Consider the following 144,179-nt stretch of genomic DNA (forward strand, 5'->3'; position numbering starts at 1 on the left):
ATGGACTTCCAAAATTTAAATTTCTTGGTTTGGAATTCTAGATCCCAACAATTAGACCACAAAATATCTTGAGAAGTGAATTTTCTTCTGGTTAGTTTGAGACAAACCAACTGACTCTTTGAAAAACTGTCACAATTACCAACCTGGTCCCAGGTTGTCCTCTTCTCTTGGAATTCCTGGCCTGCTACTTGTCCTGAGGCAAGTGTCTCCATCTTTAAAACCTAGTTCAATGATGCATCTTCCCAAAGCCTTTGCAAATAGATGTAGTCTCATTTGTATCAGGTTAAATCCAACATCACAATTACTCTGATTTAATTAAATTACCATTACCTTACATATTGCAATTGGGTGAATTAGAAAAAAGTACTTCAAGATACTTTACTTTCATCTATTGGAAAATTGTTGTAATATGATACAACAAAATAATTACAGACATTTGTGAAAAAAGTTACAACCATACACATCTACTGTATCTAAGACATATAAGAAGTCCGCTAAAGTCTGTTGGCCTTTAGATGGTCACCCAGGTTTTACTTACTAGGTTGTGATTCGCCATTGTTCATGGTCAGTGGTGTGCTAGTGAGTTCTGAATACCTGGCTCCCTGGGAAAATCAACCAGTGAACCAACCAGCCAATCCTGATTTATAGTGTTACCGCAGCTGCTAAGTCGCTTCAGTCGTGTCTTACTCTGTGCGACCCCATAGACCGCAGCCCGCCAGGCTCCCCCGTCCCTGGGATTCTCCAGGCAAGAGCACTGGAGTGGGGTGCCATTGCCTTCTCCAGATTTACAGTGCTAGCTGATATCAAGTTACCAAGATGACATCAACTGGCTTGCAAAATCCATGAAACTTTAAAAATTGGCTCTCGTGAGATAGTGCCGACTCCAGTACATAATGGGCTTGGCTTTGCTAATTCACTTTTGATATCTACAGAACTCAATAAATATTGACCTAGCACTCCCACTCCTGGGCCTATATCCCAAGAAAATGATTTTTTCAAAAAGACGCACGCACGCCAATGTTCAGTGCAGCACTATTTACAATAGAGAGCACACAGAAGCAACCTAAATGTCCATCAACAGATGATGGAAAAAGAAGAGCTGGTCTGTACATACAATGGAATATCAGTCATAAAAAAGAATGAAATTGGGTCATTTGTAGAGACGTGGATGGACCCGGAGTCTGTCATACAGAGTGAAGCAATTCTAACAGAGAAAACAAATCAAACATCATATATTAACCATACATATGGGATCTAGAAAAATGGCACTGATGAACCTATTTGCAGGTAGGAAGAGAGACATAATTTGGACACATGAACATATACATTCCCATGTGTAAAATAGATCACCAGTGGGAAGCTGCTAATAGCACAGGGATGACCTGTAAGAGTGGGGCGAGGGTGTGTATGAGAGGGCGGTCCAAGGGGGAGGAGACATCTACATATATCCCGCCGATTCATTTTGTACAGCAGAAACCATCACAGCACTGTAAGGCAGCTATACCCCAACAAAAAACACAAAAAATAAAACTCTCAGGAAAACACATTTGGGAAATGCTTCATGACGTTAGATTTGACAATGATTTCTTTAACACCAAAAGCACAGGCAGTGAAAGAAAATAGACAAAAATAAGCCTTATAAAAATTAAAAACTTTTGTTCATCAAAAATTACAGTGTCAACAAAGTGAAAAGGCAACTCATGGAATGGGAGAAAATATTTGCAAACCATGTATCAGATACAGGGTCTATTACTCAACAAGAACTCAGCCTGATTAAAAAATGGGCAAGAGATTTGAATAGACATTTCATCAAAGAAGATATACAAATAACCATTAAGTAAGTGAAAGGATGCTCAACATCAGTAATAGTTTTTCTAAAGTGCAAGTGCAAACCACAATGAGATACTATTTCACACCCGTAAGGATGGCTACTGTGAAAACCAAAATAAAACAGAAGAAAGTAACAAGTGTTGGCAAGGATGTGGAGAAATTGGAACCCTTGTGCAGCTGGTAGAAATGTAAAATGGTGTAACCACTAAGGAAAACAGTATGGCAGTTCATCAGAAAATTAAACAGAATTACAGATCCTACAATTTCGCTACTGGGTATACACCCAAAAGAATTGAAAGCAAGGTCTCAAAGGGATATTTGCACACTCGTGTTCATTGGCAGCATTATACAATAGCCAAAGCAGAATCAACTTAGGTTTTCATTGAAATGTGAAGGGATTAATAAAATGTGGCATATATATATATGTATATATATATATATATATATATATATATATATATATAGAGAGAGAGAGAGAGAGAGAGAGAGAATGAATTACTCAATCTTAGAAAGGAAATTCTAATGCATGCTGCAATATGGATGAACCTGAAGGACATTACACTATGTGAAATCAGCCAGAAAACTAGAACAAATATATTTCATTTATACGAGGTACCGAGAGAAGTCACATCTGTACAGACACAAAGTAGAATGGAGGTTGCCAGGAGCTGAGGGGAGGGACGAATAGAGAGTTATTGTTCAATGGTTTTGTAGTCTCAGTTTGGTAAAATAATAAGGTTATGGAGTTGGGTGGTGGTGACAACGTGAATGTCCCTAACACCACAAAATTGTGACACTTAAAAATAGTTAAGATGGTAAATTTTATGTTATAGATATTTTACCACAGTTGAAAAAACAAAACAAAACCTTTGACTAGTAGAAGTTAAGCTCTTAAATTGCATTTCAGAGTCACTGAATGAGTACCTAAGCGCAACTGGCTGAGGACACCCGCCAAAAAAGCAGACAGTGCCTACCTTCCTAGAGCTGTCTGTCATCAGACAGCACTTAAGTAGCCTCAGGGAAAAAAATTTAAAAAAAATTAAAATGAAGAAGCCCTAAGCAATGCAAATACGAAACTTACAGCTACTGCACCTGAAAAAAATCAAGAATATGCTTGGCATTGCTACCAAGGACAACAGCATTTGCCAGTGTAACTATCTCTTTAATGTTTGAGCACTGGGGTAATATATCTTTTTTACGACACACTTCTGAGGCTGAAGTACAGAGGTTTCTGAGAACATAGCAATTCATTAGCTTGCCTAAGGTAAAAATAATACCTATAAATAACCCTTCAGGAAAACGCAATGTGCCAAGTGCAGTAAAATTTCAAGGCTGTCTTATTATTAGTATTTCTTCAGTCCTGGGTTTCTATTTTCTCAAAGCTTTGCCTAAACAATTTACATTTTAGCTACTTTAGTAGATAAAGCTATAAATATTTTCCTGACATATTAGTGCTTATACAAGGAAGGTCCTCTTCATGGTTAATTAGTTTGCATGCTGAGATGAGAGGTGGGTGATAGGCAAGGCTCGTTAAGTGTCAAACACCTAACCTCTATAAGATAGATTATGTTTATTTTATAAAGGCCAATGTTAGACTCTTTGCATGAGTGAATCAATTATGACTACGCACATTAGTTGAGAATAATGGCAACTCATATCTAGTTATCTCAAACTGGTGTTGTATCCATATACTTCACTATCTAATAACAGATAAGTGAAGAATAATAAATATCTGTTGTCCAACCTTTTACAGTTGTATATATCTTGTTATTAGAAGATAATAGCGAATATTTATATCATGCATTTTCTGTAGCTGCTGCAAAAAATTAACACAAAGTTACGACTTAAAACAACATAAATTCGTTACATTACAGTTCTGTAGATCAGAAATCGGAAAGTGGTCTCCCTGGGCCAAAATGGTCCCTGCTTGTCCGGTCCCTCCTGAAAGTGCTAGGAAAGAATCCACTCCCTCACCTTTTCCAGCTTCTAGAAGCTGCCTTCACCCCTTACCTCATGACCCTCTTTGTTTATCTTCAATCATCTACAGCTGGTCATTTTCTCATATTGCCTGGCTCTGAGTTCTACCTTTAGCTTCTCTTTTAAGAAGCCAAGTGATTACACTGGACCTACCCGTACAACCCAGGATACTCTCACCTTAAGATCAGCTGATCAGCAACCTTAATTCCATCTGCAAACTTAAATTCACCTTTACCCCATGCCCTCACATCTTTACAGGTTCTGGAAATTAGGATGTGGATCTCTTTGAGTGGGGAGAGGGGCATTGTTCTGCCTACCACAGAATCACAGGACAAAAATACATTTACATTTTTACACTCTACTTCTGAGCAAATTAAGCTTCAAAGGAGTTAAATAGCTTTCCCAAGATTTCTGTGCCAATGCCATTTCCCGAGCAAAGTAAAGGTGCTTGCATAACTGTTTTCCCCCAGATTATCATTTCACTCAAAACTTCAATTTTGTTTTGAGTGTGCTGCTTTTGCTTTTTTTTTTTATCGTTGAAGAAATCTTTTGCTATTTAAAGGATTGCACGTTTTTTGCCTTTTCTGTTCCAAGAGAGTCTAGAGAGAAAAATGATTCGACAGGGATTAAGCAAGCGATTCACCTAGAGCAACAGAACAAACAATATGGTAAAAATAAAAATAAAATTCTAGTCTTTAAGTCAAAAGCCCTCATGTTTTTAAAGACCTACAGGTTTAATCAAGATATTAAATTTCAGTGTAGTTGAAAATACAATTTTCTGGCAACTGGTACGGTAACCTTTCCATAGAGGTATGTGTAATTATGACCATTTTGAAGAATAAATTGAAACTTACTGTGTCAGCATTTGGCTAGTCCTTGCCCTGTGTGTCCCTGGGTCTATATGGAGCACTCTGGATTCAAATTTTCCACAACACTGTGACCTAGTTCTTCTGCACTGTAATATCTTTAGCCATCTCCAAAAGGTTCGATTTGCAAAACATTCAATCTGCCTGACTTCTGGTTTAGAAAAGGCCTTGATCTTTACTGATTTTAATTCTGAGATGAGGAAATGCAGAGAAATTATTGGCTTAATGCAGTGATTTAGCAACAGAACTGGAATGAGGAGTATTCTAAATTCCCAGTGATAGAAACAAATGTTATCTCTATCACACAAATTCTGGCAAATGCAAGAAATGCACAGAACTTCTTTCAAAGTAAAATGATGGTGAATAGACTTTGAGAATAGTTGAAGATAGTTGGGGGGGGAGCCCTTTTCTTGGTATAGGACATGTCAGGAGCTGTGAATAATGAACAATTGTGTCAGAGTGCATACTCCCCCTGGCTGTGTGCTTCCAGAATTAGCATTGCTACCTAGAGTAATCGGGTTCTTACGTACTTTAGTTGCCTTATTTTGTATGAGGCGTGTGTGCGCGGAGTTGCTCAGTCATGTCAAACTCTGTGACCCCATGGACTGTAACCCACTAGGCTCTCTGTCCATGGAATTTTCCAGGCAAGAATACTTAAGTGGGTTGACATTTCCTACTCCAGGGTCACATAGCAATATTCTTTATCTCATTTTCCAATTGTCAAGACCCCATTCATCCTGTCAAGTACAACGTATTGCTTCTAACAGAATGTCTTTGCCATACTAGGAAAATCCCCTGAATTATCAAGTTGTGTTTTCTCTGTATTTCTTGGCACATCACACATTCAGCTGCATAAGTCTTTGTGTGCATTTTAATGTCTGTACTAAAAGTCCAGCTATTTTCATTTATTTTTATCTTCTAATGATCCTACTAGAAGGTAATCTTCTAAGGACTTTTTAATATGCAATATACTGCATCACACATAAAAGGTGGTCAACATTTGGTCAATGAATAAGTGAATGTGTGTGATGGACAATTGCAGTGCCCACCAAAGAGTATCACTTTGTCTTGCTTCTTTTTTCCTATTTTTGTTTCTAATAGAGTACCTCAAATATAGCATATGCTCAATAGGTGTTTACTGCTATAATTGTTTAAAGCACTAAATATTCTTTTCAAAATAACAAAGTTATATTACAAAGTTTATATAAAGTAATAAATTGGAAACTATATTGTTTCCTATAAAAGATCATTGTTTTGCCAAGACATGGCAAAAGATAGAATCCTGATGAAAACTAATGAATAAAATTACTTAAACTTCAAAAAAAGAGATGTTTTGGGAATTTTAGCTATAAGTGAGTTGATATTGATAGACTAAAATCCATTTTATAGTGATATAGAAAACTGATAGTAAATTTATATAGATTTTGGACTTCAACATATCTTGATTTGGTCCCTGGCCTTGTCATTTACTATCTTTGTGAATTTGGGCAAATTAGTTAAACTCTCAAACTCAAATTCACCATCTATAAAATAGGAGTATTAACATTAACTCACAGGGAAGTTACAGTAAATGGAAACGTCATACAAACAACCTAAATCATGGGCCTTACTCATAATAAAATATATTCTCTTCCTTCCCAGCCTCTTATTGAAAATGTGTTTCTTAAATATTGAATCTAAGTAAAATGCATGTCTTCATTTGACACAGTCAGAATTTAATATGCACAGTATAATCCAAACTGAGGCATTTTGCAAAGTTTTAAAGAAATGTCTGGTACAGCTGGCATTTGGGACATCTGTGTCTTCCTTTCTCTTCTAGGGACAGTGCTTTTCTTCTTTTGGGAAACTGCCGTTCTCCTACTCCGTAGAGAATCAATGATCATAACTTCTACAACCTCCTCACTTCCCCATGACCTATTCACAAGGGTAGGCATGTTTCCAAAATGGACCAACTGATTTCTCCAGGATTTGTCAAGTGTATTGTAGCTAGAGGCTGTACTTCCCCTGGGAAGGAAGCAGAGACTCTTTGAGACTGTCACGGTTGACCAGCAAGGTTTCCTTTTGGCAAAGCGGACCGGCAATCACAAAGTAAGCCACATGGAAAGAAGCCCCAGTTACTCTTGTTATTTAGTTGCTTAGTCAAGTCCAACTCTTTTCGATCCCATTCACTGTAGCCAACTGGGCTTCTCCGTCAATGGGATTTCCCAGGTAAGAATACCGGAGTGGGTTGCCATTTCCTCCTCCAGGGGATCTTCCTGACCCAGGGATCAAGCCCACATCTCCTATATTGACAGGCAGATTCTTTAACTCTGAGTCACCTGGTACTCCTACTATCCCAAATTTGATTATGGGATCAACACAATCTCCAGTTTTGGCTAAACTAGAGTTTGAACTTCACATTTATAACTAAAGTCAAATATAAGCAGTGGCTGACCTGGAATTAGCTGTATGCTGGTGTCTCCTCCTGCTCAATCTCTGCACATTAGCATCTGAGGCCCTTGTAAAGCATTGAAGTCTGATCATTGTAGAGTTTACTGCCTTCTGTTTCAGTCCTAGACTGCATCGTTAACTTTGGTCAGTGTCTGGCAAATGATAGCATCGTATGGAGGGAAATCAACGGGAGAGTGTGGCCAGATCAGTCCTTTAGCATTTTCAGGGGGAAAAAAAACCCAAGCAGACCTTCCTAGAGCACGTCTCTGTTCTCACAGAACCACTTCAAGTATTCAGTGGGAAGTCCATCAAAATCTCCTGCCCTATGTTAGGAAGTGTGTGTAGAAGCTACTTCATAAATCTGAGATCTAGCCTGTTTTATGTGTGCTTGTGAGGCAAGGCAGGTGAAGATGAGGGAAGGAAGCTCCTGGCTCAGATTTTCTGCACTGAATTCCTTGGATCTAAGTAGAGTGAGATACCAAACTGACTAGCTTCTTAAATAAATCAACATAGCTTAAATCCAGGGGAATTATATTTCTCTTTTTTGGTCATCGCCCCACCCCCATCATTCTTTTCCTTCCATTTTTTGCTTCCATACTTCCTCCTTTCTTCCAAATGGCAAAATGTACCATTTTCACATTATAGAAATATTTAAAATGCAAGAAAAAAAGGAAATAAGAACCACCTGCAGTATCATCAACTGGTGATATTCCCTACTAATTTCTGGCATATATTATTCCAACTCTTTTCCTATGCAACTGCTTTTAAACATGATTGAAATCATAATGCATACTCAGCACTGTGTCCTTTTCATATTTTCTTTGAACAAATCTAAACATTTTCTGCTGTTCATTTTTTTCTTTGGTATCATGGATAAAGATGTGGTGACCATTTTAGCATTCATTGCATCTTTGACAACATATTGTAGGGAACAGAGAGCTTGGTGAGCATATGTATTGAAGGATTAACACCAAGGTAATCAATATTCTTGCCTGAAAGATCCCACGGACAGAGGAGCCTGGCAGCTCATGGGGTCGCAAAGAGTCGGACAAGACTGAGAGACCTCACTTTCAACCAATAATCCAGGTACTTGACAAAATCGATAATCCATTTTTGCCTTCTTGGATGTAGAGTAGATTTTCAGGATGCATTAGAATTTGAGATGATCAGGTCAGAAATGACAGCAAGTGCATTTACCAAAGTCAAATCAGATGTGACCTGAAAAAATGATTGTTAGTTTTGGCCAGAAGTATAAAAATTAGTCATAACAGCTAGATGTCATCTTTCTTCACTCCCCAAGCTGAGAGTCCATCCTTGTTTCCAGCAAGAGCCAACACCCATTCTTCTGCTAGACTTCACTTGTACAACCTAGAGGACGTGCTTTGTCAAACAAAATAGAAGCAGTTTGGCCATGAGGTTGAAAATGCTAGTAGTATTTCTGTTTTAGAGGAAATACAAAAACAAACAATCCCCCTCCCCCAAACAAATAAACAAAGGAGTTGAAATTAAGACAGCATTGTTAAAGACTAGAATGCAATAAACACGTGCCCCTTGGACACCAGTCACATGCGGCTTCTCTCTTCACCTGATCTACCAAAAGTCAAGTCTCAGTTCTGGTACATTGCACAAAAACACTTTGGTTTCTGCCTAAGTCATCTGATTATACCTGTAATTCTCTATAGCATTTGGCAACCTTTTTTCTTAACTTCTGAAAACAAATCAGATCAGAAAACTATGGTATCTTTTCGAGATAGGTGTGGTGAAAACAAGAAAATACAAGTCAAATAGCATCTGTCATTCATTTTTAAAAGATTCAATTTGAAGCTAGCAGGAAGTATAAGATTACAGTGACAAATGCTCCGTTTAGCCTTAATGTTTTTCCAGGCATAAATGCTGTGAGGGTTTACATGAGAGGAGGTGGGGAGGCTGGAACTGAGGCTAGAGATAAGAGCAATAGTATGAAATATATGTGTTTTCACTATATATTTTTGGGACTGGAACCTGAACACAAAGGACTCCTCTCCCAGGAGAGCATCCTTTCCACTTTGCTCCTAGAATTTATGCAGACAGTGCAGCACGGAGCAGGCACGTCACCAAAGTTGTTGCCAAGAACTTTTTCCTATCTTCATTCCTGAGTAACATCAGCCCCCAACTCAGTGTCTCAGCTTATGAACTCTTTTCCTGACCAGGATTCAAGCATGGTTAGACTTACATGTGAGACCATTACAGACAGCTTTGATCTGATGGGATAATACCAAGTGATTGGGCATAGTTAAGGGAGACCATATCATCCCATACAACTCAACACAGTGCCACGTACAATGAATGATGTCCGCATGTGTGAGGGGTGGGGAGGTACTGGTGTTCTGACTTTGGTCTATCCGACAGTCTTCTATTTCTAGAGATAAAAAGATCCAGGCACTAGAGATTTCATAAGGATGGGAGCCTGATGATTTTTAGAGCTGGCAGTGGGGAGAGTCCAGTGCTTTATTATAATCTATACTAGCTGCTCTTCAGTTCTGGTTCTTCAGCTGTTCTGACAGCATGAAAATTAAATAATTCAGAGATAGCCTTTCTCTTCAGAGCAGGATACTCCAACTATTCATATTACTTGGGAAAGTTTCACATCTTTTAAAAGGAAATATACACATAAGTATTTTATTCACAATAAAAGTGGAAGTGATAAAGGAGGAAAAGATGAGGCAATTGTCCTTGGAAGAGTGAAGTTGACAGTTTGCAGAAGGGGCTTCTCAGGCACTAGTAACGTTGAGTTTCTCAGGGTTACTTAGGCTATAGGACGTGTTCAGCTGAAGAAAGTTCACTGAGTTGTAAGCTTATGCTTTATGAAATTTTGGTATATATATTTCAATACCATTAAAAAATGTAAACAGGCATTTTTCAAGAGGTAGGAAAACCAACACTGGTATTTTGGATATTCCATTTTCATGTTTCACTAGGAAAAATAAGGATTTTGGACCTCTTCTGTAAAATACTACTCAAGTAATGAACTGAACTAGCCAACAGGACAGGAAAAGAGAACAGAAAAGCCTCAAGAACTCAACTGCTCTCAGGGACGAGATCCCTGCTCCCGGAACTCTAGGTGAGTTAGAATTTTAGAAACAAGCCCACGGGATATGCAGAAGCCTCTTATTTCTATTCAGAAATGCACTTCCAAAGCTGAACGGCTGGCACAATAAGCTTAGTGAATAATGGGTTCACAATTTCAATTTATTATCAAAATATTTCCATCATGACAAATCTGAAAAGACAGGAGATGCAGAGCTACATAAACGCAGTTGTGCCCTTTTATCATAGCCACCCTCAGAGAAGATTTCATTTTGAAAATCCTGCTTATACACTACAACTCTCATGTTATCTTTAAACCACAACTCTTATGTACCTCTAGCCAACTGTCCAGGGGCAGTTTTCAACCCAAAGTTTGTGCTTAAAGCTTTTCATCAATATGATTTATAAGTTTAAAAAGTCTCAAATCTTTATCTGTACATCACTTTACAGACCTTGTTGGTTCATTAACTATTTATCTTGGTCTGAAGCTTCAATATTCAATGGCTACTTATAATAATAATTATTTAGTCATAAATGTAGTTATAATTAAATATAAAAATTATTATTTATACATTACTACAAATCTCTTAAAAAGACCAAGTTTTGAGAGAGAACAAGAAACTGCTTAGAAAATTGCAGGGAGTCTCAAGAATCTCATTATCAGTGAAAGCAGGTACAGCAAAAAACAGTTTTAGACATTCATTTTAGCCCTAAGAGTGCTTAGAATACTCTCAGAATGAATAACTGATGACTGGTAAAATTAGATTAAAACTATGTTGAGTCCCAAGGCCCCAATATGTATAAGAATTCTTTGGAAGAGTTCTGAAGGAGTGTAAATGTTGCAAAAAAAGGTAAAAATAGGTACACAGGCTTCATGTTCTTAACTCTTACGCTACTGCTGTACTTTTGGGGCCAAGTGAATTATTCTACCTCTTTTTCCCTTTGATTAGAAATTCCGGTCCACCTCAAGAGACAACATCAAATTGGCAGATCATATGGGAAACTGAAATGAACGGTAATATTCTGTCTAGAGATTAAGCATAATTCACACAGTGAGAATGAGTGATTTGACAGACATTAGACCCCTCCTCCCTCCACGCCTTTTCCAGAATAACCTAACTTCATTTTTATTGCCATGCTCTCACCCCTGTGAACTACCTCCAGGTAATCAGTGACCTCTCTGACCCCTTCTCTCTCGGATAGAGTTCCCCATTTCTGTGATTTGGGCAAGTTTAGCCAAGGGCTGCACCACTTCTTCTGAAGATTACCAAACACGGCATTTCTTTTCTGGATTCATGTATGAATTCTTGCGACAATGGAAGGCTTCTGAAAACTGAGGAGAGTTCTGCAAAGTCCCAATAATCCTGGAAACAAACAAAAATCACCATCAGCATTTGATACTCATGTCCACACCATGTAAGAGCTCTACAGAATTTATGTAGATCAAGTGAGTGAGTTTGGAACTTTCAGTTTAAAAGGAAATTAAAACAAAACCAAACAAAAAAACTGGTATAATGAGCCCACTCCTTTTCATTAACAGAATGTTTAAACAGAGAGTTGGTAAACTACAGGGGTTAAGTGCACAGATTTTGAAGACAGACCACATGCTCTAAATCCCAGTAATGAGATGTTTTTATTTAGCCTGTCTGTGCCTCAGTTTCCTTTTCTATAAAATGCGTGTAATATTACCTGCATCTTAAGCTTGGTTTGAGGAGTTAATTTATAAATACTCTATATATGTGGTGGTAGGATAAATGAATAATTCAAACTTGGAAGTGCAGTTATTTTAAGAAGAATCTGGTCAAAGAATAAAATTATGATATCTTAAAAAGCAGAGACATTACTTTGTCAACAAAGGTCTGTCAAGGCTATGGTTTTCCCAGTAGCCATGTTTGAATGTGAGAGTTGGACCATAAAGAAAGCTATTTGCCGAAGAATTGATGCTTTTGAACTGTGATATTGGAGAAGACTCTTGAGAGTCCCTTGGACTGCAAGGAGATCCAACCAGTCCAACCTAAAGGAGATCAGTCCTGGGTGTTCATTGGAAGGACTGATGCTGAACCTGAAACTCCAGTACTTTGGACATCTGATGCGAAGAACTGACTCATTGGAAAAGACCCTGATGCTGGGAAGGATTGAATGAAGGAGGGGAAGGGGACGACAGAGGATGAGATGGCTGGATGGCATCACTGACTCAATGGATATGGGTTTGAGTAAACTCTGCGAGTTGGCGATGGACAGGGAGGCCTGGCGTGCTGCAGTCCATGGGGTCACAGAGTTGGACACAACTGAGCGATGGAACTGAACTGAACATATCTTGAAAGGTATCACAGTGTAACTTTATGATAGACTTTAAATAGGTATCTGTTGATTTAATAGGGAAGATAACAATTATTTTCCCTTCCCCTCAAAGAACACCATAGATATCAGAAACTGGATTTAGCCTAAGTAACTGGGAAGGGTTGGCAAAATGCCAATTTCCTCTTATCTCTGAACCCCAATGGGTAAAAACAACACTGTCCAACCCACTATTGGCACCAGCAGCATTTGAAGCGCACGGGTCAGTACAGTGATGGAGAGGTGATGTTTTCCCATCAACCATGAACCAGCTCCTTCCCTTCTTTTTCCACTGGGACCATCCCATCTCAGCCACCTTGGGTTGGGGGCGTGGGGTTAGGAGGCAAGCAGACTGGAGTGGTCAGAAGACTATGAACATGTTCTAACTTGCTGAGATCTCCCTACATGGCAGATATATGAATCGCATTACTGTTGCTGTTTAGTTCCTAAGTTGTATCTGACTCTTTGAGACCCGTGGACTGTGGCTCATCAGGATTCTCTGTCCATGAGATTTCCCAGGCAAGAATACTGGAGTGGGCTGCCATTTCCTTTTTGACCTGTATACATCCCAGCATTTCTCTCCCGCGCTAACCCATTCTCCACACAGCAGTCAGAGTGATGTTGTAAGTCAGAAAGAGAAAAACAAATATGGTAGATTAATGCATATATGGGGAATCTAGAAAAACGGTACAGATGAATCTATTTGCAAAGCAGAAATAGGGACACAGATGTAGAGAACAAACCTATGGACACCAAGCAGGAAAAGGAGGGTCAAATGAATGGGGAGACTAGGATTGACATGTATACATGACTATGTATAAAACAGACGACTAATGAGAACCTAGTGTATAACACAGGGAACTCTACTTAAAGCTCTGTGGTGACCTAAATGGGGAAGAAATCCAAAAAAGAGGGGATATATGTATGACAGATTCACTTTGCCGTACAGCAGAAAATAGCACAACACTGTAAAACAACTATGCCCCAATAAAACTTTAAAAGTATTTAAATCAGTAATCCTTTTACTTATAACCTTCTAGGGACTTGAAGAAAATCCAAACTCCTCTCCATCATCTCCAATGTCCTGATGGCTCCAGCCTACCTTCCAGCCTCCTCATGGTCTGTTCCCCCTATTCCTCATTAGGCTCAAACTACATGGATCCACCTTCCATTATGCAAACTGGCTAAGCTCTTGCCCTTGTCTGGCCCTACTGTGCCTGCCGACCCCACTCCCTGCAAACTTACTCCCCAGTGACTATGCGGCTAACTCCCCATTGACCACGCGGCTAACATGCCCTCAGCCCCTGCTTCAACACATCATCTTAGAGGCCTTCTTGGAATACTGTCCACATGAGCCCCTCTCACTGTACCAGCCCCATCGCAGCACTTGTCATGAAATGTGATGTTCTTTTCCTCCTTCTTTCCTTCCTGACATACTCTCGACACTGTAATCTCAATGAGGACAACATATGGAGTATACTTTGCTCCCTGCTGCTCCCTCACAGCTTAGCACAGTCCTCTTTTATTGCAGATCTCCAGAAATAATAAATGAGCCCAGAAATAATGAATGAGCCCATCACCTGGTTACGGTGATTACATGTAGAGAGTAATAGGACATTATGAAGAAAAGCAAAGCTCAGTGTTTTTGGTTTATTTGTTACAATGAACCAACAGGAGGGAAAGAAAGCATTTCCTCCCCCTATTTCATTCAAGTCCTACTTCCTAATGTGTAACCCATCACCACATCAGTTACTTCTCAAATTTCCCATTCAGGGAGGATGTAAACTTTTTTGGTTGTATGTTTTTGAGGACTCCTAGAGCAATCTTGGGACTACCCCGGAGGCTCAGACAGTAAAGAACCCACCTGCAATTCCAGAGATGCAGGAGACACAGGTTCGATCTCTGGGTTGGGAAGATCCCCTGTAGGAAGGCATGGCAACCCACTCCAGTATTCTTGCCTGGAGAATCCAATGGACAGAGAAACCTGGTGGTCTACAGCCCATGGGGCTGCAACGAGTCGGACACGACTGAACGATCTCTCATGCATGCACTCAGAGCAGTATTAAAGATCAAAAGGAATCTTCCCGGCATGAAGCTGGGTAGGGGAGAGGGGTAGAGCAGAAGAATTTACATCTATCTGTTCACTGGCTGAAGAGGGAGGTCTTCTCAAGCCTGAAGAGAGGCCCATTAAAGGCAGGTTGTGTGAATGACAAGGACGTGTCTGCCTCTCTGAGCAGGGTCCAGAGAGGACCCTGAATAGGATGGTCCGTGGCTGTCAGTGAGACTTAACATCAAGAGCAGTGGTTGCTGCCTAGCTTGACCATGACCAATGGGAGGAAATGGAGCCACCTGACTTCAGATAGGACGAGAGGACTGCAAGGATGCCAGCACCCATGGCAGGCCAGAGAAGGAGGTAATTCCTTGATTTCTAGGCTCATGAGATCCCTTTGGATTCCTGTAGGACCCTAAGAAGGAGGACACTGAAAATGACTGAAACTGAATTTCTCACCTCCTGGCGTAGGGTAGAGTTTGAATTAATTTGATTAATAATAAGAATAATGCCCACGTGTCATTTCTTACACTTGAAAGTTCATGAACAAACTTACTTGATACCTGGTCAAAGTGATCACACTAGAACAATAGGAAGGTTTCAGAAATCAGGGATTTATGGCAGCACTTAGTCTTTTAGGTTCTAGGCTCACAGACTCGGAGTTAGAGCAGGGCTTTGGTTCATTTAATCTGATCCTCTCCTTCATTAGAAGCCCGAAGTGCTCGCTGAGGGACAGTATGCCGGTGGCCTGACTATTCCTCCAACTGAGGAGCAAGCTCCTGATGGATGGGGCCATGAGCATTTGAGCATCACTGGCTGGAAGAGCTGCTCTCTTTGCTCTTATTTTATTAAAAGTTTTTCAAGGGATCATTATCTTAGATATTACCACATGGGGACAAGTACTTCAGTAAAAATGTCCAAACCCAAGACTTAATTCTACTTCTCTCTTAAAAATATTACAGAAATTTAAAGGAATATACCTCAAAACAAGAAAGCCCACTATACACAACTGGGAGTTGGCCATGCAATGACACCCAAAATAAGGAACACTCAGCCCTCCGTTTCCATTCCAGGTCCTTTCTTTCCAGCCGAAAACTTCAGTTTAGATAATCTGATTCTGAAACATTAGGTCAACAATGTACCAGGGCTTCACTTACTTTCCTAGGACTCTAATTAGTGCTTCGTTGTTTATAACATCAACTCTTGGGATGGATGACATAAATAATCTATTTCAAAAAGTGGATACATTATCAGTTAACGTAAATTTCTCTCTAAGAATAGGATCATATTTCATCAATTTTTTAAATGCTATATGAAAACTATGCACTGTTTGTGTTTATAATAACAGGAGACAATAACATCTTTTATTATTTCCTAAAGTAATTTTCTTGAAAATTTTAGTTTATTATATAAAATATATACTACTGCTATTTTATCAAATTCCTACTGTTTACTACCTTGGCAAATAAACACTGAAATACTGAAAACATCTAAGAGATGTGGAGTTGAACATCATGTAATCAAGAATGAACTTTATCTACATATCTGACTATTCCCACTTGAAATTAACTGTTTTTTTAATTACTGGATGAGCTTTTAACAATTTATGAGTTCTCTGAAAATCTTTTCCACTTTTTTAAAACAGACAACAGGGCTACAAGGTTAACTAGCTTCATTCATGAATAAACTGTTCAAAATTTATCATTAACTAACGTTCATGATTCTTTTAAGGTAAGGTCACATTAGTCCACATGTGTTTCACTATAAATTCATCAAGAAATAAGTGTGTGAATAGATTTCCAGGCATGAGCTAAAGATTAGTAAGTGCTAAAAGAAATTCTACAAGGGCCACTAAAATCTACACCATGTATAAAATACCAGAAATAAATGCTAATATTTAAGGTAAATGGAGGAAACATCAGTATTCTTAGGCATGCTGAGTCACTGAATGTGCTGTTCTGTGCTTAGTCACTCAGTCGTGTCCGACTCCTTGTGACCCCGTGGACTGTGGTCCACCAGGCTCCTCTGTCCATGGAGATTCTCCAGGCAAGAATACTGGAGTGGGTTCCCATGCCCTCCGCCAGGGGATCTTCCTAACCCAGGGATCGAACCCAGGTCTCCCGCATTACAGGCGGATTCTTTACCAGCTGCGCCTCCAGGGAAGCCCGAGAATCCTGGAGTGGGTAGCCTGGCCCTTCTGTAGGGGATCTTCCCGACCCAGGAAACAAATCTGGGGTCTCCTGCATTGCAGGTGGATTCTTTACCAGCTGAGCCTCCAGGGAAGCCCCAATCATAGAATAATAAGGAACAAAAGAGCCACATTACTTTAAAATGCCTAAATACATCATTAGAAAGAATATTCTTTTAAAAATAAAATATTAGATATTAAGCTGTGGAAAACATTACTAGCATTAATAGTGGTGTAGGATCTATCCAAGAAAAAGAAATGTAAAAAAGAAAAATGGTTGTCTGAGGAGGCCTTACAAATAGCTGTGAAAAGAAGAGAAGTGAAAAGCAAAGGAGAAAAGGAAAGATATACCTATTTGAATGCAGAGTTCCAAAGAATAGCAAGGAGAGATAAGAAAGCCTTCCTCAGTGATCAGTGCAAAGATACAGAAGAAAATAATAGTGTGGGAAAGACTAGAGATTTCTTCAGGAAAATTAGAGACACCAAGGGAACATTTCATGCAAAGATGGGCTCAATAAAGGACAGAAATGGTATGGACCTAACAGAAGCAGAAGATATTAAGCAGAGGTAGAAACAATACACAGAAGAACTGTACAAAAAAGATCTTCACGACCCAGATAATCACAACGTGTGAATACTCACCTAGATCCAGACATCCTGGAATGTGAAGTCAAGTGGGCCTTAGGAAGCATCACTAAGAACAAAGCTAGTGGAGGTGGTGGAATTCCAGTTGAGCTGTTTCAAATCTTAAAAGATGATGCTGGGAAAGTGCTGCACTCAATATGCCGGCAAATTTGGAAAACTCAGCAGTGGCCACAGGACTGGAAAAGGTCAGTTTTCATTCCAATCCCAAAGAAAGGCAATGCCAAAGAATGCTCAAACTACCACACAATTGCACTCATCTCACATACTAGCAAAGTAATGCTCAAAATTCTCCAAGCCAGGCTTCAAAAATACGTGAATTGTGAACTTCCAGATGTTCAAGTGGGTTTTAGAGAAGGCAGAGGAACCAGAGATCAAATTGCCAACATATGCTGGATCATCAAAAAATCAAGAGAGTTCCAGAAAAACATCTATTTCTATTTTACTGACTATGTCAAAGCCTTTGACTGTGTGGATCACAATAAACTGTGGAAAATTCTGAAAGAGATGGGAATACCAGACCACCTGACCTGCCTCTTGAGAAACCTGTATGCGGGTCAGGAAGCAACAGTTAGAACTGGACATGGACCAACAGACTGGTTCCAAATAGGAAAAGGAGTACGTCAAGGCTGTATATTGTCACCCTGCTTATTTAACTTATATGCAGAGTACATCATGAGAAACGCTGGGCTAGGTGAAGCACAAGCTGGAATCAAGATTGCTGGGAGAAATATCAATAACCTCAGATATGCAGATGACATCACCCTTATAGCAGTAAGTGAAGAACTAAAGAGCCTCTTGATGAAAGTGAAAGAGGAGAGTGAAAAAGTTGGCTTAAAGCTCAACATTCAGAAAACTAAGACCATGGCATCTGGTCCCATCACTTCATGGCAAATCGATGGAGAAACAATGGAAACAGTGGCTGACTTTATTTTTCTGGGTTCCAAAATCACTGCAGATGGTGATTGCAGCCATGAAATTAAAAGACGCTTACTCCTTGGAAGGAAAGTTATGACCAACCTAGACAGCATTATTAAAAAGCAGAGACATTACTTTGCCAACAAAGGTCCATCTAATCAAGGCTATGGTTTTTCCAGTGGTCATGTGTAGATATGAGAGTTGGACTGAAGAAAGAAAGCTGAGTGCCGAAGAATTGATGCTTTTGAACTGTGGTGCTGGAGAAGACTCTTAAGAGTCCCTTGGATTGCAAGGAGATCCAACCAGTCCATCCTAAAGGAGATCAGTCCTGAATATTCATTAGAAGGACTGATGTTGAAGCTGAAACTCCAATACTTTGGCCACCTGATGCGAAGAGCTGACTCATTTGAAAAGACCCCGTTGCTGGGAAAGATTGAGAGCAGGAGGAGAAGGGGACGACAGAAGATGAGAAGTTTGGATGGCATCACTGACTCAATGAACACGAGTTTGGGTAAACTCTGGGAGTTGGTGATGGACAGGGAAGCGTGGCATGCTGCAGTCCATGGGGTCGCAAAGAGTTGGACAGGGCTGAGCAACTAAACTACTACTACTGGGATCTATAAAATACACTTTATTCTGACTGGAGGATGATCTCAAGCAATCTAAGTATCTAGATTAGCACCCTTACTATTTAGGAAGCAGACATGGGTATCATTTTTGTCTATTTGGATTTACTTTAAAAAATGACCAAACCCTTATATCTTATACAGAAATATTATATCTGAGTAACCTTAGAAATTCATTTATAGATTGTATAATAAGTAGTATCACAGCAACCATTCTTTGAAGTGAATGCAGACAACTAACAAAAACTAGATTTCCAAATGAAGTCATTTAAAATTCTAGAATATCAGGTTTTTACTTTAAATGCTAAAGTTTAAAGTACATAAGACTTTAATTAGGAGGAATAAAATAATTATAGCTTAGACCTAATGTTGTTTGGGAGCTTCCCAGGTGGCTCAGTGGTAAAAAAAAATCCACCTTTAATGCAAGAGATGCAGGTTCAATCCCTGGGTAGAGAAGATCCCCTAGAGTAGGAAATGGCAACTGGCTCCAGTATTCCTGACTGGAAAATCCCACAGACATAGGATTCTAGTGGGCTACAGCCCATGGGGTTGCAAAGAGTCAGACAGGACAAAGCAACTGAGCACACACACACACAGACACACACACACACAATATGGTTCTACAGATCCAACTTTATAGCAACTATACCTGGCCTCATACTTTTGAAAGTGTGGTTATTTAAGCATAAAGTTACAAAATCTCCCTCCACTTCAGGAATATTTCTACAGAAACCACTATGCACAATTTTTCAATAGCAACTCAGTGTCTATTAGTTTTTAAGGTTCTTTAAAAAAAATGTATTTGACTTTGTACAGCCAGGAAGCAGCCTGTTTCCAAAACTAAACGTGACCTCAACCTTTTGCCAAGGAAATCCCTTTATCTCCAGAGAAAATAATAATTTTCCTGGAAAAAAGGTTGGCATTCCACTTACCCTTTTATAAAAAATCAACACATACTTCTCTTATTATGAATGAAAAATAGTCAAAGAGGTATCTTTGGGGCCAGAACAAATAAAATAAAAGTTGCAAATAATTTCACATATTTATAACAAAATACTGTTTTCAGTTTAAAATTGAGTGTAGAAAAAAATTCCTTGTTTACCTATATGATCACTTTCTGGTGATCAGTTACTGACATTTTGAACTATGCAGACATAAGAAATGAGAAAAAAAAAACAACAACACACACAAAAAAACGCCAAAACCCTTGACTGTCAGCTAATAGGGAATGACTGCAAAATCCATATGCTTTATTCATAGGAACTCTTATTCTGGTCATATTTCTCCTACATAATAGTTCAGGTACTAATTTTCAAGCACATACATATAATAGAGATTTCATATACATTAACATTAACCCTCCAAGCAACTATCATTATAATTTACTTTTCATTTTATATATCAAGAAATTGAGACCCAGAGGTTAAGGAAAAGCTCATAAATGGCAGCCCTGAATGGAACTCAGCGTTTTTCTTAATTCAAGGTTTGCAGTCATTTTCTACCATAAACTGTAGAATACACTTTTTGAGCCAACAAGAATGAAGAAATGGGATGGCTGAAGGCAGGCAATTTCATGATAAGAAAAAAAAAAAAAAAAAAACTAGGGAAGAGACAACAAGTAGAAAAACCCTAATAAAAAAATCTTAACTGAAAAGTCAAAAAAATCACCATAATGGCTCTGTAGTGTAGGAATAACTCTACATGTTACAGCCTCGAGGTCTTTGCTAACCTAATAAACAGTGAAACCATAAGTATTACTCATAACAAAAATCTGCATCATCAAAAAAGAAAACTTAGGTTTTCTTCAGGATACTGTGTTAATAAGGCAGGAAGTTGGAAAATTTATTTTAAACACAGAAATTTTAATCTAAAATTTTACTGGTTAAAATAAGAATGGTAATACTCAAGAGACATACATTAGCTGTCAAAAAATTAATATGCTACCCCTTGTTCTTTGAGGATGCTGTACATACAAAGTACTGTATTAAAATTACTTAAATTAACCTGGGCTTTTTATGGATATATGCTTTGGTTCATGAGGATATATAGGATATATATATAGGATATATAAAGCTTTGACAGATTAGATTGTTAAGGTGATTTGTGTGAGCTTATAAATACTCTGTTATCCCCAGATTGTTAGACCTTAACTTCTAAAGACTTCAGTAAGGAAAAAGACAACTTTAAAAAAGTAAAGCTATTGAATCACTGTTGCACAGCAGGAATTAACATGGTATTGTAAGTCAATTATACTCAAAAATAAAGAAATGCACTCAGAGGAAAATCTATCAGATTTGTGGTTATCAGGGGGAGGGCAACTGGATGAAGATAGTTGAAAGGTACAAACTTTTGGTTATAAAATAAATAACTACTAGGGATGCGATGCACAGCATGACATAAAACTAACACTACTGTATGTGACACATGACAGTTAAGAGAGTAAGACGGAAGAGTTCTCATTATAAGGAAAATGTATTTTTCCATTTAATTTTGTATCTATTTGAGACGATAGAAGTTCAATAAAGTTATTAATGTTATGGTAATCCCTTCATGATGTATGCAATTTGAACCATTATGCTATACATCTGAAACTTATACTGTGCTGCATGTTAATTATATCTCAATAAAACTGGAAGTAAAATTTAAAAATAAAAAAAAAAAAAAAAAAGAAAGACCTAAAAATTACAAAACCATAATGAGAATTGGTTCAGGGATTATGCTGCTCATGGCTCACACAGTAAAGGATCTGCCTGCAATGCAAGAGACCGGGGTTCAATTCCTGGGTTGGGAAGATCCCCTGGAGATGAGAATGGCTACTCACTCCAGTATTCTTGCCCAGAGAATTCTATGAACAGAGGAGCCTGGCAGGCGGCAGCCTGTGGGGTTGCAAGGAGATGGACATGACTAAGCAACTAACACTTCACTTTTTTATCTAAAAAAGGACATAATTTGTACATCCTAGCAAGGATAAATTTAGTTTGCACCATACATATAATAGGCATACAATAATCAATTGTTGAATGAATGAATGTGAAAGAACTGTTAAGGCAAATACTCAATGGTGATGATGATACAAGAATAAGATGAGTAAATTCTTTAATTTTAAATATGCTTTTTTATTATTTCACAATTGAATGTGTATTTTTTTCAGGAGTGAATGATCTGGGTAGTATGTTTCTGTTTGTTTTAGGAGAAGCTTTTAAAATTAGCCCATTAGCTTTCTTTTGTTCTCAAACTGTTTCCCAATAAGCCTACAGAATTTTTAATTTGTTTCTCACACATTTATGCCTGAGAGATGCTGCTGCTGATCAGCAAATCGGTGATTAAGAGTGTAGTACCTGAGGAAGGGGTAGGAATTAGGAACTCGGCCCCAAAACAGACACACAAGGATTTACATTGTGTGTAAATTTAATATTTAACATTCAATTTAACATTCAAATGATAGTTGGTTGATCTTCTTTCAATCTGGTGTTCTCTTAGGTTTTCTGAATGGGGAAGGACTTTAGATGCCTTATAATTCAACCTTCTCCTCTGCACAGAATTTTTCTCCAGCATCCCTGCCAGGTTGTTCTCTGAACTCTGCTTCATCATACTCTTTCCTGGAGTTTTGGGAACAACTTTACTTCACGTTGGGACCTTTTAATTACTAGAAAATTTTCCTCTGTATTGAATGGAAATCTTTTTGGAACAGCTACTCACTGGTTCTAGGGCTTTGCCTTTTGTAGCCTCTTAGAAATGTCTCTGCTAGCTTTAAATAGAGCCGCTCTTCTGAGGTGACATCTTTGTTGGAATTCATCAACAACTGGGCCTAGGTCATATACAACCTGAGGATAAGAGCAGTCAAGGCTATGCTTGCGTAAACATGACATTTATCTTGATGTGTTCGGTTAATTCTTTCTGAGACCCTCAGAAAAAAAAGAAAGGAAAAAGAAAAGCACTGGATTTCCAAACTGTACAGAAGCACAGTCAATAACAAGCCTCCAAATCTGAAATCACGGAGCCAATACCGGGGCACTTTGACACCACTGACACCCACACACCTGAAATTGCCTGGGCTGTGCACATCTGTTTTAATGGAGTTGAGCGCATACTCCGTCCTGTAGCTTCCACACCACACCTGGGGACAGGAACAGACAAAGGAAAGCAGTGAACTCAGGCTGCATCAAGGATTATTTGTTTGGGCAGTATGGAAGAAAAGCAAACTTCCTATTGCAAAAATTAAATAGAAATTCTGCATTCCACAACCAATTACTCTTCAAATAACATTTAATAATGGGCAACCAGAAACATAATTATCATTAATATGGTCTGATAGACTGTTACACACAATGAAAGTCAGTCAATCAAATGCTCTGCCACAACTGATTAAAACAAGAAAACTCAGTATGCAATATCTAACTTAGTATGAAATTATAACTTAAAATGATTTTCATATCTATCTATCAAGAAAGATAACAATACCTGGGCAAAATTCAGGAAGAACAGTTGTCTGTGATTTAGGTCAAGTCCAGGAAGTAATTTTTCTTCACCATTCTTTTTAACATAGTTTTGATAGGCCTAGGCAGTTAATGAAACAGAAACATGATGTTTATAATTTCTAAATTTATACATAAACCTATTTGAAGATCATGTGACCGAGTAATTAACCTTTTATATCAGAATCATCACAATAATACATTTAGTTATGGCAACCTTCAAGTATTTAATGGATTAGAAAGAAAACTAGAATTTACTTACAAATACTCTGAAAAGAATAAGATTAATGATTAACAGATGATAAAAGCCTAGCTAATGTCAGAAAATCAACAAATGTTAACTGAATGAAAGGATGGATTTACATAAGTGATGAAAAACTTACCTAAATGTTGTTCTATAGTCTAGCCAGTTGGAAGAAAGAGTAGCCAGGAGAATCTGTAATTGCTATACTGGGCTGGGTTATCACTCTCAGTAAAAAGAAACTCACAACAGATTTCATTTGAGAGATTCTTGCAGAAAGTTAACAGAGTCTCCTGAGATTCCTAAGAGGTTTACCACCATATGATTCTAAGAATAAGGATGAGCAATTATGGCCCCTGAAGACAGGGCCATAAAGTGAACCTCAGTCACCCCACGAAGAAGGAATTTAGATTACTGGAATGTCAGGAAATGTCCTTAATTATTAAGGATTTGTAGACACTATTGGAAAATATAGTTTTCCACTACAAAATATACTTAAGAATGGGATTGACAACAAATTTCTGAGATGTGTTAGCTTTAATTGAATACAAAGAAAGGTGATAATTAGATACACAGAAGATATATTTCATTTCTTCTTGCTTGCCATCAACACAGATCTTCTGCATCTCTAATGTGCAAAGATGCTGGGGATATAGGAAAGACGAACCTACTCCTCTGAGGGAGTTCACAATCTACCAGGGAGTATTACATGGCAAGACTTCATATATAATAATATATTTGCACAATTGTAATTTGCTTCATTATTATAAACCTGTACTTGTTCTACATGAGGAGCTCCATGGAAGTATCCTTAACTCAGACTTTGGCCAAATTTTTACAGCGGTGATTCTCAATCGGGGTGTGTATTAGAATCACCATGGAGTATTAAAAGGGTCAATGCCTTCCACTTCCAGGTAAGATGGAGTGGCTGAGACTGAATTTATCCTTCCACTGAAACAACCAAATGATAGACAAAATTTACTAAGCAATGGTTTGCATGACACTAGACATCAGGCAAACACTGATCTCTAGGAGATGGTCAACAAGAGGAGCCCTGTGACTGCTCCAGCTTATAACTTGAGCACTCCGGACCACAAAATAGAGCAGGAAACCCCAGGAGCCTGGTGGACTTCTTGAATGGATGAGGAAAAGGCACTGAGAATTCAAGGACACCAAGGACAGGGTGAAGAGGAGAAAATGCAGAGAAAGAGACTCAAATATCCCCTCAATATTCAGCCGAGTACCTGAGCATACATGTGGGCAAACTATCCAAGGCTAGGGAGGGAACTGCAGGGAAGGATTAGAGATGAAATGTCTGGTACTCACATGACACAAGCCTGGAAGACCGCTAGGTTCACACAGTAGGGTGTTGCTCAGCAGTGAAGAACTATCCCTAGACTGAGCACGACCCCAGATGTACCTAACACGATGTAAAAGCAAGATCTAAAAGGATCTAGCCACTTCTGAGGGATTTAACTGCACCGCAAAATAAAGCTCAAGAATATTAACAGGAGAACAAAAATTTTCTCCACCCAAAGATGTAAAATGTACAATGTCTGGCATCCAGTTTAAAAAAAAAAAATCAAATATTCAAAGAAGCAGTAATCTACCATCCCCCAGGACTTGGCTGGGATTCATTCTTTTGGAAAATTTTCAGTCAGATTTATCTCCCAAGCCTCACACTTTGATCATCCTGGGTCACTGCCAATTCACAGGCCTCACCAGTCACCTCGTCCGCATTGTTCTGATTATTCCTTCTTCCTGACCCACCCGCTAAGATTCTTCTCCCCTCCAACCCAAACATCTCTGTGGTGAACAAATAACACTACATCTTCCTCCACTACAGTGAATATTCCATCCATCATGTCAGTAGCCTGATTCTATCTTGTGGACACCTTATCCCCTGTGCCCTCTCAAGTAGCCTCTGCCTTTTTCTCCCACATGTGGGCTGTCTCAGGGTTGGGAAAACAACTCAAAATCATACTCACTCCATCTTTACTTCCAAGACCATTATTCCCCCACTCTTTTGTGAAAAACTCTACTTTTTCTTGTGCACATAGTATCTGCTAGGCCACCTTTAATCCTGGTTCAAGTCATCAAATAATGGCATCTTTTATAAAGGGTTTGAAGCTGGATTTCTAGCACCAAGAATAGTGCCAAACACAGAGTGAAGGCCTCAGAAAGTATTGTTGAATGCAAGCCTAAATGAGATTCTAAGGGATATTCCAGCAATATACTCCTCTGTGTTTATGGTATGGACCATTACAAGGCCACATGCAGGAACCATATCACTTCAGTCCTTCACTATCACTGTAATTGGACTGGGTTTATGTTGATTAATCTTCCCAAATACTGCTTCACCTGCCAAGAAACTGAGGGTCCTGCTCAGTACATCAATGAATGATTCTATAATAAACCTTTTTGTAGACCATCTTTTCTAAAAAACTATCTCAGAGATTATTTCTTAGAAAAATGTTGCTTCCTCTATGGAACTTGCATACCTCCTCAATTCTGCCATTATAATATTCTGTTTCCTTTTCTCCTTAGTCTCTTTGAAGTTTAGAGAATGGTATTCAGCTCAATCCTATCAACTGTATTGCCCCTTCTTATTAGCATATTTATAATCCCCTTTCTCCTTGTGTATTTTCAATTTTCTATTGTTACAAGTACCTTTTGCAAAAGGCTTTAAAATGAATGATCAAATGTGATCAATATGCACTCTAACCACTAAAATGGAAAGAAAATATTATTACTCACTCTGTATGCTTGGCCAATACCACCATTATCAGCAATGTTTTCTCCCAGGGTATTAATTCCATTGAGCTGTTAAAAAAAACAAAAGACACTTAAAGATCCTTAACTATGTTTGGATTGTTAAGAAAGCATCAGTAGTTCACTTAAGATTGAATACAACTTTTCAAGAGAAGGCTGACGACATACATGCTGTCCGTTTGCTAGGTCCCAGGAGAAGTTCCCATACTGGTACACCATGCACTGGGATAGGTCTTTAAAATTATTTGCAGACTGTTGAGTCCACCAGTCAACGAGGTCTCCATCCTTGTTAAAATTTCTGCCTGGAATATATATTTATCTAAGTAAAATGAGAACTCATTACATCAAGAGTTGCAATAAGATATCTTTAATTCAAAGTGCAAGGACTGAAATACCAAGTATGCAAGAGAATATTAAACTGGACAGATGAGTAGATAAACTGTTCTGCTTTCTCATCTAGGGTTGATAAAAACCAGGTCACTAGGGCTCTCTTTGCTGATACGCCCTAGTATTAATCCAGATTAATCCAACTTCACCCACTTGGCTGTTGATGTCTCAGTCAAGGCCACCAGATAAATACTCCTGAAATCATGACTTGTTTCTGGTGGATGATTTTTGCCTGAACTAAGTCTGTTTACTTTGATATTCTGAGATTTTTAAAGAGGTCAGTATTTCACTATGGCATTCATTTCTTATCTCAAACCCTTCATTAGAAATCGCAGACTCATAGTTTTGTCCTACTTCAAGCACGAACAAAAAGTCACCTTTACCCTTGGAGCTTTCTTGCTGATCCTAACTACATTGATCTTTCTCCTTCTTGATCTTCAGCAGCATCTATATACATTATATGTTTGACACTTGATTTTGTCATCTTTTAAACAGTTACCTATGATGTAGTGAATAAGGTAAGGGCTATAAAGACAGACTACCTGAACCCATATCCTGGTTCCACCAATTCCCAGTTTTGTAACTTTGACCAAGTCTTATGCGTCTCTATATTTTTCTGTTTGAAAAATGGAAATAGTATTAATACCTACCTGTGAAGATTGCTATAGAGTTTAATTGAGTTAACAGACCCTTAGTATATCCCTCAGAGAAGGAAATGGCAACCCACTCCAGTGTTCTTGCCTGGAGAATCCCAGGGATGGCGGAGCCTGGTGGGCTGCCGTCTATGGGGTCGCACAGAGTCGGACGCGACTGAAGCGACTTAGCAGCAGCAGTATATCCCTCCTGTCTCCTTTTCTTCCTCTGTTACAGCTTCAACTCCTACCTCTCTACACATCTCATGTCTTTACTTCTATTCCTCTCAAATTTCATTGAAACTCGAAATCTATTTTGCTATCTGGGGCAGCATGTAAACATTTAATTTCCTACTGTCTGCAAGGCTGTGAACTAGGTGGTAGGTGTGAGACGCAGTCAAAAAGTCTCTGACCACAGGAAGTTTAAAAATCCTGGGGGCACCTTACTTTCTGAGTTCACATCTAATTTTAAGACATGGACTCTGCCTTCTAAAATTCTGGAGAGATAGGACATAATCATGAAATAAGAACAAACATTATCATTAGTATTGATAAATATCAGTGTCTTTTCAATGTGGATATTGTTGTATTCTGTCAGAGTAAAAAGCACACATTGCTAAACCTCACTTTAAGAAAATTCTGATCTTCAAAAGCAACAATTTAAAAGGAACATTAAAAGTGCAGTGATTGTTAGGCTAATGATACGCTGATGAATAAATGTGTTTTATATTGATACATTATTCTAACTCTTAATTAGGTTTGCTAGGGTATATCTCAGGCAAATAAAAGCATCAGCAGTACTTTACCATTGTCATCGAAGCCATGGGTGATTTCGTGTCCTATGACCATGCCGATGCCCCCGTAGTTCAGTGACTTAGGCTGCTGGGCGCTGAAGAAGGGCGGCTGCAGAATGCCAGCTGGGAAGACTAGGAGCAAAGAAGACGGTTACAGACTGCGTGTAGGTTTTCCTGTAACGACAGGCACTGGATTGGCTATTTGCCCGCCAAGCTGCGTTCCAGGATGCCAGTTTCACTTAAATGTATACAAAAACCTTCTGTGACAGAAACAAATGCCAGTCACCTGTTGGTTTTTTAAAAAAGGATATTAAGATGCTGTTATTTCTTTATATTTTATTTATTTGGGGCGTACCGCCAAGGCAAGCAGGATCTTAGTTCCCCAACCAGGGATCGAACCCATGCTCCCTGTAGTGAAAGAGCAGATTCTTAACCACTGGGCCACCAGGGAAGTCCCCAGGCCATTTATTGTTGATGACAGTAAAGAGTTTATCCTGGAGTGCACCATATCTGTGATTTATAATCACAACTGACTGCATAACATCTGTCAAAATTGTTTTTATGCTATAAGGAATTTAGAGCAAGGGAAAATTACCATCTCATTCAGAAGGTCTTTTCTCCACTGCAAATATTTGCAAGAAATAGTTAATAACAGAAGTATTGTTTTTAACGTGTCTAACAATTTATCCATCTACAATAGCTTAGTAAATAAACGGAGACAATCAAAATTACCCCTAATCACATAACCTCTTTAAATTTTCATTAAGGCAAGTGACTATTTTTTTATGGTTGTTTAGTCCTTTATTTTTCATGTCTTCCACAAAGCACCTCAAGTATTAGCTCTTTGAGAGCATAGATTTGTTTGCACGTACATGTATTTATTTGTTTTTGAGTCCATTTGAATTTTTAATTATCTCTAGCACCTTAAATTGGATAGTGCCTGGAATATAACAGGTATTCAGGAAATGTGCTGAATAAATCAATAACTGAGTGAATGAGTGAATTTCCTACAGTGTCCTAAAGACTTGTAAATAAATGAATTGTAATTTTTATATCTACACTGACACCTGTCTTAACTAGCTAATTTTCTATACTTAAGACATTTCGCACTGTTTAAATTTCATGTGTCACACATCAAACTCCTCATTTCCCTTCTAAGCCATTTGACTTTATTATTTCTGCTAATAGCATGTGAAGAGTCTCAGTCACCCACAGTGAACATTTTTCTATTTATCTTTCTTGTCTCCTTTCTTTGTACAAAGTCCTTACATGATCTAGTAAGGAAAAAGTCAGGACTTCCAGTAGCATTTCTTCTGCTTGTCTCCTCCTGTCAGTCCTACTGCCGCCTTCTGAGTTTACATTCTCATTTCTTACCTGAAGAATTACTTAATTTCCTAATTGGTTTTCTTACTTCCAGTCTCTCCCAACTGCAATCTATCCTAAATCTACTGCATCCTACCTGCCAATTAAAGTGCCACTGTCGTCATTATCACTATCCTGCTAAAACACCTTGGATGGCTTATCATTGTTCCCTAATGAAAGACAGCATATTCTTCCTGGCCTTTGTCTCAATGGTGTTCTTCTCCACCTCCCCTATGCGCCCCTCTTCCCTCATAGCATTCATAGTTTTGAGATTTTATCTTTCACATTGTAAAATTTTAGTATCCACTGAAGCAATATGTTCTTCAAGCACAAATAAAAAAATCATTAGTATCAACGTCTACTACATGCAAAGGCCTAGGCTATTACTGCATGGAACATTAAGAGCACAAAAGAAAGGCCCTTATTTTTAGAAACATAAGACCTAGTTAACATAGAGTAGCAAATATTGTTTTTTGTCATTCAGCTGGGGTGAGTATGACCTTAACTTGCAAGTGTTTCAGGGATAAATATGAGCTATTTACAGAAGAGACTTTAAAATATACACTGAGCAATTTAAGTGCTCTTTAGATCTTTAAAAAATATCTGGAAAGTTGTCTTAACAATCAAGATGACTAAGTTAAAAAAAAAACACACAAAATTTTTGTCCTTGGAGAATTCTGATGAACATTATACGTCACATGTAGCTGCCTGAGCTATCAACGGTGCCAAGAAATTATTTTTAGCTTGAAGTATAAAAATTATGTGCAGTACTTTATTAACTTAAAGTGAGGACTATCTCCCACACTATGTACTTTGATTAAAATCCATCCATTATATAAAATGCTCTTATGAAACACACTGTTAAGACTAAACATTAACTATAAAGATCCTGCTGCTTTAATTATACCCTGATACACATTTTTCAGGCAAGTGATAAGATTTTTATGGCTCATATTCAATACTAGTCTTTAAGTTCAACTTTGCAAATCCTGATTTCTCCTTTTACTCTGTCAGCTAAATATTTATGAGGATTTTACTGACTAGTCTTATCATTGTTACTAGTAGACATCACAACTGTTGATAATAACCAACTGCTGAGTTGTGCATTTTTTATGTTCATGATTGTCAATAAGTTAGCTAATTAAATACACCATTGGTCCATGAAACAAGAGACAGTGTTTCTCCCCATGCCTATCCCCTCACTTCCCTGGTTTATTTTTTTAAGGCTGCAAGCAGCTCAATTTTAGAATCTTTGATGTAAAGCTCAAGAGTGCAATCAGATAAAATTAATTTTGGTGGAAAAATTAAACATTGTTTTTATATTAAATGAAATAGCAACATGTTTGGAAAAATTTACTCTTAATTCTCAAGTCTGAAAATAAGAGTCTTAAGAATGAGTAAGACAATTTTAGAAAGTTTAATTATGTCAAGGTAGTCATAGATCACCCAGGCTGAATATACCATAAATTACTTATAAATTACCTAAAATTGGAAAAGAATTTTGTTGTTACTGAGAAAGGAGAATGCAGCAGTAGTAAGACTTCTCAAATGACTTGTCATTTCCTTGGATAAGACTTGAAAGTTTAATAAGATGATTGGATAGTGCCTGAAACTTACAGAGAAACACTTGACAAAACATTCAAGTGGAGCTTTTCTAATGACACGAAAGGTCCCTAAAGTTCTCTGGTGCATTTACACAAGGAAGAGGAACAAGTGAATTTAACACTTTCAGCATGCCGTCCTGTCCTGAAAGTTGACTTTTTGCTTTTGAGAAGGGGCAAGGAGGCATAAAAATTGGAATGTAGCCTACATGTGTGAGTTATGACAAAAAGTGGTGGGAAATGAATAAAAAAGTAGAAATTATTAATATAATAATAATATATTATTAGAATAATTATAATTATTATAACAATAATATAATAATAATATTATTATTATTATTAAAGTAACACCCTATATAATAATAATAAAACAAGTTCTTTTTTTTACCATAACATAAAAAGATCAATCCTGCAAGAAATTACATGTGATCTACTTTAGGGGATTTGTGTGAAGGTGGGAGGGTCATTTATGAGACATGTTATTCTGTACCAACTCTAATTCTGTGATGCACATGATATCAAATCCATTAAAAGAGTGTTGCAAAAGCTACATATCTAGGTATGGATAGGCATGGATAGGCACACAAATACACTGTTATGAAGAAGAAAGTGAGAAATCAGGATTTTCAATTGTTTTTAGTTAAGACCATCCCCATTTTGGAGATTTAAATGAATTGTCAAGGAGAAAATGTACACGTCAAAGCGTTCTCATGCATGACACTTTCCCTTTCTCTGAACTGCTGTTATTAGCAGATAAGCATATGAAAAGAGGTTAGCAATTTTTCAGATTTCTTATTTCCATCAGAGGAATTTACATTAAGCATCTTTAAGAGGTTTTTCTTATACATTAAGAATGTTTATTACAGCCAATTCTTGATTATTCAGATGATAATTGTCCGCTTTGTGAGACGTCAGGCCACTTTTAACTTCTTTTTCCTTTTGCTGTAGCTTGTTTGGTTTGAGGGTGTTAAATTCAAAATGAGAACATACCCAGGTCTTCTCTGCTCAGGTAATCTCTGAGGCAGACCAATTTTGAGCCAACTTCAGGAACAAGGGTAATTTAGAGACAAATGAAGTCTGTCTTGACCTGCTCTAGAGGACTGAGGATGAACATGCCAGAGCGATCTCTTGGGGATGATTCAGCACTAGGTCTGATAGGATCCTGAGCTGGATTAACATAAAGCAGTATCCTTTAGTCTGACCTAATGGAGTTGAGGCTGCCTCACTTTGCCTTGGGAATCCTTTAAAAAGTCAATTATCCTATTTAGTCTAAGTCTTGAATGAACGAGGGGCTTCCCAGACGGCTCAGTAGTAAAGAATCCACCTGCCAAGCAGGAGATGTGGGTTCGATCCCTGGGTCAGAAAGATCCCCTGGAGAAGGAAACGGCAACCCACTCCAGCATCCTTGCCTGGAGAATTCCATGGACAAAGGGGCCTGGCAGGTTATAGTCCATGGGGTTGCAAAGAGTTGGACACGACTTAGTGATTAAACGGCAGCAGCAGCAGAATGAGCTAGACTTCACGCCCGACAGAACTACTGAATATCAAAGAGGTCCTCCAAGTGAAACTCTCCACAGAAAAAGCAGAGGTCTTCAATAATAAACAGTTTCCCTGGTGGCTCAGATGGTAAAGAATCTGCCTGTAAGGCAGAAGGACTGGGTTCAATCTCTGGGTCAGGAAAATCCCCTAGAGAAGGGAATAGCTACCTACTCCAGTATTCTTGCCTAGAGAATTCCATGGACAGAGGAGCCTGGAGGGCTACAGTCCACGTGGTCACAAAGAGTTGGACACGACCAAGCAACTTCCAGGAAAAGGTCTGAATGATTTCTAGGAATACTTTACGAAGGATAGACTGCACGGGTTCTGAGTTGATCGTTAAACAGGTTCTGACCTAGGTTCAGGTAATCATTTTACTAGCTGGGTGATGTATCAGACTAATTTTAAAAGCAATGGGAAGAAGTATCATCAAACTTTAGCTTCCCACTTGATTTTTAACTACACTTAGAAATGAAGGGCTGGACTGAACAAACCTGGAGAAACTGGCTATACTATTTAGAATACTTCCACTGAAGTACTAAATCAGTTGGTTGTCTTTCTTCATACTAAAACCCTTGGGGTGGGGGGGAAATATATCTATTTGTAAGATACTTAAAAGAGAGCTGCAAGATGTCAAGGTATTCCCAGGAAGAGAAAAAAATATATCTTTGTTTTATTAAGCCATTTCATTATTCATAGTATTATTCACTGAAGTATTAATTTCCATGCTTATTTATGTGATATTACTACTAGTGAACATAAATTTTTTTTTGGATCAAAAGTGGTTAAGGAAATTCCACATGGTTCAACCTAGTAAAACTGACTTTGCAACTTTCTGAGCCTCTCTCTTAGAACCTTCTAGGAAAAAAACAATGATACAGAGCAGGATCATCTCTACCAATGCCTGCATAGAGAACTGAGAAAAAAATCAGATTTCGGAAACTTTGGTTCTTGAAACTTAAACCACTTAAGATGCTGATGCTTAGAAAGTCCTAAAGTTAATATAACTTTATGGGGCTATAAGGGAATTTTTTTGAAAAAGCAGTTTGAAATAAAAGTACTTAGCAATAAGATAAACCATTTAGCTATAAATGAGAATGTTATAAAAAAAAAACCACTTAATGTGACTTATACTGATTTAAATTTTGCTATTATAGTGAAAAGAGGTACATGGATACATTTACTTCCAAGGAGGATATTCAATAAATCAGTAACTCAGCCTCAACAGCGCTTTTGTAGGGAATATAATAAATTGGTCATGCAAAGCACTAACGCGTGGGACCAACAGAGAAATATTATACGATTATTTAAGAATAGACCTTACCTATCTGATTTCTGCCTGAAGAGTAAAATGCATTGACTACAGCTGCTCCGCTTATCCACCTATAGAAAACATAAGAACTTGTTACAAAAGATACTGTTATCTGTGTCAATCTGTTCACCACCATAAAAGCATTATCACTATTCCAAGATGAATTTTAATTTTCTGTTTGAAATATGATCAACAAATTAAAATTAATTCACTAGATGAGAGAATTCATTTAAAAACATTTCCACTTCTTGAAAAATGAGACTATACACAGGTCTGCAATCTGTTATTTAATTTGCATAAATTTTTAATGATGGCATCTCACAGTGCAAAACCCATTCTAACGCATCTCTTTGGAAATGGCAATGGATTAAAATTATATTGAAATTTATTTAGTTCTGTGTTGCTGATACTAGGTGACTATGCCAACAATTCTGGAACAGTTGACAGAATATAGAAATACAGGTTGCTAAAATTTCAATTCAGCAAATTTCAGGTTGCTAAAGGTATATTTAAACTTTTTAAATTCATAGTTAACAAAGAGCCTTTTTGGGGACTAAGAGATCCCCTTGACAGGTATTTAGCTTTGGGTAGTGTGCCTACTCTGATTATTGCTTAAAATTTTTTTAAAAAATATGACAGGTAAGTGAATAAAGGTATATTTTTGTATAACGACTGCAAAATGAAATCCAGGTGATTCTTAAATAAATCTGTCTGTCTGTATATGCCATGAATTAGGTTCTCTATTGAACCTAGAGATTTTACAAAACACAATTCTTGACTTCAGAAGACCCTAGTCGAGGAGATGATAAAGAAGCATAAATAACTTATACAAGAGTGAGTGAGAAAAAAACCAACAATCCAGTTCTCCAAACAACAGCCTGAGAGCAGCGGTAAGCTAAAGGATGGAGCCAGTGTTCCCATGTCTTTCTGCTAAGATGTTATGAAGACTGCATATCAACAACCACTGTTAAGCACTTTTGTGCAACAGGAGTAATATCGTCTTGATAGGCTGTATGCTTATATACTCATTAATAGACACATATCCTTATATTGAAAGTGTCAATTGAAAAACTGATACTACTTGAATTCTGATACCTTCTTAAATGTCAGCACACATACACTCAAGACAACCATAAATTGTTAACTAATGGTTGCATAGTTACTCCACTTTTAGGGCAATAATTCTAGTGACAATTATTATCCTACTCATGAAAGGAGTTTACAGTAATTAGCACAATGAGGTTAAATCAGAACTGTTTCCAGACCCTGCTTTGCAAGGTAAGCAGTCCAAAGTCAGCTGCCCAAATCAGCAATTTAGTTAAAATTTCAGTAACTACTCTGGGATGTCAGATGTAAGGCCTATTTTGATCTATTAAAAGTAACTCAGACAGGGCCACATATAACAACTGTTGGATAAATTCTAATTAAGCATGAGTTTTACCTCCAATAATAAGACTAAGACATTCATATGAAGGATTTATGACTTAAAAAATCCAGATAGAGTTTGTGCAGATAAAAATAATTCAGATAGAATTTCTGGGAATTTTTCTTTAGGAAGGAAATAAGTTTGAAGATGGAGGGTTTGGGTGGGGGGATGCTCAATCAATGTGTTTCTTCTTTAGTTTGATTTTGTTGTTTCAAATAGAGAAAAACATTTTCAAACAGGATGGCATGACCAATATTTCAGTTCTCCCTAATTTCACCACAGCTGAGTCATCAATATTTTAATCTTGCAGGTTGATGATTATAAGCATACAATTTTATTTATTTTAATTAAACTTGACTTGCTTCCCACATGCTTTGTAGTGACTCACAATTAAAAACATGCATTTGCAAACCCAGGGATGTTAGATTAAAATCTTGAGATCAGAAGCTACAGAGGAAAGGTTGATTTTGTGTGACCAAACAGTACTATGAAAGAAAATAACACAAATAAAACTCATGATCAGGAAAAATGATGCGTTAGGACTGTGTTTACATAAATTCACACAGAACCACAGGACTCGCGTACGGTTTAAGGCTATCTGGCAGGGGCAGAAAACAGGAAACACTCTGACCCTACTCCCGAGGAGAAACACTGTTCCTCATGGTGCCTTTAGAGGTATTTCTGACGTGTCATCAACATTCCGAACGTGTAAGACAGCAAAAGTCGCCACCCCCAAAAGTCTCTTTGGCATGAAGGTAATTTTGAGATGAAAACAAATCTCCCAAAGACTTAGGAAGAAACTTTGACCTGCCCCACAACTGCCTAAAAAAGTTTAGGTAGAGGAGGCCTGTTCCTGAAAAAGAGCCATCACCAGAGGAATCTTCAGAGAATATGGGCCCGATGTGGTGGGGGAACCAGACAGAGCCTAGAGATCAGAGTCCACCCCGTATCCCATTGTGACAGCATGACCCACTGAACAAGTGTTTCCCAAACATCTGATTTTCCATCTTCACGTGAATTGCCTTCCTCCCCTTTGATGTCCCAAACCACTATTCTCAACATCCTCTTTTGTCTTTAGCTGAAGATGGTACTTAGGGTGAGGGGTTCAGCCTTCTTGGCAAGTTACTCAGTTTTCCTAGGGCTCTCTTGTGTATACACGGTATTAAATCTTGATTTTTCTCCCATTAATCTGTCTCATGTCAATTTAATTCATAGACCAGGCAAAAGATCCTGGAAGGGTAGAGGAAAATTTCTTCCTCCCTGATGATACCCAACATAACAGATTTTATGCATACATAGCTTATACTTATTAGAATTTCAATTGTTTAAAAATTACTTTAACATATTTCTAGGCCTCAGTTGTTCAGTTCTGAACTTCTGATTTAGTGATAATATATTCTGCATGGACATTAGTAGGTAATCACAGATAATATACAAATTGTTGATTTTGCACTCAGGCACAGTACTAATAATGAACACAAAAGGTGCCAATTCAAAATGTTTTCTTTTTTAAATTAGTATATTAGAGAGGAACAGAACTAGATACAGGAAACTGATGTTGCAGATAGCAACAGATCTCAAAAGTCAGACATAGATGAATGGAGTTTATATTATCCATCTCATGTTTATTGCTATTGTAAAAATAAATATCCCACCTGTTGTTTTAATGATTTTTTTTTCCAGCTCTTCTGTTTAAAATTGCACTTTGATCAATGTTTGTAACTTCTTAGCAGGGAAAGCTTTACAAATTAAAATGTCCATTGTGAATTACACCTTCAAGAAAATAGGTAGCTATTTATGACCACAGAGCACTCACATAAAATTAGAATTACGGTGGTTAGTTTCACAGAGCCCAAGTGTGTAGTGTTTGCCTTTTCTTCCTTGCGATCTTTCACAGTGCATCCTCAGACTACCCCCGGGCAATTATCCAGATCCAAAAGCACAGGGCACTTTGTCCCTGGGAATGACCAGAACTTGAGGTACTGCAATTGGATCATTTCATCTTAAAGTGATGATAGTAGCGACAGACTCAGTGTCTAATATTTGTGGTCAATCATGAAATATCTCACTATGTTACAACAGAAAGCTAAATTAAAGGACAAAGAATATAGTTTTTAAAGTAAATGGTGATATAACAAAAACTGTAAGATCTTCTGATTTGGATGCAGCCTCAGAGTTTCAGGAGAGGCTTTCATTTGTGGAAACTAGACAAATGCGACCCTGAACAGCAGCACAGAAAAGAGAAAATGCACAACTAACGAGAGAACCAAGTGTCCAGTAACAAAATGGATAGTGCAGGCTACCTGAAGATATCTTTAAAGTACAGAGGCCAGACACTAGCATCTCCTGCAGCAGGTACTGGACCTGAGAGAGAGTGCATGTCACTCTGTTCTGTGACTTCTCTTCCTGCCTCCACTGCGTGGCTGCAGAAGGATGGGTACGTGCGGTATAAAGTGAAGGGTGGGGATGCAAGAGGTGAGCAGACTTTACTTTCCATTTCTGAGAAACGGCTTTGTCAGGTAATCTCCTTCTGGTTTGAGGACGCTTACAGCAGAACAAAGGGCCACTATAAGCAGCAAGGTCCTCAAAGCTGGACTAACAGTGCAGTTGGTAAATACAACTGCAATCTCCTGGAGAGGCGGAGCAGGTGCGTTTCCCTCCCACCCCTTAATTACCCTGAGGGACCTAAGTGGTGATGAGATGAACGCAAAGGACACCGTTTTACCCAGGGAACTGAAAACGGAAGTCTACACCCTGATCCTATAGCCTCTTGGACATAATAAACCCACTGGAATGCAAGACATATGGAATAAAACTTCTTTCACTCGTTAATGTGTAACTTTAAAACAAACACCTTTAAACAACAAAATCATGAATGCTCCTTTCCCTGAAAACATTTAATTTCTCAGCATCTAGTGCCTTTGAAGCAATTCCTTTGAAATCAGCAGTACAATACAATGGTTTTCTCTGTCTTCCTCAAAGACTTCTAGAAAGGAGAATTCTCATTTGTAATGGTAATTACCACCGTAATTCTTTATATTTATTAATATCCCCTCAGCAAGACTTCAAAGTTTTCTATATATTTTCATCCATCTTTCAAACTACCCGTATAAGACAGATGATACCTCAATTTTCATGTATAGAAACTAAGGTACATTATAGATCAAACTCTTTTTCCTAATTTATTTATAGAGTTAGTGATACAACTGGGAAAAATAAACTATGGAGAAATATGACACCCTCATCTTCCAATCAATCCCCTACTTTTAACATGTCGATCGGTACCAAGCATAAAATTTCATTACAAAAATCAATGCCATTTCCTTGCTAACCTCTTTAAAAATGAAGGTGCTCACATTTTTAATCTTTTTTAAAGATTTATTTTATTTTTTGGCTATACTGTGGTTAGGATCTTAGTTCCGACCAGGGATCAAACCCATGGCCCCTGCATTGGAAGTGCGGAGTCTGAATCACTGGGAAGTCCCAGTGCTCATTTTTACATAACTTCATACTTAGGGCTGCCCCTCACCCTAACAGGCTTTAGGATGCTGGCTCATACACCACCCTGAAGTCTCATCATGACCCATTCGTAACGATGGCTACTGTTTAATGAACACCTAAGTTACGTGGCAAGCACACTACACAATACACAACAATGACCTCACAACGTAAAAGTAAATGCTATCATCCTCAGCTTACAAAGGGCCCACTGAGGCTCAGAGGTATCATGGTGGTTGCCTAAGTTCACCCAATTAATAAGCGGCAGAGCAGGCATCTTAACTCAGGGTTGCTCACTCTCTCTACCCTCCACCTCGGCCCCCTGGTTCCAGAGAACAAGCTCTTCCCGCTGCTGCATAAAGTACAATATTTTATCCAAAGGCAAAAGCACAGTAGGACCAAAGAGCCTCAATCAATTGGTCCTTTGAGTTGTTAACGAGCACCCTGAGTGATTCACCTGATCCTTGGAAGTGAGAGCCAAGGCTCCTACTCTTAACAGCACAATAAGAGAATCGACGTCTCTTTCAACCAAAAAACCCCCAAAAAACAAAACAAACCAACCCCCAAAATCATTGATTTTCTTCTTAGAAGTCATCAGTTGGTTGTGTATTGTTATAAGTTGGCAACAAGACCCAATCACCTTAGTCTTCAGTAACTCTATATGTGTTTACAAGCATGATGTGTGTACTCATGTAAGCGATATCTCAAATTCAGAGAAATCCCCAATTTGGAACATAATAGGGGTGGGTAGATTTTTTTCTGTTAGAATTTTATTTTGGTGTTTATTCTCCTGACTGAGAATAATCTTGGGATCTTTCAGGAAAGAACTGAAAGCTCTTACATCCTACATAACCCTTAGCAATGACATAACATGACATTACAAGTCTATTCAATAGTCTGTCTAGCTCATGAAATAGTGACTCCAAGAAGGCAGCAACGTTTCATGCTTTGTCCTTTTTCTAAATTATGGCAATAACACTTGCCATGAGATCTATCCATTTAATATATTTTAAGTAAATAGTACATTATGGTTGACACTAGGCGCAATGCTGTAACTTATTCATCTTGCTTAACTGGAAATATTTTGCCTGTTGATTAATAACTCCTCATTTCCTTCTCCTCCCAGCTTTTGGTAATAACGATTCCCTCCTTTGATTTCCTGAAATTTGACTATTTTAGAAACCTCATATAAGTGGAATCAGGCAGTACTTATCTTTCTGAGCTTATTTCAATGAGCACATTTTCTTAAGTTCATCAACACATACTGCATAATTTCCTCCTTTTTAGATACTGAGTAGTATTCCATTGTATACACAGATTTTTTTTCCAACCATTCATCCGTTGAGGGAAAGAGGTTGCCTCCACATCTTAGCTATTGTGAATGGTACTGCTATGAACACAGGAGTGCAAATGTCTCTCTGAGATCCTGAGTTCAATTAGTTTGGCTATAGGCCCAGAATTACTGAGTCTTAATGGCAGTTCTTTTTCTAACTTCTTAAGGAATGTCTATGTTGTTTTCCATAACTTTTGCACCCTTTTGCATTCCCACCAATTGTGTCCCAATTTCTCCACATTTTTGCCAATACTTGTTGTCTTTTCATTTATTTTTTAACAATATGTCATCCTGACAGGAGTGATGTGACATCTCACTAGGGTTTTGATTTGCATTTCCTTGATGATTAGTGGGGCTTCCCCGGTAGCACTAGTGGTAAAGAAACCACCTGCTAATGCAGGTAGACACAAGAGATACAGGTTTGACCCTTTGACCCTTGGGAAGATTCCCTTGGACGAGGGCATACCAACCCACTCCAGTATTCTTGCCTGGAGAATTTCACGGACAGAGGAGCCTGGTAGGCTATGGTCCATTGGGTCGCAGAGTCGGACGTGGCTGAAGTGACTTAGCACACGTGCATGATGATTAGTGATGTGGAGCATCTTTCCATCTATCTGGTGGCCATTTGTATGTCTATGGAGAAATGTCTATTCAAATCCTTGGGGACATGCTCAGCTGCTAAGTCATGTCTGACTCTTAGTGACCCAACAGACTGTAGCCTACCAGGTTCCTCTGTTCATGGGTCATTTAAAATTGGTTATTAGGGTTTTTTTTTTCCTCTGCTATTGAATTATAGGAGTGTCTTATATATACTGGAGATTAATCCCTTACCAGATATGTGATTAGCAAATATTTTCTCCCATTCCTTAGGTTGCCTTTAAATTTTTTTTTGCTGGGCAGAAGCTTTTAAGTTCCAAGGAGTCCCACTCCCACTTATTGATTTCATGCTTTGTTCTTAAAGCATCTCTAGGGCTTAGCACAATATTGAGAACACGACAGGCATGCACACTCATTTAGGTCTTGGGATACCGATGAGTCCTTCAAGCCCCAAAAGCACTGACTCTTCTCGTCCTGGAAGGGTGAAGGGTGGTAAGCCTAGGTGGGGCCCTGCTCCATGCAGACTGTGGAGACTCGTGCCAACCAGAAGCCATGCGCTATCTGGGCATTGTCCTCTCAAGAGGGCACACTGGTATCAAGTTCTAGACTTCTTTTGCAAAGCTCTTCAGTTTAAATCTTTACCTTATTAGCCTTCCTTCTCTATCTCTTCTTTCTCCTCTGAAACAAACCTTCCTTGGGTGCTAATTAAAATGCAAATTTTTTTTTTTACTGATAAGATATATTTTGCTTATAATCCAAAAATGTGTTGAAAAATCACAGTCTGCTATCTTAATGGGAATCTAAATAGGTGGAACTTAATGTTTTGATCTATGATCATAGGTGTAGAATGAGCACATCAGGGCAGATACTGCCACAGGAAACCAGAGCGGCTTGTCCAGGTTGAGCCTGTTAGTGTTTCTGACTAAGTAGCACTTGCTGAGTCAGACTATCTGCATTGCGTATCTTCCCACACATCTACACTATGGAGGGTCACTTGTGTCCCAAGTCTTCAGCACTCTAAATGCCCACCCTGGATGAGTCTTATCAATTTTCCACCTCTGGGCCATCTCATTTCTTCACAGAAATCCTCTATAGCTATTCTTTTGAAATTCAAGTTCAATGATACAAGACTTAATTAGAAAACTGAGTCTAGAAACATCACTGAAGGGTAATAGCAGAAGAGATACTTTAGGAAGAAGTGAGGTACATCCCTACCTCACAAGAATATGGTCTTTCTCTCTTGGGTCACTTGTGGAAAAGTCAAGGACTAAAACATCTTCAGTTCAGTTCAGTCGCTCAGTCATGTCCGACTCTTCACAACCCCATGAATCGCAGCACGCCAGGCCTCCCTGTCCATCACCAACTCCCGGAGTCCACCCAAAGCCATGTCTATCGAGTCAGTGATGCCATCCGACCATCTTACCCTCTGTTGTCCCCTTCTCCTCCTGCCCCCAATCCCTCCCAGCATCAGGGTCTTTTCCAATGAGTCAACTCTTCACATGAGGTGGCCAAAGGTTGGAGTTACAGCTTCAGCCATCAGTCCTTCCAATGAACACCCAGGACTGATCTCCTTCAGGATGGACCGGTTGGATCTCCTTGCAGTCCAAGGGACTCTCAAGTCTTCTCCAACACCACAGTTCAAAAGCATCAATTTTTTGGTGCTCAGCTTTCTTCACAGTACAACTGTCACATCCAGACATGACCACTGGAAAAACCATAGCCTTGACTAGACAGACGTTTTTTGGCAAAGTAATGTCTCTGCTTTTTAATATGCTATCTCTTATCAAAACATCACAGTAAGGGCCCTAAAATTTTAGTGCTGGAAAGAACCTTAAAGATGTTATACAGTCTAAATCAACCTGCTCATTTTACAAATAGTGAAACTTCAAGGCTTTTAAAAGGCTACAGATAGTAACTGGCAGAACTGAGACACTGAAAAGGGGATAGCAGCTCACTGCAGTGGCAAAACTACAGTGGTACCAGCCACTCTTCTTGGTACTGTTGGTCTTTCAGGAAGAACCACACAGAGCCACAGCTGTTGGCCGCCAACCTCCATAGCACCACTTATTTCAGGGACTAGCAAACATCCAGTTAGTCCAGATTAGAAAAAAACAGCAGACTTGAAGCAATAAAGGAGAAGAAATGAATCAATCATTTTGCTTGTTTTGCTCTAGTTCACCTCAACATTACTTTGAATGCTGACATGTTCCTTCCAGAGAAAGTTTTACTAATCGGTAAAGGTTTAATTGTGGGTTTAAAAAAGTGCTATCCTAACAGCCTGTTGTCTTGTAATCACAACAGCCAACTCCGCCTTTCATCTGCTTTCGTTGTTACATACCTTTCCTCTTCCACTAGATTACTAGCTCTGAGTCTTACTCATCTCTTTATCCTCTGCAACGTAGCACAGTACTTTGCACACTGGAGCTATTTGGCAAAATGTTTATTGAGTTGGCTGCTATTACTGTCAGCTTGTTTTTATTTTGATGTATAACGGCAAGAAAGATGCAGCAATGAAATAAGTCATTGTAGTTTATGAAATGCAATTCCACATGCTCAACAGTCATAATTTACCAAGACTGGCAGTATCTGTCCAAATTATATTACAGAAAATTCTGTCTTGAGAAACTAACAAAATAATGTCAAGTCTGAAATTAAGAAAAGGAATTCACTTTATTTTGTCCTAGTATATTGTTTCTTTTTAGAGGTTTATGTTTGTTCCATAGACTCTAAGTGAATAATCATGTTATTGAAAGTAAATTATTTCAGATACTTCGCCAAGTAATTTTGCCAATGGATATTACATTTTCAATCTAACATTATTACTATTTGATAACATGATGTGCTTGAAGTTATTTACAAACTGTCATTAAGTCCCCAGAGAACATGATGTTTGAGGTAATTTTGGAAACATCAGCTAAGTACTCAGAAACCACATGAACCAACAGCCTTTTAAATTTAAATCTTTGTCCTTTGCAGTTGCCAGCTGCCTGAATGGTCAGAAGGAGGTCCTTTGAGCCAAATGATTAACTTAGGCATATCACACTCAGACTTCCTGACGTTCTCAATTTTTGGAATTCTTAAGCAGAGAAAACAGAGATCATGTTGGACATATTCACCAACAATGATGGTGAAATGCTTGGATTTATCAGTACTTATTTTAGTGGCTGAGTTCACTTTATCAGCACTGTTACAAATTGACTATTTTATCAATCATTCACTCTATCATCATTGAAGGAAGGTCCACATTCTATTCATCAAAGTTCAATCTCTGGTGATACAAATACATGACTTTTGCTTTCTTTCAAGAAGGGCTATTCCAGCTAAATATAACATAATATACTGGCGCTGTGAGTAAAATATGTGTAAGGTATCATACAAGGACAAGGTGAAGAGAAAAATGTAAGGGATGCATGAGTAAGGAGGTAACACTCAAGAAGAATCATACTAAGTGTAGGTTTCTGTTAAATGAACAAGAGTAGAAAGAGTGGTCCAAGGTAAGGGATAAGGAGGAGGAAGAGACGGAGTGGTGATTTTAAAGTAATTCCTGTGTCTGGAGATTTGGGACAATGCTGTGGCGTAGGGTGACTCAAGGGATTCTGGAGTGTGGAGCAGGAGATTGCAGAGCTTTGTACAAGCTTCATGAGATAGGCAAAACACATTGAAAGGTTTTCATCAGAAAACAACATGACTCAATCTGTGTTTTTAAAAGCTCTCTAAGGTGGTAGCCTGGAGAATTAGCTCAAGATTGACTATGAGATGATTGATAAGATTAGGACAAATATTGTAATCACTCTGGTGAACAATGAGAAATGTCTGAATAAGTCATCACAATGGAGATGTAACATGGATCCACATGCATGTGGATTGCAAATCAAGTACAGTCCAATATAAATTTAAATTAAAAAAAAATCAAAATTCCTATATTAAAGGTATCATCTTGTAAAAATATTTCACAATATTGAATATGAGCAAGTAAGATTCAATATAAAAAGGAAGTTAACATTAATGCAAAGATTCTGACTTGAGAAGGGTGTGTGGTACTTAAAAAGAGTACCAGTACCTGAGTCCCCACCTAGAGGCATGTGTATCACAATCTAGGGTGGGAGAGTTGGGGAATCAGTCTATTTGAAATGCTCCCCAGGTGAATCTAAAGTGCAGTCCAAAGTGTTGAGCCTTTGTACTCAGCATACAGGTAGAAGATGAGGAAGGAAGAAAAACTAGCCTCTTATTGCAGTGAAGACCTTAAAAGGCATATTGCACTTGTGATTGACTGTCAGAGGCTCATGGAAAGGATCCAAAAAGTACTACTGAGCTGTGCACGCTATTGAGAAAACATTCATTAAATCTTAGATACAGTCTTTGCTATTGATTATCTGTGGTAAAGAGAAAAAAACTCAGAGATCAACACATATGATGAAAAGGAGTGAAAATTACACACTACACTACAAAATTATTATGGAACGGGGACTATATTAACTTCCAAAGAAAACATCAAGCAATAATTCAACAACGATTTTTAAAATTATGAAGAAATATTCTGATGTCAGGTGGATGCAGCTTATATTAGCTCTCTTCAGAAAGAATGCTGCTGCTGCTAAGTCACTTCAGTCGTGTCCGACCTTGTGCAACCCCATAGACGGCAGCCCACCAGGCTCCCCCGTCCCTGGGATTCTCAAGGCAAGAACACCGGACTGGGTTGCCATTTCCTTCTCCAATGTGTGAAAGTGAAGTCGCTCAGTCGTGTCTGACTTGTAGCGATCTCATGGACTGCAGCCCACCAGGCTCCTCCGTCCATGGGATTTTCCAGGCAAGAGTACTGGAGTGGGGTGCCATTGCCTTCTCCATCAGAAAGAATATTTGATGATAATTGTATACAGGTATTTTACAAAGTGCTAACAATTATTAAATGTAACTATATAGTATGTAACTATATTTTGCAAAGAAATAAAAACATTCAGACTTATAAGGAGCTTCTCAGATTATAAATTTTTCCACAAGGTATTCTTTTTGATGACTTTCTGTCAATTTCTAGAGCTAGGATTTGACAACTGAGTATGATAGAAGCCATATGTACCCAATCTCTTTCTTTCCCACCTGGGACACTAAGCATTCTCTGACATTTGCCACCCTGTTTCAAGTACCAGATAACATAACATTTGCTCCAGTGTAAACAGAGAGGTCAGTAAAAGAAAGTGGTCTCTTTTTCAGAATACCTGAAGGGTCCAAAATGTTGTACAGGGGTTGAATGCATTGGCATTTTCACACTGGGAATTTTGTCCAACCAGTACCTGGTTTACTGAGAACAGAACACTCTGTCGTCAAACAGTCCTTCTGCACTTTGTCCCTTCCTTGGCACATTTCCCTCCGGGAGGTAGTTTATTATAATACACCTTTCCTACACTCTACTAATGTAATGTAATGGAATTGAATCAGAGTTCACCCTTGATTTTTCCAGTTCCCACCTTGACTTGCTCCATATTCAAAAATATTCGCTTAATAAATGTTAGTGAAAGAATAAAGGAATGCAGGAGTGAACCATACACTTCACTAGCATGGTATTGTGTCAGTTACCACAAAGGTCAAGTTAGTATATTTACTTTGCACTTGCTCACTCATTAATTTAGTTTTGACTGAAATTCCTATGTATCCAGCACTGAACGATCCAGTGCTGAACGATCTCCTATTCTCTTGGAGCTGTGTGCGAAAAAGTCCACACAGATAGTTCTAGGGATTTAAGTGCATAAGCACTTATGTTGATGAATATTTTTAAACACATCCATTTAACCGAAAAATAAACATTAAGCTGATCATTACTATAGTGTACTAACACCACTAGTAAGCAGAGATTAAGATCATTTGAAAGCTACGAATGCGACTGAATCCTGATAGCTCAGATTTGGTTCTCACAAGGTTGAGAGAAGTGTTACCTGGACAAGTTAGGTAGGGGACGGAGTTAAAGGATGGCTGAACAATAGAAAGGTAGGTGGGACTAAGGGTAGATGATAATTCTGAGTATTGTAATAGACTCAAAGGTTTGAAGGAGCTAAGGACCGCTTAGACTAAAGTGTTCTAGGGAGCTCTGTCCACAAACAAAGTAGAAGGGACAGACAATAGTATGAGAAGAAATCAAATGTAGTCTGACACCTTAAGGAAAAAATTTATATTTCGATTACATCCTCCTATATTGTTAGATGCTCTTAGAAGTACTCAATAGAAAGAGAACATTCCACCTTTTAACATTATTCTAGGTCAGGTTCTTAATCTAGCAAAGGCCCTCTTCTGAATGAACATATTAGAAAATTGAAATATACATACTCATCCTTGTCCACCTTTTCTCGAAGCTTCTTTAGTTGTCTAGTTTGGCCAAACTTCAGGTTTTGAATTATGTTCTCAAAGTATTCTTCTTCCTGGTAGCTCAACTGTATTAATTTAAAAGAATTTTGAGAGCAATACTAAAAACGTGTCTCCAAAGTTTTGCTAAATAGCATTAAGAGATTATCACTTAATAAAGTTAGTAGAGAGCATTAAAACTTGCCAAAGAAAAATTAAGTTCTAATTAATTCCATACAAGTCACTGCTGCTCTGGCTGAACCATCCCTTCAGTGTATTCTTTTCTAATTAATCAAATGAAACTAAGAGTCAAACAAGCTTTTCTGTGTTGATATCAATCCTTACATGACAGATAACAGCATTCTTAGTTACTGTGTTATAAGAACACTTATTCTTATAATCCTCAAAATAATTTTATGGAGATGGGCTGTTATCACCATGTTAAAGCTGAGAAGAATGAGGCACAGACAGGTCAGTTGGCCAGGTTACTCCGTGATGAGACTGAGATTTGAACCCTAGGAGTCTGCCTTTGAGGTGATACTCTTAACCAGTTAGGTGTGGCATGGCTGAGATCTGAGCCCATGCAGTTCAGCTGGGAGGCTGTGTGCTCAGCCACTAGACTCCGGCCACAAGGGCCCCAAGGACTCGCAAGCTACAGTGAGCTCATTTTTTAAAAAGTCAAGCTTCTCTGCAATGGAAAAAGAAACGAGGACAATGTGCCTTGCAAACTCTCCAGTTAGGCTAGTAAACAACAGATTAGAAATCATCATCCCCGGATCTAGGCAAGGGCCACCTTGTCACCAAAACGGCAAGTTGTCGGGGAGACTGCAAGGTTAGCAATAAGCTCTTAGTGGACTCTGAAATCCATACTTCACTCAATTCTGCTTTCATCATTTACATTACACAAGAGGAATAAAACAGTTTCTCACTCTCAAATAATAGATGCTTTTTTTCCAGAGAAGACATGACCAGGTCAATCCAGTGGAGGAATAATTAGAAATTGGAAGGAAACCTGAAGATTTGACTTTTCAGGCATGTATAAAAAGCCTGAGTACTGCCTGCTCATCACTTAAATATCTATGCCTTGGTGCTCTTAAAAAAAAAAAACAACACCAAGTTTTTAATCACTACTCTTAAAATGGACTATATTGGAAAGCGAAATAAAAAAACCAAACACAGACCAGGCCAATGAAACAACAGGCTAACACTAAAACAAACATAGTTCTGGCTTCAGTGTTAATATAATAAGGGCTCTGGGTGTAGGCCCACATACGTTCTGGCCCCCATAGCAAGAAACGACACTGCCCCCAACCTCAGGCGTCATCAGTATAGAGTCTTTTCAAGACTTACCTCAAGGTACTCATTATTCAGTTTGTCGTCATTTGAAATAATGTCATCAGGATAGCCAATTCTTTCTTTAATTGCTAAGGCCTATGAAAATTATAATATTGAATGTGAGCATGATTATGAACTTTCAAATGCAAACGTTATGATTGTGCCCTTGACTGGAAATTGAATAACTTGATCCATACTGTTTACAAAATGAGTATTTGACCACACTTAAACAGAGATCTTTGCCATGGCTTCTTCCTGGAATTCCGAAATAAAAAAGAGTCCTGAAATTTAGCTTCTAATACCCTATTCTCAAAGTCTGAAGCTTGCCCAAGAAAATTAACATGACAGACTGACAAGTCTTTGTTCCACAGGTATTGGAACAAAGGTATTACAAACACAGATATTACTCTTATGAACTTTTTCTCTGCAAGGCTTTTTTCTTCAATCTTATAGGAGAAATAACATTTAGAACTTTTGTTCTAGTAGTTTATCTTTCCACTTCACCAATTTGGCTCAGAAAACAGATGTGGGCTTACAGGTTCAGTGCTAAATATTCTTCTTGAATATTGGTTCCTGGAGTTTTTATGTTCTGTTTCGGTCTCCAGAGCTAGTGTACCCAACTTTCTACAGTTAAATGAATGATATTAGTTAAATGAGTAGAAAACAGGCTTTCCCTTGTTACACATCTCATATTTACCACTTGCTTACTACTGTCTGTGTATGTGCATGCCAAGTTGCTTCAGTCGTGTCTGACTCTTTGAGACCCTATGGACTGTAGCCTTCCAGGCTCCTCTGTCCATGGGATTCTCTAGGCAAGAATATTGGAGTGGGTTGCCAAGCCCTCCTCCAGGGGATCTTTCCAACCCAGGGATCGAACCTGCGTTTCTTATGTCTCCTGCACCGGCAGGCAAGCTCTTTACCACTAGCTCCACCTGGGAAGCCCACTTGCTTACTACTTGCTATTTCTATTTTTTAACTTCTCTCATTTTTCTCAAAGATATTTGATTCAATCATACCACATTGCTCTTAAATAATTTAATTAATTTAAATTTTTCATGAGGTATTAAGCTTGCATCTCTGAGTTATTTGTTTTGCATCAAATGGATGTGGTGTTTTTACAGATCTGTTTCATGAGTCTAGGATTTCCCCAGTGGATCAGACAGATGTGTCAGCTAATCTAATAGGCCCAGCCTATTTTCTTTCTATACTGTCAGCCCATAATAAATCACTCCCCTCTTAGTGGTGTTTTATTTTCTAGAAGACGTTTCCCCAAAAGGTATTCTAAGGGATACAAAATCTACAGAAATGGGAGGTACCACGTAAGAAAGGATATACTGTAAAAATATTTGGGGTAAATACTGTGACCACTTCCCAGGTGGTTCAGTAGGTAAAGAATCCGCCTGCTGATGCAGAAGACTCAAGAGACATGGGTTCAGTCCTTGGGTTGGAAAGATCCTCTGGAGAAGGAAATGGCAACCCACTCCAGTATTCTTGCCTGGAAAATTCCATGGACAGAGGAGCCTGGCAGGCTATAGTCCATGGGGTCCAAAAGAGTTGGACAACTCTGAGAGGCTGAGCACGCATGTACTATGACAGAAACACGAAGCAGGCTCTTTCACTGAAGGACGTCTTAGAGTCTACAATTAAGTAATTGCAAGTATCCAAGAGAATGAATTATTTTGCCTATTTATTCATTCAATTTGTGTTCTAGGGTCTACAATAAACCAGGTACTTTGTAAGGGGCTGAGGATACAATGCAAAAATTTCTGCTCATGGAGAGTTTACTGTAAAGGTGAATGGTAGGCAATAAAATGAATATTAACTCTCAAGTGTGATGTATGATGCCATAAGATTATACCCTAGACGCATGTAACCTAATTGAGGGTAGGATCAGGGAAGCCTTCCTTCAGGAAGTGTTGCCTAAACTTTTTGAGTATGGGACTATTTCACAAAGCAACTTGCAGATCCAGAGTTTTATATCACTTTGGGAGATTATTAAATCTAGAACAATTTAATTGGTTACATCAAAAAGAACCATGTTATGACAGCTAGAACATGAAAGGAGCAAATTCAGCCTGAACTTCTGAGGAGCTAGACAGAGTGCTGCAAAGACAGCTATACTGGGGTGCCAAATTCTAGATCTGAGTCATCCAGGGTTCTGTGGTCACTGAAGATGACCCTTCCATGTGATCTAATCCTGAAAGAAAACTAGACTTCAGTTGGAATCTCTTATTATAAATAGATTTATGGACTCTTTCTGTGTTAAGTTCAGAAAATGGTATGTTCTTCCTGCTACTCTAACTACAGAGGAATAATCAGGTTGCATGTGAATACTGCTTATAAAGCACATACAGTTTTCACTGGATGTGTTCCTTCTAGTTGTATATAGTTATCAAGACAATGGCATAGTAAATTTAAACCTGGGATTTCCTTAGAATTTCTATTTTGCTTATGCTATGCAAGATGTTAAAAATCTCAATAAAAGGTGAATAGTGGGGGTAAATAAGAATAGTTTATAAAGAGTTCCATCAACATCTCTATACCTGTAGGACACTCTATAGCATTCAAATAATGCACTGACCTTACATTGGCTTAATAGAAATTTCGTATTATTTTCCTTAGGTTATATTAAAAAAAAAAAACTAAATAGCACATGTTTACAAATTTTTAGCTAAAAATTTGCACTAAAGATTATTGAATATTGGTAGAAATCTTTTAAATATGTTTCATAAAAGGAGGAAAAATATGAACCACTGATAATATCTTTTAATGCTTCCTTATTCACACAAGACATTTCTCTTATTTTCTTGGTTTGTGAAGACTTCTTTTTTAAGGAAAAGGAGTTTTTCCTTTCAAAGTTTTGAGCTGAACATGGAGAATAGAAGCTAGTTGCAAAGAAATAATGAAAGATGAAAATCATAGAAAAAAACTTCATCAATGAAAAATTGTCCCTGGAAATGTTACATCTTGAAAGAGTGTGTTTTTATTTTATAGAATTCTTGATTACCAGATTTTCCCCAAATATCTTAAAAGTTCATCTTTTCTTATAGATTTTTCTTTGGTAGTTAGTTCCACCTTGCTCTTTACCTTTTCCTCAGCTTTCTTTTTTGTTTCAGCATCCATCCAAGTTAGGTCATCTAAAGTCTGAACAAAAACCTCCCGGATCTGGGCAATTAAATCCTCAACCTTAAACCAAAAGAATAGAAAGCAAATATGAGTCATGAGATAATTTTTTGTAATAAAAATTAAGAAAAATAGAATTATAAGCTGTGTTGATGTGATTCAATAATATGTTAATAAATATAAAATTATAAATGATCTAAACAAATGGATATATATGGATAATTATATTTCTAAAGCAGCACTTCCATTAACACTAATGATTGAATAGATCTTAATGTATACATTAATAAAATTCTTCTTTAGAATGTATGGTTTCCATGATCAAAAAGAAGAACTAACATAAAATACTAGCTGTCATTACTATTAATAGTTTAGTTAAGCATGAAGTAGCATTTCAATAAATTCTTTCACCTTGCTTTTAAGTTCCTTTGTCTTCACTTCAGTAACAATAAAAAATATAGTATTGGCTTATATTTCAAATGAACTCTGATTTACTTTCTGGTTTTTAAGAAAAAATAATTCTTAGTCAATTTTGCTAATAGAGGAGACTACAAATGACTATATTATAAGAACATGTGACTAGGTATTGTGAATATACTGCTCCTGGAAAATGGACAATTGCTTTTGGGTTAAACAATATTAGGATTAGAAAAATATGCAGACCCTTGGGGGAGGGAGGATAAGATTTATTGGGAAATAATGGCAAATGGTAATTCAGAAGTTCTCAGCCAATCAGTAAAATTTTAGCAAAATGATGGACTATTGTGACTGCAAACTGATAGAGTACTGTGCTGAAAACATTACCACATGTTTACTGTCTCCAGGAAATGCCGCTTCCACATAGAGCCTTCCCACGGCATTTTCCATATTCCCATTGACGTAGTTTGCACAGCGTCTCCAAGTTGCTGTTTCTGACGTTGTGCCATAAAGAGCCTATGGGGGAGAGAAAGGAAATGGCACTGAGCAGGCGTAGACGGCCGGAGCATTGCGAGAGCACAAATTTCACAGGACTCTACTCTTGGGTCTCAGATTCTTTGAATAGTCATTGCTTCTCCTCACACGTCAGGATGTCCTTGCATAGGAAAAAATGTAATCCAATAGAATTATTACTTATATATGATCTGGAAATACGGTATATTTTCAGTAGCAAGTCCTAGAAGAACTGTTGGCTATTGCAAGTTAATATCCTTCTAGACCACTTTAGGAAAAAAGCTCTGCCCTGGACCACTTTAGGAAATAATCCCAAAATAATGCTGTTGCCACTGCATAAACATAAACATGAAACAATATTCAATATATGTAACAGGGGAGAGACCTGGTATACCAGAAAACACACTGCTGTTTTTCAATGCTTTTGCTGAACTTCCAGTACTTAGAAGAACTGCATGCGTACACATTTAAGTACCAATAAAGGGATACATTTATGGAAGGAAAATTTAACAAAACACAGCTCTTATCTTCTTTCATTTTTAAAATATGTCTACACTTTCTTTTAAAGGGTAAAAAATTAAAAATTTCAATCAGTCAGAATTATTCCCTTCCCATGACACCAACCAATCCATTTGTGAGAATTTCTCCTTTATCACATAAGGACTTTCTCTCTCCCCTCACATTAGGACCGAAATGAAGATTGTTTAAATGATACGGGTACAGCCTAACAAAAGGTCTTAAGGGTATCTCCAGGGAGGTGTATTCTCAGTGGGAAGTCCACACAATGTAGGCATCTGTTTGTAAGTCTATTGTGCTGTGAGTACTAGAAAAATCAAATTAATTGAGATAGATAGCCCTGAAATTACTTGGAACACAACACCAAACCGAGCCAGTCCTCTTTCATGAACTGTGCAAATAACCAAATGCCCTTCCTTCCAGGGCAATTCAATCATGGTGCCAAAGTAATCAGAGGAAAACAGAGCACCTGAAAACTGGCTTTCCTAGGCAACATGGCTTGAATACAGGCAAAGTAACCAACATCTGGCCTTCTGTCTTTTCGCAAAGTTTACCACATTCTAGCAATCGACATGGCAAGCCTTCATAATCATGGATCTCTTTATGCTTTAAGTCTTAAGAAAAGAGAGATTTATTCTTCACCTTGCGGAAAGCATTTCTGGACTCCTTGTAGTTTCGGCTGAGGCTGCTTACAAGATCCATTATGAACCGCCAGGACATTAAATTTTGAAGATCTCTGTATAAAAAAACCCACCACCCAGCAACAGAAAAGATGAGGCTGCAAAGCTTCTAAAGAATGATATTAAATGCAAACTTTGGGGACACGGGCACGCTGACATACCTACCTGGCAGAATATTTGGCAAGAATGAGCTTAAGATTGGTTAAATACTCTGGAGCATAAACAATCACTTCTTCCTCATGTGGAATATTAATATTCACGGTTGACATGATTTCATTTGTGAAATTTGACCAGCTGAATGGCTGGAAAAAATCAGGTACAAAACATTCAGTAATTATGGACTTTCCTTCTTGGTTCCAAGAATCAGTTATGGTTACAGGGTCAGACATGGTTGCAGTGTCAATTGTATCACTACATAATTATCACAACGGTCATTGTGATATTTGTTTGGGCTTCTTCTTTAATTGCTTCTGTCAGTTTTTGAATAAAAATTAGTTCTGCAGCATAATTATTTAAATGCAGAATTAAACCAGCCATTTAAGAACAAGAACAAAGCCTCTAAGAGTAGTAGTCATATGGTAGAAATCAGGCTCAATGTCACATTCTTGGTCTTGCCCATATGAGAGAAAAAGAAATTTAGTTATAATGTTTTCTAGGTTTAAGCCAAAATTTAAACACAAATAATATGCATATTTCTTAAAAGTATATATTAGTAGACAATTCGTTTGAACACAGGAATACACTTCAGTGGAGACTGTACTGTACGTGAAAGTGAAAGCAAACTTGTTCTAGCAGAGGTGTAAGTAACGGTAATGATACAACATACATGGTCTCGTGAAGATGAACAAAATGCATTTTATGCTATCAATGTCAGGTCTATATAGACATGCAGTTTTCACACTTCAGAAGCTGGATTTGGAGTTAATGAAAGAAAGAATCTTGTTTCTCTATTATTCTTTAGGTGGGAATTGTGGTTATTCAACCACCAGTGGATACGAGGAAAGATAGCAAAAGTGAAGACTACGCAAATATTGCTGAAATGCCACATTTCAATTAAGATTACTGATATTTTAGGCTACTTAGAAGTACATAAATACACTGATCACTTACTCAGTATGAGGTGCTATGACTTTTCTAGATTTCCTTTATTTTTTCAAACCACTTATTAAACACATATTAAAAAGCTTTATGTAAGAAATTCCTTGTTTATTGCAATCAGACAATAAACAAAACAACAACTGCAATTGTTTATTGCGATTCCAAATAGAATCCCATCACTGAATGTGGTAGTTTGTACATTTTATGAATGTTGCTTCATCATCCAATTGTGTGCATCAGCTCACACACAGAATATACGCATAGCTTAGAAGAGATTATTAGATACTAGCTAAGGAATTACAACTAAGCAAAAAGATGTCAGTTGATGTTTATAAATGGTACCTATAGATTTTTCTGTTTCTTGTGTTCTATTTCTCCATTATTGCCTTGAACACCTCCATAGATGGCCTTAATGAGAACATGGCAAGTTCTATGAATAAAATATTCTTTTTTTGGAGGTAAGAAGTCTGGTACATATTATATGACTGTCCAAGTCCCATAGTTACATAATGACCTTTCAGAAGGATTTTCACTTTCAATGTTTCCAAACCCTTTTTTATGATACTTTCTAATACTATTCCATAGCTGCTTTGAAAGGGCTTTTTATCTTTGAAATTCGCTCTAATTAAATATAAATACAATGATTTAGAATAGTTTTTTCAAGTCTTTTCATAAAGTCAAATGGTTGGTATCATCTAAATTCATTCTGATGTTCAATTTATCTCAATAAATTAAAAAATCATTGAATTTTAACATTAACTTTGAAAATGACATAAGTACTTAAATTTTGCTACTTACCTTCCCATTGAATTCCAGCGAAAATTTATTTTGGATCTCAGCTAATGTCATTTTGTTATAAAGAAGCATTGGATCATTTCGATCTTCAGATTTAGTTGTAGCCTATGGATTTAATGTTTTATTATTATTTAAGACCAAGAATTCTTTTGAAAAATATAACTATATACAAGGGGGAAAGAAATATGGCATTGGTACAACATAATTATATTTAAATTCTATTCTGTATTTGTTTCATAATTTATCTTGTCACATCAAGAAGAAAAGAGAAATATGAGATTTTAAGTGTATTTAGTAACAATCAGCAAGACTTGGTTAGTGTTAAGTATGAGGGCTTCTTTGGTGGGTCAGTCAGTAAAGAATCTGCGTGCAGAGCAGGAGATTGCCTGCAATGCAAGAGACCTGGGTTTGACCCCTCGGTCGGGAAGATTCCCCTGCAGGAGGCAACAGCTACCCACTCCAGTATTCTTGGCTAGGAAATCCCATGGACACAGGAGCCTGGCAGGTTACAGTCCATGGGGTCTTCAAAAATCTTTTTATATTTTTATAACAACAAACCACATTGGCAATATTTACAGCCCTCCTTCCTTCCATGGCTAATGGGCAGCTCAGTGGTGCCTGTGGCTATTTCATATAATGAATTTCTTGGATAAAGTCATTTCCAATTAATCCCTCAAATACTCTGTCTGTTGCTGCCACTACTGCCAAGTCGCTTCCATCGTGTCAGGCTGTGTGACCCCATAGAGGGCAGCCCGCCGGGCGCCCCGGCCCTGGGACTCTCCAGGCAAGGACGCTGGAGCGGGCTGCCATTGCCTTCTCCCACTCTGCCTGCGGCCCGCCACCATTCAGTGTCCTAGTTAAAATTCAGACCGGAAGACACACACACACACACACACACACACACACACAATGATTTCTGCCAAGAACTGAAGGCGAGTGAGACCAGGAAAATCCCTAGTACCCAGTGCAGGCAGGTGCCAATGACCTGAGCAGAGCGCTGGCACTTACTTCTGTGGCTGTCCGCTCATGGGGCCTAACGAGTTTAGTGCTATCATCAGCATCCAGTATTACTGTTTTCACTGACTGAAAAGAGAAAATTTCAGTAACAACTCCCCGACTAGTGGTTGACAGGAGTAGAAGCAATTTTAAGTGAAGAGAGACAAAAGGTAAGAATGGGAATTATTTCTCTAGTTAACAATGACTCGTGACTTCAGTTCACTGATGTGTTTATTTAGTTCAAGAAGAATGCAAAAAGGCAAAAATGGTGGTCTGAGGAGATCTTACAAAGAGCTGAGAAAAGAAGAGAAGTGAAAGGCAGAGGAGAAAAGGAAAGATATTCCCATTTGAATGCAGAGTTCCAAAGAATAACAAGGAGAGATAAGAAAGTCTTCCTAAGGGAACAAAGCAAAGAAATAGAGGAAAACAATAGAATGGGAAAGACTAGAGATCTCTTCAAGAAAATCAGAGATACCAGGGGAACATTTCCTGCAAAGATGGGCACAATAAGGACAGAAACTGTATGGACCTAACAGAAGCAGAAGACATTAAGCAGAGATGGCAAGAACACACAGAAGAGCTGTACCAAAAAGTCTTAATGACACAGGTAACCACAGTGCCATGGTCACTCACTCAGAGCCAGACATCATGGAGTGTGAAGTCAAGTGGGCCTTAGGAAGCATTGCTATGAACAAAGATAGTGGAGGTGATGGAATTCCAGCTGACCTATTTCAGATCCTAAAAATGATGCTACCAAAGTGCTGTGCTCAAGATGCCAGCAAATTTGGAAAACTCAGCAGCAGCCACAGGACTGCAAAAGGTCAGTTTTCATTCTAATTCCAAAGAAGGGCAATGCCAAAGAATGTTCAAACCCTCACTATTGCTCTCATTTTACTTGCTAGCAAGGTAATACTCAAAATCCTTCAAGCTAGTCTTCAACAAAAGGTGAACTGAGAACTTCGAGATATACAAGCTGGATTTAGAAAAGGTAGAGGAATCAGAGATCAAATTGCCAACATCTGTTGGACCATAGAAAATGAAAGAGAATTCCAGAAAAAAGTCACTTCTGCTTCATTGATTACGCTAAAGCCTTTTACTGTATGAATCACGACAAATTGTGGAAAATTCTTAAAGAGGTGGGAATACCAGACCACCATGCCTGCCTCCTGAGAAGCTTGTATGTAGGTCAAGAAGCAACAGTTAGAACTGGATAGGGAACAACAACCGGTTCGAAATTGGGAAAGGATTATGTCAAGGCTGTATATTGTTATCCTGGTTACTTAACTTCTATGCTGAGTATGTCATACAAAATGCCAGGCTGGATGAAGCTCAAGCTGGAATCAAGATTGCCGGGAGAAATATCAACAACCTAAGATAGCAGATGACACCACCCTAATGGCAGAAAGTAAAGAGGAACTTAAGAGCCCCTTGACGAAGGTGAAAGAGAGCAAAATAGCTGGCCTAAAACTCAACATTCAAAAAAAATGGCATCCAGTCCCATCACTTCATGGCAAATAGATGAGGAAACAATGGGAACAGTGACAGACTTTATTTTCTGGGGTTCCAAAATCACTGTGGATTGTGACTGCAGCCATGAAATTAAAAGACGCTTGCTCCTTGGAAGAAAAGCTATGACAAGCCTAGAAAGTGTATGTATTAAAAAGCAGAGACATCACTTTGCTGACAAAGGTCCATATAGTCAAAGCTATGGTTTTTCCAGTAATCATGTACAGATGTGAGAGCTGGACCATAAAGAAGGCTGAGTGCCAAAGAATTGATACTTTCAAACTATGGTGCTGGAGAAGACTCTTGAGAGTTCCTTCGACAGCAAGGAGATCAAATCAGTCAATCTTAATGGAATCAACCCTGAACATTCACTGGAAGAGCTGATGCTAAAGCTGAAACTCCAATACTTTGGCTACCTGATGTGAAAGGCTGACTCATTGGGAAAGACCTTGATGTTGGGAAAGACTGAGGGCAGGAGGAGAAGCGGGCGACAGAGGATGAGATGGTTGGATGGCATCACCGACTCAATGGACATGAGTTTGAGCAAACTCCTGGAGATGGTGAATGATAGAGAAGAAGCCTGGTATGCTGCAGTCCTCTGGGTCACAAAGAGTTGGATAAGACTGAGTAACTGAGCAACAACGATTTAAAGATTATGTTTGTAACATCTGCCTGCAATGGTAGGCTGGACATTGTGAGAGACACAGGTGATTCAGAGAGCATGAAGACCCCACTAAATCTTAGTGTCTGAGAGGAGAGAAAATATAGACACGGAGAATTTTGTAAGTAAGATACGACTATTACAGAGCTGAGGCTGATCAAAGGAGCACACAGTCTGATAAGGTACAAGTGGTAAAAACCCAGGGTAATAAACTATGCTTCTCTAAGAATTCTGTTTCCAACACAGAACCACATGTCACCCATCAAACTGCCATCCATCCAGCTGCAGCTCCAACCAATGTCTGGTTCTGATTCTAGACTTTTAGTTTCATGTGGCCCCAGGAAAGTTAAAGTTGCCCTCCAAGATCTTTCGTTTTCAAGATTCTGATGGCAAGCTGCCAAGCAGATAGGGATTTAGGATTGTAGGTTGCTGGGGGCAATGTCACAGCTCTGGGGATCCCAGATGGAAACCGACTATGAGATCAGTCAATAACCTGGATGCTGTTTAGACAGAGTTCACTTGCTTGAGACTGCAGATTCTATCAGAGGAACATCAGAACAGAATGTGCCAACTCAGCCTCTAAGGGCTGACCCAGAACCAGAGGAATCTCAGCAACAGACCCCTTCGGCTTTGCTGATAAACTCCTCCTGTCAGATCTCCCCTGAGCTAATAAGCAGTCTAACAGTCTGAACTCAGTAAATTTCATACTGCAGTGTGGCCATGTTAGGAGGCTAATACTTCTTAGCAAAGGGATAGAGACAATTTCTGTGGTCACCTTAAATTTTAAAACTTTAAAATAAAACAAAATTGTGTACATTAAAATTAAAACAGCTTTGCTGAATAGTCATCACATGTGTCCTGAATCTCAAGGGCATCTCAAAAACAGTGTGACTGTAAATAGTTAAGATCTTGACGTGCTCCGGTTATAATAGGTCATTAAACAAATCTAGTTTAATATTTGTCCAAATTAGTATGTCTCCTGGATGTCTGGAACTTGGTTTACTGAAAAACTCCAGTTTCAAAGGTCCTCTTGAAGTCAATGATCCATTACTGAGCTGTACATGTACATTTTTATCACTTGGTTGAGGAGTTGTACCTTTTACCCTTAAAATACGATAGAGAGGAGAAAGAAATAAAAAGCAGTTGACATTATTCATTGTATCAGAGAATATGTGTTTTACATTGGCAATTTCTTTTTCCAAATCCATAACTTTATTCATTTCCAAAGAAAGCTGGTTTTCATCTATGGGCAGTCCTCTTTCCTGACGAATCAATTTGGCCACAGAAATCATAAAATCCACATATGCTGTACAAGCCTGTAAGAAATAAATAACAGTACATTACTGAAGAACCTTCTAAATATTCATCATGGCACTTAAAATTAAAATTTATTTTCAATTCAGTATTCATTTTTGGTAACAGATGAAGCACAAAATAGAAATTCATTTCTGAATCTTAAAAGAAATGACCTGCTCAGATTCTCAAACTCAGTGTGTGTTTGAATCATAACAGATTCTCAATGTAGCTTTGAATTAGAACAGAACAATGAGGGATCACTCTAAAAGTACTATGCCATTTAAAACCATTTGGTTATGGAGATTTTATAATCTTCAACTTTTAACCAAGTCATACTGCTTTAATAAGAATGCAGTTGCAAAACACTTGGTAAGCATTAAACTGGTATTTTTTTCTTAAAAATACATTCTTTTGCCAAATTTCCTTTAATCAGGTTTTCTCTGCTCATATAAATGCTTTTTTCCAACTATCCATGAAGAGATGGCCACAAGCATATCACAATATCAAGACATCTTTTAATTGTCTCCTCTAGCCAAGCAGTATTTTCTTTTTTAATGAGACTCTTTTCCCATGAGCTCCTCCAAGACACATCTGTAGGCTTTAGTTAATTCCATAGCTGGTTCTCGTTACTGTGAAATTTCTAATGTGCCATTTTGACTATCAGCTTTCTTCCAAGAACTCAAATTCTTCCATTTTATCTTCACACACATTTAACTGTATGAAGATAAGTTATAACCTAGTTATGTTATTGACCTTTTACAGAATATATAAATCGCTTATTCAAGTTCTGAGTGGCACTGAACCCAGGAAATTGAATACCATTTTCATAAATCTCAGCCCATTGCTATTTAGTTATTATCTATCAGCAGTTTAAATAACTTATGATCCCACCACATTAAAGTTTACTCAAAATTTCAAGTCCCAGCATCAGTCTGGGAAGGGCTTCCCTGGTGGCTCAGTGGTAAAGAATCCACCTGCCAATGCAGGTGACTAGGGTTCAATCTCTGGGTCAGGAAGATCCCCTTGAGCAGGAAATGGCAATCCACTCTAATATCCTTGCCTGGGACATCCCATGGGTGGAAGAGCCTGATGGGCTAGTCTATGAGGTAGCAAAAAAAATCGAACACAACAGCAACTAGAAGACTACAGTTAGGAAGGCCACACCACAGGTTTGGGACCAATGGGTGGTTCTGAGCTTCAAATATTTGTTCACACAGGATAAATATGAAGAAGAGCTGAAGAGTACTTAACCCTTTCACAGTTTCCGGGGGGTTTTACAACCCTACTGATTATCAGTGAAAGGGGCATCCTTCTTGCAACTTTGAGTGAAAAGGTACATTTAAATTCACAGTGACAAATTAAGAGGATCACACAAAAAATTTGTAGGGAAATGAAAATATTTTACCAAACAAGAACCTAAGCAAAATGTAAGCTGTTATTAATTTGAAATTCAAGAGGACATCTTTAAGTAACGTTTAGATACTGGTATTCCATGACCGTTATTAAATGCTAAGTAAACAATTTTCTGGGGAGAGGGCTCTCTCTTCCAAGGATACCCTGCAACTAGGAGGCTGTCTAACTAGCATCTCCATCCTGAATCTGCTACTCAATAAAATGTCATCTGTTTCTGTATTAAACACTTAATCACTAAGGTAACAGGGATAAAAGGATGTTTTTATGTACAGTCCTGCCAACTCCATTCTTTTCCTATTAAAAAGTAATCAGAATTCTTGTTTCACTTTGAAGAAAACAAACATGTCTGAGTTCATACCTAATAGGACCAACTATTCCAAAGTACAAGCACGCGGTGTTTTGAATTAACTGTATTTCAAACATATGAGTTCATCTGCATTCAGCAGGAAATTACTATTGACTGCAAAGAAATGGTAATCTGAATTTTCCAATATCAATCTCTAAGATTTTTTTTGTACACTATGGGATGCTTTTTTGTTAATGAGGTGAGAAGACAATAGCAAGAGTGCTCTCCTCCGTTTCATTGACTCTGCAATGGTGTTACTGCAGTGTCTTCATCCCTAAAGATGTATTTAAAAGCTACAGAACTTGGCAAGCACAAGAACTTTGTACAATGCTTCCAATCTGCTGAACTGGTAAAAGCTTCCCAGAAAGCTAGAAGCATATGATATCATGGACTTCTGGGATGCTTGAATATTAAATACAGTTAACACAGAATACACTCTTTCCTTTAATGAGCTCCATTACCTGGCAAAATTTTACAGTGTGACTGACTAAAACATGTTTCAGTATCTGTTTTTTTTTTTTAAATTGGAGGACAATTGCTTTACAATGTTGTATTAGTTTTTGCCATACAACAACATGAATCAGCCATAAGTATATATATATATATTTATATATACCCCTTCCCTCTTGAGCCTTCCACCCACCACCACCCCCATTCCACCCCTACAGGTCATCACAGAGCAGCAGGCCGAGCTCCCGGGGTTATATAGCAACTTCCCACTAGCCAACTATTTTATCCATGGTAATGTATGTATTTCAATGCTTTCAATTTATCCCACTCTCTCTTTCTTCCATTGTGTCCACAAGTCTGTTCTCTACATCTGCATCTCTATTCTTGCCCTGCAAATAAGTTCATCAGTAGCACTTTTTCTAGACTCCATATGTATGTGCTAATATGGTATTTGTTTTTCTCTTTGGAGATTTCCTTCAAAAACTAGGAATAAAACTGCCATGACCCAATAATCCCACTATTGGGCATAGATTCTGAGAAACCATAATTGAAAAAGACACATGTATCCCAAAGTGTTCACCACAACAGTACCTATAATAGCCAGGGCGTGGAAGCAAGCTAGATGTCTACTGATAGATAACTGGATAAAGAAGCTATGGCATATATGTACAATGGAATATTGCATGCTTGACCACTCAGTGGTCAGTCTTTGTGACCCCATGGACTATAGCCTGCCAGGCTTCTCTGTCCATGGGATTTTCCAGGTCAGAATACTGGAGTGGGTTGCCATTTCCCCTCCAGGGGATCTTCCTGACCCAGGGATCGAACCTACAACTCCTTTGTCTCCTGCAGTGGCAGGCAGATTCTTTCCTACTGAGTCACCTGGGAAGCCCACGGTGAAAAGCTACTCAGCTGTAAAAAGGAACAAATTTGAGTCAGTTGAACTAAGACAGGTGAACCTAGAGCCTGTTATACAGAGTGAAGTATGTCTCAGTATCTTGATTTTATCTTCTTTGGATTCCAAATTCATCCAGTAGCTATCAGAACCCAGGCTCACTGCTGCTGTTAAAGCCTTTCTACAAGCGCGGGCTCCCGGGCGGTCCAGTGGCTAAAAATCCCCGCTGCAATGCAAGGGACACCAGTTTGATCCCTGGCTCAGGAAGACCCCACGTGCCGCAGAACAGCTAAGCCTGCGTGCCACAACTCCCGGGCCCCGCACCGCAGCTACGCGAGCCTGCGGCATCTAGAGCCTGTGCTCCGCAAGAGACGCCGCCTCACTGGGAAAACCGCCCGCTGCAACCAAGAGGAGCCCCCGCTGGCCACAACTCGAGAAGGTCTCACACAACAGACTCACCAGTCAAAAAAATACGAAACAAATCTTCACAAAGTCTTTTCTACAAGATATGATTCTACCTTAACATGTTCATTTTCTTCCCTGAGATACTTCTAGATATGTAAAATGCCAAATAATAGCAATTATAATTTGGGGAGAAAGTGAATCAACACATATTTTAACCTTAAACAGTACATTAGCCAGAATATTTTTTATTTTTTAAATCAAAAATTTAATTTTTTTTTTCTGTCACTAATAGAGCAACTAGATATTAGGACAAGGGTGAGAGGTAACTATCTTCTTTGACCGTTGTAAGGTAGCCTAGTTGAAGCTTTGATACAGTGAATTCTTTGCGTGACAAAAAAATAAAACACAGAAAACAAAAAACCTAAATATCTACATAGTCTTTCCTTTAAAAATAAAACATTATAAATCCCAAAGCTTGTAACAGCAGGTTCAAAGATGATAACTGGTTTTAAGTGGTTGGGTAAAATCCACAATAGCAGTTTCGTGAGCGTTTAAGTTACACACTATTGGTGAGGTATTTACCAATACCCAACACCAGGAACTGTTACTCGAATTCTTTATTTTGCAAGACCAGGCAATAATATTTATATGTTGGCTCTGTTCAGAAATTGGATTCCTTCTGCTTAGGAAAAAAGCTGCAATTTGTTGGAGTTGCCAAAGAGCAAGACAGCAATGCCATTCAACTATTGTCCTTCACACTTAATATCTCTGTTAATAAGTAACAGCAAGTCCCAGGGAGGAACAGAGAGCGCTCTGGAAACGCTGCCTGATATTTGTGCTCCTCGGTATGCCGACAACCATGGACCAGAGGTTTCATTTCTGGGACACCTCAGCCTTAGCAATTTTCTGCCCTTCCCTTTCCCAGATATCATGTGGAGCATTAAGCAACTGAAAAGTCACAGAACTGTCTTATGCCTAACCGCTGAAGTCAGGGGTGTTATTTAATAGTGTTACACAGGCTGTTTCGTGAGGGAACACACAGGGCCCCCACCAGGAGAGATGCTTCCTCGCAGAAGACTATGCCGTTTTTTCCACTTGAGGAAGCATGTCAGGGATCATGCAGCTGCCAGAACACAGAGACTTGCTCCCCAAAGACGGATACAGACGTACAGAATCACACAGCGGATCCTGGAGACGGGAAGTGAGAAAGTCCCCAGATGCTAGCAGGGCTCAAAACAGGAGAAGCATAGGACACGAGAGAATCCACTGTGGACGAGCATGGGGGTGGTCAGAGGTTATTAATGAGAGCACCTGCAGATTCACATGAGAATTTATTGTGTAACTTCCAAGGTTTGTTGCTTATGTTTGGGAAGGTGCATGTACTTCTTTTTACAAAGTTCAGTTGATCTAAAAAATTTCCCTTGTCATACCCACTAAGTCCCAAGTTCAAAAGCTCCTTTATGTTTTGTTAAACACAGATACTTGGGTGAAACCTCCTGACTATTAGTCACCTGGTGCCCAGAAAGAACAAAATGAGGTCAGCAGTTTCCCTTGCAGGATCTGTTTTACCAAGTCAACCAAGCAACAGTCAGAGCAATCCTTTTAAAAACCAAATCAAATCACATCTAAATTATCCACTGACCCGGAACGCCAGTCATTCACCTTTTATAACACTGCCTCCGTTCACCTATTTCCTTAAATTATTTTTCATCGTCTATCTCCTCTGATTCGAACCATGAGAATTCTATGTGAATTAAAGGCCATTTCTGCCTTGTTTCCTTGATATCCTTCCTGTCCAGAGGAGTATCTGTCACATAGTAGAAGCTCAATAAAAATATAGTTAAATTGTAAGTATACTGAGTAAATTTCCCTCACTGTCATCAGCCTTCTAATCGTAGTCCAAGTCCAGAGCAGTTTCTGTGAGCTTGCATTTTGGGTAAGCAGGCAAACAGAATCCTCTCTTGGTTTACCCTAAGTTCTAAAACCTGCTCATCTATAGGACTGAAAATCTCAGTTTGTGCTATTTCCAGAGTAGGTACAGCTTAGAGAATTTCCCTGGATTGTGATTTCTCTTATTTAGTACACAAGACTTGGATCATCTCTTTTTGGCTTCTAACCATCTCAGCCATATTCTAAGTCCTCTGTCTTCATCCCTAAAGTGTTTTCTTTTTTCCTTTTCTTTTTTAAATGAACATCACTTTTTCTAACTGCTCGAAATTTCTCCATAACTCTCACCTCCCTCTTCCTACCCTGCCATGCCGCACAGCAATATACTATACAGCTTTTAACCTCGAACTCCTTTGCTACCTCCTCAGGCTTTCTTCAACTAGATGAGAGATTTTCTCAATTTTACTTTAGCCCTGAAATGCTCTATTCAGATGAATGTTCTGTTAATGTACAAACAAGTAAAATAAATCTTGAAGAATGTATTCATGAAGGTGTGACTACACAGAGCACTGTTTCTGGCACACGCAAAGTGGTCCGAACATTCAGAAACCACTAATGTGGCTCATTCTACCTTCTCAGACAAACACAGAACATAAACATAGCTACGATCCAATTATGCTGCAATATTTTGGCTACCTAACCTGTAGATTTCCTTATGAAGAAGGACAAGATAACAATTAGCCTTGAAACACTAAGGAGGTAGAGAAAGAGAAGGTTTGAAACCAATTCCATTCTCCCGAAGAGAGTTTAAAAACTCTTCTGAAGGTGTGATTTTTCAAGAAAATTAAGGTTGCTATTCCTTTCAGTGAATCAGTATGCAAGCACTTTCTTACACGAAGTAGTTGGTTGGTTCCATTTTAAAATTCTGTGAATGGGAAGGTTATTTTTTATGGGCAACGGGTATCTCTCATATTGTTTTCCTAGCATAGAAAAATGCATACTTTTGTACCGGGTAGAGTTGTTTCAAATCTCATTACTTCTGTCCTCTGGGGTAGCGGTGTGTCATTAAGCGACATCTTCAGATAATGAGAATACCTCAGAAATTAAGTTCTATCTCTCCAGCAAGAGTGGCTCTTCAATGAATCCATTTTGAGAGCACAATTAAATCTCAATTTTTAAAATAAATGTATATATTTGTTCAGTATTATACAGATGTAGATGTGGCCTTCCGCCTAATATTTGGCTGGAGGGACACTGTGTTATGTTTTACACTATAAACTCCTGGAAAAAGACAGTGTTTGTCTGGTTTGACACCTTGGGTCATCCACATGGGCCAGCTTAATTCACTATTTTCAATGAGAACTGCTCTCCAGGTTTTTTTTTTTAAGGAATTGCACCATCTAGAAGTAAAACTAGTTGGGAATCAGAAGACAGGATCATGACCAGGGGAGTTACACAGTAGCTATTTCTCGCCAACTTCTCACAACAGAACCCTCTGTTCTCTTTCTTCTTGGTGGAGAAGGGGTCTACTTTCCTGAGTCACTGAGATGGGCTGACAGTACCAACTAGCTAACCAGAGAGCCTGGTTCCCTGGACACAGTGCTTGGTCAAGAGAAGGGCGGGTAGCCCAGTCAGGATCAGAACCCTTTCCTCAGAAATCGATAGACCATAACAGAGATGGGATTTCTTTTCTGTAGATTGCAAAGCTTCCAGGGATCATCGTTGATGCTGCAACAGAGATAGCCTGCTAGAAAAGGACTCCAACACAGCAGAAAGTAGAGCCTTGAGAATGGGAAAAAGAGTTAAGATGATTCAATTGTACCCCTGGAACCAATCATGCTTGATTCATCCCTGGAACTTACAGTTAGGTGTGGCAAACAAAAAGAAAACATTTTTTACAGAATTTAAGTTATAGTAGGTTTCTATTGCATATAATTAATGTTCCTGACACATGGATCTTCTAATCCACGACTTGAGCAAATCATTTTACTTAATTGGGTCTCTATTTTCTTATTTCTAAAATGAGGGGTTGAACTAAATTCTTTAATGTCCCATTTAGCTTTTAAAGTCTGTGCATAAGTAAATATAATAAGAAAATATATGATACTATCATGTAAAAAATACAAGAATATATTTCTTTGAGTTGCTATTGTCTTTAAGGCCTATTCCCTCTTTAAGAGGGAAAGTACAGAAAACAAAAAGGAACTGAGGTATTTAAGTTCAGAACAATAACCAGAGGAATACAATATGCATTTCTCAAAATATAACATTCAAAAATTTTAAATAAAAGCACACGAGTTTGAAAAGCAGTGAGTTTTTTGTTTTTGTTTTAACCAGAGAAAAATAAGTTTTGTTTTAAGGAAGGAGGTTAGACATAGTTCTTGAAAAAAATGCTTTTACCTATTTTCATCACTTAGTGGGATAATGGCACATTTTACTATTTTGAATGCCAAACAAATATTAGAACACAAAAATTCCATTCCTAGGATATCAGAAGCCCCCAATACTTCAGTGTAGTGGAATGGACTTCCTTGTAACTACAGGTGCTATTTTCATTGCTCATAAGAAGTCTGGTTGTAGAATTGTAAGATGATTCCCTAGAAAGAGGGATCAAAAAAGACCCGGGGGAAATGGCCTTAGGTAATGATTTGATCAAGGAAATCTATAATTAGGGTCCCTTTGATCAGAAAGGGATGCTTCCTCTTCCCCAGCCCCTGAGACATATCTGCAAACCGGATGCCATTTCATAGTGTGAAAATCACTGGCTAGAGTGACAGACAAAGAGGCCAGTCTTCTCTAGTCAAAGATAAAGCACCTTTCCTGCCTTCCTTGATACCTTCCCTCTCAACCATGCATCCATAGATTCCGCAATAGACATTAAATAAAAAGTATATAGAAGTCTGCATGCTATGAGAACATATATGTTCTTCATCTAGACAAAAGCTCCAGGAAAGGCCTTCACGAGTAAGTAAAAGTCAAACTTAGACTATAGGGATTAGGAGAAAAACAGGAGGGCTGGCCAGATGGCGTGTGCATGTGTATGTGTGTGTGTGTGTGTGTGTAGTCGTCCTGGCAAAGGAAACAGCATACATAAAAGTATATAAGTGAACAACCTAGAGCGGTGGGATGGGGCTGGAGGTGGGAGGGAGGCTCAAGAGGAAGGGGACATAAGTATACCTATGGCTGTTTCATGTTATATATGTCAGAAACCAACACAGGACTGTAAGCAATTACCCACCAATTAAAAATAAAGAAATTTTAGAAAGAATTAATAAAGTATATAAGTGAGAAAACCAATGAAAACCATTGTTATACTTATATAATGATGTTGAGATTTATTCTAGCTTTATAAATCCTCCAGTAGTGTTATTTTGTTATCCTATCCTTTTCACCATTTTTTATCCATGAATGATAAAACCCTAAAAAAAAAAAGTACTTGAAGGGATTGAATTCTTTCAGAGAGAGCAAAGTAGTGGAAAAACTAGAATGAACTTTTATTTGATAGCTGGCTGGGGATGCAGATGAAACTAAGTGAGGGATTACTGGTAGTAATGACTGGAAAGAGTGGCAAATATCATAAGGGAAATAGGTAGAAAATTTGAATTTTCTCCATAGTTATATTCTCTTCCCCCTCCCCCTGATGCTCCAAAAGAATGGATTTTAAGATGGGTAGAGTACAGAAATGTTCTAGCAATTACTCATTTTCAGGATGACAGAATTTCGTCTCATAAAAAAAAAATTCCATATTATATGCGGACTCCTTGCAACTGGAAGGACGTTGCTTGGAGCTTGGAGCACTAAGCTGAGACATATTCTGAGGTCGGAGGTCAGGAGGAAAGAGTGCAGTGACCTTATAGCCACAGTTATGGAAGCGGGTAAGGCACCCAGCATGCTGTGTGTTGCTTCTCTTATCCAGATCACGGGAGGGCACCTAATTTGAGCTAATAATAAATTCTTAGCTGAAAGTGCTAGCGCTACTGAGTTTTCTAAATCATTTGTTCACTTAAAGAACTCTACTACTATGAAATACTACTCTTAGGAAGTTGGAATGATGTATGGAAGGAACAGAAGATAGGGACTAAAGTTCTATCTCTGGTTCTACTATTGTTTGACTGAGGGTTCTGACAAAGACTGACAATCTTTGGGCCTTGGATTTCTCACTCATGAACTCTAATCACATTACTAGAGGGGTGGGATTTAATTTATTTTAATTTAATTTTCCAGATTTAATTTCCACTCCATTGTTTGACTATAAGTATTTTCCCAACCAGTGGATGCAATGAGTAGAGACTGCCAAATGTAACTATCTTTGGTCTGAGCTCCTCTTCTTTTCAGTAATAGAACCTTGTTTCCATTAACCAAATTTTAATAAGGCATACACATGGCCACTTATTTAATACTACATTTCTCACTGATACTTAGCTGTGTCCATATGACAATACACAAAGCAATGAAAGCTATACAACTTCTGTGTCACTTACATAACAAGAAATTGCTTGTCTATCACTACCTCTTTTCTTTTTCCTGTGAGCTGAAATGTGAACAGGGCACTGGTGAGCCAACTTTGACCAAACAGACTATAAATAAAACACTTGAGGAGGTCGATATTAGAGCAACAGGTCAAAGAAAACAGTGCTCCTGGCCATTCCCATAAAGACAGCTTCCTACCTCTCCGGAGACAGAAATGAGCTTCTTGCTTGCTTGCTTGCTGGCTTGCTTGTATTTTTCAGTCTCTTTTATACCACAATTTAGTAAGACCCCAACTAATTTACAAACTCAAATGTCTAGAGGAACCACAAAGTCAATAAAAACCAATGAATTATCTCGATGAGGACTGCCCAAGTCTGGAGAACAAAGGTTGTCCTATCTGAAGGAACAACCATAAAAAAACTCTGTCCACAACCACATGGGGATGTAGGTCTAGGGTTTCCAATTCTGCTAATTTATCAGGAGATCTGGATTCTCAAGTAAAATCTTCAAATTTTATTAAATCTTGGCCACTAATATAAAAATTTTTAAAAATTAGCCACAGGTTAAACAAAATGCTTCTCTATGACTCAAACCTATAACCTAGATTATGACATTCTATTAATTATGAGGCAATATTGAATACAAAATGCACAAATACACCATCCTCTTAACAACAGGATCCTTCCCAAAAGAAAAAATGCCAAAAGGAAACTTAATCACATTATGTGTACACACTGACTGCCAGGTATACCTTGATACCAGGATAGTTAAAATACAAAAAATACGCATCCTTTTTGTTGTTGTTTAGTTGCCAAGTCATGTCTGACTCTTTTGAGTCCCCATGGACTGGAGCCCGCCAGGCTCCTCTGTCCACAGGATTTCCCAGGCAAGAGTACTGGAGTGGGCAGCCATTTCCTTCTCCAGGGGATCATCCTGGACCAGGGACTGAACCGACATCTCCTGGACTGGCAGGCAAATTTTTTGCCACTGAGTCACCAGGGAAGTCCTCACACATCTTTATAAGGTTGGATAAATTTAGTATGTTTTTAGGACAAAATCCTAAATTTGACAAACATTCCAGTTAATACCAATGAAAATGTAGTATAATAAGCCAAAATTCTTCAATCACCCTCAACTCTGCAATAGGAAGCAGCTAGACAGCTTGTAAAACCAACAACTGCAACCCACACGATACCTGCATTATCAAGAACTCAAATATCCCACACCCATTTGATTGTCAATGACATTAATTGTGGACTTTTATATTTATTTTTTTCTTCATTTCAATGCTGTGTAGCCACTCATAAAGATACTTTATAATGAATTTATTCCATGGCTTTTGAACTTAATAATGCGGCAAAATGCACACTCAGTATGAACATAAAGAGCTAATCATTTTAATTAAGAAGTAATTCCAGCACAACACCTCTGACCCATTAGAATCAAAGGTAACTAAACTTACTTCTGAGCCTCAAATTAGGAAAGAAAACATTTATGGAACCAAAACCTTTCCCAAATACTTAATACATTACACTGCTAAGTTTATCTTCTGTGGTTCCTTTATATCAACAAGCAAGTGCACACCCACACCAGCTTGAGCAAGGCAAGGCTGTGAGACAATAAGAAGCGGTGTTGTGGGAGTGATGGACAGAGTCAGAAGGTGGCCACAAAGGTTTGTCTGAACCCAGTGCCCCATGCGGGTTGCCCTCTGAAAGTCAAATAGGAAGGTTCTAGAAGAATTGTGCTGAGTCCAATGTATGTACTTACTAGACCATTCCCCAGTCTTCACTGGCACTGACCTAGACCATGACTCACCTGTTCATTTTTTAAATCATTTAAATTTATAGAGAAAATAAGACATTTAAAATTGGCTTTTCAGGGAGAATGGATACACCATGATATGGTTGTTGATAACAACCTCAAATATGCAGATGACACCACTTTAATGGCAGGAAGTGAAGAACTAAAGAGCCTCTTAACGATGGTGAAAGAGGAGAGTTAAAAAAACTGGCTTAAAACTCAACATTAAAAAACCAAAGATTATAGAATCTGGTCCCATCACTTCATGGCAAACAGATGGGAAAAAAGTGGAGACACAACAGATTTTATTATCTTGGGCTCCAAAATCACTGTGACAGCAGCCATGAAATTAAAAGATGCTTGCTCCTTGGAAGAAAAGCTATGACAAACCTAGACAGAGTATTAAAAAGCAGAGACATTATTTTGCCAACAAAGGTTCGTATAGTCAAAGCTGTGGTTTTTCCAGTAGTCATGTACGGATGTGAGAGTTGGACCATAAAGAAAGCTAAGCACCAAAGAATTGATGTTTTTCAACTGTGGTACTAGAGAAGACTCTTAGGAGTCCCTTGGACAGCAAGATCAAACCAGTCAATCCTAAGGAAAATCAACCCTGAATATTCCTTGGACGGACTGATGCTGAAGCTGAAGCTCTAATACTCTGGCTACCTGATGTGAAGAGCTGACTCATTAGAAAAGACCCTGATGCTGGGAAAGATTGAGGACACAAGAAGGGTGTGACAGAGGATGAGATAGTTGGAATGCATCATCGACTCAATGGACATGAGTTTAAGCAAATTGTGGGAGATAGTGAAGGACAGGGAAGCCGGGTATGTTGCAGTTCATGGGGTCACAAAGCGTAGGACAGGGCTTTCACAAAGGGTAGGACAGAGCTTAGTGACTGAACAACATTCGTATGCTGAGCCCCTTTATCGTTCACCTGAAACTATCACAACATTGTTAATGGGCTATACTCCAACATAAAATAAAAAGTTAAAAATAAATAAGTAAATAAAATTGGCTTTTAAAAATGGGCCACATGACTTAAATACGGAGAATCAAGACACAAACAAGGAATTTCAAGTTTCTTTGTTTCTTAAAAGCTCTTCATTTGTTCTGTTGAGAATACTCAGTCAGTCAAAGGAGCTCACTATTAGGTATGATTTTCAGTATCTGCCTGAGTGAAGAAGATAGAGGGTTTAGTTTAAATTCTGTAGCTTAGTTTTGTTGGTTATTTTGTTCCTGTTTTTACCTCTTTATATGCTGCAGTGCATTCATAGTAGTCTCTGGAAGGCAGGCCAAGTTGAGGTTGGTCAATCTATAAAAACCATACAAAGAAGAAAATACTCAGTTGATATAGAACAGTTTGACAAATTACAAGCATGCCTACCTGTGTGTAAGCACGATCTTAGTGTTCTTGCTCTATATAACAAGCTAACACTGAGTGAATATACAATTAAGAAGTGGTTTCCACAATACTTCTCAGTGTTAAACTGATGGGTAGGTGAGACAATCTGGAAGATCACACTACAGATATTTGAGAGAAATCAATGAAATCTTAAACCCACAAAAACCATATGGGAGTTGAATGTATAACAATGGGAGAGATGAACAAATACACATTAGAATCTAGGACTGGGGGGTTTTATACTTTTATAGGACATTTCAGGTCCCTGAGCTTCTAATATACTCCCTTGCTGGATGTTTTCTTCTGCTCCTACCCTTAACTGTAATGGAAAAAAAAAAAAACCCCAAAAAACCAAAAAACAAATAAAAGGTAGAAAACCTCTATGGTGACTCAAGAAGTCTAAGCTAGTAGAAATCTTGCCAGAGATTTTTTTGAGACTCTCTACCCTAAGAGGGGGCTTCCTTGGTAGCTCAGTTGGTAAATAATCTGCCTGCAATGTAGGAAATGGGGTTCAATCCCTGGGTCGGGAAGATTCCATGGAGAAGGGAATGTGTTAGTATTTTTGCCTGGAGAATCCCTATGGAAGAGGAGCCTTGTGGGCTATAGTCCATGAGGTGACAGAGTCGGACATGACTGAGCAACTTACACACACACACACCCCCTAAGAGGACAGAGGAGATTCCTCTTCGGTTCTCTTCGGAGCTGCCCTGCTCAGGACGTCAGCAGACCCAGCTGCCAGCTGAGCATGTGAAAGAGGTAACCCATCTCTGCTCCAGCACGTCCACTCCACCCTGGATCCCCCACGAGAGCTCCTAGACATCCTCGCAACTTTGTAAGTGTCAGGAAGCATTTAACAAGAGGCTTCCTGTGTGCTGCTTTGGATCTGTCAGGAACCCTCTGGCCCTTATTAATTCCTGAATATTCAGGAATTAAGAGGAGGGGCACACCTTTCCCAGGGCTGAGGAATCCAGGCATTTCTCATTAAGGTGATAAGTACCCTCTTCCTTTTTACGAGCCAAATGGTAAAAGGTGATAGTTTGCAAGTCTCTCTTTGATAGGGATCATCTTATGTTTTGTAAGTCTGGAATTGTAATCTTTATCTTTGCTGAGAATAACTACAGTATATATGCCCACGCCATGTTGATTAAGACACCTTTGCTCCATCAGAATTTGGGTCCCCGTGTCTTTCTTTCTGTCTTTCTCTATTTCTGGCTAATTCCTTGGAGCGCGGAGGCCCGCTGAGCTCACTTTCTTGCCCGGCTTCTGAGACCCTCTGGAGAAGGCGCGCTGCGCCTTCACCCACTCGAGAGGGCGCCCGGTGCCTCGTGCAGCAGCGCGAGCCCCAAGAACAGGGCTCTCTACTGGCTTTCCGCCTAAACCAGGGGATATCGGCCTCTTTCTCCCTCTTAACTTTCTTATCGTGGACTCCGGACCACCAGGTTCCGGTCCATTAAAGGACCAACAGTGAGATTCCCTCCTACGTGCTGCACGGTAAGTGGGTAAAGTAAACTAGAGCATTTGTGGGTGGAAGTGAGGATCCTAGCAGTGTAAAGAAACAGGGCAATATAAAAGAAACAGAACCCAGAAGACTGGCGGGGAAAGAGCCAGAAGGCATCCCCACAGGAGGGGCCCTGTTCCTTCTCTAACCTTCTGAGCCTCCTTAGCAGCCCTCACAGGGGGATCAAGCAGGATGCTGGCATTCCACAGCCAAGGGACGGACTCCAGGAAGACAGAAAGGGTCCACTGCAGACAAGAGTCAGGTTCAATTGTCTGCACGGTTTTAATAAAAATGACCATAAGGATTTATATCACTGTGACATACACCAGCTTCTGTGACCTGTAACTTTTGGTAGTTTCTTTTACAGGAGACTAAAGAAAAGCTCTGTAAATGTTTTACTCCATTCTAAACATACTTTTTAAGTACTAATCTCATCTTAGGAGATGTCTTAGGTTAACCTAAATGAATAGTTTATACTCTAAAAAAAAAATCAAATAAGGCCCTTTAAGAAGAATGACATTTTGCTTACTTTATTTAACTGGGAAAAAAAGTACAGATGTAGCAAGCACCAAATTATGTTCAAAATCCCATTTTTATGATCTTTTTGGAGTCAATTAGGAATTTCTGATTTCCAACCTGTATTACTTATATAAACTAGACCATGCTCCTTTCATGAACATACAGAGAAATCAAGTGCTTTTTCTAAATTGTTGTTGTTTACTCACTAAGTTGTGTCCAACTCTTTGTGACCCCATGGACTGTAGCCCACCAGGCTCCTCTGTCCCTGGGATTCTCCAGGCCAAGAGCACTGGAGTGGGCTGCCATGCCCTCCTCCAGGGGATCGTCCCAACCCAGGGATCAAAGTCAAGTCTCTTGTATCGGCAGGCGTATTCTTTACCACTGAGCCACCAGGGAAGCCCCTTTTCTAAACAGGAGAGACCTGAAGTCTTTAATTTCTTATCATTTATTTTTATAAAGGGAGAGCTATCTAAACAAAGATAGCAGAAAGGACAGTTGAATGTCTAACACACAGCATCAAGAAAACAGTTTCAAAATCAGAAATCCAGGTATCTGTCCTTGAATTTATTACCACTTTGTTCCTACAATTCAAATAAGAACAAGCCTTATTACTAAATATCAATAACAACAATGCGTGTGAATGTTTTATCACAATTTAAAGATAACTCTGGCTGCTGGCCATACAAACTTACATGAATTATATGATTCGTAGAGTTTTTATCATCAGTGCCAACAAAAAAATTAATAATGACTTTTTTTCCATATTTAGAATTCAGTTGTGCAATAGATTTCTCAGCTGTCCAAGAAGAACCTGAAGAAATGAAAGGTGAAGTATTATCGTTAGATGCTTAACGCATTAATATGATACTATAGTATAGAAATAACAGATTTTACACAGATGTAATTTTTTTAAAGGGAAGACTGTCTCACCATATTTTTGCTCCCAGTTGTCCAGTGCCACCGGCCAATCGTAAATATCTGGCAACAGTCTCAGTAGAGGTTCTCCGCCTCGGTTCTCAATAGCAGCTTTTAAAAATAATGAATATAAATATATTATGAAGTCTATGCATATTTTGGCATACTCCTAATAAAATAAAATAAAGAGCACTTACTTTCATTTATACAAGATCTATATAACATTTTTGCTTTCTGCACCGCTATTATATCTTCAGTTTTGGGTTCCTGAAGGACATCTGAAATGGAGTGTTGGTAAGATGCATCAGTATAATCGCTCATTTGCAGCTCTAAATAACATTTTCCATGCAAGTTTGGTTTTAAAAAAAAGCTTATATGTGTTCATACCTCTCCCATTCCAAAACCCTATGGGAAAAACCAAACTCCTTATCAGATCATTATTCCTGGTGTAGAAGGAGGAGTTACTTTGATTAGCCAACTTAAATGAAAGTCTTTTTGACTAGATTATTAGTTTCTGGTGAACAGTGATATGTACTGCTCTGCCATACAGAAGTTACTTTTTCTGATATTGAGATTAAATAAAGAAAACAAATTTGTTTTTCGAATTTGGAATTTAATATGATAGTCTTCTTGATGGTTGGAGGGTAAGCATTTTTGTGTGATCATACTGTTCATGCTCCAAATGAAATGTTCTACTTGCCTGGATATTAAAAAATAAAAAAGTTTTATTTTTACAAAGTAACTTTTAAATGAGAACACAGAATGTAGGATAACAAAGGACTAGACACAACTTCCTCAACTTCCCAGGGAGAGTGTCTTGATTATATCTGGATTAGAACAGATTTACCTAGTCTGGGAAAGTAAACCTTGGTAATATCTTACAGCAACTTCAACACAGGGCCAGAGTAGAAAGAGTATGCATGACCTATTTAGTGGCAATCATTTAATTTCTCCTGTAGAATGCATAAAGATGCCACCTTCATGGATAGTAGAACATTTATCACATTACATACAAATGAAAGCAGGAATGCTGAGATGCCAACATATTCATTTTGGTGTCTTCCATCCTTAGAGTGACTCAGCAATGGTCCACAAAACTTGGAGGGATTATCAACTTTTAATTTTGTGACGCTCCCTGTAATGGCTTTTACACTCCCAAGTAAAATCTTGAAAATGGATGTTATTTAGTTGCTAAGTTGTGTCTGACTCTTTTGTGACCCCATAGACTATGGCCCACCCGGCTCTTCTGTCCACGGGATTTCCCAGGCAAGGATAATGGAGTGGGTTGCCATTTCCTTCTTCAGGGGAATCCTCCTGACCCAGGGGCTCAAACCCACATCTCCTTCACTGGCAGACAGATTCTCTACCACTGAGCCACCTGGGAAGGCGTTAAAATGGATATATGAAGACAGAAATCTTTGATACATAGACTTAAACTTCACTAACCTTTCAAAACGACTTCTAATTCATCTCTTAAAATGTCAAAGTTACTGTAACGAGAGCTGGTCTCAGGAATGACGTTGCGTTTCAACCAGCCTCCGCAAGCATATCTGAAAAAGTCTGCACAAGGCTCAACAGAGGCATCCATGTTCTGGATCAGTCGAGCAGCTGAAAGACCAGAGAAAGGATGAGATAAAGTGAAGGGTTTGTTTTGCAAGTAGTTTGGAAAGGGAGAAAAAAAGAGACACGTTACTTCTTTATGATCAAGTCAACTGGATAGATGCTCTTCTTTTCACTTGTGGAACTGTGGACTTAGGTTGAATGATGAATATTATGGCTGGTTTTATTCTTGAGAGGTCTGAGTCCTCCTATCCTGCATCTTACCTCTTTCTTTAAATAACCAAGCATCTCACTAGTTTCTACCTCAGATGAAAGAAAGAATGCAGGCCTGCCTTAGCCATTTCTGGGCCTGGGCCTGGAGTCACCCTTCACTCTGATAACTTTGGCTGCTGACTTTGTTCTTCAAGGTGCTGTGACCTTTGACATCTCTGAGGCTCTAAGGCATGTGGGATTGTTAATAGATTTTATTGTTTCAGTAAAGATCTGAAGCTACAGTTAATACTTCTTGGCCTCTACTTACAAAACTTCTGCAGTTCATACTGGATTATCCAATTTGCATTTGTTTATGTAGAGTCTGTCATTATAAAATTAGCTGTAAGCTTGCTAGTTTTTCTTTCATCCATGATTTTATCTTTGAGAATTATGATGAAAAAACAAATCAACCAATGTTGAGTATTTACAATGCGCAAAACACTTGACTATGCTAGGTGTCTCAATTAATAGAAAGAGGTATAAAGAGAAGATGTACGAAGAGAAAAATATTATATTATGTACAGGACTGCTGTGCTCACAATTTCTACATCTGGAATAGTGAGAAAACCCTATCATTGCCCTCCCCACATTCTTTCTCATACAAGTTGAACTGTTCTGCAGGGAAAACAAAAGAGCAATTGAGAATTCATCTGCATCAAGAGAGTATAAGTTCTCAAGCGAGCTTTTGAAAATCCTTTGCCTTTTGAATAAATTAATTAATTAAACACTTTTAAAGAACTGCTGAGCTGTGTGGATTTTTCCAGCTTGGAATGGTAAATCTGTCTGCCAGCTGAGCCTCGAGCCCCCGCTTCTGACCACTTCTGGACACATTTGCCTGGCTGTCATCTTAGTCTCCATCTCTTTAAGACTAAACTCTCTGTTCAGTTCGGTTCAGTTCAGTCACTCAGTCGTGTCCGACTCTTTGCGACCCCATGAACCGCAGCACTCCCCATGAACACCAGGCCTCCCTGTCCATCACCAACTCCTGGAGTCCACCTAAACCCATGTCCATCGAGTCGGTGATGCCATCTGACCATCTCATCCTCTGTTGTCCCCTTCTCCTCCTGCCCCCAATCCCTCCCAGCATGAGGGTCTTTTCAAAGGAGTCAGCTCTTCGCATCATGTGGTCAAAGTATTGCAGTTTCAGCTTCAACATCAGTCCTTCCAATGAACACCCAGGACTGATCTCCTTTAGGATGGACTGGTTGGATCTCCTTGCAATCCAAGGGACTCTCAAGAGTCTTCTCCAACACCACAGTTCAAAAGCATCAATTCTTTGGTGCTCAGCTTTCTTTATAGTCCAACTCTCACATCCATACATGACCACTGGAAAAACCGTAGCCTTGACAAGACAGACCTTTGTTGGTAAAGTAATGTCTCTGCTTTTTAATTTGCTGTCTAAGTTGGTCATAACTTTCCTTCCAAGGAGTAAGCGTCTTTTAATTTCATGGCTGCAGTCACCATCTGCAGTGATTTTGGAGCTCGGAAAAATAAAGTCTGACACTGTTTCCACTGTTTCCCCATCTATTTGCCATGAAGTGATGGGCCGGATGCCATGATCTTAGTTTTCTGAATGTTGAGCTTTAAGCCAACTTTTTCACTCTCCTCTTTCACTTTCATCAAGACGCTCTTTAGTTCTTCTTCACTTTCTGCCATAAGGGTGGTGTCATCTGCATACCTGAAGTTACTGATATTTCTCCTGGCACACTTGATTTGAGCTTGTGCTTCCTCCAGCCCAGCGTTTCTCATGATGTACTCTGCATATAAGTTAAATAAGCAGGGTGACAATATACAGCCTTGACGTATTCCTTTTCCTATTTGGAACCAGTCTGTTGTTCCATGTCCAGTTCTAACTGTTGCTTCCTGACCTGCATACAGGTTTCTCAAGAGGCAGGTCAGGTGGTCTGGTATGCCCATCTCTTTCAGAATTTTCCACAGTTTATTGTGATCCACACAGTCAAAGGCTTTGGCATAGTCCATAAAGCAGAAATGGATGGTTTTCTGGAACTCTCTTGCTTTTCTGATGATCCAGCAAATGTTGACAATTTGATCTCTGGTTCCTCTGCCTTTTCTAAAACCAGCTTGAACATCTGGAAGTTCATGGTTCATGTATTGCTGAAGCCTGGCTTGGAGAATTTTAAGCATTACTTTAATAGCATGTGAGATGAGTGCAATTGTGCGGTAGTTTGAGCATTCTTTTTTTTTTTTTTTTTTTTTTTTAATATTATTTTATTAGTTGGAGGCCAATCACTTTACAACATTTCAGTGGGTTTTGTCATACATTGACATGAATCAGCCATATAGTTACATGTATTCCCCATCCCGATCCCCCCTCCCACCTCCCTCCCCACCCGACTCCTCAGGGTCCTCCCAGTGCACCAGGCCCGAGCACCTGACTCATGTATCCCACCTGGGCTGGTGGTCCGTTTCACCATAGATAATATACATGCTGTTCTTTCAAAACATCCCACCCTCACGTTCTCCCCCAGAGTTCAAAAGTCTGTTCTGTATTTCTGTGTCTCTTTTTCTGTTTTGCATATAGGGTTATCGCCACCATCTATCTAAATTCCGTATATATGTGTTAGTATACTGTAATGTTCTTTATCTTTCTGACTTACTTCACTCTGTATAATGGGCTCCAGTTTCATCCATCTCATTAGAACTGATTCAAATGAATTCTTTTTAACGGCTGAGTAATATTCCATGGTGTATATGTACCACAGCTTCCTTATCCATTCATCTGCTGATGGGCATCTAGGTTGCTTCCATGTCCTGGCTATTATAAACAGTGCTGCGATGAACATTGGGGTGCACGTGTCTCTTTCAGATCTGGATTCCTCAGTGTGTATGCCCAGAAGTGGTATTGCTGGGTCATATGGCAGTTCTATTTCCAGTTTTTTAAGAAATCTCCACACTGTTTTCCATAGTGGCTGTACTAGTTTGCATTCCCACCAACAGTGTAAGAGGGTTCCCTTTTCTCCACACCCTCTCCAGCATTTATTGCTTGTAGACTTTTGGATAGCAGCCATCCTGACTGGCGTGTAATGGTACCTCATTGTGGTTTTGATTTGCATTTCTCTGATGATGAGTGATGTTGAGCATCTTTTCATGTGTTTGTTAGCCATCTGTATGTCTTCTTTGGAGAAATGTCTGTTTAGTTCTTTGGCCCATTTTTTGATTGGGTCGTTTATTTTTCTGGATTTGAGCATTCTTTGTATCACCTCCAAACCAGTCTTCTCTGGATGTTTGTACTTTGGCATGCAGTACAATTGTTATCACAGCCTCCCAGGTTTTAAATCTTGAGTAGAATTCTGTATTTCATGCTCTCCCTTGGACTATCAGTAACTCTTTTGCCTCTTTACTTTGCTCTAGACAATCAATGTCAACCTAGTTTACATCTTCATCCCTTCTGACTAGATGTCACCCAACTACTCCTCTTGGTATTCATAGTAGTATCTCTCTCATATGTTGCACATCTTTCACAGGTTAAACTTCCCCAAAGGCCACTTTGCTCTAGCTACTCCCTTGCTCAAAAATGTCAGTGGCTTGACACTGCCCAGGTTAAATTACGAACTCTTTAACTTGGCTAATCAAAAGTCTCTACCTTCTCTCATTTCTCCTCTCTGGGTTTTCACAAAAACACTGTACTTCGGCCAGGTGGGTTTTGCCGCATGGACCACAAACTCCTGTGCTTCTCTACCCTGCATCTTTGTTTCTCTCCTCCTCACCCCTGCTTTTAAATAACAGTTTTATTGGGGTACAGTTCCTTTGCACTGTTGTGTTAGCTTCCCTGCACAGCAGAGTGAATCAGCTGCACATAAATATATATTCCCCCTTTGTCACCAGAGAGCTGCGGGTAGAGTTCCCTGGGCCATAGAGTAGGTTCCTGTCAGCTATTTATTTTATACATAGTAGCATATACATGTCAATCCCAGTCTCCCAGTTCATCCCACCTTCTCTTCCCTCATCTTGGTATCCGTACGTTTGTGTCTTTATTTCTGCTTTGCAAATAGGTCCATCTGTACCATTTTCCTAGATTCCACATACATGTGTTAATATACGATTTTTTTTTCATCCTTCTGACTTACTTCCCACTGTATGACATACTCAGGGTTTTCCCATGTCTCTGCAAATGGCACAATTTCGTTCCTTTTTTATGGCTGAGTAGAAACTTGACCCTTTTAACTTCTCCTCCCTTTCCTTCCAAATTCTACCCACTATTCAAGGTTCAGCTTCTGTCCCATCTCTTCCAAACCAAAGGGAAAATTTCTTTCTCTGAACTCCTGGGAGGTCACTGCCTCATTCAGTCTTAAATGCTCTAGATTAAGCTGTTTTGAATTTCTCATACGAATACCTGTTGGGTCTTCCTAACCATTCTGTTGATGAACTCAACCTCTTTGTACTCCTGTCACCTGGAAAGTTCAGTAAAATGTGTTAAGTTTGTATGATGACATTACTGAATCATCAATGAGTCCCTTTACTTGTTCCTCCTACACGTCTCCTTCCCCAGTTCCTGTAGGTCAGACCAGTTCTCATTTCAAAGCCTCCAGAGTCAATTGACTGAAGTCAATACTTTCAGTTCCCACTGTTCCCACTCTTTCTCGGTCCTTCCTCTCTAAGGGTCTATTCATGCGTTTTCACCAAAGTATGGCCCCAGGCCACTCCCCATGCCATCCATCCTGAGTGTCAGTTAGATTCACACCATCCTAGCATTTCAGCATGCCGTTTTCCACTCCAAAGTATTCACTATTCCACTACAAAGTATTCAGTCCTCTCACATTCATAATAAAATCCAGATTCATAGCACATTCTAACCTTAATATACCTAGAGAAGCATCTCTCACCACTTTCTTACATGAGTGTATTCATTTTATGCTATGAAACATCTTACGGTTCTCCATTTCTGTAACTTTGACTATGTTGCCTCAACCCTTGTCAAAATATCCTTTTTTATTTTTTTACATTCAGAAATTTCAGGCTCATTCACGGCCCAGTTCAAATCATTTTTCTTCATGAAGGACTGTCTCTACAAAGCCCATACTGGCTGACATTCATTTTTCTGTTAGAAAACCCATTGCCTCTTCACCTGGATTGTGGTTCCCGTAAAGGCAGAGATACAGTTTCAAGTTTTCTCTCAGAGTCTAACATTGTGCTTGATCAAGACTTGTCAGTTAAAAACTCTAACTTGAAACCTCAGGTAAAGATTAAGAAATAGATCCTAAATAGGTAGAGAAAAAATGAAAAATCTCTTAAACTTTTAAGGAAATGGAGATATGATGACAGGGGAAATAAAAATAAAGACCCTAAATAGTAGAAGATTATTATGTAAAGTGAAGAGCCAGAAAACTAGAACCTGAAAGGACTACTACCTAAAGACATTCTCAGCACACATTTTTTTAGTAATTTTATACAACTCTTGTCTCTCAACATACTTTAAAAAATGTAAGCTGAATGTTGTAAAGGCAACCACCATTTTGAAGGCACTTCTACTTTCTTCTATTCTCTGAGGAAATAGATGGCTTCTATCCTAACACCACAAAGAGCCACAGACTCCTCGTTAGGACGGCATCGAACACATACTGACCCAGCCTGAATGAAAAGGAGGAGCAGTGGCTGAAGCTCCACATTCACGAGTGCAGACACACGCCACGTTCACACAGCCTCACCTCCCACGACGAAAAGGACGATCCTTCCCGTCTTAGGCTGGATTCCTCACTTGATACCCACTGAAACCACTTACATCTGGACAACAAACCAAAGAAGCAGCATTCAAGCAATTTGTGAGGTATGTGCAGACGAGAGAGAGAGAGAGAGAGAGAGAGCGAGAGAGCGAGCACACCTCTGCCAACCCCTTCTGTGCCACTTTTAAAGTTTCCCTTTGACCAGAGAGCTCATCAGAGCACAGGCGCTTCCAATCACATCAAAGAAAGTTCTGTTCTGATGAATATTTCGGGGCCATGGGCCAAGGCAAGTCATGGGCTAGCACTTTCACGCTGGGGCTTTGATCAACCTCCCTTTAATCTCTTATCGTGGGTTTTGATTCTCATTTTGCACCTTATCCTCTGGACCCCTCTGTGCTGGCTTTCCTTTGAAGTCAGCGGTAGGCTCATGGGTAGGAGGGCCATAGGAAACAGACGCAGCACTGTCAAGCTGATTGTAATTGTTTTTATATTTTGCACTTTGTTTTGAATTACTCAACCTCTCCACAGAGCCACACCTGGGGCTCTTCAGATGTTTCCTAATCTGTGGGTTTCTGACTTCTGAGTAAACAAATGTAGTTTAAAAACAAACAAAATTATTTTACCTTCATAAGCAGACATAAAAATGATGTAGTAAATGCCAAGTATTGACACGAAATGCTGTTGACCAGATGTTTATAAAGGTGAAAGAAAGTGTGTATTATAATTTCTTGAAAATCTGTATAAAAACAGGAAGTCTAAAAGGTCTTTACAGCAATTATATCCGGGTAGAGGGATTACGAGTGTGTTTAATTTTGTGTTATTTGCTTATCTCTATTTTCCAATTTGTATTAGATGCACATGCTTTGCTTTTACAATAAGAAAAGACTTTATTTTTAATTTAAGAAAATAGTCACACAAAGACAAGAAAAGTAATCTTTTATTAATAATGAGCTTATTTCTCACGAATGACAATTTTGAGTGTTCTAGGCTGATAATAAATGGCACACTGTTTTTTTCCTCCAACTAATCTTTTTGTAACATTTGCCCAACTTATTTGACCACAGGAATTTAAAAACAAGCTCAACTACCATCTGGGACATTATTAATTGCTGTATTCATTACCAGGGTCTATGGTATGCGTATGGATTAGAAGATGCTACATAAGCTGAGAAGATGTTTAGAGTTCTTAAATCAGTCGGACTTGTTTTGAATCCCTGAGCTTCCCCACTTTTTAGTTGTAAAAGACAAGTAGTTCCTGGACTTCCGTGGTAGTCCAGTGGTTATGAATCTGCCTTCCAATGCAGGGGACACAGGTTTGATCTCTGGGCAGGTTAGTAAGATCCTACATGCTGCAAAGCAACTAAGCCTGCGCTCAGACGCCGCAACTACCGAAGCCCACACACTGCAGAACCTGTGGTCCACAACTAGAGAAAGCCTGTGCACCATAAGGAAGACCCAGGACAGCCAAAAAGAAAACAAGCCAAAAAGTAGCTTCCCCAAGATCCGGGAGCTAGTAAGTGATGGAGACCCAGAACTTACACTTGGGTGTGTGTGGCTCCCCGCTCACACTCTCCCCTCCACACTCTGGCCATAGCCAGGGTGTGTGAGATGCAGTGAGCGTGCTCCATCCCTCTCTCCCCCTCTTCTTCCCAATTACCCTTTATTCTCCCCTTGCCCTGCCCTCTTCTTCACTTCCTCTCCTCCCCTCAATGTTGAGCTTATCACCAGAAACTAGTGCAGAGTCCAAGAAAGGAGAAGGCATCAGAATATGGAGTCTGTAGGGGCCAGGAAGAAGGACAGGGAAAGAAACATGAATTCTTCACAGAGGCGTGAGCAGACAGAGGCACACCCAGGAGAGCCCTTCCTGAGGTGGACACGTAGCAGGGTTCTTGCCTAACCCTCCTCTAGATAGAGCAGGATGGATGATGGAGAATGAAAATTTTCCGTGATATATTTAACAGCAACAACTTTCAACTCTGGTTAACCATGTGAATCACCTTAGAAGCCTTTTAAATATAAAGATGCCAAGGATCGATCTCTGATCAATCAAAACCTTTGAGGTGGTTCCAGCATCTTTTAAAGCTTCCTGAGTGATTCTAATGTTCATCCAAGGGAAGAACTATCAGATTAGACAATAGAGAAACATGGGAAATGAAAACAAGAGAACTCAGTGTCAGCAAGTAAAGACAGTCCCATGCTTAGATATGTGTGTGTGTGCGCTCAGCTGTGTCCAACTCTCTGCGACCCGACTGACCCATGGACTCTAGCCTGTCAGGCTCTGCGATCAATGAAACTTTCAAGGGAAGAATACTGGAGTGGGTTGGCCTTTCCTACTCCAGGTATTTTTGGATGGATCAGGCCTATTCCTTCTCGCCTTTCCAGCCTGTAAGTGTGAATGGGCTCGTGTCACGACAACCCATATTTCTAAGTTCACTGATCCTTTCCGAGTCCTGGGCCCAGTATGGCAGGGAATCACACAAGTGTCTTTTGTACAAGCCTACTCTCCTTAGGCCCCCGCTATACTGGCTTTGCCTCCGCAACCTCCTTTCCTGGATCTCATCCACAACCTCTGGTGCAGGGAACGCGCCCTCTTCCATCAGTCACTGTCTTAGACCGAGTCCCAAGAGGGCTCATGGCCCCTCCAGGTGAGAAGCTCTCTTGATTTTATTCTCCATGCCTTCCTCTCTCAAGAACCACAAGGAACAGTGGGCCTGGTTTGGGAAGAGGACCACAATAGCAAAAACTGGACTGCATACAGAATCACTTCTCTGATGGGAAAGGTTTTCTTCAACATACATTTTTGCTGAGCTTGACTTTTTATTCCTGAGATAAGCTCTCTATCTCAGGAGGACCCTGGCCCTTTCAGCAAACAGACCCAAGATACAACCACTCCACTAGTTATCAGACATGATTAGGCATTGTGGAATTCTAGCTTCACTGGAGACCAGCTACTGGTCTACCTCGAGAAGGGGCAATCCATGGTCTGACTTTGAATGCCAATGGCTTCCAATGTCTTAGAATCCCCCTTTTTTATCTATACACCATGCTTTCAAATAACATCAATGGTTTGCTGACTGAAAATGAAATTTGGGGCACTACCAAAAGAAAGATTTCTAAGTTTATACATGTACATTCCATAGAGGCCAGATGTCTGGTCCTGTGTGTATGAATGTGTATGTGTATTTTAAAGAGACTTCTGCATTTGTCAAGTGCTCCTAGGAAGACTCTCAGGAAAATAATGTAAATCTGAAATAAATGATTGCCACTGGATAGCAAGAAGCTTTGTGCTGTGGCATTTTGTTGTGGGTTTAATTTTCTTTAATGTTCATCTTTACATAGATCACTGATACATTCCCATGCAAATGAATGAACAGGAATTATGAATAGGGTTCAGACTTAAACTGAAGAAAGTAGGGAAAGCCACTAAACCATTCAGGTATGACCTAAATCAAATCCCTTATGATTATACAGTGGAAGCGAGAAGTAGATTCAAGGGATTAGATCTGGTGGACAGAGTGCCTGATGAACTATGGATGGAGGTTCATGACATTGTACAGGAGGCAGTGATCAAATCATCCCCAAGAAAACAAATGTAAAAAGGCAAAATGGTGGTCTGAGGAGGCCTTACAAATATCTGTGAAAAGAAGAGAAGCTAAAGGCAAAGGAGGAAAAGAAAGATATACCCAATTGAATGCAGAGTTCCAAAGAATAGCAAGTAGAGATAAGAAAGCCTTCCTCAGTGATCAGTGCAAAGAAATAGAGGAAAATAATAGAATGGGAAAGACTAGTGATCTCTTCAAGAAAATTAGAGATACCAAGGGAATATTTCATGCAATGATGAGCACAATAAAGGACAGAAATGGTATAGACCTAACAGAAGCAGAAGATATTAAGAAGAGATGGCAAGAATACACAGAAGAACTATACAAAAAAGATCTTCATGACCCAGATAATCACGATGGTATGATCACTCCCCTAGAGTCAGACTTCCTGGAATGATAAGTCAAGTGGTCCTTCGGAAGCATCACTATAAACAAAGCTAGTGGAGGTGATGGAATTCCAGTTGAGTATTTCAAATCCTGGAAGATGCTGCTGTGAAAGTGCTTCACTCAATATGCCAGCAAATTTGGAAAACTCAGCAGTGGCTAAAAGACTAGAAAAGGTCAGTTTTCATTCCAATCCCAAAGAAAGGCAATGCCAAAGAATGCTCAAACTATTGCACAATTACACTCATCTCAGTCAGTTCAGTTCAGTCGCTCAGTTGTGTCCGACTCTTTGTGACCCCACGGACTGCAGCACGCCAGGCTTCCCTGTCCATCACCAACTGCCAGGGTTTACCCAAACTCAAGTCCATTGAGTTGGTGATGCCATCCGACCATCTCATCCTCTGTCGTTCCCTTCTCCTCCCACCTTCAATCTTTCCCAGCATCAGGGTCTTTTCAAATGAGTCAGTTCTTCACATCAGGTGGCCAAAGTACTGGAGTTTCAGCTTCAGCATCAGTCCTACCAATGAACACCCAGAACTGATCTCCTTTAGGATGGACTGGTTGGATCTCCTTGCAATCCAAGGGACTCTCAAGAGTCTCCTCCAATGCCACAGGTCAAAAGCATCAATTCTTCGGTGCTCAGCTTTGTTTATAGTCCAACTCTCACATCCATTATGACCACTGGAAAAACAATAGCCTTGACTAGAATGACCTTTGTTGGCAAAGTAATGCCTCTGCTTTTTAATATGCTGTCTAGGTTGGTCATAGTTTTTCTTCAAAGGAGCAGGCATCTTTTAATTTCATGGCTGCAGTCACCATCTGCAGTGATTTTGGAACCCCCAAAAATAAAGCCTGCCACTGTTTCCCCATTTATTTGCCATGAAGTGATGAGACCAGATGCCATGATCTTAATTTTCTGAATGTTCAGCTTTAAGCCAACTTTTTCATTCTCCTCCTTCACTTTTATCAATAAGAGGCTCTTTAGTTCTTCTTCACTTTCTGCCATAAGGGTGGTGTCATCTACATACCTGAGGTTATTGATATTTCTCCTGGCAACCTTGATTCCAGCTTGTGTTTCTTCCAGCCCAGCATTTCTCATGATGTACTCTGCATATAAGTTAAATAAGCAGGGTGACAATATAGAGCTTTGACGTATTCCTTTTCCTATTTGGAACCAGTCTGTTGTTCCATGTCCAGTTGTAACTGTTGCTTCCTGACCTGCATACAGGTTTCTCAAGAGGCAGGTCAGGTGGTCTGGTATTTCCATCTCCTTCAGAATTTTCCAGAGTTTGTTGTGATCCACACAAAGACTTTGGCATAGTCAATAAAGCAGAAATAGATGTTTTTCTGGAACGCTTTTTCAATGATCCAGTCGATGTTGGCAACTTGATCTCTGGTTCCTCTGCCTTTTCTAAAACCAGTTTGAACATCTGGAAGTTCACAGTTCCTACGTGCTAGTAAAGTAATGCTCAAAATTCTCCAAGCCAGGCTTCAACAGTACGTGAACTGTACTGTTCCAAATAGTGTTCCAAGTAGACTGGTTCCAAATAGGGAAAGGAGTATGTCAAGGCTGTATATTGTCACCCTGCTTATTTAACTTATATGCAGAGTACATCATGAGAAACGCTGGGCTGGAGGAAGCATAAGCCAGAATCAGGATTGCCAGGAGAAATACCAATAACCTCAGATATGCAGATGTAATCACCCTTATGGCAGAAAGTGAAGAAAAACTAAAGAGCCTCTTAATGAAAGCCAAGAGGAGAGTGAAAAAGTTGGCGTAAAGCTCAACATTCAGAAAACTAAGACATGGCATCTGGTCCCATCACTTCATGGCAAATAGATGGGGGAAACAGTGGTAGACTTTATTTTTGGGGACTCCAAAATCACTGCAGATGGTGACTGCAGCCATGAAATTAAAAGACGCTTGCTGCTTGGAAGAAAAGTTATGACCAACCTAGAGAGCATATTAAAAAGCAGAGACATTACTTTGCCAAAAAAGGTCCCCTTAGTCAAAGCTATTGTTTTTCCATAGCTTTGTGAGAGCTGGACTATAAAGGAAGCTGAGTACTGAAGAATTGATGATTTTGACCTGTGGTGTTTGAGAAGACTTTTGAGAGTCCCTTGGACTGCAAGGGGATCCAATTAGTCCATCACAAAGGAAATCATCCCTGAATATTCATTGGAAGGACTGATGCTGAAGCTGAAACTCTAATATTTTGGTCACCTGATGTGAAGAACTGACTCATTGGGAAAGACCCTCATGCTGGGAAAGATTGAAAGTGGGAGGAGAATGGGATGACAGAGGATGAGATGGTTGGATAGCATCACCGACTTGATGGACATGAGTTTGGGTAAACCCTGGGAGTTGGTGATGGACAGGGAGGCCTGGCGTGCTGCAGTCCATGGGGTTACAAAGCGTCGGACATGACTGAGCGACTGAACTCAATTGATGATTAGGGTGAATTTCTATTATTTGATGGATTTGCTCTAAAGCCAACAGTAACACTGAATTAACAAATACTGATACTTGTATAGCTCAGGGAACTCAGTGCTCTGTGGTGACCTTAATGGGAAGGAAATTGAAAAAAGGGGATATATGTATACGTATAGCAGATTCACTTTGCAGTACAGTAGAAACTAACACAAATTGTAAAGCAACTATACTCCAATAAAAGTGAATTTAAAAAAATTCTGAGGCATTGACCCTTGGAAAATACAATATTAGGGTCCTATGAGCCTCTGATCACACAGCATTTTCATCAACTGATCAATATATAACCTCGTTTTATGTGTTCCTGTTTAAGTTCTGATTTAATATCTGTATCATTGACTTGTTAACAGTGAAGTCAGAGCCAACAGCACTGCATCATACCTGAATGAAGCTTATGGGTCACATGTCTTTTCTCTGTAAGGCACATCACGGCCTTCTTGCACTTAGGAACACTAGACTGCACTTCAGCACTAGGCCTGGGGACCATTTTAAACAATAAAATAATTAACAAATAGTATAAAAAATGTGAAACATGTGGCGGTAAAAAGACCAAGAGAAGGGCCCTCATTTACAATCCCATTGGACATCAGCAAAGTACACATATGCCGGTGACAGAAATCTTTCATCAGTCTATAAATGATCTCGAAAGTGTGAAGACTGATTTGGAGGTTACAAATAAATTTTAGCCAGTAGGCAAATTAGCAAATAGAAAATTTGTAAATGATTAGGGTCAACTACACTTCTGTCCATTTTTTTCTTTCAGGCTTTTAAAAAGTATCCAGGAAAATGTGCAAAACAAGCAACAATATTAAGTGGAAATGGATTCAAAGCATTTCTTTCTCAGTTACTATTGTATTATTAAAAACTCCTGACCACTATATGTTTTAGTGTTGAACATTCTAAATATACTAGGCATCTATTTATTTATAACATAATGAAACATTCCTGACTTGGTAGCAAAATTTCTTCATTGATTCTTCTTTCCCTGCTTAAGTCAGGTTTAAGGAAGCTGTTATGAGCACAACTGCTTTCAGCTTATTCTCTCTCTGAATCAGCCTACGCCCTTGGTTTTCTGCTCGCAACCACACGACATTTCATTTTGGTACATTCAAAATTACTATAATCATCCGCCTGGTCTATGACCATTTTGGAAGTGTCCAGAAGACATCAGAGAAATGCTGGGCATCTAGGAGCAAACGCTCCTGTGAAGACCAGAGGACATTCATTTCTGACTCAACCTCCTATCCTGTCTGCTTCATTAACAGATTCCAAGCTTGGTACTCGGGTTTCCCTGGTGGCTCAGTGGTAAAGCACCCACCTGTCAATGCGGGAGACACGAGAGACGCAGGCTCCATCCCTGGGTGGGGAAGAGCCCCTGGAGAAGGAAATGGCAACCCACTCCAGTATTCTTGCCTGGAAATCCCATGGACAGAGGAGCCTGGCGGGCTACAGTCCAAAGGGTTGCAGAGTCGGACACGACTAAGCAAGTAAACGACAACAAACCGCAGAGCTCGCTATTACTTACTAGGCAGTTTTTGACAATTTAAAAATCTCCTTTGACAACATTCTGAAAGTACTGCTGACCTCATTCCCCTGCTGCCACCCTCCTCCCACCATCTCCCAACCAAAATTAAGGCGAAGTCAGAACGTTTTGAAAGAACACAAGGAAAATGCAATGTAATTACAATGGGTCACAAAGGACTCCATTCAGAAGGCAGCAATGTAGAAACTAGAATCTGGGGGACCATTTGTAAAGAGAAAATGACTGAACATTAGCAAGCACACAGACTAATGCTAATAAAACCAAACAGTTTTCATTATAAATGTTCAGATTCTTGCAAAATTCAATCCTCCCTTTTAAATGAAATCCCTGTTTCAAATGGCTTTTCTGATACCTTGGTTAAAGAAAGGTTGGGGGGAAGCAGGTGAGGGAATACCTGACACTAGATATAATCAGGATGTAATAAGAACTGCTAGTTAATCGTTTAGTCAAACACTCCCTGTCAACCACTGGGTAAGTTCAAGCTAAGCCAAAGTCAAGTCTTGCACTAGTCCAACTGGTCAGTGCCAAAAGCCACCTCTATACCACTGTTCAGAAACTGTGGATTTACACAGGTAGATTTGAAGAAACTTTCAAGATAGTGAATTTTCTCTGTAGAGTTGAAACTCCCAGGAAAGGAGATTTACTTTTTGTGTTGAAGAGTAACTAGTTTAAAATTATATTTCATATACAAGATGCATGTGTGCTCAGCCAGGTTTAACTGTGACCCCATGCACTGTAGCCCGCCAGACTCCTCCGTCCAGGCAAGAATACTGGAGTGGGTTGCCATTTCCTCCTTCAGGGGCTCTTCCCAACCCAGGGATTGAATTCTGCATATGGCACACCTCCTGCATTGGCAGGCAGATTCTTTACCACTGTACCACGGGACCAGTTTACCTTGAATGCAGAGGCACAAACACACACGCACAACCACACCCCCATAGGCTCCAAACCCACAGACACACAGACACAGGCTATACACAGTTAACCTGGAATCCATTTGCTATCAGATTCACAGAGAAACTCACTGTCAAGTTTATAGGTAAAATATAAACTATAGGATTTTAATTAAGGTTCAGCCAAAGATGCGTATGTCATAATAACAATAAAGTCAGTGTTTGACATGCGTTAGGCACCAAGCGCTTACCTCATGCATTTGCTTCAAACTTTAGGTCTGAAGTATGGCAACAATATTCTTGTCCCCACTTCTTGTGCTTGGTCGCCCAGTCATGTCCGACTCTGTGTGACCCCATGGACTGTAGCCCGCCAGGTTCCTCTGTCCGTGGGGATTCTCCAGGCAAGAATACTGGAGAGGGTTGCCATGCCCTCCTCCAGGGGATCTTCCCAACCCAGGGATCGAACTCAGGTCTCCTGCATTGCAGGCAGATTCTTTACCGTCTGAGCCACCAGGGAAGCCCACTTTAGAGCTATAGTAATTGAGTCCCCACTTTAGAGCTAAAGAAATTGAGGATAAGGAATCTGTATGCAAAGTCACACTGTTGGTAAGTAGCAAAGCTGAAGGTTTTTAATTATTTTTCTCTCTTACAATATCTTCCCATTGCTCTATAAATAGGACATATTACCTTTATTTTAAGGAAACCTAGGCACTGAGTGATTATATGCTTGAAGTTATCAATATGACTTTAGAGAGAGCCTAGGTCTAACTTTAAGCTGATGTCTTTCTACAGAATTATCCTTCCATAACTCCAAATAACACTAAAAAACATTTTGAAAGCTGCACAGAGAGAGAGAATCCAAATTATATTATATAGCAGTCACTGTTTTTTTGATGCCCAATTAAGATTTTAATTGCTTCATAACAAGTATAGCTACATAAAGTTTTTCACCTCGTTTGACCCTAGACTTTAGAACTTGTATAGATAATTACAGAAATCTCAAGTCTAATGGACCTACAGTAATAATCCTTAGTTGGCATTTCCAAATTAGTGAAACTCTTCAGCCTTATCTTATAGCCCATTTAAATGAATGGCTCATAGCCAAGAGAGGATAGTCAATAATTTTCCAGTAGGGATTCCTCCAAAATTCACAACCCAAAACATCCTGTTAACAAATGGAAGCCCTGAAACTGTGTTACAATTAAGTTAAAGTGCCCTAAGTCTAAAAATAAATTTTCTTTTTCAAGTCCAATTTGCATTTTAAATCCTAAAAGATTCTCTGCTGGCAAAAGCTGCAATTTAAATACAATATATCACTTAAAATAAGCTATCAAGGCTGCATGTTGATTATAATATTAATGAATAATAATGTTCCTCACTTAAGGAAAGATACAGAAGGCTATGAAAAGGCTACGCTGTTCCCTTAGTAACTTTATTAGGTAGATCTCAAATTCTGGACACTGGTGGATATCTCTGAGGAGAAAGCAATGAGATTACATAGCCATGTTTCTACCATTTAAAAATGTTGCTATTTTGGATCATGCTGTTGAAGTGATCAGTCCAACTTCAATGATATACAATTACTTGGAGTAATTCAAAACATTCTGCCTTTGCGTCAATTTTGGATAGGGAGTGGTGCAAGATCACAAAGAAGGATTACCTGGGTCACCCACTGGTGCTTTAGAATACTGCCTAAAGTGAAGTCAAAATTACAAAAACAAAACTCTAGTGGGCACTATGACATTGTGTACGTATTAACAAATTAGGCATTTAGGTAGTGTAAGGCTCCATATGATTATCTTTTTTAAACCTATTTCTCTTCTATTACAGAAGACCCAGAAGATTATGTTAAATCATTTGCCTTCTCCAAAAAAGATTTTTTTCTTTGTGGACCATGAAAAGACTCTGAAACTTTTCAACAACTATTTTTGAGTACCCCTACATGTCTGACACTATTGGGATCTGAATATATGTCATGGTGCATAAACAGATAATAATCCCTGCCCCCACAGAATCTGCAGGGTTTCCTCTGACACAAGACTATTTCTTTCATGGTGCACATGAATTCCTATAAAGTAACTATTTCTAGAAAGGAAGGGTTGTTATGCCCTACTCTCATTTCCAATTCCCGAGCTTCTCCAGCATCCAGTTGACAGGTAAAGCTCCTATTTTCCATAACTCAGAGATAAGGAGACACTTGCAGTGTGCTTCGATAAATGAACTTATGACGGGTGATTGCGTGGACTAACCAGGAGTCTGAATGAGCACACTACGAGTGAAACAACCTGGGACAGAGGAATCTTCGAGGATGACGGTCCAAAACCAGCCACACTTAGCCAAACAGAGACATTCAAGAGAAGGTGAGTACGGGGTCTCATTAAAGGAGAGCAGAGATGAGTTACTGAGAAGGGAGAAGCTCTGAGAGAGCTGGTGTTGGAAAAGAAAGGCCAGATCAGTGGAGATTTTGGTTGTATGAAGCTGGAAATGCTTATGTAAGTAGGAAATTAGTTACAAAATCTCCCTGAAATAGGAAAATAGTGGCAAGAGAAATACATACAGAAACTGTCTCCTTGCTGGCCCAGTTCTAGCTTAGGAGGGTAAAATTAACAAGGAAAATTAAACCACCAAGAAGAGAATAATTACTGCTAGCAAAAGAGATAGATCAGACAGAAAAGGGTTAAACTCGGGAAATTTGATGGGGAGATACAAAACTAAGAAATCTGATTTACATATGTGGAACAGTCAGAATGAGACCACTTCAGGTACCCTGAAAACACCTTACCTGGACAACAGTGGCTTTGTAAGCAAGATAAGGAACCTGACAGCATAAATATATACAAATATAAAATGTAAATAAACTATATAAATATAAAACATAAAGTATTCATATACACAATCAGTATTTATTGGTGACTTAACTATTTGTGATGCACCTTATTAGCTGCTAGGAACAGACTGATGAGTAAGATAGAAGTAGCTATTATAGTGGGGCAAATCTAGACGTTGGAGAACTATCTACAAGTGTGATGTGAGATATAGGATGTGTTGGGAGCAAAGGAGTTAGCTAGGCAAAGGTGGAAGAGGGAAGACATTTCATTCATTCATTCTTTCAGCAGATAGTGGAGTTAGGAACAGAGTTGTGGTCCAGGCAGAGAAGGCGAGTGACAGGCTCCACGAAAGAAGCAACTGAAAGAGGACTGGCGTGTAGAGCGGCTCTCTGTGAGTATGGAAAAGTAGGTCATCCTCAGAAGGAAGGGTACAGGATGGATAAAGAATGAAGGGCTAGATCCCCATGGTTTCAACATCCCCAGGGCAGAGCATCCCTGAGGAGGAGCCCTGCCTCTTCAACTGGTGGAAAGAGATCTGTGGGAACCGACAAGCAGGGGCGTGGCCTTTGTTGCCCTGTCCAGTTTAGGGAAGGGAGTTGATCACAGGAAAGGACTTCCTCTTGCTGAGGTTGTAGGAAATAGCCAGCCTTGTCCTAGAAGTCCTCATCATGTGCATCTAGTAGAAATGGGCCTTTTGATCCTCAATCTATCTGTATGGCTGGTCAGAGAGTTATAGACCATCTTTCAGCACGTGCCTTTGCCCAGTCAACCTAGGCTCTTAGGAGCCCTTGCTTAGACAAGGCCTCCTCATGAATCCAGACAGAGTTCTCATGGATTACAGACATTAAGCTGCTGGCTGACTTCTTCTGTAAGACTCACACATAAAGGCATCACTTGTATGACTGTATGGCTAGGTTAGACATGGAGCTTCAGACTATCAATCATGCAATAAGTTATCAGTATGAGATGTGCAGTTTCTAACAATTACCTCAAAGTATATTTCCAGGTAATCCACAGACTATAAAAGCAATAATAATTACAAATACACCCCTTGCCCACAGCAGCGGTTCTAATTCCAATACCTTGCACAGTGACTAGTCCATAACAGACACTCCCAAAGAACCCTTCCTTCTTGCCTTCTGTTAGTGAATTATCACCACCTGTTATTTTAAAGCTGTACTTTTACTTACTTGTATCAGAATCTTAAGATATTTTGATACTGGCTTCTTTTTTCCTGTTACTACAATTAAATATGGCTTTTATTGTTCATTTAAAGTCAGATAGGCAGTATCTGAAAAATTTTGAACTTCTGACACATAGATTTTCTTGTATTGAAATAAAACAAGACAAAAAACTGATTCCTCCCTCTCTAAATTTTTTTAAATTAACACGCATGATTGGCTGATAGTTGAGAGAAAAGCCAGATCCTTCGCTTTCTGTGTCAGCATACAACATCACTGAGCTGTTTCTTCGTCAGCAAATGAAGAAACATTTTCCTTCCATATAAGATGGTTGTCATGTACCACTAAAGTGGGCTCAGGGAGAAGTAGTCTGAGTCAATCCAGGGAGACTGGATCAAAGTTTAGATAGACTATGAGTGATCAGCAGCAGAGGAAGTTCCTGGCTAATAGCAATGGAAAGAAGCTACCCAGGGACAAGCAGCAGCAGGCAGCTGGGATGAGGGCACAGTACCCAGCAGACTGTGCAAAAGACAACAAGGTTAAGAGCTAAGCTAGGTTCCAGTCCCAGAAGACAGGGGAGAAAGAGCAGAAACTCAATTTCCAGAACCGGGGGATGAGCCAGGAGTGAGGTCCCAAGGGACAGGTAGGAACTCAGTCACTAGACTGGGGTCAGACGCAGTTCACCAGGCGCGAGACTGACCAGACACGGGAGCCAGAGCCAGTGACCTTAGCTTAGTAAGTGCCTGGGGCTGGAGTGGGGCTGATCCTGCAACAAGGGCCTGCGTGGGACTCAGCCAGCTTGCCGGCTTTGCAGATCTTTCCACTTCTTTAAGTTTACTACCATAGTTGTTGAAATATATCATGTTTCATAGCATCTGTAGCTGCTACCTTATATTCTCTTTTAGAGATTCATACTTGCATGGATATGAGTTTAAGGAGACGTTCAAGGTTTCACTCGTACCATTTTTTCCCAACATATTGTCACTTCCTTGCTACAGAACATTATACGCAGGGCTTAGAGAAACATTCTGTTCAGTTAATGACTTTTTAAAAAAATATTGCTTTTTTCTTTGATTCACTTATATATAATTAAATTATTTCTCTGAACAAATATAATTTTAATACTTTGCTTCTTTGTTTCTAAGTTAGTGAATTCATTAATCACTATATACATATGTTTGGAGATAATGAATTCATTCTGGCTTCAGACTGGCAAGAGGTATCAGAAACATCTTAATTTCACTCAATTAATTTCACTAAAGCAGAAAATTAAGCCCCTATATTTAACAAAAACTTTCTTTTCTGGGAGTATTTTTAAAGAACTACTAGATCCTCAACCACATTTTATTATAAGTCTTTAATGATTTGTGAGTTCTTTAAATAAGAAATTCTCTGAAGTTCAATAAAGTCTTAATTAACAAAGGAAACTACTTAAAAGATATGGCCTAAGCCATCTTCACCACTTAATGGTTGGCTTGTTTATTTTTGCTTTAAGCATCAAGCCCAAAGAAACAGAGGTACTGCTGGTCATTGGTTACCTGCTAATCGATTTCAATTTGATTTCCCAATCCACCTAGTCTGTGCTATGGACCAAACCCCTGTTTATTAGTTTCAGGCTAAGGTACTACTTTGAAAAGTTTTAAAGACATGTTGTGTCTAAAATGTGACAATTTTGTTTGGGCTTTTTTTTCCTTTTAATTTTGAAGGAAGATTATGCCTCTGAAAAATGTTTAAACAAACATTTTGGTTTAAGAACTCACTGGTTCACTTTGAGTTTTCATCTAGGCTGATAAAAAAATAAAATAAAAACGAATTCATGGCTAATTCTAATTCCATCAAATGGAGTTCCCACACAATGTGCTGGACAGGAGGCCCTCCAGCACCTCCTCTTACCCGCTGCCCCTGACCCACTGGGGTGATACAATAACTGATGACACATAGAAGTCGAAAACCCTAACCAGAGTGGACTAATTTCCAAAGTACAAATGATACCTTTTATTTCACCTCTGAAAACAAAAACAAAAATGTCCACATCTTATGAGAAAGTGAACAACTATTCCAAACTTCACCTGGAAATGGTATATAAATAATTTCTTCACAGTAAGGCAGGGTATAGAGAAGGGTTTGGAAAGATACCCTTCACAAAATATTTTCCCATACTTACTTTAATAAAACATTATAATCACTGCCACTGTGTCTGGCAGCACTAACTTCTAGATTGGGTGGCCCATGCTATGATTCTAGAATCTGGTTCCTATCAGCAAACATGTACCTCCATTCAGAAGGGTATCTCCTGCAAGTCTGCCTTTAGAGAGGGAAAGAAAGCGCTTTGGGTTGTGTGAGGAAGCAGGATCAGAAGAACATATTTCTAGAATTATCTTGGACAAGAAGGCATGATTTGTTAAGCCCTAAGCTTACCCACTAAGCTGCCCACAATGCAGGAGACCCAGATTCAATCCCTGAGTCGGGAAGATCCTCTGGAGGAGGAAATGACAGCCCATTCCAGTACTCTTGCCTGAAGAAATCCATGGACAGAGGAGCCTGGTGGGCTACAGTCCATGGGGTCACAGAGTTGGACATGACTGGTGACTCACTCACACACAGCCTACTCACAGGACGCTGCCCCCGCTCTCTGATTTAAGGGAGGTCCCTTTCCCTGAAGCTCTCTCTCCCTCAGCACTCCACACACTGAAAAACAAAACCAGCTTCCTACGGTCACTCTACGCAGCTTCAGATCATTCCTATCCATTGGGTTTATTTAGGCTTCTGCCAGCTGACCATCCCCATCTCATCTGCTTATCTCTGTCATCTCCTAAATTCCTAGACATTCATCTTTATTCAAGACTTGACATCTCGCTCAGTCTTCCCTACCCCAAATGTTCCCCCATGTTCCCAGATAACATCAGGGACTACGTGGACAATCTGCTGCCATCTGACTTAAGAATTTCTTCACCTTATAAAGTCTCATGACCTTCCCCTCCATTCCACATTCATATCTGCATTTTCAGGGTGATGTTCTGATGTTATCATATGGAATAGTTACCTTTGAAATCTTTTACTTGCGTCATCTACACATCGGCCTTCCCATTCTCAGAAGCCTTTTCACTTCTCTAGTCCCTCTGCACTGGCTCTTCCACTTTCCTGAGAATTCTTACTTCAGGTCTGCTCTGCCTCTCCTTGGCTTTTCTTTTACCTTCTATTAGGCTACATCCTATGGTGCCATCATTTAAACTGTCATCTCACCAGAGAATCTCATTCCCTTCCCCGTGCAAATGAGCCCACCCTGAATGTTCCCCACCACCTACCTTTTCCCTTCCAACTTTAAGTTATTTCAGAGTATTTTTATAGAATTACTGATTGACTTGTTTATTGTCAGCCTCCCTTTTTACTGCATGCTCATCATGAGCAGAGACTTTGTGTCGTTTACTTCTGCATCTGCAGCAACTGGAACAATGTTCAGTAAATATCTGTGGAAGACATTATCTGTGATGCTGGGAAAGCCCTGTAGCTGCTTAGCTTAATGCCATTTCAAATAATAAAACTTTAACAGGGCCATTGATTCTGTGCAAAGCCTTTCTACACGGCCCTGGTGAGTCTTTCCTTTCACTCCAGACACTGGCCCTTTCCAGCCTTCAAAACCCTTAATTTCTCTTACAAAGAGAAAACCTAAAGTAACTGGCTGACGTATCACGCAGGTCCCCATCCTCGCCAGCCTCTAACCATACTAGCATTCACACTATCATTGCCGCCGTCCCCCTGTAAGAGAGGAAGTGGGGTTCCTCCTCTGTTTAAGAGTAACCTTTTCTCTGGATGTATCCTCTTTTATGTCCCCAGGGACAGATCCATCATTATTCCCATCTTCCAATGGACATGAGTTTGAGTAAACTCCGGGAGTTGGTGATGGACAGGGAGGCCTGACGTGCTGCGATTCATGGCATCGCAAAGAGTTGGACACGACTGAACGCCTGAACTGAACTGAATGGAATCTTCAATCTCTTCCTTCATTTTTTTAAAGTTTTTTTTTTAATGTGGATCTTTTTTGAAAGTCTTTATTGAATTTGTTACATTTTTCTTCTGCTTTAGGTTTTGGCTTTTTGACCGAGAGGCATGTAGGATCTTAGTTCTAGGACCAGGGATCAAACCCACACCCCTTGCATTGGAAGGCAAAGTCTTAACCACTGGACCACCAGGGAAATCCCAACCTCTTCCTTTCTGCTTCCATTTCTGTCTTATCATCCTCTCAGCTGCATTTAACTCCGATGATCAGACTCTAGCTTTTAACATACTCTCTAATTTCTTCCCCTGTGTCCCCTGGCTGAGTGACTGGCAACACTTACCATCCAGTTTCCCAAGCCAGAAACGTCAGTTACATTTTACTCACTTCTTTTTCACAACCTCACATATTTACTTTATGCCTTATATTTATTCCTAAAGATCTCTCAAATCCATCTATTCCCTCAACCCTGTTACCATCAAATCCAGGCAACCATTAGGGTTATGGTTAAGGGACAGTAGACTAATTCCCTGCCCAACGCCCTTCTTCAGCTACAGTCAGTGAACCTTCTCAACAATTCCGATCTTCACTGAGAACTTCATTCCATAACTTTTCATTGCTATTAGTAGAAGGTTCAAACACTTTACCATGGAAATTACCACGGACTATAAAATCCTGTGCCAATGCTGACATACCCTTATCACCCCTACTCTCACATCCACACACACGTCCTCTCTGACTTAGCCCTACAGTCATTATTCTAGTTCTTTGATCTTGCTAAGCTCTCCCTCATACCCAGGACACAGAAATAGTATTCCCTTGTATGGGTAAAGCTCTGTCTCCACTTCACCAGGTTGGCGTGAGCTAGCAGGCAAGCTTGACAATGTCCCACCTCTGCTTAAAATCCTTTAGATGCTTCCTATAAGATACTTAGGCATTTTCTATAGATTTGAAGAGGAATTAGAACCCAGTGCATTCCACATTACACTCCAGTCATCGTGAGCTCCTTGCAGACCCTACACTCACCCAGGCGTACTGCATCCAGCCTGTACACGTGCTGCCCTCTGCTCCACTGGCCTGCCAGCCCCTGACTGGCCTTCTGAACCAGCAGGCGATGTTTCCTCTTGCAAATGCTTTCCTGGCCCTGTTACAATCACTCTAGCGGCCAAGCTATATAAGGGTTGATGTGGCCTGGGAGTTCTGTTCTCAGAGCGCCCGCGGAACACTCTGCTTCTCTCTGCCCTAGCGCTTACCCAGACCGCAAGGTGACTTTGATTATTGGTCTGTCCTGCTGGCTAGACTGTCACTTTCCTGAGGGCAGGGTATATCTAAGGTCAAGCTCCCAGTGTCTAGAAAAGTGCTCAATATTTAGAAAGTGTTCAATTAATGTTTTGGGGAATTATAAATGAATGAAGAGAGGAATAGATAAGGAAAGATGTTGTTCTGAAGTCTCTATGGCAATATCCGCGCCTACATTCTACTAGGAAATTCAAAGGAACAGTCTAGGTTCAGCTTCTCCATTATAATTAGTTTATATATATAAAAAAAAAACTGGCCCAGTGTCCCTCAGCTCTCACTTAGTTTTCACAGAGTAGCACTGTCCAAAATTACACCTTTTAAAGCAATCAGTCAGTTACATATAACTTCTTGTAAAAATGCAAATGCCTAGGGAATTTCTATATACCTTCATGTCACTTTACTTACTTCAATTCCTTTGCTACCAACACTCAGCAGAAACCACTCTGCTGACGGACTGGGGACTTTATGTGTCAGGGACAAGAGATGGGCTGGCGTGGATATACTTTAAGTTTCCCCCATTATCGTAATAAGCAGCCATCGTCGAGAATCACTGTTGCCCACAGCTTCTCAATCCTTACTGTGCAGTGTCCTCTCCTGGCAATTTGACTAAAAATCCAGTTGCAGACTCAACAGCTCTGAGTTGGGATCTGCGAATCTGCATTTTTGCAAGTTCCCAGCTGCTGCTGCTGCTGCTGGTATGTGGACCACACTGAACAACAAGAATCTAGCTATTCTCCTCTTACGGTAGCCCTCTGGCTTGTTTACTTTTAGGGTTTAATCACTGGGGAGGCAAGGGATAACAGTGAGTGTCTGCAAGGGTGAGCACAGGAGAGCTATGTGTTCAAATCAAAGTGTGCCCGACTGATTTCACACACACCCAAAAGTGTGGTCTGCTTTACAGGAAACATGGATGCAAGTGCCCGATACTAACTTTGCTCATTTTACCTGATTCGCAGGCTGAACTGTCACTTCTTGTGCTAAAATAGAGCACAGTAGTCAAGGAAAATGTTAATAAGAGATGACACATCTTTACCCGAGAGTATCTAAAATATACTACTTTCTCTCTCTCTCCCCTCCAACCCCTACCCTCTCTCTTTTTTAGATACACCTTCCACTTAAAAAATACGTTGACTGCCCTTTGATTCTCAATAAATAGATTTTTACCCTTCAAAAAACAGCTTTAAATAGTGCATCTGCAACTTTCATGAAAGAACATATTAAATGGGTTATATCTGTGCATTATACCTGTGGTGCATCTCCTTGAAGAATGCATAAGATGAAATAGGCTGTTATTAATCTTTGCTGTTTCTCTGTAAAATGAGACACTTTTAATTTCAATTTTGTAGATAAGGAAAATGAAATGCAGAGAGCTAAACTGACTTAATTAAGATCACATACTAGCAACACAGGATGTGGCCCAAACTTACATCTCAGTTCTTTCATGCTGTTGGCTTTGTGGAAAAAGAAGCCACAATCTTTCAAAAGATTTTGCTTTAATTATTCATAACACATCTCTTTGAAATAAAGTTTACTCTTTAACAGTCTTTCTCATGCACATATCTATTACTGGAATTTCCCTATATTATAGTCATCTAATTATTAACCTATGTGGCTCATAAAAGAATTCAAAGTGGTCTTATGGGGGGATATATAAAACAAAATCATATACATCAGCTGAGAAAGAAAAAGAAGGGCAGGGATAATGCTAATGAATCAAATGTATGCAAGAGGTCCTATAATTATAGGTTAAAGATAAATCTCTTGACATATTGGTAGTCAGGGTGAAAAAGGAAACAATTCACAGAACTCTCGGGAAAAACTAACACCTTTTCCCAGGAGCACGATTATCCCCAAGAACCACTCTGTGGTAGACCCAGTATCCTGCCTCTGATTAAGAGGTGGTTGATCTACCTCGCCTACCCTACCACATATATCCCCAATTTCCTCTGAAAATGCAATTCCAGCATATGCAAACTATGCTTCCCATGTCCAATTCTGAAATAATTTTAACTTCCTAGTTGATTTACTATTTCCATAGACTTCTCATCAATATAATGCTAATGTAATCAAATAATAGATACTCACTCAAACTGAGAAGCTTATTTAGTGATTTGGTAGGCATAGAAAATGACACATAATTGCTTTGAATTGTGGAAATGGGAATCAATGGACTCAACATTTACTAACAATAGCAAATAGACGATCAAAACAGAAGGTAATTACTTATAAATGGCCACTGGAGAATGGAAAAAAGGGATAAGGGTGATTTTGTTGTTTTTAAACCACATACCATAAAATTCACCCAGTGACTTTTAATACATCTACGTATTTATGCAATGATCACCACAATCCAACTCTAGAAACATTCCATCACCCCAGAATGTTTCCTTATGTTCATTTGTGGGAATCCTTGTTCCAATCCCAGCCCGTAGGCGAAAGCTATTCCACTTTCTGCTCCTATAGGTTTGCCTTCTCTGTAAAATGAACCTTAAGATACCAAATGAACTTACCAGATATTGCCAATATTTTTTTCCCTTTAACCACTGAGTCTAATTTAACTATGTTTCCCATACTTTGACCACGTACTAAAAAGAGATAGTGCATGACTGGTTAAAATCTACCTAGAAGGTAAGAAAAATATGTTATATACGAGTGTATCTATCATATAATTGACTCCCTTTCTTGGAAAGGATCTGATTGACAGATGCTAATTTAGACTGGAGAATTTTTGAGCAAGTATTTCTGTGCAATTGTCAGGAGAATGGTGTCAGGGAAGCCCAAAGCAAATTGCCACATGCCACATTTAAATGAACAAAGCTGTGCTTCGGCAGTCTTCCCACTAAGATACCTGCTGTGTTCTTATTGCCTGAAGGATTTTTTTCGAGCTTAATTACATAATGAAATCACCTCATCTTCCACTCTGAAAGGCTGTTACATGGTTGGCAGCCCTCATGAGCCAGTCTGCAGTCTTCAGCGTACTCATCCAGTTGTGTCATTTTTCTTCATGGATGTTTCTCGGGTGTCAACAGACAAGGAAGGAGGGATCATGGCCCATAGCAGTGCAGATATTCCCTGCTGTTGCCAGGAAAAGGCCAGTTGCTAACAAGATGTTTCACGGAGGGCATTACCAGGATCTGGCCCTTGCAGAAACGATCAGATATTTGGAAGGTTCATTTACTTCAAAGGTTATAGCTCCAGCCACACAAAAGTGATTATATATCAGAATTAGGAATACATTATCTCACCAAGCTGAATATATCTATCAAGTGAACAAAATGCCTCCTTTCCTGTATTAATATTTAAATACTCATCAAAAGTTTGCTTGGTGAGTAGAGAATTAAAGTAAAGAAAATGGATAACTCTGAGAGGTTCATCCAGGTCCTGGCGCTCCACAAATCTATCCCTCAGGACTGCCACAATTGTGCAGTGTACAACCTGCACAACTGTACAGGCGGTCCTGCTCTCTTGAGAACTCTATTGATCATGTATCTGAATTTGGTTTCTCTATCCCCTGGAGAGTTGAGGACCACACTCCTAATGTTTGCTTCTTTAAACTCCTCAATTCCAAGTTGAGTTTGATGTACTAAAATCACTGATAAAGTTGCTTACTGTTCTCAATAAAGTAGCTTGGTTCTTGGTCAAAGAGATACTCATTCTTCTCATTCCCAGTTTGGATTTAATTATTTCAGTTCTCTGAGAGTCATTTATGTCCTTTAATTCCAAGTTCTATCACGAGAGGATGCAATTTGCTCTCAAATACTGCATGTACAAGCATAGAGCATTAAAAGTTTGACAGATGCCTAATTATCTTTAAGGCAACATGGAGAAGTGGTCATGAATACAGGCTCTAGAGCCAGGCTGCCTGGAGTGCAATGCTAGCTCAAGTTTTGTTCATCTGTAAAAAGAATGTATAATGGTACCTAATTCACAAGGTCACTATGAGGATCAAAGGTAAACTGCCTGCAACAGGGTCAGACACACAAACATTCAATAAGTGTTAGCTTTTGCTATTTCATTTTATTATCTCCTATTTTTATTTTATTATATTCTATTATTATTCTCCTGTATTATTATATCCCTCTATTAATCTATTTAACATTTCTTCCTTATCCTTATATGTTACACACAATTTAGTAATAAAAGACTAGTTGAGCAAGAAACACTGGGTATGCATGTTTAACTCTTCAAAGACAGGCCTCAAATAAAGGAACTATAGAAGGGTATATGACTTGTTTCCTATTGCTGCTACAACAAACTGCCACAAAAACAGTGACTTAACAGAAATGCATTATCTTATGGCTCTGGAGGTCAACAGGGAGGTCAACATTCCTTCTGGATACTCGAGAAAGAACCATGACTTTCCCTTCTCAGCATCTAGAGGCGACACATATCGTCTGGCTCATGGCTGCATCACTCCAATCCTGGCTTTCTCTGCTTCTTTCTTAGATCTTCCTCTCCGATTCTGACCCTCCTCTTCCCTCCCGCTTATACTGGGTTGGCCAAAAGGTTCATTTGGGGTTTTCTATAAATGGTACCTGAGTGGACCTTTTAGCCAACCCAATAAGAACACTTGTGATCACATAAGACCATCCAGATAGCTCAGGATAATCTCCCTGGGTTATCCTTAACTTAATAATCACATTTGCAAAGTATCCCTTGCCTTATAAGGTAGCCCATTCACAGGATCCAAGGACAGGAAGTGGACATCTCTAGGGAAGCATTATTCTGCCTAGTACAAAGAAAAGCATTAGATGATCTCCTGAGATTATTTAAGCCAGGGGCACTCAACTGGAGACGATGCTGCTGCCCCAGGGAGAGAGCTGGCAATGTCTGGAGACGTTTTCTGGTTGTCACCATTGGGAAATAGTGCTACTAGTCATCTAATGCGAGAAGCCAGGGATGCTATTAAACGTCCTCCCGGCCACAGAAGAGTCCCCTCCCCACAGCAAAGAACGATCCAGCCCGAAAGGTCAATAGTGATGGAACTGGGAAACCTCGACTTAAAGTTCATGATTCTTTGACATCTCAGTAAGGTTTCAGTGCCATGGAAGCCAGTTTCAGGATACAGATTTACAGACATTTGAGAAATCACACTCAGGCTCTATAACTCTATGTTTTTTTACAATCTTGTATTGTAAATAAGAGATGAATAATATTACTCATACTTTAATAGTAGGGTTTTGAACACGGCCATAACTTGTTAAGTAGTGTGTGCTTTATTTTAGGTCTTGTGTACTCTTTCATAGTGATGCATTTCTTACACAAGCAAGTTAAAGTATGTATTATAAACATCATTTTGTGTATATTATAAATATTGGGTTGGCTGAAAAGTTTTTCCTTGAGCCCCTTTTTTGGGGGAGTGGGGGCAAGAACATTGGAGTAAGTTGCCGTTCCCTTCTCCAGCAGATCTGCCTGACCCAGGGATTGAACCTGGGTCTCCAGCATTGTAGGCAGAAGCTTTACCGTCTGAGCCACCAGGGAAGTCTATTAAGAAGAAGTGGCAAGAATATACAGAAGAACTGTACAAAAAAGATCTTCACGACCCAGATAATCACAATGTGTGAGCACTCACCTAGAGCCAGACATCCTGGAATGTGAAGTCAAGTGGGCCTTAGAAAGCATCACTATGAACAAAGCTAGTGGATGTGATGAAATTCCTGTTGAGCTATTTCAAATCCTGAAAGATGATGCTGTGAAAGTGCTGCACTCAATATGCCAGCAAATTTGGAAAACTCAGCAGTGGCCACAGGACTGGAAAAGGTCCGTGTTCATTCCAATCCCAAAAAAGACAATCCCAAAGAATGCTCAAACTACTGCACAATTGCACTCATCTCACATGCCAGTAAAGCAATGCTCAAAATTCTCCAAGCCAGGCTTCAGCAACACATGAACTGTGAACTTCCAGATGTTCAGGCTGGTTTCAGAAAATGCAGAGGAACCAGAGATCAAATTGCCAATGTCTGCTGGATCATCAAAAAAGCAAGAGAGTTCCAGAAAACCATCTATTTCTGCTTTATGGACTATGCCAAAGCCTTTGACTGTGTGGACCACAATAAACTGTGGAAAATTCTGAAAGAGATGGGCATACCAGACCACCTGACCCACCTCTTGAGAAACCTGTATGTAGGTCAGGAAGCAACAGTTAGAACTGGACATGGAACAACAAACAGACTGGTTCCAAATAGGAAAAGGAGTACGTCAAGGCTCTACATTGTCACCCTGCTTATTTAACTTATATGCAGAGTACATCATGAGAAATGCTGGGCTAGAAAAAGCACAAGCTGGAATCAAGATTGCCAGGTGAAATATCAATAACCTCAGATATGCAGATGACACCACCCTTATGGCATAAAGTGAAGAGGAACTAAAAAGCCTCTTGATGAAAGTGAAAGAGGAGAGTAAAAAAGTTGGCTTAAAGCTCAACATTCAGAAAACTAAAATCATGGCATCTGGTCCCATCACTTCATGGGAAATAGATGGGGAAACAGTGGAATCAGTGGCTGACTTTATTTTGGGGGGCTCCAAAATCACTGCAGATTATGACTGCAGCCATGAAATTAAAAGATGCTTACTCCTTGGAAGGAAAATTATGACAAACCTAGAAAGCATATTAAAAAGCAGAGACATTACTTTGCCAACAAAGGTCCGTGTAGTCAAGGCTAATGGTTTTTCCAGTGGTCATATATGGATATGAGAGCTGGATTATAAAGAAAGCTGAGTGCTGAAAAGTTGATGTTTTTGAACTATGGTGTTGGAGAAGACTCTTGAGAGTCCCTTGGGCTGCAAGGAGATCTAACCAGTCCATCCTAAAGGAGATCAGTCCTGGGTGTTCATTGGAAGGACTGATGCTGAAGCTGAAACTCCAATACTTTGGCCACCTGATGCGAAGAGCTGACTCATTGGAAAAGACCCTAATGCTGGGAGGGATTGGGGGCAGGAGGAGAAGGGCTGAGATGGCTGGATGGCATCACCGACTCGATGGGCGTGGGTTTGGGTAGACTCCGGGAGTTGGTGATGGACAGGGAGGCCTGGTGTGCTGAGATTCATGGGGTTGCAAAGAGTCGAATACGACTGAGCAACAGAACTGAACTGAATGGAACAGTTTTTCAGATTTTTCCATAACAGTTTATGGAAACCCCGAACTAACCTTTTGGCCAAACCAATATTTAAATTTATAGAGGTTTAAAGGACAAACACTACATTTCAAGATGATCCACAGCCTTCTACAATATTTTATTTTTACCTTAGTATGGCTTGACCTCCATCCCTTGACTTCATAGGATCAAAGAGAGAAGTACACTTGCCATGACTTTCCCTTCCACGGGGAGAAAGATTTAAGCTAAAGGCAACTTTTACTTAAAATAAGCACTGTGGGTATCCATACCTAACCTTTCCAAAGTTCAACAATTTCTGTGCTCAGATTTGAATCTTCCCAACCTTTTAAAGCAATGTATAGAATTACTGGTGGGAGACTTTATATTTTTTTCAACATCCTTTTCTCCATTTTTCTTTTGTTTTCCATCCATTCCCCTCTTTCACTCTCTCACTTTTTTTCTTTCCAAAATTTCCCCTAGAGTTTTCTTAATCTATAGAAACTTCCAAAAGTGACAGTTGTATTTTCTGACACAGAAAATATTTTCTAACCAGTAGAGGACTCTGTGTGTGTGTGTGTGTGTGTGTGTGTGTGTGTAAGGAGAGCATGAAAACTCTATCCATAAGTATGTTTCACCATTCTCCCCCCGGGAGGAATAGTAACTAGGAATATGAAAGTATTCGTAACAGCTTGTGAATCAACAAAGCAGAGTGAAGAAAAACACACAGCTATTCAGCAATCTTGTTTATCACTGAAGTTATTTCTATTGTATATGTTTCTCTGCCAAGATACAGTTCTGTGAGGTGTTTTTTACATTTGGTATGATTTCTAAGCTACAATTAAAGGATCCAATTTAAACACATTTTAATGAGTTAAGCCTGGCAACCACCATCAAAAAACGTCAAAGCCTTACCCCTAAACATTAAGTCACGTGCAAGATTTCAGATTCCGAATGTCACACTGCTCTTTGGGTGGGTATCACTGAAGAAACCTCCTCAGATCTCTAGGGTACAATCACCTGTAGGATTTTACACAGTTACGCCTACGGAATCAAAGGATCTAGTTTCTTCAAAAATAAAATCCAAGAAAAAAAAATTGAGAAAGAAAAAAAGAGTGCCTGAGAGAGTCTATAGATTAAGAGGCTTAATAGGTCTGTCAAGTGTATTGAAAAACAGAGATAATTAGAAGTCAACACATAAGTGGGGGTTTTTAAAAACTGAACAGCATGAGCATATAATGGGGCTCCTGGTGGAGAGGAAGGAGGGATGGGACTCAGGGAGAGGGCAAGCAGTAATTTAGACAACTTGAGCAGTACCGACTAGCAGAGACCCCAGACACCACCAGCCAAGGGACCTGTGTAGCCATTCCCCCGAGGAATAAGGAAACGCCTTGGTTTCTGGGAAGGCCTTGGATGGGAAGGCACATGCTGTTACGCTGAGGAGCAAATGGCTGGTATCCTCAGCTACCCTCATCATGTCCCAGAACGTCTATATGGCTAGTGCCCTTGAGATCCAGTGGTGGGGGGAGGGTAGGCAAAAAAGAGCATATATACACTCAGGACATTAGACTAGATCCTATCATTATTATTATTTCCCATCATTATTCCGCACAAATCAGTAAATAACAAAAAACCACATAAGACAGTCCAACAGAAAGTGTTTAAAACTTATTTGTGACAGGTTATTTCTTAGAAGAGATGTAGACACTAGAAAGTTTAGAACCTCTTGCTAAAGGGCATATATATTATGTCCATATCCAAGGTGTTCACATATCTGCCACCATCTTTTTTCTCTTTGTCAAAATGTTCTTTTTTTCACCACACTCTAATTGATATGACTTCTAAAAGCATCATCTGCTTCTCTGTTCCCTTTGCTGATTTTTCTTTTCCTTCTACTCTAATACTTGATGTCCTCTTAATTCCAACCTTATACTTCTCCTTTTAAGAACTCAAATATTCCCAAGGCTTCAACCATCACCTCTTGACTGACAGACCCTAAATCCACTCCATCGTTACTTTCTTGCTGTCAATCTTCACTTCGATATTACCCCTGACTTAGACCCAACAGGTCTAAATCTACATTAATCACATCCCTCCAGAAAACAAACTTACCTAATTTCGTTGGTTCTGTGTGAGCTGCTGGTCTCCCAAGTCCCTTGAGGTTTCACACTTGGTGTATGTTCAAATTATTCACATCCTTCATTTAGCAAGCTATTGAGCCACCCAGTTGTTTCACTGCGTTTCCATCCCACTGTAGGTAGCCCTCCTCAGCTCACACCTGAGTTACAGAAGCAGCCCCTACCTGCCTACTCTCCCTAGCTTCTCACTCGGTCCACCTACCCTAGCATTCCCAGAATTACCTTCCAACTTTTGCCTTATTGAGTGATCTGTTTAGGAAAATATCCTTTCCACTCCTACTACAAAATTAGGGCTAAACATGAATTCTCAATGCTCTCTGTAACTTTTATCTATCAAGTCTATACTTTCACTGCTTCTCTACATGATTTATTCCTGTCCCTTCTCCTAGTTTGGAATTTTCTCTTCTGTGCGTTCACTTCCGTGTCCCAGCCCTGCTTTAAGACTCCTCCCAAATCTCAGTTTCTCTACCTTGCTTTAGAGGATTACATGTTACTTCCTTCTTCATTCTAAGCCCTCTAATGATCTGCACTGAGAAATTTAAAACTAAATGATATGATGTGTGCCATTTCAATGTGCTGATTTTCTTTCTCCAATTATAAGGCAAGCTTCATAAAGCTAGAGGTACAGTTCTCCATCTCTACCTTACCATATACTCTGGGGTTCAAATGAGTGAATTCCTTTATAGAATGAATAAATTAACTATCTACTACTTAAATGTATTTTTATTTTCTTTGACTGTAAATAAGTGATTTATAATAAATAAAAATATACACAAATATAGAGATATATTAGCATTTGATTTTTAAAGGTTATACATTAATTATAAAACTATTTTATTTAAAAACCATATTCTTACCTGATTTTATGCACTCTGATGACTTGCAAATACCATCTAGAAAAAGGAGGATATATGCATAAATATTTGCAATACATGTTTTCTATTTTCTTCCTACCTTTTCTTCTTTTATAAGCTATCAATTAAATAATCAATTCCTTAAAGCAAGAACTAAACCCTGAGTATTATATACCACTGACAGAAGTAGAAGAAAATAAAGAGGAATGAAATAAGCAAATCCTAAATTTAAAAATTTTTAAATGAAGAGAATGTATTTCCTATATCATCTCTGACCCCTAAGCCCTTAGTACTATTGAAGTGAAATATCAGTTGTTTTAGTCTGATAACCATTTTTTTCCCCCATTTGTGAAAAACTTTTAAGAGTCAAATTAGACCTCTTAAATTCTCATAAAGCTGTTTAGAATTTCAATGACACAACAAAAGTTGACCAAATGAAGTTGGTTTTAAAATTGTGAACATTTTCATCAAGTAAAATTATACATTAGAATCTTCATAAAATAAGTATGAGTGCACTAACTATACTTGGCAATTAATAACTTAGCTCAAGCATAAAAAACACTGTACTTTAGTCAAAGTTAATTGTTTTGGCATATTGATATTACATTTTATAAATGAATCTTTATATCACAGTGTTTAAGTGTCTCTCTCCTTAACCTATTGTTTAATAGATGGGAAAAGTCTAGGATAAAGACTTCACTCTCCTCTGCATGTTTGTGGGCATGAGTGTGGGGATAACTCACCATCATAGGTTGCATAGAGCGCTATCATCGTCACCGCAATGATGGTGAGCAGCAGGACCAGGACAGAAAGACTGATCTCCAGTGGGGTCCATCTCTGTTTCTTCTTTGGCTTTGGTGTGTTGATATCAGTTATATCCATCTGACTTTCTGATCTGCCCATTACCTAAAATCTGCAAAAAACTATTTTTTAATTTTTAAAAACTAGTCATAACAGATAGATAAAACGAAGACTTATACACAATTTTCTAAATGCCTAACGTAGCTGAATAAAAGTGAAAGGCTAACTCAGTATAAATTAGAAATATAAATTTTTTTGCTGAAAGTCAAATTTTGATTCTGAAAGCAAAGGGTATATAGTCATATAAATTAGACAGATCCTGGCCACAATCTTTCAGGTTTTTTGACATATCACTAAAGATCCAAGCAAAATTAGACAAGGAAACTTGCTTAAATACATAGAATTTCTTCAGCGGTTCATAAGCAGGAAACTTCTGTACCATTAAGGAAATTTTTAAACTCACCCTTCTGAACTTTGGACAACATCAAAGGTGAATTTTATATCTTGTTCCACTGTCTTCCTTTACAAGTTTGGAAATCAATGTCTAATACTTTGTGGTTTTGACTAGATAATAATTTGAAATATGAATACAGATAAAAACAAAAATGAACAAACATTTGTGGTAGTTTTTTTTCAGTCTTAAAAAAATCTTTTATTTTTACAGTTCAAAATTACAGCTGCTAACATGAGTATCTATTAACTGGTTAGACTGTCTTGGAAGTGGTCATTCACCGGACCAAAAGTCATGGTTTACAACCTGGGATGAGAGATATTAACCACAATCACAGCTTCTTTGTGCAACTAAAGAAGGAAAAAATATGATTAAAAAAAAATTCAACCTTGCAGGTCAAGATAACAAGATACTTATTTAACTTGCTTTTAAATTACTAATATTAATACTTCTACTAATAATAGCTGACATTTATTGAGTACTTCCCCTGTGTCATTCATAGTTCTTAGTGCTTTGTATATGCTAATTTTCTGAATCTTTGTGAGGTGGATTTTAATATTCCAATTCTATACCTTAGGAAAGTGGGGCAAAGAAAAGCCAGGTAACTTGCCCAGAGCTACACAACTAAGAATACATTTACAATGAATACATTTCAAAGAACACAATTACAAAGAATACATTTTGAAAATAAAATTGAATCATCATAGAAAGATAGCTACTTTAAACCTTATTGCAGAAGTCTAGGGGGTAAAATTAAGGGGATATAAGCCTAAGTATTAAATTTCATTATGCTTCTTTTAGAGGCCTAGTGACTCTTTATCAGCCATTCACCAAAGCTTAGAACAGACAACTTCAATTTTCCTGGTTGATTGTAGTAAAAAGGATCATAAACGAACAGATTAGCTGTTTATAGCCTGATGCAAATTAAGCATATAATTTAGTTCCCAGATGAAGTGACTGCTCAGAGATGCTCTTACTGTTAGAAATCTTTGTAATTTTCTGAGAATGTGTTTTGTGGAAACTGAGGCACAGGATAAAGTAGATGAGGATTCTGTGTTTAAAGGATGGCCTGGGTGAGCCAGCAGATAACTAGGAATTTAATATGCCTACTGAGTTATTACTAAGTGAACCACAATTGGACTTTAAATTTCTGGATACATATTTTTAAGTGTGCTGTCCCCTTGATTACATGAGGCTATAACCAAGGACAGACTATCAAATAAAAATATTTTATTAGACCATGAAAACCGTGTCTACTCAATAAAAACGGAATGTAATGTACCTGAATGTTAAAATGTCTTAATAGTTATGTAACTCATGTTGGCTTCATCTCACAGCCTCTTTCTTGGGTTATGATATGGAATTGCATTGACAGTAGTCCTTGGAGTTTTAACAGGGGAGGTAGGTGGAGAAAGAAAATGTGGAAACAAAGTGAATGCTTGTATGCTGTACAGAAAGGGAACCAATAAAAAGAAAAATTTTTCACTTCTCCCAGATCAATTCAAGACTGACTTCAAAAACATCTTAATATTAATCACATTTATTTGAGTATTTCCCTTTCCTGAGTATTTCTCTCCCTTCTCTAATAATAGTTCAGAAGACAATCTAGAGAAACATTCTCCTGGTATATTACGACTCACTTGTCTTTTTAGTTCTTTCTTAGAAACAACAGTCAGTTTCTCTAGCAAAACTTAGGGCCAGGAACCAGGGCAGCCTTGGGGTTAAATTAAAGGTGCTCTTTGGCGCCACCAGGCTTCCACTATACAGGAAAACTAGTAGGCAAGTGTATCTTTCTGTCTTCTAGGGTACTTTCCCCAGGTTTCTCCTCCTTACCCATGAGATTGGGGTACTGTAGAGTTGAGCTCTTAAAGAATGGTTCTGCACCTAAGGCAGCAGAAATTATTACAGGGGTAAATGAAGGCAGTGACTGAGGCTTAGTCCTTCTACCTGCATCAAAAGAATATCATTTTTTAACTACATGCTAACTCTCCATCTGCCCCTCTTGTAAACACCTGGTAATTTGCAGTCTTTGCTCCTAAGACACATTCTTCAACAGCATTTACCAAAGCAAAAATGAGGCAGGCATGTTTAACTGCCTAATTAACTTTGTCATTCATTCCCAGTCAATTCCAGTGGATTCACTATTTTCTTATATGAAAATAAGTGTCAGTATCTTGAATTTCAGGAAGAAACTTACCACCATCTCTCAGATACTTAGACGCCCAATGCAACCACACCCAACCCATTTTGGAGAGGGGTTAAGGAGGAAATTATACAAAGAATATAAAAATTATACAGCTGATACTTGTAGTCTCCTATAAAGCAGGATATGTCAAAACATACCTACATCCTTAAAGTATTTCACCTCAGTTGGAGATGTGTTGGCAAGTTCAAACAAAAAAGTAGACACTTCCATGAGAAGAGAAGTAGAACATGTAACCTAACAAACTGCAGACTTCAGACAACATCTCCAAAAGAAAAAATGATTATTTTGCCTAGGTAGAAACTGAGTTTCCAAGCAATATAAAGTAGCATTTTTTTATACCAGTTGAGCATACACATTACTTTTATCACATCATCAAATCAAAGAATCCAGAGGATAACTGGTTTGTTAAAAAGAAGTCTATAAATCCAAGCAATGTTCAACTTCACAGTACATTAACATTTCTATTAGTCCCTGAGGTTAGTCTATGCAATTACAGTTTGTATTATGGAAACTGAGGCATAGAAAGCAAGAGAAACAGGTTCCACCTATAGGGGAGTATAATCTACAAAAATAGTGAACCCCTATGCTATGCACCTGAAACTGATACATATTATAAATCAACTATACTTATATTCAAAAAAGATGGTAACAGGTCCCATATTTAGATGGCAGCACATATACTAGACGGTAGCTGCAGATCTGAGGAGGCACATAAGCTGGAGAAATCACCTCCTTGTTTCCCCAGACATTAACTTGAAGGTGTTTCCAGGATCTATTAATAATATACGGAGTTCTGAACACAAAGTCCCAACCACATTGCTCCCATATGCAGTGTAGCAGCTATACAACAAACGACACAGCATGGAGCGCAAGAAACTGTGGGACAATATTTCTGTAAGTACTGAAACCCAGCAATAATGCAAGGTAGATGCCTTCATAGCCGATTTGAGGATTAGCAACTTCCAAATGCTGACAATGCAAATCAAGGTACTACTTTTCAGTTTAATAAAATTACTATTTGTATCGTATATCGGGGAGGGGTAGGCTTGATCAAGTGGCTAAAGAGAACAGCTCGGTTGCAATTACCCTTTTGTTCGAACAATACGAACAGGTTGAGACCGATTAAGGAAACTTTCATCTGCTAAAGAACTACCCACCCCACTCCCACCAACCAACCCTCGAGAGATTTAAGCACTCTATCAGCATAAATTATGTAAGAGGAAACTAAGGTTCAAAGCAAGATGAAGAGGTGGGATCATAAAAAGATCTTCAGGTTAGGGAAAGTAAAAATAGAAAAGTGAGCTACAAAAGGGAAGAAAAATCTGACAGAAGCCAAAATGAAAACAAACCTTACTTTAAATGTACAAAACACTGTGTCTGTCCAGCGGAACGGCAAATTCCCAGTCCCCAAATCAGCCCCGCTGCAATCTGGTACCGCTGACCTCAGTAACCAGACCTAACTCTCCGAGGAAGAGGCTGCAGGAAAGCTACGGAAATGGACCTGAAGAGGCGACCTCACATCACTTGCAGAGCCCTCCTCCAGGTTACCCTCCCTGCCCCGGTCCCTCACTCTTTAAGTCTCAGTTTCGGCTTTTCCCAGGGCACGCCTCCCTCGCCCGCGGGGTCGCGGGCGCTCCGACCGCGCCGGACCTGAGTCGTCGACCCGGTTCCGCGCACCTCCCGGGCGGCCGCGCCCCGCGGCCAGCGCTGCCCTCCAGCTCCCGTCCCGACAGCTCCCGCCGCCCCCGGGGAGATCTCACGCCCTCCGGACCCATCTCCCTCAGCTCCCAGGTGCCAGCTCGCTCTCCCGGGACTCACCCGCGGGATTCGGGGGAAGTTGGCGGCTGCCGAGCAGACACATCCCCAACCAATGAGCGCACGGGGCCGGCGGGCGGCGGGGAGCCCAGCAGCGCGGTGGGTCGGTGCGTCCGCCCAGGCGCGCCCGGGGCAGCGCGGGCTCCCGGCAGCGGGTGGCAGCGCGGAGCCCAGGCCGGACTCCGGAGAGGTTCCGGGCCCGCCTCGGCCGGGGCCCCGGGGCGACGGGGAGCCAGAGCATCTCTTGACCCGCGTCCGGATAGACTCACCGGGGCCTCTCAGCAGATCCCGCGCCGGGACTCGGGCGCTGCTCCCGCCCGCGCTGGGTCCGGCTTCGCCACTCGCACATCCCCGCGCCCCGCGCGTCCGGGCGCTCTCACCCCCCACCCCGACCCGCCTCGCCACTGCAGGACCGGCGGGAGGAGCAGTTCCCTGGGTGACCTGAAGGTTTCTCTAGGTCTCCCAAATCCTGTCGCACCCTGTGATGGGGCCAGCGCTGGGGGCTAGGGGTTTGAGAAAGTCCTCCCCACCCGCCCCCCACCCCACCCTTCTCAAAAGGGCTTTGCCAAACATTCTTGGAATTGCTTAGCTTCTGGGCTTTCAAGAAAACAATACATTGCCTCTTCGAGATTCTGTTGTGCTGATAAAGGTTCTATTTCTCTTCCTAATGGACCTGAGACAAAAACAATTCTCTTCCTCACACTCTTTCCCTTTTTCTCTCTCCCATCAGCGAAGCTTCCTTCCTTTCTCATTTTTTCCTTTATTTTCTTTCTCTCCTTCATGTATGTGTTTTCTTTCATTCTTTTCTTGCAATCCCTAGCTCCCTTTATTCCTTCTCTCCTGTTCCTCCCTCCCCCTCCCCCACCCCGCCCCACTTCCTCTTTGCTTACCCTCTCGTCTCTTTCTTCCCTTCCTTTCTTTTTCTTGGGGATGGGGATTCTGTCCTGAAACTCTTCACTTCCATCTTCTGACTCTAGGGAATCTTGTAATGTGCATACCTGGTGGGGCTGGAATGGGGAGTGAGAAAAAGAAACTCAAGTGTGTCTGCTCTACCTATTAAAATTAGCTATAATGTGTCTGTTGGACCCTCATCATTTTAATGTGGTCACGCAACATACCATTTTCATGTAAGACATACGATACCTTTTCAAGGGCACAAAAAACAGTTTCAAAGAACTAAACCTCTTCTAATTTCTTTTCTTTTTTTTTCTTCAATAATTTTTGGTTCAGTTAATAAACGCCAAGTATATAGGTTTAACATCTATCTTTAACATCGATCTCTTTTTCCTTATGTTTGTCAACATGTATACACATATATATACATAGATATATACATACATATATACACATATATATACACATATATACACACAGGACACATCTTGGGGTATTCATACTGGAATACAGGCTGAGTTTTCCAGAATTTGCCGTTACTGTTTTTAACATCACAATGACTCAGTGCTTGAGAGAAGTCCCTTTGCATTGACAAATTTTGAATCTTTTTCATAACAAAGAAAGCTGAAAAGCTAAGAGAAAAAGTGATACTTGCTAATGAAAGGGTAAATGGGATACAATGGAGAGCCATTAAGAAAAAGAACAATCATTATAAAATTAGATTATATAGCAAAATCAGAAGTACTCTCCTCAAACCTCTGTTCTCTACTCTTTCTTGATGCATGGTGCAGACAGTACTTAATCCTCACAACATTACAATATGAATGTAATTATCCCACAAATAAGCATAAGGAGCTCAGCTCAGGAATTTGAACCCAGTTCATTTTGACTCAAATAAGAGTTACTCTTATCCTCACTTTAAAGGAAAGATTGAAGCATAGAATGGTGATTTACTTGATCTGTGAGAAATCTAGATTTTCTAACACTCTAAACTTAATTTTTATTACTTTTCAGCTAAATCATCAGAATGTTATTTCAACCTTATATAATTAACAATAAATTAAAATGAGCTAGAAAAGTCTTTTTTTAAAATGTAGTCAGCCCTCAGTTTCTTCATAAGGAGCCATGTACATTAAAAGTTTAATACATTTCTTCAGATTTATATGCGATGAAAGTTGGTGGTGGAGGGGGAATACCTTGGCCAGAATAATCACTAAGTTTGCATATCAACAGGAAATGTAAGTAAAACTCAGTCCTGGTCCTAACATTTTTATTTGAATGTTTTAAAGCTAGGTTCTGTTTTCAAATTTGCACAAAATTTTTAAAAAGAAAATTTTCCTTTGGAATGTAATATTTATCCTTGCAGTTCAGGAATATCTTATTTCTGGTAGAAACAAAGATGGTCTGATTTGTTTAGAGTGCCTCTAAACTTAGAGTTGAAACACAAAAACAAAGGTAATTCATTTAAATTTTCTTAAAAATTAAGATTTGTTAATGAAAACTTTTCAAACTATTCTTAACAGAGCATATGTCATAGATTTAGGTCTATTCAATTGCAATTAAAAAAAAAACTTTGCAGGAATCCAATTCAAAGATTCACTTTTGATAAGGTTGTTTCATAGAGAAAAAGACTGGATATAGAGTATGAGTGAAGTTGCTCAGTTGTGTCAGTTGTGATTATTCGAAACCCTATGGACTGTAGCCTATCAGGCTCCTCTGTCCATGGAATTTTCCAGGCAAGAGTACTGGAGTGGGTTGCCATTTCCTTCTCCAAGGATATAGAGTATACAGTTAACAAAAAAAAAAAATGCAAAATTATTTTTAGAATGAGACTTCTGGCTGTTGGTCAAGTGTGTGTTTCCTACAAGCAATCTTAATCTCATTAAAGTTCCCCAGAAATTTAAGGGTTTTATCAAAAATGCCAAATCTCTTCCTAGAAAGTAGTTATGTAAACTGGGGAGATTTCTTTTATAATAGATCTAATAAAGAGTCACTAGATAAGGAAGCTCAGAAAACTGAGGTTTGTAGAGGTTTTTCAAAGTCAGGTAGTTTGGTGAGTTACAGAGATGGAGGAGAAAATGTTAGGGAACTGTTGGCCAGGCGTGAGTTGCTGCACAACAGGAGGTCGTGATAAGGAACACAGAGCTGCTGCTGAAAACTAACGGAGAACTTAGGAGGGGTCAAAAAGAGGTGGGAGATACCATCCCCTGATACGTCTCGTAAGACTAACTGGGAGAATTTGGGAGGGGACAAAAGGAGGCAGGGGATGCCAGCCCATAATATGTTCTGCCAACCTTCCAGAAACCCCTGTGCTGGAAACCACTTTAATTAACAGATGTGTGCACTGCCAGGAAGGGTCTGGAATCATTTTGCAGGGGCAAAATGATTGGCCAGAGACAACCCAGAAAGAAAACCCCATCCCCATAAAACCTAAGACTGCAAGCCTCATGACAGCGCAGTTCTCCTGAGTCCCCTAGCTCTCCTGCTCTCCACCTAGTGCCTATTCCCAGTAAATTCTTTTGCTCTGTTAGCATGTGTTTCTCCTCAGACAATTCATTTCTGAGTGGTAGACAAGAGCCCGCTCTCGGGCCCTGGAAGGGGTACCCATTTGGTAACAAAAGGAGTCCTCCCGGCTGCTATGCATAAGTTATCAAGAGTGGAGCGCACGTTCTAGAAGGATGCAGAGTAGATCCTTCAAAGCTGTCCTTGTATGCAACACTTACAAATTCTTGATAAAGTTATTTTTTTAAAGGCCCTTTAAGTGCACCACTAAGCTAGCAAGAAATGGAAGGAAAATCTGAAAAGCCAAAAGCTAAGAATCCAGAAAGGCATTTGAGTGATGAAAGTGGTGCTGCCCTGGTGACATTTACCTATCTCAGGAGGTCTCATCAAGCCTAGGTGATCTAGAGCTTCAATTTTAACAAAATTTGTGACTCCTTACAAAACCTAGTCCAGAACAAGGTGAAAGCCAGGTCAGATTCCTACATAAAGTCAAGGTGACTAAAAAGGAACATCTGCAGTGAAAAGGTGAACTAGAAAAAAGAAAAAAACTCAAATCCCACTTTCACTATTTCCTACTCCCTAAACATAAATACATAAATATATTTGTTTTCTAAGCCTCCACTTCAGGTAAGTAAATTTATACCAAAAAGCTTCCAGTGAAAATTCATGATCAGACTAGACCTCAGATGGATATAGGGCTGAGATTTATACTAATTGGGCAGCCTGAAAATTCCCAAGTTAAAAATTCATAGTAAAGTGGTCCCAGCTAGACTATGTCAAACAAAAATTGAGAGAATTATCACTACCTAACTCTCACTAAAGAAACTTGTTGAGAATGAATTTGTGAAACAAAATAATACTAGATATTAGATCTTATATGCAAGAAGAAATAGTAAGCAAAGAAAATAGTAACAATATGGGTAAATCTAAGGAAACACTGATGAAAAAAATGTATGGGAATAAAAAAGATCAACTAAAATACTAGGCAATGGTGATGTGTAACTCAGGAAAGTATTAAATAGAGTTCAAACACTCTAAAGTGCTTACTTAGGTTGTTGGAAAGGAGGATAATGATACTAATTTTAGACCTTATTAAATTAATTATACATGTAAAAAGTACTAGTTAACCATAAAAAAAAAATAAAGTGTATAAGGTCAAGTTTTACATAAAGAAAATAACTAGAATTAAATTAAAGGCAATCTAATGATAAGGAAAGAGAAAAAATGAAATTCTAGAAATAAAATTGTAAAAATCCAAATATGTTAATTATGGGCTTCCCTGTTGGCTCAGATGGAAAAGAATACATTAATTTTAATAAAGATAATTGGATCCAATTTTCCAATTATAGGACAATGATTGTAATACAACAAATAAAAGCCAGCTATCTTCTGTTTAAGAGACACATGGGTGCTAAGTCGTTTCAGTCGTGTCCGACTCTTTGTGACCCTATGGACTGCCTGCACGCTCCTCTGTCCGTGGGGTTCTCCAGGCAAGAATACTGGAGTGGGTTGCCTTTCCCTTCTCCAGGAGGTCTTCCCGATGCAGCGATCGAACTTGGGGTCTCCCACATTGCAGGCAGATTTTTGCTGTCTCCGGGAAGCCCAAGAGACACACATAGAACCTAATAATATAGAATGGTTGAAAGCAAAATGATGTTAAAAAAAGATACTTCAAACAAATGTTAACCAAAAGAGAGCTGGTGTAGCTATATTGTAAACAGACAAAATAAACTTAAAACTTACCAAAGAAAGATAGCAATCAGTTCAGCTGGGTGATACAATTCTAAACTTGATTAGATCCAGTACTATAAAGTTTAAATATGTACTGTAAAAAAAAAACAGCAGAATTGCAAGAGGAAAAGTATAATTCATCATGATAATGGGTGATCTGAATATATTGTTCATGATATTTGACCAATCATGTATACATAGCAGTAATGATACAAAAGATCTAAAAACAATATTAAAAGCATGCCTAATGGAAATATATTGAACATGTTACCCAAGAACTGGAGAAAATACATTTTTAAAGCACCCACTGAATATTTATAAACATTGATTACATATCAAACCGTTAAACAAGTGCCAATGAATTTCAAAGACTTTTCATTATAAATAACATATTCCTGGAATGTAACACAACTAAAGAAAGCTAAATCAAAACCACATGTACACTTAGAAACTGTTTAATGATGCACACAAACACTTTTACATATGTTAAAGACAAGAATACAGGCCCCAAATGGAGTGTAGCGTATGTTAATCCCCACAACACTTTAAACTGCAACTGAACTTAATTACAGTTTAGGCTATTCCAGAAATGGAATTTTAAACTAGTCAATCAGGGTTGCCTGATCATTACTAGTTAGCTAATCTGCCTGGTGGACTCCTGCCAAAGGAAAATAATCTCGCAATAACTAATCTGTCTTTTTTTTTGTCTAGTACAACTTCCGTGTTCCTCCTTCCATATCTATAAAATCTCTTACCCTATATAAATCTTCAGAGCTCTTATCTACCTGCTAGGGTGAATGTTTAAGAATTGTTGGTTTTTATATCTTACTCTGTTGAATTGTTTTTAAATAAATAACACATGAATCAAAGATGAAAGTTAAAAAAAAAACAAAACTGGATGACAGTGAAAATACTGCCTATCATTGACTTATCTAGAGGGAGATTTACAGTCTTAAATGTTTTTAATTTAAAAAGAAAAATGTTGAAACTTCATGAGGTGAGCATTCAACTGAAAAAGTTAAGAAAAGAACAACAGGAAACATTCTAACAAAATGAAAGGAAGGAAATAATTACCTTAGAATAATAAATTCATGAAATAGAAAGTGAAAGTGAAGTCGCTCAGTCCTTGTTCAACTCTTTGCGACCCCATGGACTGTAGCCTGCCAGGCTTCTCCATCCATGGGATTTTCCAGGCAAGAATACTGGAGTGGGGTGCCATTTCCTTCTCCAGGAGATCTTCCCAACCCAAGGATTGAACCCCGGGTCTCCCACATTGTAGGCAGACACTTTACCATCTGTGTCACCAAGAGCAACAAATCCAAAGTTGGATCTTTGAAAAGACAAATAAAACTGGCAAGGCTAAATGTAAGGTAAGAGAGTTAGAGAAGGTGAGGTTCAGAAAAAGAACGAGACTGGCACTTTACAGGAAAGATCACCTGTAATGAGGTGAGAAGGGGCAGCAGTCAGATTAGCGAGCTGCTGCCCTTACCCAAGAGAAGAGGAAGTATATACAGGCATGAATGTGGAAAGCTACTGTCTTAAGGGGACCTATTCTTCTCCAAGGCTGTTCGAAGTAGTTATCTCTTAAATGGCTGGGGCAAGGAATTTGGGAGATAGACCAGAGGCTGGACCGACTGGGAACTGGGTGTAATCAGCCTTACTGTCCATTTTTTTCTCTGAGTGAGAGAGTTCTTTGTTTTGCATAGAATGGCGGGGAGGACCTGAAGGGGAGTTTTAACTCCAGGCTATTTTGAGCCATGTAACTTTCCTTCACTAAGAAAGATAGATGAGTTACAACTGAACCTTGCATGACTTGAATAAAAGAAAAAAAAAAACAAAAAATAAAACAGAAATTAAAAGATAATGAAAATGTTATATGCTGTTATATCCAACATTTTTAAGAAATTAGGTAAAATGAACAGATTCCTAGGACAATACAAATTACAAAAACTGTTTCAAGAATAAATAGAGAACCTAAATAATCTTATAATCATTAAGTAAGTTTAATAGTTAGGAATCTTCCCATAAAGAAAAAAGAAATAGGCATAGACATTTTTTAAGGCAAATTCTACCTTATTAATGGGCAATTCCATTCTCATACAAACTTTCCTAGCAAATAAAATAAGGAACAATATATCCTAACTCATTTTATGAGATTAATATAGCCTTGACACTAATAACAGAAGAATATCTGAAGGGAAAATTAAGATCAAACTCATTCATGAGCTTTGAAACAAAACCAAAATAACAGTAAACTGAATGCAGGCAGTATATAAAAATGATCCAAAAACTAGAAATACAAGTTTCTACAGTAAGTGTTGTATTTAGAGAACTGAGGCAATACAGTTAGAAATTAAACAAAGAAAGAAAGAGAAAGTGAGGAGGCAGGGAAAAGATGGCAGGACAAAGGAGAAAAGAAAAAGAGAAGGAAAGAATGAAGGAGATAATGGCAAACTGTCATTGTTTGAAAATAGTATGATTGTTACCAAGTCCAAGCTTGCTCTACTCACTCACTGGACAACAGGCCAAGAATATTACAAACAAGGTGTTGAGGCAAGGAATAATGACTTTATTCAGAAAGCGTGCAGCCAGAGAAGATGGCAATTAGTGCTACAAAAAAATCATCTCATCAGGGTCTAGATGTCAGTTTCTTTTTTAAAATCAGGGAGGGGTAGGAGGTAAGGAAGTAAGGTAAAAAGGCTATTTACCTCACAAAATAAGAGAGGCTGTATTAACTTCTTCTTTTCACTAGCCATCCACAGGTGGGCAGGGTTCTCTGAAGCAGGTCATTATGTAAGATTACATAACAAAAGCTATAGTTAAAGTCAAAACAACAGATCCAACATGGAGTCAAAATTGGCCCTTCCCTGCTACATGATCATCAATAGGAAAATGAATGCAATCAATAAAAATTGTTAGCATTTGTAAAAGTATAACAACATCATTGACTATAAAGTCAGTATTAAAAAGCTAATTGTATCTTTATACAGCAGAAATAAAATTTTAGAAAGTGTAACCTTTAAAAGACCTATCTACAGTAACAAAGATATAGTGTTTTTATGGGAGAAATGAAATATTCCTTGCCACATCAGTAAACACGGATGTCCCAGTCATCAGCGACTGCAGCCCTTTAAGGTAAGCCCTAAGGGAAACTCGGGAAGAAGAATATCTGTGAACCAGCAGCCATCAGGACTGCAGTCACTCCCTATGGTGAGCCGCAAGGAAGCTCAGAATGTGAAATAGCACAGGAGACTGACCCTGGATAGCTGAGATGCACATGAAAGGAATGATTTCAGTGAACCCAGACTCTTGCATCTTCCCATGCATAGCAAAGCACTGAATTCCTGAGTTTAGGATATCTGGCTTTCTTTAGTTAAAGATAGTCTTTTGATGTTCAGACTATCTGCCCTTTGTTGCAAAACTTCTATATAACCTGCCTCTTCCCCTCATCTGCTTGGAGAAAATTCTTACAGGGTTACTTGAGCTGCTGTCTCCTGGGCTTGAAGTCCTAAAAATCCATACCAAATAAAACACAACTCTCAACTTTTAGGTTGTGACTATTTTTTAGGTTGATATATGTATAGATAGATAATGATATAATATAATTATGGACATAGAAAGATGTTTTTCCTAGAAGTAAATCTCATAAAAAACATACAAGCTATAAATCTACCCAAAAGTTATGAAGAAAACCAGGTAAATTGAGGGAAAAATCAAGAACTCAGAGTTGAATATTTAATATTATAAGAATATCAATTCTTAATCTATAGATTAAATTAGATGTCAATCAAATGCCCAAAATATTTTTTTGAAATATGATAAGCTGATTGTAAAATAATCACAAAAGAAACAGAGAATTATAACTGAGACAATCCTGAAAATGGGCAAGGTAGAAGGAATTTAACCTTCTAGAAGATAACTTACAAATTAATTTTAATAGTAATTTACTAATTAGCAATAGTTTATGATTCAAAGAAAATGTATCAAATGAAATAGGGATAGAAAATGTGGACTCATTTTTTTTAAGAAAACTTGATATATCCATAGAGTTGGCTTATAGATAGAGAAAGAATTTAAAATTATTTAAATAGTGATACAACCTCAGATGGAAAATATACTGCATTTCTATACAGTACAAAAAATTAGCTATATGTAAATTAGAAATTTAAATGTGGTAAGCAAAAATTTTCAAAGTGCTAAAAGTGTTAGAAATAAATATAAAAGAATATCTTATGAAATGGAATTATTTCAAAGCCTCCAAAGTTCAAAACCTAAAGAGACTGATAAATATAATTACAAATTGAATTCTATCTGCTTACCAAAAAAAAAAAAAAAAAAAAACCTGTAAAAAAAATAAAAAGACAAGTAATGCACTAGGGAAAGATATCTCCAACACATAAAAGTGGAAAATTATTAGAGTTTATAAAGATCTGCAAGTAGAAGCCAAATTAATCACTCCAAATGAATAAGAGACATAAACAGACATTAAATAGAAATAGGCTTCCTTGATAGCTCAATTGGTAAAGAATCTGCCGGCCATACAGGAGACCCCAGTTCAATTCCTGGGTTGGGAAGATCCCCTGGACAAGGTATAAGCTACCCACTCCCATATCCTTGGGCTTCCCTTGTGGCTCAGCTGGTAAAGAACCCACCTGCAGTATGGGAGACCTGGGTTTGAACCCTGGGTTGGGAAGATCCCCTGGAAAAGGGAAAGGTTTCTCATTCCAATATTCTGGCCTAGAGAATTCTGTGAACTGTATAGTCCCTGGGGTTGCAAAGAGTTGGACAAGACTGAGCGACTTTCACTTTCATTTCAAATAGAAATGACCATCGCACATAATAAGATACACAATCTCATTAATTAACAGGTAAATATCAATTAAAGCTCCAACATAAAACCAAATTTTACTCACCTGACTTCTTACATACCACTGATAAAAGTATTAATTTGTTCAATCTACCATGAGGAAAAAACAGTTGTCCTTGTAAAGGACAAAAGAGATTATTTTTAATGGAATTGAGGGAATTGGCTAGCACAAAAGTAGGAAAACTTATTCCGTAAAGGACCAGAAAGTTAATATTTTAGGGTTGCCTACATATGTTTGTTGCATTTTTTTTTTCTTTTTTTACAACTCTTTAAAAATGTAAAAAATTTGTATGTGGGATCTAAAAAGCAGGCTACTACTGTATCTGGCTAGCCAGTGATAACTTGCAGATCCCTGGCTAGCAGATCCTGCAGGACTATCTGATTCTATTGGTCTGTACAACTTTGGTTGACTTTTTATTGGCTATGCTATTTTACAACTCTGCAAAGTTATCCATTTTTGGAAATTGATAGGAAAGTACATGTATTCAAACTTTTCATAATTTGTAGGAAACTGATAAAAATCAAAATAATTATTGTTTAAAACAGTACAAATAAACTTTTTCTGACAGAAATTCTATTAATTTCCATTGAAAAGATAACCCCAAACATTACACTTAACTGGCACTGGCCAATAAAAATTTTTACTGGCCAATCAGTTCAGTTCAGTTCAGTTGCTCAGTTGTGTCTGACTCTTTGCGACCCCACAGACTGCAGACAGGCTTCCCTGTCCATCACCAACTCTCAGAGCTTGCTCAAACTCATGTTCATCAAGTTGGTGATGCCATCCAACCATCTCATCCTCTGTTGTCCCCTTCTCCTCCCCCTTCAATCTTTCTCAGCATCAGGGTCTTTTCCAATGAGTCAGTTCTTTGAATCAGGTGACCAAAGTATTGGAGTTTCAGCTTTAGCATAAGTCATTCCAATGAATATTCAGGACTGATTGCCTTTAGGATAGGCTGGTTGGATATCCTTGCAATCCAAGGGACTTTCCAGAGTCTTCTCCAACACCACAGTTCAAAAGCGTCAGTTTTTCCGCGCTCAGCTTCTTTATAGTCCAACTCTCACATCCATACATTACCACAGGAAAAACCATAGCCTTGACTAGACAGACCTCTGTTGGCAAAGTAATGTCTCTGCCTTTTTAATATGGTGTCTAGGTTGGTCATAGTTTTACTTCCAAGGAGCAAATGTCTTCTAATTTCACAGCTGCAGTCACCATCTTCAGTGATTTGGAGCCCAAGAAATAAAGTCTCTCACTGTTTCCATTGTCCTATTACTGGCTAATAGAATTTTGAAAAGAAAAAAAAAAAAAAAAAAACTACACTTTAGCAAATCATTTTGAAAAATTTTTGCATTGTCTAGAAAAATTGAAGTACATGATTGACATTCCAGCAATTCTACATTCAAATTCATAGTTGTGCACATGTGCATCTGGAGATGTGTGAAAGACTTCATGGCAACATTGTCTATAATAATAATAATATACAAGATACAAAAGTCAACTTATGGAAGATTGGATAAACTATTCTAATACATTCATAAAATGGAATCCTAGAATGTTACACAGGTTGCAGCTAAACAAATCAATATGGATGACTCAGAAAGAAATTTTGAGTGAAAAAGCAAGCAAATCCTTTGCAGGATTGTGTAGATAAAAAGAAAACAAAAGATAAGATGATTAGGTAATCAAGGAAGTCATAGTTTAGTGGCTAAGACAAATACAAACAAACTTTTACAATAGAATATAGTTATTTTTATAATTGAGTAATATATAAAGTTCATTTGAAATATGTGACAGGGCATTTTTTTTTTTAATCATTGGGTACATCGGAACACTTCATCACTTAATATATTTCTTATTTGATTTGAGGTATTTGGCAGATAAAAGAGAGGATAAGAGCAGTCAAGACAGAGAGAACATAGAGAACCTTCTCTATGTCTTGAATATTGTAAGAGATACATTGCAATATTTTGATGACTTTGAGTGGTTAGTTATTGCTGAAGTGTAAAAGACACAGGGAGGGAGGAGAGATGAGGAAGTTTCTCAAGAGAAGACTGAAGAGGTAGGAACCAGATAATGAAATTTGTATGTGCTACAAACTGTTTACGTTTGGTTGCATGCAGTAGATAGCATGGTAAAATCTGCACAAGGGAGCAATAGTACCAGAGTGGTACATGAGAATACCTCTGCTGCATGGATAGTAAGGGGAAGCACGGCTGGAGGAGGCAAAAATGGAGGCAGAGAGACCCATTAGAAAGCTAGTGCAATAGTTCTGACGAGAGGTGCCTTAAAAGCAAACGATCTAATGCAATCAAACGAGAGATTTTTGAGGTGGAATCACAGGACTTTGGTTTTTTTTTTTTTTTTTTAATATTGAAGGTACAGAAGAAGGAATCTAGAATGACTCCTGTAGTTTGGGGCAAGTAGGTGGATCTATCACTTCACTGAAACAGGGAGCATTTGGTGGTGGTGAATTGTAGATAGAATGTAGAACAAATTGTTGAAATTGCTGCATTTCTGTCACATGACAGAACATAACAGTGGGATGTTTGTTGTTTCTGACAAACTCGCAAAACATCTAAATATTTGTTATGTGCCAAAGGCAATCATTAATTGTGATTTTGATACAAATAAGGCTCAGAAACATTGTAACACCGAGCTCCACTCATCGAGTAACTTTTTGATTGACTATAATTGACTGAAAATTGCATTTTAAAACATGGAATTAAGCCTCTTCTCTGGCTAAACTGCTCCATGTGCTCTGACATTGTGGGGCAGGGAAATCCGTCTGGGGACAGGCTGCACTCGCCCCTCACATGAGAACGTGACTCAGCTCAGCTACAAAGATGTGCTCATCCCTCACGTCCCCAAGATGATTACATGTTTCATCTCAGCAACACTCTAACACTCCATCACTAACACTGCACTGAGAAGGGGAAGGAGAGGCGGTTTTCCAGCACAGCTTGTGCAGACAGTCGGCATTCACAAGCCTGGAACCAATTCTGGCCTGAGGGAGCCCTGCCTGCAGCCGGCACTTTGAGGATGCCCATCACCACATACCAAGGAACATGTGCATCTGATTCACTCCCCTTAGACCGCTCGGATGCATTTCCTGTGGACATCTGTGGCCTTGGCTCTTGAGTAAGAGTGGGGAGTTGAATACTACAAAGCAACAGACACGGGAAGAATCCAGACTGGGGACAGCTGTTCAGCCTTGGAACAATTTACCTTTAAATATCTGGTACTTTCTGACTCTGACTGTGAAGGCGGAAGAGGGATGTTTGCAAATAGTCAAAACTAGGAGAAGCACGATAAAGGAAAGAAATGTATCTTCTAAGCAACCCTGAAAGGGTTGGTATCTTACCAAGCAGGAATCTTACCTTGATATACTCATATTTTAAATATCACTGATTCCCGACTTCTTTTGAATGTCCAATGTTTCCAGCAAAAGTGCCAAGTGAAATAGAAATATCTTGATTTTAGACTCATGTTTTCTGCTTTAGTTTCTACCAATTCATTTGCAAAGATAAAGCTGAACTTTAACCCCATCCATCTTAATCCTTTCCACCAGTCATTCTTACCAATCAGATTATTACATTTACCTACATTCTTTAAGTTCAACTGTAAAGAAAACTTAAAAAAATTCAATCTGATCTGCACAAGTAGATGTATGTACCTAGTGGCTTTTAGTGTATATTTTTAATAATGTTTAAAATTTCTGAATGCCAATTCCTAAATAAAACAAACTTTCATTGCTAGAAGATATTTTTTAATGTAAAAAATCTTTTCAAGTATAGTGATTTGGGAATATTACTTCACAAGTTTGTTCAATACACATTAATGCATTGTAACTTTCAAAACTGGGCCAGGAAAATTAAAGACATTTCACTAGGGCAAAATTGATGTAATTGAAAGCTTCAGAAATATTAAGCTGTGTGGTCTGCCATGTTTTTACTTCTATCAAACTAATTGCATCTGTATAGACAAGGTATTTGGAGAAGGAAATGGCAACCCACTCCAGTATTCCTGCTTAGAGAATCCCGTGGTCAGAGGAGCCTGGTGGGATGCTGTCCATAGGGTCGCACAGAGTCAGACACAACTGAAGCGACTTAGCATGCATGCATTGGAGAAGGACATGGCAACCCGCTCCAGTGTTCTTGCCTGGAGAATCCCAGGGACAGAGGAGCCTGGTGGGCTGCCGTCTATGGGGTCGCACAGAGTCAGACACGACTGAAGCGAGTCAGCAGCAGCAGCAGCAGCAGACAAGTTATTGTCTCTTCCCCTAGTCCACCTGTGGTATCTGTTGGTTTTGGGTAGAGGTGGCAGTTACATTCCAAAGGGAAAATAATCTCTTCCTGCTCTCTCTGGTTATGCTCATTTCCGGCTGTTTCTGGAGCTGGGTAGGAAGGCAAATCCCAAAGAGGTGTTTTTGCTGGGGTTGCCTGACATCACAAAGGTAAGGAAGAGGTTCAGTCTCATTCTTGCCAAATTGAGTCAGTATCTGGTATTAAAATAGCCGAAGGTAATGGAGCCTACTTTCAGTTTGTTAAGCTGATGGTGTTGCCTCTTACTCATCTGAGACTCAATGAGTTTCTTTCTGCTAAGGAATTCAGGGCCAGATTAATTTCTCCAGGAACTCTTTGAAGTAGGTGTTAATATAAAAGTAAAAAAGATTTCTCCATAAAGTACAATTTTTCTGCTCCTCCAGTATCTTCAATAAATTGCTAGGGCACCATTTCACATTCTAGCAAGAAATTAATACTCCTCTAAAGTGCCTCAGAGCAAACGGGTCAGGTTAGTGCTCTTTAATTACAGGGATGTTCATCTTCCCTCTAGCCTTATCCTGGGCCTGGACAAAGCTCTCAACTCTGAGTTGTCCACTCTGTTACTGAAAGCCTTCAATTTTCTCCATTATTTCTTCTCCTGAAATCCTTAACACATATATCTCTTGAACTTCTAACTCTCAGCTTCTGCCATGCTATGCTAACACTGTGCCTATGCTGGCCTCACCTGTCCTCTTTCCCCTCTGTGTGTCTGGTAAACAACGCATCTTTTCTTCTCTTTTCATCTCCCTACTGTTTCTTCCTTGATTATTTTTATCCATTCCCATTATCTCAGCTATGATCTCATCATGACAGACAACTGTCAAACTGATGTCAGTCTGTCCAGTGTATTTCCTGAGTGTTAGACCCACCCTTCTTTCCATCTGCAGGACACTCCACACACCCATGCTCTTATGAACCTATACACTTTATAGAATCACCATTCTCCCAGTTCACCTAGTCTTTACACATTCAAGTGATCTTTAATGACTTCTTTATTACTAACCATACAATAAATTTCTAAGTCCTCATGTTTTTACCTCTATAGGATCTGCTGAATTCTTCCCCTATGCCCCATTCCAAAGCTAACATTAACCAGCATGAATGCTCTTACTTTTTCTGAATTATTATACTAACATTTTAACTATTATTCTTACAAATGCACAATTTCATCTTTTCTTTATGCCAAATTACTGTTCACTTTACTCTCTGGTAGATTGTTTTAAACAGAAGCTCAGATTATTTCACTCCTCAGCTGTTCAAAAACTTTCAATAATTCTCTACTGCTGTAGACTTCTGTGGTCTCAAATGTTACTCATGCTACACTAAATTTAGTAAAACTTGTTAAGTGTGTGGTGAGCCAACTAGAATGGGAAAGGTGTTTATAAGTCCAGAGAATTCAAGCAAAGCAGTTGATAATAACACTGATGATGCTGTATCAGGCAAGCTTATGGTATCCAAGTTTTGGGGGGGGGGATTATTTTGGCTTCAGCGACTTTATTAATGCTTAATTGACATATATTTAAGTGTACAACTTGATAGATTTTGGCATATGCATATATCAATGGAAGAATCATTGCAAGATAATAAATTTATCCATCACTCTCCAAAAATTCCTTCTGCCCCTTGATAATCTTTCTCTCTTGGCCTCCTCTATCTTTCTCTTATCCTCAGGCAACATTTCACTGGCTCTCTGTCACTATACAATGGGCCCCCCTGGGGGCTCAGACGGTAAAGCGTCTGCCTGCAATGCAGGAGACCTGGGTTCGAACCCCGGGTTGGGAAGATCCCCTGGAGAAGGAAATGGCAACCCACTTCAGTACTCTTGCCTAGAAAACTCCATGGATGGAGGACCCTGGTGGGCTAGAGTCCAGGGGGTCACAAAGAGTCGGACACAGCTGAGCGACTTCAGTCACTATATGACAGCTTTCACTTTCTAGAATTTTATGTAAATGTAATCACATATATATATGTATATTTATTAATATGTAGTTAGTTACTTAGATTTATAAAAGTGTAAATCTGGCTTTGCCTGGTTTTTTCACTTAAAATAGTTATTCATCCATTTAATAGCAAAAGTCTATTTTTTTTTTTTTTTTTTAGTTATTGAGTGGTGTTCCATTGTATGGACACACCACAGCTTGCTTACCCATTAGTCTTTGTGCTGTTTCCCATTTAGGCTATGACAAATAAAACTGCTATGAAAATTAGTGTACAAGTCTTTACATGAGCATATGCTTTCATTTCTCTTGGATAAATACCTAGGAAAGGAATGAATGGATATGGTAGTCATGTTTAACTTTTCAGCAAACTGCCAAACTGTTTTTCAAAGTGGCTGTAGCTTTCTTTCTTTTCACCAGTTACGTACAAAGGTTCCCTTTGGTCCACCTCCTTGCCAACACTGGCATGGTCAATCTTTTAATTTCAGCCATTGGATCAGATACGTAGTAATGCCTCATTGTGATTTCAATTTATGTATTATTTTAAGCACTAGTGACTTTGCATCTTTCCATGTGCTGTCTTCTTATCCTTATATCTTGCTTGTTAAACTGCCTATTAAAAAATAATTTTTAAAAACATTCAATAAGGTAATATTCCATTGATATTCAGATATGCCAAACTCACTAACATAATATACAAATGTGACTAGCAGAAAGCAGCTATATAGCACAGGGAACTTGGCTCAGTGCTCAGAGATGGCCTAGAGCCTAGAGGGGTGGGATGGGGGGTGGATGGGAGGGAGGCTAAAAGGTGGGGGATATATATATATACTTATAGCTGATTCATGTTGTTGTACAAGCAGAAACCAACACAACATTGTAAAGGAATTTTCCTCCAAATATATGTATGTATATACACACACACACATGACTGAAATTTGGGAAAAGCTGCTTTAATATGTATCCTAACTACTTTAAAACTATGCTCCACAGGAAACGAGAGTTTACTTGGGGGTGCCTTCACTATTGGCAACTGGTAAGCAAGGATCGATGAACAAAGAAGTTTAGGGTGCCCAACCTTGGGGTCAATCATAACAGCTCGTATTATTTGTTTACAGGAGATAGGAAACATCAGAAAATTCAAAGAAGGCAATAATCATCTGTGCTCATCTGTGCTCTCATTTCCTTTCAATGTACATTCTGTACTCTTCTTCTTTGTCTTTATGTGTGATTTTGGGGCTTTCCTGATGCCTCAGTGGTAAAGAACCTGCCTCCCAATGCAGGAGACGCAGGTTCATTCCCTGAGTTGCGACGATCCCCTGGAGAAGGAAATGGCAACCCACTCTAGTACTCTTGCCTGGGAAACCCCATGGATAGAGGAAGCTGGTGGGCTACAGTCTATGGAGTCTCAAAGAGTCAGACACCGCTGAGCGACTAAACAACAACAACATATTACTTTATAAATGAGATTGTGTCATTATTCTATATATTTATTTAAGAAATAAATACTGAAAAACACTTATTTTCTGTCATTACGTAGTCTTTGAAAGTTGATTTTTGAAACAGGGTACTTAAACTGGGAGCCTCAGTTTCACTTCTACAAAATGAGAGGCGGACTCTATGATATCTAGCATACTTTCTTGCTCTAACACTCCTTGATTCATTAAGTGAATCAGCTAGAGGCTCCTGTGTGGCTTAAAAATATCAGTCCCTCCTTATTCGTCCTGGAAGGCACTATACATATGGAGCTGCCCATGCCAAAGTGGATCCATATACAGCAGTGATATCGGTACAATTCGAGTTCATATTTAAAGCCACTGTTCTTTTGCAACCACAGTGTCTCACTATGTATAGCTTCTTCTAGTTAATCTCTGACCTCTCACTTCACCGCAGCCTTGGTTGCTCTGGACAATGACCGCCTGTTTAAGGCACCTCCTAGTGCTCTAAACGGTAGATTGTGTTTATGTCATAAGGCTCGTGTTTTAAGTTAGATAGTTCAAAACTTACCCTGATGAAAGAATGCCCAAAGCGGTCAATTAAAAAAAAACAGAAGAGTTCACACAGATTATCTTTGAAGAAACTGCCAAATGCTAATTTATTGGGCTTAATAGTGTTCCCACTCCAAATCCATGTCTTTTTGGAACCTCAGACTAAGAATTTATTTGGAAATAGGGTCATTGCAGGTACAATTAATTAAGATGTGGCCCTATTGGAGTGCACGCATGCTCAGGCACTCGGCTCTGTCCGTCTCTGTTACCCCATGGACCATAGCCCCCCAGGCTCCTCTGTCTAGGGGACTTCCCAGGCCAGAATACTAGAGTAGGTAGCCATCTCCTTCTCCAGGGGATCTTCCCGACCCAGGGACTGAGCCTGTATTTCCTGTGTCTCTTGCGCTGCAGGTGGATTCTTTGCCACTGAGCCACCTGGGAAGTCTTGGAATAGAATGAGTCTTAATTTAACATGCCTGGTGTCCTTGAAGAGGAAAGACTCAGAGCGGAGTCACAGGGAGAAGGTGAGCGTGCGGCAGTCAAGGCAAGGATGAGCGTGGTGCTTCTACAAGCCAAGGAATGCCAAGGGTTGCTAACAAGTACCAGAAGCTAGAAGAGGCAAGAATGAATTCTCCCTTACAGGCTTTACAGGGAGCCTGGCCCTATTTACACTTGGCTTTTGAATTTCTAGCTTCTAGAGCTGTGATACAATAAATTTCGTGATTGTTTTAAGTGGCCAGTGGTGGTACTTTGCTAAAGATCTCCTTGGGAAACTAGTCCAGAAACCTAGGAGCTCATTGAGTAGACTGCAGGGAAAGATTTTCTAGGTAAAGGTACCAGTGTATTCAGAGGCAAAGGAATGGAAGAGTATGTGGAGTCCCATTAATACAACTGAATTGTAATTTAACATGTTATGTGTGGTTAAATGAATAATAAATACAACCAGCATCTGATGTTCCTCATCATGCTGTACAATTGAGCATATGCCACAGAATGAACACGGGAAATGAGACACAGACTTTAGCCTGTTTTCTTTTTTTTTTTAAAGCTGGTCACTGTGCCTCTCATTATTGAGTATTTTTCAAATTGGAGGGTTAATACAGTTGTTAAATATAGTTTTTAAAAAAAACACCATGGCCCCAAACACTTCATCTGGTACTCAATTGAAGAAACAGGTATCTATTCCAATATGAACTAAAACTGGATATCTTAATTACTCAGAGATCATTAATAGGTTTCCAGTTAAGCATCTTTCTAATGGTTTACAAGAGTAATTTTGGCTTTACCTAATTTTTGTCTATCACTGGATTGACCTACAGATTCTATTTCACTGTAAAATGTTATGTAATGACAAGCTTTCTGTTTCTATACTCCTCAAAATTGGAGGGCAGGGTGTAGGTGATTAACAGGTAAGCAATTATTATTTTCTTCTTTATCAGGTCAATGAAATATTGAGAATGTTTACAAAGCTATTTTTCACAGTTTGTTCTTGTATGATCCTTTTAAAGATACTAAGAACTGCCACATATATTAAATAGCTACATATATTTACCCACATTTATATAGCATATGAACATATATATGTATTTGTGTGTGTATATGTACAGTGGGGAAGCTGAGATGGGAGAAATTAAGGAATTTTCTGAAGCTCATAGATTAATAATGATAAAATCTAGCATATTAATTTAAGTATTCTAACTTCCAATTTAGTGTCTCTCCCACTTGAGTTTGAGGACTAATTATATATACATGATTTTCAAGCAAAGAGGTTCTCAACCAGGAATTTTTGTTTTCCAGGCAATATTTGACAATGTCTAGAGACATTTTTAGTTGTCTCACTGAGGGGATACTGCTGGCATCTGATGAATAGAGGTCAAGATAACCTCTGAAAATTTTACTATATATAGAATATTTTCTCAGAGAAAGTTATTCAGTCCAAAATGTCAAGAGCTAAGGTTGGAAAACTGTGATCCAGCATAATGGCTAATAATAAATATCTTTATTAAATATTTATCAGATACCAAGCATTGTGTTAAATAAATCATTTCTAAACAATGTTTCTTTATCCTCAAGATATTCTTGATTTAGTACATAGTATTATGAATACCATTTTACAAATGAGGAAACTAAAGGTTGGAGAAATTAATCTGTCCCAGCAAATGATGGGCTACAAGTCAAGCATGGGTGTTTTTGTTACCAAAGATTCTACATTTAACTGCTACATTCTAACTATCTCACTGACAGAAACGTCATCATATGACACTGTGTGATTCTAAATAATTTTTGTTAAATATTATTTTATAGTTTGGTTACTTTTGCCTGATAACAACTATTGCATCTTTTATAAGATGATGATATGGTATAAAATTTGCTGAGATCAGTTAGCATAACAAAATCAATCACATAATAAACACAGGATCCTGTTATCTTGCCTTAAAAATAAATATTTCTAAAAAAAATAAAATTAAATAAAAACAAATATTTCTTTCTGAATTATACCTTGAAAAGCTAGAAATATAATTTTTAAATCCTTTTTACCTCTTTTAAGATAAAATTTATAAACTAAATCTATGATCAGCAACTTCTTTTCAGCTGTACCATGGTTAAGAAATTAAAAAAAAACTGACCAAAAGACCTTATGAATTTGAATTAGAAAGAATTGGTTTATCTATAAGAGCAGACAAATGTGCTCAGTCACTTCAGTTGTGTCCGATTCTTTGTGACCCTATGGACTGTAGCCTGACAGGCTCCTTTGTCCATGGAATTCTCCAGGCAAGAATCCTGGAGTAGGTTGCCCTGCCCTCCTCCAAAAGTGAAAGTCACTCAGTCGTGTCTGACTCTTTTCGACCCCATGGACTATGCAGTCTGTGGAATTCTCCAGGCCAGAATACTGGAGTTGGTAGCCTTTCCCTTCTTCAGGTGATCCTCTCAACCCAGGGATAGATAGAACCCGGGTCTCCTGTATTGCTGGTGGATACTTTACCAACTGAGCTACCTAGGAAGCCCCAGCAGACTGCATAATTCAGAACAAAATTTCTACTGTGAACAACAGAAAAAGCAAGGAAGATAATATAATAAAAATAGTAGAACATCAGAGGGTCAAAATCCAGGAGAAAAAGATCACCCAGGAAGTGAGCCCTCAATTTGGAGCACTGTTCCTCCAGGGTCATACGCTCATTTTTGAAGAGACGTCTGAGAGCCTGAGATGGAACAGTGTTTTTCACAGTTTTGCACAACTAGATTAAAAAAAGTAATAATTGAGTATAGCACCAGCCAATAGAAAACAAATGAAACAGTAAATGTCTCACTGCTTTGAGTTGAGACCACACCTTAAGAGTTAAAGTGTTTGAAAATAACGTGTTTCTTCTAGGAACTGAAGTTCAGTGTAAAACATATCTGTCCCTTAAATTGAATTAAGGTAACCCAGGATCGTTAGCCCCTCACCAGTAAAGAAACCCATTTCAATATTCTTGCCTGGAAAATTCCATGGACAGAGGATCCTGGTGGGCCCTCTGAGTCACAAAGAGTCACAGGGGTCACAAAGAGTCAGACACAGCTGAGCATGCGCACAGCAGTAAAGAAGCAAATCTAGACCCTCCATAGTTTAGAAAAATTATTTTGAAAAATAATATTATACTGTGCTTACATTGTTCCACAATTTTTAATGCACAATTTTTAGCACTCAGTCAAAAATAAACAGGCACATGAGCAAAACAGAGAAAAGAAACAAAATACTGGATAAACAATACATAATAGAAGTGACTGAGAAGTAATGGATATTGGAATTATCAAAAATAGATTTTAAAATAATTATGATTATTATGATCCAAGACATAAAAGGCAAGCTTGAGTACTTTTTCATACAGCTGGAAACTTTAAAAAAGAAAGAACTAAATTGAAGATAAATATAGGATTATTTACCTTGAATCTAAGTCAGAAAAACAATCAAATCAAAACAAAACAAAAGTTACCCAGAACAAAACACCGGGAAACAAAGGGATGGACAATAAAGAAAAGAAGGTAAAAGGCAGGAGGATACAGAATACACTGAGAAGATCTAACATACTTGTAACTGAAGTCCCAGAGGAAGAGAAAGTAGGGTAGAAACATTGTTTGGAGAAGTGCCTGAGAATTTTCCAAAACTGATAAAAGGTATCAATCAATTAATTCAGAAAGCTGAAGCTAAATTTAAAAAGAAATGCATATGAAAGGAATGATTTCAGTGAGCCCAGACTCCTGTACCTTCCTATACACAGAAAAGATAAGTCCTCGAGGTCAGTAGATGTCCAGTATGTCTTATGAGGAAGAGTGGAGAAACACTCCAGAGGGAATGAAGAGGCTAGGCCAAAGTGGAAACAGTGCTCAAATGTGGGTGTGTCTGATGGTGAAAGTAAAGTTGGATGCTGGAAAGAACAATATCGCAGAAGAACCTGGAATGTTAGATCCATGAATCAAGGTAAACTGGAAACAGTCAAGCAGAAAATGGCAAGACTGAGCATTAAATTCTTAGGAATCAGTGAACTAAAATGGACAGGAATGGGTAAATTTAATTCAGATCACCATTACATCTACCACTGTGGGAAAGAACCCCTTTGAAGAAATGGGGTAGCCTTCATAGTCAATAAGAGTCCAAAATGCAGTACTTGGGTGCAATCTCAAAAACAACAGAATGACCTTGGTTCATTTCCAAGGCAAACCATTCAACATCATAGTGATCAAAGTCTATGCCACACCACTGATGCCAAAGAAGCTGAACTCAAATGGTTCTATGAAGATCTATGAGAACTTCTGGAACTAACATCAAAAAAAGGTGTCCTTTTCATCATAGGGAATTGGAATACAGAAGTAGGAAGGGATGCCTGGAGTAAGAGGCAAGTTTGGCATTGGAGTACAAAATGCAGCAGGGCAAAGGCTAACAGAGTTTTGTCAAGAAAACACACTGGTCATAGCAAACACACTCTTCAAACAACACCAAAGATGACACTACACATGGACATCACCAGATGGTCAATACCACTTCCCTGGTGGCTCAGATGGTATATAATCTGCCTGCAATGCAGGAGACCTGGGTTTGAACCCTGGTCAGGAAGATCCCCTGGAGAAGAGAATGGCTGCCCACTGCAATATTCTTGCCTGGAAGATGCCCTGAATAGAGGAGCCTGGTGGACTACAGTTCATGCAGTGTCAAAGAGTCAGACACGACTGATCAACTGACATTTTTTCACACGTACTTTGGCTTTGGAATACAAAATGAAGTAGGGCAAAGGCTAACGAAGTTTGCCAAGAGAACACACTGGTCATAGCAAACATCCTCTTCCAACAACACAAGAGACGACTCTACGAATGGATGGCACCAGATGGTCAATACTAAAATCAGATTGATCATATTTTTTGCACCCAAATATAAAGAAACTGTATATAGTCAGCAAAAAGTGAACTGACTGTGGCTCAGATCAATGGCTCCTTATTGCAAAATTTTGGCTTAAACTGAAGAAAGTAGGGGAAACCACCAGGCTATTAAGGTAGGACATAAATCAAATCCCTTAGGATTATACAGTAAGAGTGATGAGTAGATTCATATGACTAGATCTTGTAGACAGAGTGACTTAAGAACTATTGATGGAGGTTCATAACGTTGTACAAGAGGTGGTGATCAAAGCCATCTCAAAGAAAAAGAAATGTAAGGAGGCAATGTGGTTATCTGAGAAGTCTTTACAAATAGGTGAGAAAAGCAAAAAAGTGCAAGGGAAAGGAGAAATTGTGCTGAGTGCACAATTCCAGAGGAGAGCAGGAGAGATAGGAAAGCCTTTGGACTTCTATGGTGGCTCAGACTATAAAGAATCTGTCTGCAATTCAGGAGATCCAGGTTCCATTCCTGGGTTGGGAAGATCCCCTGGAGGAGGGAATGGCCACCCACTCCATTATTGTTGTCTGGAGAATTCCATGAACAGAGGAGTCTCACAGAACAGACTCACAAAGAGTCTGACATGACTAAGTGACTAACGTTTTCTTAAGTGAACAATACAAAGAAATAGAGGAAAGCAATAAAATGGGGAAAACTAGGGATCTCTTCACGGAGAAGGCAATGGCAACCCACTCCAGTACTCTTGCCTGGAAAATCCCATGGACGGAGGAGCCTGGTGGGCTGCAGTCCATGGGGTTGCGAAGAGTCAGACACGACCGAGCGACTTCATTCTCACTTTTCACTTTTATGCATTGGAGAAGGAAATGGCAACCCACTCCAGTGTTCTTGCCTGGAGAATCCCAGGGACGGGGTCACACAGAATCGGACACGACTGAAGTGACTTAGCAGCAGCAGCAGGGATCTCTTCAAGAAAACTGGAGATGCCAAGGAAACATTTCAGGCAAAGATGGGTACAAATAAAGGACAGAAATAGCAAGGACCTAACAGAAGCAGAAGAGATTAAGAAGAGGTGGCAAGAATATACAGAACTATACAAAAAAGTCTTAATGACCCATGTAACCACAACAGGGTGGTCACTCACCTAGAGCCACACATCGTTCAGTGTGAAGTCAAGTGGTTCTTAGGAAGCATTACTCTGAACAAAGTTAGTGAAGGTGATGGAATCCCAGCTGAGCTATTTCAAATCCTAAAAGATGATGCTGTTAAAATGCTGCACTCAATATGCCAGCAAATTTGGAAAACTCAGCAGTGGCCACAGAACTGGAAAAGGTCAGTTTTCATTCCAATCCCAAAGAAGGGCAATGCCAAACAATGTTCAAACTACCATACAATTGTGCTCATTGGACATGCTAACAAGGTAATGCTCAAAATCCTTCAAGCTAGGCTTCAATAGTACATGAACTGAGAACTTCCAGATTTATAAACTGGGTTTAGAAAAGGCAGAGGAACCAGAGATCAAATTGCCAACATTTGCATCATAGAAAAAGCAGGGGAATTCCAAAAAGCATCTACTTCTGTTTCACTGGCTATGTGAAAGACTTTCACTGCATGGATCACAACAAATGGTGGAAAATTCTTAAAGAGATTGGGATACCAGATCATCTTACTTATCTCCTGAGAAACCTGTTTGTGTATCAAGAAACAACAGTTAGAATCAGACATAGAACAAGTGACTAGTTCAAAGTTGGGAAACAAGTATGTCTGGACTGTATATTGTCACCCTGCTTGTTTAGCATATATAGTAGAACATCATGAAAAATGCCAGGCTGGATGAATCTCAATCTGGAATCAAGATTGCTGGGAGAAATATCAACAACCTCAGATACTCAGATACCACTGTAATGTTAAAAAGTGAAGAGGAAATAAAGATCCTCTTGATGAGGATAAAAGAGGAGAGTAAAAAAATTGGCTTAAAATTCAACGTTCAAAAAATAAGATCATGGCATCTGGTCCCATCTCTACATGGCAAATACATTGGGAAAAAGTGGAAACAGTGACAGATTTTATTTTCTTGCACTCCAAAATCACTGCAGATGGTGAGTGTAGCCATGAAATTAAAAGATACTTGCTCCTTGGAAGGGAAGTTTTCACAAACCTAGGTAGCATATTAAAAAGGAGAGACATCACTTTGCCAACAAAGGTGCGTATAGTCAAAGCTATGGTTTTTCCAGTAGCCATGTAGTTGAGAGTTGGACCACAAAGAAGGCTGAGTGTAGGAGACACAGGTTCCATCCCTGTGTCAGGAAGATACCCTGGAGAAGGAAATGCAACCCACTTCTGTATTCTTGTCTGGGAAATCCCTGGACAGAGGAACTTTGGGGACTATCACCCATGGGGTCACAAATGAGTCAGACATGACTTCACAATTAAACAACAACATCACATCACAATAACCATGTTGAGGGCTAAAGTCAAGGAGATACATCCCAAAAGCAGTTAACAGAGAAGCAGTGGGGTTGAGGAGACAGGAATTTACCTGGAGTTTTGTCAGTATTGTCGACTGTTTCTCTAAAGTTTCATTTCTGTTCTCTTTTCTTCTCAGATGCCTGGTTACTTTAAATTGAGTGTCACAAAAGTTTTGTGATATAGCTCCAAGCCTGTAAGTATATTACCTTCCTCCATAAACATTTATGCTCATTTCTTACAGGTAACTAGGGACAAACACTCTGGAACTCAAAGAACTAGCAATTAGGGTAAAAGCTGAATTTTCAACATGAAGAATGGAAGCCCAAAGGCAATAGAAAGATAGTCTTTAAAGTTTTGAACGAATTTTGTTGTTGCTTAGTCACTAAGTCATACCCAACTCTTTTGCAACCTGTGACCTGGACTTTAGCCTGCTAAGCTCCTCTCTCTGTCCATGGGATTTCCCAGGCAAGAATACTGGGGTGGATTGTCATTTCCTTCTCCAGGGAGTTTTCTCAGCCCAGAGATTGAGATTGAATCTATTTCAATCTCAACCAGGGATTGAATCTCTCTCTCCTGCTTGGCAAGGGTATTCTTTGCACTGAGTCACCAAGGAAGCCTTTTTGCAAGAATAGTTTCTAGGTTGCTTCAGTCATGTCCAACTCTTTGTGACACTCTAGACTGTAGCCTGCCAGGCTCTTCTGTCCTTGGGATTCTCCAGGTAAGAATACTGGAGTGGGTTGCTGTACCCTCCTCCAAAGAATCTTCCTGACCCAGAGATCAAATCTGCACCTCTTATGTCTCTTGTACTGGCTGGCGGGTTCTTTATCACTAGCACCGCCTGAAAAGCCCCTAAACTAAAGGTATTTGTTACCAA

General features: G+C 39.0%; 1 protein-coding gene across 3 annotated transcripts; it reads right to left on the reverse strand.

The window, feature by feature from the left end:
- Nucleotides 1–10,313: 10,313 nt before the first annotated feature.
- MME (membrane metalloendopeptidase) lies at nt 10,314–117,630 on the reverse strand. Of its 3 annotated transcripts, none has more exons than XM_065942209.1 (23): nt 117,499–117,630; nt 112,700–112,869; nt 111,960–111,995; nt 77,612–77,773; nt 76,363–76,443; nt 76,181–76,276; nt 75,943–76,061; nt 73,078–73,143; nt 60,048–60,182; nt 55,707–55,808; nt 53,976–54,112; nt 53,773–53,866; nt 52,489–52,617; nt 51,649–51,747; nt 48,577–48,657; nt 47,212–47,315; nt 34,055–34,113; nt 28,244–28,363; nt 26,587–26,720; nt 26,404–26,469; nt 23,392–23,487; nt 22,971–23,047; nt 10,314–11,533 (listed from the first exon to the last, which is right to left on the reverse strand). In XM_065942209.1, exons 2-23 carry the CDS (start codon nt 112,857–112,859, stop codon nt 11,434–11,436), a joined length of 2,253 nt encoding a protein of 750 aa, XP_065798281.1. In that variant the 5' UTR covers nt 112,860–112,869; nt 117,499–117,630; the 3' UTR covers nt 10,314–11,433. The 3 variants fall into 3 exon arrangements, with proteins under 3 accessions (XP_065798281.1, XP_065798282.1, XP_065798280.1); XM_065942210.1 differs by lacking the exon at nt 117,499–117,630 and adding an exon at nt 117,233–117,366; XM_065942208.1 differs by lacking the exon at nt 117,499–117,630 and adding an exon at nt 116,769–117,020.
- Nucleotides 117,631–144,179: the final 26,549 nt, after the last annotated feature.

The sequence above is a fragment of the Muntiacus reevesi genome, chromosome 8 (genome assembly GCF_963930625.1).
Source record: "Muntiacus reevesi chromosome 8, mMunRee1.1, whole genome shotgun sequence".
In the NCBI taxonomy this organism is placed as follows: Eukaryota; Metazoa; Chordata; class Mammalia; order Artiodactyla; family Cervidae; genus Muntiacus; species Muntiacus reevesi.

Excerpts from the sequence above, each read along its gene's own strand:
- MME (XM_065942209.1), bottom strand. The coding sequence starts at position 112,859 with ATGGGCAGATCAGAAAGTCAGATGGATATAACTGATATCAACACACCA. Across the intron at positions 73,144-75,942 it reads CTACGAATCATATAATTCAT|ATTGACCAACCTCAACTTGG; the intron begins GTAAGTTTGTAT and ends TGGTTTTTATAG. Across the intron at positions 52,618-53,772 it reads CCAGAAATGCTTTCCGCAAG|GCTCTTTATGGCACAACGTC; the intron begins GTGAAGAATAAA and ends TCTCCCCCATAG.